The sequence below is a fragment of the Zootoca vivipara genome, chromosome 6 (assembly GCF_963506605.1).
Source record: "Zootoca vivipara chromosome 6, rZooViv1.1, whole genome shotgun sequence".
Classification (NCBI taxonomy): domain Eukaryota; kingdom Metazoa; phylum Chordata; class Lepidosauria; order Squamata; family Lacertidae; genus Zootoca; species Zootoca vivipara.
The window spans coordinates 95,016,544-95,159,889 of record NC_083281.1 but is presented as its reverse complement, the minus strand read 5'-3'; the positions used below and the strand labels follow the sequence as shown (position 1 = coordinate 95,159,889).

Genomic DNA, 143,346 nt, shown 5'->3' with positions numbered 1-143,346 from the left:
CCAAAGTGGGTGCCTGTGTTTTCCTGACGGTCCTGGGAGCTTCTTTTGTAAATCACTGGAGCAGAGCATCATTAGTGAGAAGTGCAGAGAAGTTGTACAAAGAGGAACTTGCCAAATTACTAATAAGCAAAAACCCTCATCCATCTTAATGAGACAGGGTTAAGAAAATAGCAACCTAAGCTGCACACAATGAGGGCCTTCCCAAGCTGTTCATTTATTGTGTTCAAAAGTAGTTCAGAGCTGAGATGATGTGCTTGTGGGATCTCCCAGTGGTGCCCTTGCAAGCCACAACACTCACACAATGTGCAGAATGTGCAGAGCATCACAGCTCAAATCTGGAGGTTCCGGGATAAATCATTTGGGAACTCTGTGCAAGTTTGTAGCAAATGCCACAAGTGGGATATAAGCATGATGCACAATGTATACTTTCTGTCAGGAGATGCATGACAAGAATGGCCTTTCTCAGGATAGACAACTATCCAGTGTTCAACGCTGTCAAGCAAATGCAGCAATAATCTCCTATCCAATTATTCGTAAGTTTTATTTGGACACTTACAGCTGATGGTTGCTGAGAGGTGTTTCCATATCCATAAACATGCCCAAACCAGTAGCCGTTAGGTATGGGGCGTTGGGGAATCATTTTGTTCACACTGTGATGCAAAACTACCTAATCCACACTTTCTGAAACTATATACACACAAAAACTTACACTTTTCCAACTTTTGTGATATAGTCAATTCAACTAAAGGTTCAGGGATCGTACCTAAAACAAAATCGCATACAGTCAAACCACATTGGGTTCAATGGCAGGTGGAACTGTCAAGGTCTTTTTTCCTGGACACCTGCCCCCTTTCTGCCCCGTTAAACTTTTTTTTTGCCTAAAACTGAATGCAGACAAGATAAATGCACATAAGTTGGGGGGTTCCCTGTATAGCAAAATTGAAAGTGGTTTGGACGTGCAATATGCAAGAAGGGCTGTGCCACCTCAGCAACTGACAGGACTAAACTCAAAGACTAAGCTGAGTAAGAATAAAAAGGCCCAACTTCCCATCCCATGTAAAGATATAAAAAAGGCAAGTGTAGTCAAAACAGATAATACAGTACAGTCTTGGGAGGATGATACAATAACAAATTGACTCCTCTATTCAGGACAAAGCCTGATCAAAATCTTTATATTGCCAATAAATAACAACAAAATTTGTGAAAGGCCAATAGTCAAAATGAATAAGATCACAAAGATCTTATTGTCTTTGTGTCATAACAAATATGGAATAATATGACCAGAGTTCATATCCTTGCTGAGCCATGAAACTCCCCAGGAGGCACTGAGTCATTTGCAGTCTCTCAGCCTAACCTAAACTGGGGAGAAAGAGAACCAAATGCCCCAGCTGGAGGAAAGATGCAATCTCAATGCAATAACTAAAAGAATAAATAAGAAGACAGAACAATGCGCAAATGGCCAATGAACATTTTCCACTGAGAAATTGGGATGGGGGTGTGAAGACCAAATTTCTCCAGGGGGTGCATGAATTCCTGAAGGGTTTCCTGCTGCTCCCCATTAGCAGTGGGTGAGGCGTAGCTGCTCCTTCTTCTCCTGCTGGGGCAGAGCTGCGCTGCTCACTTCCTAGCAGGAGGGAGAAGCAGAGGGGCCAGGCAGTGGGAAGTTGGGTGCGGGTGCACCAGCGGAGCCCATCTGGTGTTTCTGCCACACTTTGACACCACGCAACCTCTCCACCTTTCCCTCCTGTTAAGCAGCAGGGACACTGCTGCTGGGAAGGAGAAACTTGTGCCTGGCTCTGCTCCACTGGGCAAGAGGGGGGGAACCCGTTTCTGAGTGGCAGCTACTTTGTTGATAGCACAGCCCCATTTTGTACCCTCTGCAATGTCCTGGACTTTGTGTCATTCTGAGGCATTGGGATCAGGAGAATAGCAGCCACCTCCCAAAATGGTGGGTAATATTTGGAGAAAATTCTGCAAAGTGGCCCCCTTTTTCTTGGAGGGGTGAGAAAAAGAAACCTATCAAAGAAAAGTATTCTGATCAATTTCAGCTGTGGTCTACTTCAAGAACTGGATCCCCCCCCCAGCTCTTGCATTCCCCCCCCCTCATTTCCCTTCTGCCTTCCATGCAGACAGCTGAGGTGCAAACCCTTCTGGGAAATTCCAATGTTTGGGAAACCTCTACATGCTAGAAACTCCTATGCGTCACTAGGCATTGAAGATCATTATGAAAAGGAATCCCTTGTAATGCAGCTGTTTCATTGGAATAAATATTTATAATTACAAGGCATCTATTTGTCATAGGTTTCCATCTGCTTTAGGTGACAAGGAGAAGAATTCTCCAGTAACTTTTGATGACAATGACGATGTTAAAAGGCCCACTCCCTGGGAGTTGAAACCAGAATGAAGAAAACGCCAAGGGAGCTAACAGGGCATGCTTTCTATTTTGCAGAGGACAGTCCTCAACTTAAAGGACCATCTAGTAGTCCCCTGATGGTCTGACACCCTGACACGCAGAGCCATTTTCAGTGACACGCGGAAGGGGTGCCAAACAGCTGACGTCAGAGGCAGGCAGCAGCAGAAGCAGGGAGAGGCGCCTCTCCTAACCGCAGCTAGCAAGCCTGTCCCGTTTGCTTTGCTGCGAGCCGGGCGGTGAGCGAAGAAAGGGTTGACTTTCAAGGAAGGAAATCAACTGTCCCCTCCCCCACACAATAAAGCTCCTTGAAATTAACCCACTGCGCTCTCCCAAAGCAAGCAAACACTGACAGACGCCCAGGAGGCAAAGCAAACTCCGTGGAGTTTCTCTCTGGTTGAGAGCAACTCACAGTCCGCTTAAAAGCTGAGACCGCGGCTCACAGCTGTTATCTCGGAGTCGGGGCTGAAGCAGGGATCCCAGCAGCCCCCCCCCTCTCTCTCTCTCTCACACACACACACACACACACACAGAGAGAGAGAGAGAGAGAGAGAGAGAGAGAGAGAGAGAGAGAGGGAGCTGGGCAATCTTAGAGGGGTGTGTGTGTAATGATCACTACAATGGGCGGATGTCTCATTACCATCACAGCACTTTCCCTCCGCTTGCTTTTCTCTCTCTCTCTCTCTCTCTCTCTCTCTCTCTCCTTCCATCCGGCTGTCCTTCCTTCCTTCCTTCTCTCTCTCTCACACACACACCAACCCCTTCCTTCCTTCCTTCCTTCCTTCCTTCCTTCCTTCCTTCCTTCCTTCCTTCCTGTTTGAGCATTTTGTAGTGAATTGGAACGTTCTGTGCCACCGCCAAATGGCTTTTACCAGTTGGCACTGCCAGGAAGTTCTTCCTAAGGTTGTGTTGGAATCTCCTTGCCATTGGAACCCATTGCTTCAGATCCTGCCCTCTGGATCTGGCTGGACAGGGGTCTCATTGCCATGCCCATAAAAAATCATGGGCAAAAGCAGTTAAAAACAACTATTAAAAATTCTAAGTCAGTGATAAAAAGCACATGCCTGTATGCTACATATTAGCCCCCACCCCCACTCTTAATACATAGACCCCCCCTTCGTTACACACACTGAAATCCCCCCTTTACTCCTGTACTGAGTCTTTGGCTTTACAAAGCCCATTAAAATCCCATCTGAACCCCCCCCCCCCAAAAAAAGGTCGCTAATAGACAGGTTAGTTAAATAATTCTCACTCCCCCTCACTTATCTTAGTTCACAGCACCCCACACAAGTTAAATAATATCAAGACCAACAAAAGAAAATGACTGACAGATGAACAAAGAGGTCACTAAAGAGGTAAGTTAAATAATTAGTTTTCGGTTTATTAAATACAATTATATATTACAATTATACATTTTTGTTATTTAAACTATAAATATCGCAAAATTATGATTTTTTTCTCGAAGTGACACACCACCCGAGTTATGCTCGGTTTTTTGGCGAATTTTGACACACCAAGCTCAAAAGGTTGCCCATCACTGTGTAGTCCCATCCCATTTTATAGAGAAAGAATGCTAAGAGATGAGGGGAGGTGGCTCTTCAAGTAGGCCATCAACAGGGAGCACCTGGGCAGCCAGCTGAAGAGGCACACAGCTCACCTGCTTACAGTCTCTCCCATTGTGACAAGATGCACTATGTCTTTTACTTATTTATTTGTTATATTTGTTGGCTGTTTTCCTCACAAAGGGGACCCAAAGCAACATTACAACCATTTAAAACAAACACAACCAATCAAAGCCTAAAAGCATGTATATCCAGATAAAAGACAGGTCTTACAGATCCCGTTCTCTGAAAGAGGCCACAAATGCCCCAAACCCTTCAAATGAAAGGCCCAAAGACTGAACAAGTTAAATCCATAATGATACACTGGGCAAGGGATTTGGGGCATAATATTCAGCTTTCAGATTGGGAAAGGTTATGGAAAACAGACATGACATTCATGACATGTTGTATGTTGAAAGAAAACTATATGAAAATGATGTATTGGTGGTACCGTACTTGACTCCTAGTAAATTAGCAAAAATGTATAAAACAAGTACAAATACCTGCTGGAAACGTAAAGAAAAAGAAGGTACCTTTTACCATACATGGTGGTCATGCAAGGTACTAAAAGCTTTCTGGGAATTGATATATAATGAACTGAAAAAAATGTTTAAAATATCTTTTGTAAAACACACACAACAACAACAACAACCACCACCACCACCACCACCAGAAGTTTTTTTATTAGGAATTGTAGGTACCATCATCTCAAAGGAGCAGAAATTACTAGCTACTAACCCAGAGATGGAAATATGGAGTCAGAGGGAGGAGCCACAGCAACATGTGGCCGAGTACAGCTAGTGTGGAATGAAAGGAGGAACTTTGGGGGGGGGACCCTTGACTACCTTGGAATGTGGTAAGTACTGTGGTACCTCGCAAGACGAAATTAATTTGTTCCGCGAGTCGTGTCGTATTGCAAAAACGTCGTCTTGTGAGGCACCACTGTATTTCCACTGTATATCCACTAGGCGGCACTGTGGCTTTAGAAAAAAATCGTCTTGCGAAGCACGGCCATAGAAAAAATCGTCTTGTGAGTCACCATAAAAACCGCAAGACGCTTTCATCTTGCGAGTTTTTCGTTGCACGAGGCATTCATCTTGTGAGGTACAACAAAATCCTGCATCTTCCCCATGAGAATATCACTGATGTTATCTCCCCTTTGCCAAATTTGAAAGGCAATTTCTTTTCTCATTAATTAATAATAATAATAATAATGCTGGTCATTTTCAGCACAGCACTACTTTCAACTTATCCAACAGACACTCCCTGCGTGCCACTGCTTCCTCCAGGACTGCCTGGTTTAGACCAGCAAAGATCAGCTTGGAGTCTGGTACATCTCTATGCAGATGGAATGTGATGAATTAGCACGCCTGTCAAGACTGAAGGCTGCTGTGTGTCTGAAAACAGTAATCAGAGGGATGTCAGTCAGGGATCCCATCTCACGTGCCGTCAGCCAAGGATGCTCCTAGCATTCATTTGCTAGAGCGGCTCACATGTGGTGTTTTAAGGAATAGGACAGCCAGCCATTCTGTACTGGGTCTTGGTTATCAAACTTAGGTTGAAAAACGTTGCTTCTTGCTTTAAAGGCTTCCAGCATGCTGCCCATGAAATCATTCATGAAAGTCCTTTCCCAACCTGCTACATACTGAAGGTGAAGAGGTTGTGATGACTGAATGTGATGCATTTCCCCACTTTTGTCTGGAAACTTGGGGAGGTCGGGGTACCCCAGTACAAGCAGCTGCAGAGCGAAGGCCATTGATCTGCCTTAGTTGCTGCAGCCTGAGAGGGGGCAGCAAGATGCCAGAGGCCACCTAGAGATCTGAGCCTCCACCTGGCAAACCTGGAAACTACTTCTGCCTCCTCTCTGACTTATCAGAATTGCAACACCAGGATCACACCACGGGCGCAGACCCTGCTGTTCAAATGGCAGGTGTGTCTTCCTTCTGATGCATCAGAATTGCAGCTGGGGCTGGGAAACAGACTTTATCGGAAAACAACTTTGTGGGCCTGTTAGCAGGAGAAGTTGTGCCGAGTGTTTTCTGTGAGAGCTGAAACTCCGCCTGGGTGTGGGTGGGGAGGGAGGGGGCTCTTCTTCTCAATATTCTTTAGCTCTTAATCATGAGAATGGGAAAAGGAGTCCATGTCACACTCTGGGCTCCCGGACCCGGGTTCCATTCAGGTCTTTCAGAAAACAGGGTCAGACATGTCTTCTGACCTCTGACCTCTCGCTTCCCTCCTCACCATAATTATCTTATACTGCGCTCCCCCTGTCAGCTACAATGAAACAATTTGTCAGTTCAATTGTCTGTCAGTCAACAGTGAGCCCCTTCTCAACAGACCCAACACATGTTTTTTTGAGACTTTGTCATCAAGGCCTGTCTAGCCAGCACAGAAAATAGGACTTTTGTTAATTCTGGTTCTTAGAAAAGTAAATCTTTTCACTCCCCCCCCCCCGTTCCCCCCAGAGCCTCTCCCTCTCCCTCCCCCTCCCAGGCCTTCAATTGGGTGTTTCCACCAGAAGCTTGAATTGCTCCTGATCCTTAAACGATTGGTCAAAGGATTTGCATGAGGAAGCAGAAAATAATTATTCTTTTCTTTGGCTTGTTTTATTTTCTTTGCTTTCTTTTTCGTTTCTTTTTTTAAAAAATCTGTAATTGTGTGTTTAGAAATGAGATTACATTATGGAGCAGTGCAAAGGGTCTTGGAGGAATTACTTTGCATTTATTTAGCTCCTTAGAGTTAAGATCCCCTTAATCATTTAAAGCATTTCCTACGAGTCTCTCTGCTTTTACTCTCGACATTAATGACTAAACAAAGATTGGGCTGTGTTCCGCGAGAGTTTTTTGGCAGCTCTTTTGGGCATGGGAGAGTAGGGGAACCTGGGCTCTTAAATCCCCAGTGAATTTTTGGATTATGTTGGCAACATTTTGCTACCAAAAGGTCTTTGCCACTCAAATCAAATATTTTGGAAGATATAAATGTCACCTGTGCTGTTGGAATGGATCTGGGTGTCCTTTCAAGTATCTGGGCTTCAGTCTGGAGCAAACTGACCAAAACATTTTCACCATCTCTGCGGGGCTTTTGTTCATCTCACAGAGCCAGTTCCAAATCAGGTCTGCGACATCATGAGTCAGTCACAGATGGGGACCCAGAAAGAATCTACTACTAGGATGGCCGAGAAGGAAAAAGGACAGAATACCACTTGCCACCTCCAGCTAAAACCATTGCTAGGACAGAAATTCTATTCAGTTCATATTTACAGGCAAACTTACCCAATTCACTTCCCAAAACAATACAGGGAGAAAAACACAACCATCTTTCAAAATTTGCACACCTGCAGTCCTCCAACCAAAAAATGTGTACAAAATGCATATACTAAGGCAAAGTGTACATATAAATGCATATATTAGTGAAAATAACATACAAAATGCACGATATTAAGAGAAATTGCATGTCCATATTCTGCAAAGTTGTTTACAAAAGTGTGCGTATTAGGAGATTATTTTTAAAAAAGTATAAGAATTGCAGACTGATATGCAAATGTGGAAAACTTCAGAGCGTCAAAATGAAAAATAGAGAAAAAGCAAAGCAAAACTGACAGTTTTTCCCATTCCTATTACAAACTGTCTGGAACAATTGTTGTTGTTTAGTCGTTTAGTCGTGTCCGACTCTTCGTGACCCCATGGACCATAGCACGCCAGGCACTCCTGTCTTGCACTGCCTCCCGCAGTTTGGTCAAACTCATGTTTGTAGCTTCGAGAACACTGTCCAACCATCTCGTCCTCTGTTGTCCCCTTCTCCTAATGCCCTCAATCTTTCCCAACATCAGGGTCTTTTCCAAGGATTCTTCTCTTCTCATGAGGTGGCCAAAGTATTGGAGCCTCAGCTTCACGATCTGTCCTTCCAGGGAGCACTCAGGGCTGATTTCCTTCAGAATGGATAGGTTTGATCTTCTTGCAGTCCATGGGACTCTCAAGAGTCTCCTCCAGCACCATAATTCAAAAGCATCAATTCTTCGGCGATCAGCTTTCTTTATGGTCCAGCTCTCACTTCCATACATCACTACTGGGAAAACCATAGCATTAACTATACTGACCTTTGTCGGCAAGGTGATGTCTCTGCTTTTTAAGATGCTGTCTAGGTTTGTCATTGCTTTTCTCCCAAGAAGCAGGCGTCTTTTAATTTTGTGACTGCTGTCACCATCTGCAGTAATCAAGGAGCCCAAGAAAATAAAATCCCTCACTGCCTCCATTTCTTCCCCTTCTATTTGCCAGGAGGTGATGGGACCAGTGGCCATGATCTTGGTTTTTTTGATGTTGAGCTTCAGACCATATTTTGCGCTCTCCTCTTTCACCCTCCTTAAAAGGTTCTTTAATTCCTCCTCACTTTCTGCCATCAAGGTTGTGTCATCTGCATATCTGAGGTTGTTGATATTTCTTCCGGCAATCTTAATTCTGGCTTGGGATTCATCTAGTCCAGCCTTTCGCATGATGAATTATGCATAAAAGTTAAATAAGCAGGGAGACAATATACAATCTTGTCAGACTCCTTTCCCAATTTTGAACCAATCAGTTGTTCCATATCCAGTTCTAACTGTAGCTTCTTGTCCCACATGAAGTTCTAACTGTAGCTTCTTGTCCCACATCCTGTGACAGGAACATTTTGTACAAAGATTACCTTAATAAAGGACAAAAGTGGTAAGGACCTAACAGAAGCAGAAGACATCAAGAAGAGGTGGCAAGAATACACAGAGGAATTATACCAGAAAGATATGGAGGTCTCGTACACCCCAGGTAGTGTGGTTACTGACCTTGAGCCAGACATCTTGGAGAGTGAAGTCAAATGGGCCTTAGAAAGCACTGCTAATAACAAGGCCATTGGAAGTGATGATATTCCAGCTGACCTATTTAAAAAAATTTTTTTTTTAATTTATTTTTATTAAAGGTTTTCTCAGTTTACAAAGACATGGGCAGTGTCTCTCATAGCATTTTTACAGATCAGTTTCAATTGTTGAGACATTGGGGAGGAAAAGGGGGAGAGCGGTAGATAAGGGGAGGGGGTGGGGGTAGTGTGACAATGTTTCTAGTTTACTTAAAGTGTGTTGGGGGGTTGTCAGCATCGGTTGTGCAGGTTCTTTGTTGTGCATTTGTTTTCCTTTGATGGTGAGAGTTGTTGGGGTTGGCCTAGGATATAGTTTTCTTTTGTGGTTGGCTGTGGAGGTCTGTTTTATGTGAGTAGGGTGGGCGGGTCAGGTTAGCCATATTGATTTGTATGCTGTTGGTGGATTTCTGTCGTTGTCTTGTTGCGCTGTGTATGTGATAAAGGGGAACCATACTGGGGTGAAGCCGTCTTCTTCTATTTGACCCCGTGTCAATTTCAACTTATTGGTTAATTTTTCTAATAGGGCTGTTTCCCATACCGTCTGGTACCATTGGTCCATGTTTACTCCTGCCAGGTCTTTCCAGTGTCTGGTTATGGTGTTTCTGGTAGCTGAGAGTAAGTGGGTTATGAGTTCTTTGTGATGTAGGTGGGCATTATTGTCCTGGAAGATGTTTAGCAAGGCCAGTTCTGGGGTAAGTTCTAATGTTTGTTGGGTTATTTTACCTACTTCTCTTACGGTTGTTCTCCAGAATTGTTGGGCTTTGGGGCATTCCCACCACATGTGGAAATATGTGCCTGTTGATGTGCATCCTCTCCAGCATTTTGATGAGGTTCCTGGGCGTATTAGTGCTAGTTTTCGTGGTGTTAGGTACCACCTGTAGATGGTTTTCAGAGTGAGTTCTTTCCTTTTTGCTGATATGGATTTAAATGGGAGTTTAGACCACATTCTGGTCCATTGAGTGGGGTTGATTTCATAGCCTATATCTTCTTCCCATTGTTTTTTTATTGCGTCTGGGGAGTTTGTGGAATTTTGGAGCAGTATTTTATATATTGCAGATACCATCCCTTTGCCGTGACCCTTTGTCGTTAGAAGGAGGTTTTCAAAAGGTGTCAGGGGTCTTGTTGCTGCTAATTTTATTGCTGGCTTGTTTAAGAGGGCATGTAATTGGTGTTGTGCTAACCAGGGTATTTGGGTGTCTTCTAGTTTATCCTGTATTTCTCGTGTTGTCAGAGGTATGTTATTTTTATAGAAGTCTGTTAGGCGATATAGGCCTTTGGTTTGCCAAGTTTTAGTTTGGATGTTTTGTGCTGCCTGGTGGAATAATGGATGGTAGACCAGGGGGAGTAGTGGGGATGTGGTTGGGGTTAGTTTGTCCGTTTCTGTTTTCCATGCTTTGAACATGGTTTGTGTGTACCTATTAAGTGTTGTGGGGATCCTTCTTAGTTTGTTTGGGAGGAATGGGTATGCTGTGGTGCTGATATTCTCAATTGTGTCTCTCTCTAAGTGTATCCATTGTTTTGTCTCATCTTCCAGTATATACGGGATTATATGTCGTATTTGATTGGCCCTGTAATATGTTTCTATGTTAGGGATTCCCCATCCTCCTTGTGAGGTGGGGAGGTGCAGGTATTTGGTGCTTATTCTTGGTTTTTTATGTGAGAAGATGAAGGAGTGCAGTTTTCTCTGCCATCTGCGGAGTTGAATTGGGGGGATCCAGACTGGGAGGGTTTGGAATAAGTAGGTTAATTTTGGGAGAGTGATCATTTTGATCATTGCCATTTTATCTGAGAGGGTGAAATTCATGTTATCCCATCTCTTCAGGTCTTTGTTTATTTGTCGCCACAAGGGTTTATAGTTGTGTAGGTATAATTTGTTGAGATTTTTGGTTATTTGTACCCCTAGGTATCTGAACTTGGTGTGGCAGAGTTTTATTTTGGTGATATTAGTGAGTTCTTTCTGGGTGTGGGGAGGAGTGTTGAAGCACATGGCTTCTGATTTTGCAAAGTTTACTCGCAGGCCTGACACCGTTGCAAATGTGTTGAGTTCTCTGGTTAGGGAGATTGCTGTGTTTAAGGGGTCTGATGTTGTGACCATTAGGTCATCTGCAAAGAGCCCTATTTTATATGTTCTGCCTTTTATTTCCACTCCTTTGATGTCTGTGGCTGCACGGATTCGGATTGCTAGCGGTTCTAGGGCCAGTATAAATAGGAAGGGGGATAGTGGGCATCCTTGTTTTGTGCCCCTTTGGATTTTTATGCTATTGGAGTCTATGTTGTTGATTCTGCATTTTGCTGAGGCTTGGGAGTATATTTGTTTGAGGACTTGTAGAAAGTTTGGGCCAAATTTCATGCTAGTTAATACTGCTAACAGGTATTTCCATTCTAGGCAATCAAAGGCCTTGAGGATGTCTAGAGACATAATTGTCAGTGGGGTTTTGGTTGCCTTGCTGTGTTCGATTAGGTTCAGCAGTTTCCTGATGGGGTCTGTGATATTGCGACCAGGGACGAAGCCAGTCTGATCTGGGGCTACTAAATTGCATAAGAAGTTTTTTAAGCGGTTGGCCAGGATTGATGTGAATATCTTGTAGTCTTGGTTTATTAATGAGATTGGGCGATATGATTCGACTTTGAGATTGTCCTTCAGTGGTTTTGGGATGGAGACTATTTTGGAGTGGGTCCAGGTTTGGGGGATGGACCCCCCTTTCATGATGTCGTTAAATAAGCGAGTCATGTGTGGCATTAGGGGTTCTTTGAATTTCTTATAGAATTCTGCTGTGAAGCCGTCTGGGCCTGGGGCTTTGTGTGGTTTCAGGTTTTTTAGGACCATGTCTATTTCCTCTGGGGTGATGGGCCTGTCCATGTATTCCTGTTCTTCATCTGTTAAGGTAGGCATGGTCAGTCCTGCTATAAATTCTTTTATTCCCTTCTCAGGTGGGTTGTGGGATGTGTATAAACTAGAGTAAAATTCTGCAAATTCTGAAGTTATTTCTTTGGGGGAGAATGTTGTGTTGCCGTCTTTTTTGGTGATGCAGTGTATTCTTGTTTTGAGTGTTCTTTTCCTACATCTATTCGCTAATAGTCTGGAGTTCTGTTTAGAATATAGAATGTTGATCATTGTTTTATTAATTTCTAGGGAATCTATTTCTCTTCTCTTTTGTTCTATAAGTTTAAGAAGTTTTTTGGATCCTGTTTGTTTGTAGCGTGATGAGAGGGTTGTAATTTCTTGTTCCAGTTTACTAATCTTTGTGATGGTTTGTTTTTTAAGGAGTGTTTTCTCTTTTATTCAAGCTCCTCTGGTGACTGCTTTCATTGCGTCCCATAGGAGGGGGGTTGTTATGTTGTCTACATCATTTTCTTTGAAGTAATTTTGGAGGGGTTTTGTGAGACTTTCTCTAATTTGTTTGTTTGTGGTTAGGATGGGGTTAAAGGACCATGATGGGGTATTATGTGTTCTCTCTCCTATTCTAATAGTAACTTCTACTGGGGCATGATCTGTGATTTTAATGTTGCCTATGTTTGATGATTCTACCCAAGGGATTAGACTCTGTGTGAGCAGAATGCTGTCCAATCTGGACGTTGTGCCATGCCGTCCAGATTGGAATGTGTGGGTAGTGTCTCCCGGGTTTTGTTCACTCCAAATGTCGTAGAGACCCCTGTCTTTTAGCAGTTTTATTAACTTGTAAGAGTCCCTAGTTATTGGGGGTTTTCCACGAAGGAAAGTTGCCCATGGGGTTGTAGATTGGATGTTTTTTAGGGATATGCCTTTCATATTTAGGTTGAGGTCGCCTCCTAGGATTGCTTCCCCTTCCATGAAGGAGAGAAGTTTGTTCAGTGTCTTCTGGAAGAATTCTAGTTGTTTTGAATTTGGGGCATATATAGAGCCGATTGTCAGTTTAATTTTGCCATCTAGTGTTCCTTTGATGAAAATGAATCTGCCCTTTTTGTCCTTCAGGACTGTTGTGGCTTTGAAGTTTAGGTCTTTATTGAGTATTACAGCTACTCCGCGGGCCTTTCCTGAGCCTTGTGCCACCCATTGTTGACTGAAGCGGGGGTCGCTCAGAAGTTTGTTCCCTTTGGGGGGGTTGTGTACTTCTTGTAGGAAGGTGATGTGTGGTTTCATGGTGTTTATGTATGAGGTAATGCGTTTTCTTTTAATGGGGTTTCCCAACCCCCTCACATTTAGTGTAATCGCTTTTAAGCTAGCCATCACGTCTATCTGTTGTGTAAGGCAATTCCTTGCCAACCCGTCCAGGTTGTCCTGTGTCTCTCACTATGTGTTGTTTACTGAACCATTGGGGTTTCGCTGACCTAGGGTGTGGTGGGTAGGGGGCTAGTGGGGTTAGAGTTAGATTTGGGTTAGAGAGTAGGGAGTAAGTTGTATAGAGTTTCCTATGTGTAGTCTTATAGGTGTTCATTTGGGGTATTTTGGGCCGTCTGGCCCTTGGCCGGTTGGCCCTGGGTCTCAGCTGATGTGGAGGGCCGTGTTCAGAGACAGGCCTTCCCCCTTGTCGTTTACGATGGGGGGTGATCAGCGAGACAATGTAAAGCGTCCTTGCGACATGGATGTCGGGTTTAAGGTTTGGGAACAATGTTGCCAGTATTAATAGCAACATCATTTTTGTGTTGGGGTGTAGGTGTGAGTGTTGGTGCGCTCTCTGGTGCCACCATTGTGCTAATTAAGTAATATCTTTTAGCCTGATCGTAGGTTGGGGTGTGTGGGTTGCATTTGTTATTTTTCCTTAGAGTGGATTCGGGGGGGGGGGTGTTGAGGGTGTGTGTTGTGAGTTGTCGGATTAAGGGGGATGTGGGATGTGGTTGTTTGGACTGGTGTTGGAGTGGCGGTTTCTGTGGGGATGTGGGGCGGGGGGGGGATGTTGCTGGTGTTAGTTTTGTTCATAGCCTAGGGGGGAGAGGGGAGAGGGGAGGGGGGGGAGAGTCACCAGTCCTTCAGCTTGCGATGTTTTCCGGCTGCTTCATTTTGCTGTGGTTGTTGTTGCAGTAAGGTCGTTCCTCTGTGCTGTGTTGGTTTCGTCGGTCTTGGTCAGGCTTCTTGTGTCGTATGGTCGGCCGGATGGTTTCGTGTGTGATGGTGTTGTCTGGTTGTATTGGCGTGCTTTGTGTTTCTCTTGATTCTTTGCCTTTTTCTTCTTGTTGTTCTGGACTTTCGTCCAGCCATTTGCTGTTGTTTCGTTGTCTTGGTCTTGGCTGTCGCTTGGTGGGTCATCTTGAAGCCATTCCGGTGGGATGCTGAGTCCGAGGTCCTTCAGTAGTTGCTTGGCTTCCGTTTTGTTGGTGGCTGTGTATTGTTTTGCGTTTTTTGTTGCAATGAGGCGGAAGGGGAAGCCCCATCGGTAATTGATCCCTGTTTCTTGGAGATGTCGGGTGCATGGGCGTAAGATTTTCCTCCGGTTTAGGGTATCTTGGGACAGATCTTGTAAGGCCAGTATGTGGTTGTTTTTGTATTGAAGGTTGGTCGAATTTCTAAGGTAGTTCCAAATTTCTTCTTTCTTTTTGTAGCGTGCGAAGCACACGATGATGTCCCTTGGGGGGTCGTCGGATTTTGGCATGGGTCTCTGTGCCCTCTCCAGGTCATCTATCTCAATTTTCAGGTTTGGCACTGTGTCTTTTAGCCAGTTTACTATTAGGTTCGCTGGGCTTTTCTCTTCTGCTTTTCCCGGAAAGTTGCGAAAGCGGATGTTGCAGCGTCTATTCCGATCTTCAAGGTCCGCTTGTTTGATTTTCAGTTCTTCGTTTTCTGTTTCCAGTTCGTTCAGTTTCTTTTTTATATGTGTGTTTCCCTCCTGGTGTTGCTCTATTGTCCTTTTTTGTGTTTGGTTCTCATTCTCCAGAGCTACCAGTTTGGATGTTAGTTCATTGATTTGTGCCTGTAGGGGGGCCACTGTGTCCTCCAGTTGTTTTGTGAACTGTTTTGTTAATTCTTTCGTTATTCTCTCTATTAGTCTTGTTTCCATATCCCTCTGATCTTTTTTTGTCATCGGGTGGTCGTCTTCTTGGAGAGGCGTTGCGTTCTCAGCTCTGTTTGCCATTTTCCTGGCTGGTGTTATCGTGGTTTCCCTGGGGTTTTCGGTTTGCGGTCTGCTTGGTGACTTCTTGGAGTAGGGTTTGTTGTGATTGGGAGTCGTGGTGTTAGATTGTTGGATTGATCAGGCGTTGATTGGTGGCTATTCAGAGCGTTTGAATTAGGCGGTCATTTGTGTGTCACCTGGGTTGTGTTTTGCAGGCTTCTCTGGAGTTCTCGCGTTCTCCTCAGTGGTGCACCCTCGTGTGTTCAGGGGGGGGTGTTGGGGTCCAGTTGGGGGTGGAAGGTGGGGTTGTGGAGCCACAACAGGTAATTAAAGGGTTTGAGCTTGGCAGGGTTGTTTTCAGGTAGATTTAGGCAGAACTGTATAGTGTCAGAGGGTGGGAAAGAGGATGGGGAGGGGATTTAGGAGGAGGGGAAAAGAAGCGGGGAGAGGGGGAGGGATAGGAGATTGGAAAGTAAATGGGGGTTGGAGGGAAGTGGGGGAGTGGGGGGAAGGAAGGAGTGAAAGGACGGTAGAGAGAGGGGGAGAGAGGGAGGAAGGAAGGAAGGAAGGAAGGAAGGAAAGTAGTAGCAGTGATGGTATATTGTATTGGTGCTTTTAGGTTCGGTGGGGTAAGGGTTTGCTGGGAGATTGTTGGTGAAAGTGGGTGGGGGTATAGGTATGTAGTTGTTGGGGATCAGGGGGGAGGGAGCGGGGAACAGGCACACTTAGAGTGAGGTATAAAGTGGGGGCCGGGGCCGGGGTGGAGAGCAGTGTATTTGAAAGTGTGAGGGATGGGGGTATTAGCAATAAATCAAAGTTGGGATGACTGCAGTAGCAGAGGTCCCCTTCTAAACTGAGAGGTGTTGGGGTTAGGTATGGGGTGGATTTAAGAAATAAGATAAAATAAAGTGGTCAAACAGGCATGGGGGGAGCAGGAAGTGGGGTGGGTAGGGTGATGAGGGGGAGATGCGTAAAGGGAGATGCGTAAAAAGGGGGGATTGGGTATTAGTAACTAAGGGGGGTTCTGTATGTTGAGGGTGGGAGTGGGATGTTATAGGTGGTGTAAAGATGCTGGTGTGGGGGGGGAAGAGTAAGGTGGGTTTAAAAAGTAAAATGGAGATAAAAATATAAGTGATACACACGCACACACACACACACACACACACACACACACACACACACAAGACAGATCCAAAAAGGAGGTATAAAAGGCAAAATTATTTGGAGGAGGTGGCTGCAATGGCAGCGCCTCCCTTAAAAAGGGGTATATTCAAAAAAAAAGGAAAAAGAAGAGAAAAGGAAGGGGGGAAATGGGGGGAGGCCTTTTCTGTTTTTATTTTGTTTCCCAAATTAGAAGGACTGGAGAGTGCTGGGGGGGGGCTAATGATAACAATAGAGATTGAGAAATGAGGGTAATATAAAAATTGAAAAGATAAAAAAGATAGTTGGTAAGAATGGGAGAGGCAATACAAAACAAAAACAAGGACAAAGAATGAGCAGAGATCTCCTTAGGAGTCCTATCTCACGCTGCCTCTCTCTGGGTCTCGCCCGTTAAGAGCAGCAATTAATATATGTATATATGTGAAACAGCTACAACAACAAAAATAAGGTTAAAAAAAGGATTTTTTTTTTATTTAAAGAAAAAATAGGGGGGAAATAATAGTAATAATAGTAAAAAATTGGAAGAAAAATATTTAAAAAGAAAAAAAGAAAGAAAAGGGGAAAAATGAAAAAATGAAAAAATGAGGAGAAAAAAATTCAAGAAGTTGCAAAAGCGATGTCTTTTCCGACAGGCCTCATTGGTGGGGTGAGAGCTGGGCTTGGGCCTAGTTTTTGCCTCGTGTCTCCCCCACGGCCTTTGTCCTCCTACCTCGCCTCTTCTCCCTTGTTAGTGGCGGTGGTTCTTTGGCAGGGCTGCTAGTCCAGGTTGCGACGGTGTGAACGGCAGGACCGAGGCACCTCGCCTCAGCGGGTCCTTTCTCCTTCTTCTCCCTTCGTCCCGGTGGGGGAGAGGGCGGCTGCAGCCGCGGCCGCGGCGGTGCACGTGGGGACTCTCCTTCCCCTCCGGTATGTTCTTTCTCTCTCTCCTCCCTGTGTCCCGGGGGGGAGAGAGTGGCGGCGGTGGCGGCAGCGCGCTCAGGGGTTTTCCTTCTTCACCGGAGCGTCGGCGCTCCGGGATGTAGGCTTCAGCGCTCTTGGGGGCTCTCCTTTTCCGCCGGAGCGTCGGCGCTCCGCAGTGTAGCTTTCCCTAAGCCCCCGAGCCACGGAGCTTTGCTCCGCTAGCGGCCGGGTGCCCTTGGTGCCGATCCGGCGCGGTCGCTGGGGGGGGGCGTCGGCGGCCCTCCAGGCGGTCCACCGGGACCACTGGGTTCCTGTGCAGCAGCTGCTGCGGTCCTGGTGACCCTTCGCTGTCCGGGGGCTGCACCGGCGGCGCTGGCACGTTGGTCGTCCCTAGAAGCTCCGCGCCAGCGTGCCCGCAGCCATCTTGCCTCGCCGGAAGTCCACCTATTTAAAATTTTAAAAGATGATGTTGTTAAGGTGCTACACCCAATATGCGAGCAAGTTTGGAAAACTCAGCAATGGCCAGAGGATTGGAGAAGAGCAGTCTACATCCCAATCCCAAAGAAGGGCAGTGCCAAAGAATGCTCCAACTACCGCACAATTGCGCTCATTTCACACGCTAGCAAGGTTATGCTTAAAATTCTACAAGGCAGGCTTAAGCAGTATGTGGACCGAGAACTCCCAGAAGTGCAAGCTGGATTTTGAAAGGGCAGAGGAACCAGAGACCAAATAGCAAACATGCGCTGGATTATGGAGAAAGCTAGAGAGTTCCAGAAAAACATCTACTTCATTGACTATGCAAAAGCCTTTGACTGTGTCGACCACAGCAAACTATGGCAAGTTCTTAAAGAAATGGGAGTGCCTGATCACCTCATCTGTCTCCTGAGAAATCTTTATGTGCACCACCACCAGTTGCAACTGTTCCAGCTTCAGAATGTGTCTCAACTCTTGTTTCTGCTCACCTTCCATTTACTCAGGTTTCCGGGACAAGGCATCTGCCCTCTGGTTTAGATACCCCGGCATGTATTGTATGCGGAAATTGAAACGTGCAAAGAACTGTGCCCACCTGATTTGCCTCTGGTTCCGTTACCACACCGTTTGCTGGTATTCTAAGTTCTTGTGGTCCGTGAGCACCTCCACTTGGTGTTGCGCTCCCTCTAGGAAATGTCTCCATGTGGCCAAAGCTTCTTTTATAGCCAGCAGCTCGCTCTCTCAAATCATGTCATTCTGCTCCTAGGTGTTCAGCTTCCAGGAGTGGAATGCACACGGATGGCCTCAGGTCCCCGTTGTGATCCTCCTGAAGCAGCACTGCTCCTACTGCCCTTTCAGAAGCATCTGTCTCCACCACCACCGGCCGATGTGGATCTGCATGGTGCAAGTACTCCTCCGCTGTGAACATCTCCTTGAGTCTCTCAAACGTATGTTGAGCCTCCTCCGTCTAAATGAACGGCTTCTTGTCCCTCAAGTAGTCCATAAGGGGTGTTGTGAGCTGAGAGTAGTTGGGCACGAACTTCCGGTAATAGTTCGCAAAGCCTAAGAACCTCCGCAAGTCTTTCTTGCTCTTAGGCTTCTGCCAATCTAGCACCTCCTTCACTTTAGCCTGGTCCATGTACACCCCGTCAGGAGACATGTGGTATCCCAAAAACTCCACTTCTCTTACGTGGAACTGGCACTTCTCCAACTTTGTGTAGAGTCGGTGTGCCCTCAGCCATTGCAGCACTTCTGTCAGAGCCCTTTCTACACCAACTTCGGGTACCACCCACGCAATCATCCCTGCACCCCCGCGGCTTCTCTCGTGCCTTCCGCCAACGATTGGGTCTCCCACATCCAGGAGACACAAGCCGACCTGGTACAGCACCTAGAGAGAGCCAAAGCAGACTACAAGGCGCAAGCAGGTCGGAGACGCCAGCAAGGGCCTGCATTCCAGGTCGGGGACAAGGTCTGGCTGTCCTTGGAACACCACCTGGACTACAAGTACCAGGGACCTTTCACCATCCTACAGCAGGTCAACCCGGTTGCCTACAAGTTGGAGCTTCCCCCCTCTCTGAAAATCCACCCCGTGTTCCATGTATCCCTGCTGAAACCTTGCCACGCGGACCATTTTCCAGGCCGCATTACCCCACCGCCGCCACCGGTCCAGGTTGACGGCCATGAGGAGTTCCAGGTTGCCCAGCTCCTGGACTTGAGGTGGCTCCATGGGAAGCTCCAATACCTAATTGACTGGGTGGGCTACGGGCCGGAGGAGCAATCTTGGGAACCAGCCAACTTCGTGCCAAGGTTCGGGCCTTCCATTGGAGGTTCCCAGATAAGCCCGGGCCATGACCGGGGGGAACCCCGTTTCCCTATGGGGGGGAGTACTCTCAGGAGTTTGTGCAGGAGCCGGGCCCTGGGACCAGCAGGGCTTTGCAGGACTGGGATCCTCTTTGGCTTGTTCCGGAGAGGCAGGGCATGGCCGCACAGGTGAGGCCACTTGGTATTCACTGCACTTGGAGGCAAGAGCTGGCAGGGGATATAACGCCAGCATTTCCCCTCAGCTCTTTGCCACAGCAACGCACTCTCTGCCTCGCCGTGTGCCTCCTTACCTTTCGACTGCGACTTGTGCTCTGACCCCTGGACTGTGACTTTGTGCTTAGACCCTCTGACTGTGACTTTGTGCTTTGACCTTCACACTGTGACTTCTTCCCTTGTGCTTCTTGACCCTTGGACCTCTGCTCTTTGGATGTTTGTGCCTACCATCTTACCCCCGGTCGCTCCTTGCTGGGACTTCGCTAGTAAGCAGCCCGAACCTGACAGTTGGTCCTCTTAGATCTTAAGTTGTTTACTCTACTTGGGAATAGAAACACTTCACTCCACACTCAATCACTTTGAACACAGCTAGGCTTTTTTATCAGCCGGAGCTGACACCTCTTATCTAAGATCCACATCCTTTTCACATGGTTTTTTTTTCTCTGGGGGAATGGATTTGCTCTACAGGCCGTGTCAGCATCAACTGACAAATGCTATGGATGAAGCTGATAGAGACATAACAGCAGAGAAGGTCAGAAGGGCATGTACTGACTGACTGCTAACACAGCATGTTTAAAACATTTCACACAGCAAGGGAGTTGATGCTGCAGGGTCACAAAAGCAGGAGATAAATGATAGATAGATGATAGATAGATAGATAGATAGATAGATAGATAGATAGATAGATAATCTTTATTGTCATTGTCCCATACAGAACAAAGAAATTGAAAAAACTCTACATCAGACATTCAAAACCAACAATCCTGATTAGCTCCCCACAGACTCTGGTACCCCATAATTAAAAAACAATATACTCCCATAAGACTACCTTACACTGCATTTAAAACCAAAATTGCATTTGGATAGAAACTGTTTCTCAGGCAGCTAGTCCTAGTCTTCATAGCCTTGTACCTTCTTCCAGAAGGCAGAAGCTGAAAAAGATTGTTTCCGGGGTGCACACTATCCGGCACTATCTATGCAGCTTTCTTATGGCACCTGGAAGCATAGATTTGATCCAAGGTGGGAAGAGTGCATCCAATTATTCTCTCCACAGTCTTTACAATCCTGGACAGCATTGTTTTCTCCCTGGCCGTGCAGCTCCCTAACCATACACACAGACCATAAGTTAATACACTATTGGGGGGGGATTGAAAAGTGATTTGAATTGCTGGGGGAAATGAGTGTTGCGCTCAGGTCCTGCTTGTGGCTTGGAACATGAGTACATCAGAAGAGTCTTTCTGGTCCAGCCTCCTGTTCTCACAGCGGCCAACCAGATGCCTATGGGAAACCTGCAACTGGTATTCTGAAGCATTGCTGCCTCTGATCATGAAGGTAAAACACAGCCATGTGGCTAAGGAGCCATTGATAGCTCTCCCCTCCATGAAACTGCCCAATCCTTTTTTAAAGGCATCCAACTGGTGGCCATCCAATTCCATAGTTTAAGTGTACATGGCCTGAAGAAGTACTTTATTTTACCTGTCCTGACTCTTCCAACATTCAGCTTCATTGGATATTCATGAGTTCTATCTAGGAATAGGGGCGACAGGAATTTTATCTATCCCCTTCTCCATATGATGCATTGCTTTTTATACAGGCAACTCCCCATTTATGTGGGGGTGATGTTCTGAGGTACCACATGTTTAAGTGAAACTGCAAATATTGGGAACTCCATTGAAAAACCTGGCAAACACCCTCTAAACCTCTGGAAATGCAAAGGCTCGTGGGATTGGTAGGCACTATTTTTGTCCATTTTTGCCGTTTATGCACTCTTTTAGGACCGCTTTTGTCCCTTTTCGTGTGACCTCTGGGTTCACAGCAAGGCACGCATGCAGTCACACATGCCTTGAACATGCATAAATGGAGTGTTGTCTGTATTTCTATCATGTCAACTCTTGCTAGCCTTTGCTCTGCAGCGAATAGTCCTGAACTCTGCAACCTTTCCTCATAGTGGCATCCCTCCATCATCTCGATCATTTGGGTTGTCCTTTTCTGAATCTTTTCCAACACTGCAATATCCTTTTTGAGGTGTGGTGAGCAGAACCACTTCATGAGAAAACCAGAACTGAAGAAAGATGGAATTCTGTCTGCTCCGAGCAAAGGCCTATTTGAGAAACAGTCACTGGTTTCCAGGCCCCTCCCCCGCCCCCACCCATGCCCATATTCAAGAGGTTTTTGTATCTATAAGCTGTTATTGTATATTGTTTTAAATGTCTATTTCACTCTTGAGAAAGCAGTCTCAGTTCTGCTTCTTGAACTGGTCTTTGACCGTAATAATAAATTATTACTATTACTAGGTTAGAAAAGCAAGGCGACTCCAGCAGAATCCTGATAGCCCTTCTGGGGAGCATATGACGGGCTTCTTCAGTAGTTTCTCCTTGTGCTTTTATGTTTAGTGCATTCACTGGTGGTATAAACCAGGTCTTATTAGTATTTGAACTAAATCACTAATATACATATAAACAAAACAAATATCAAAGACAGTACTTACAATTTGTATGAAACCACTTATCTTGGCTTAGGCCACAATGCTCAGGTGTTTTTTTCAAAAGGTTCTCTCATTTACATATTCACTGGTAATACAAATAAAATTCTAATTATTGTTTAAACTAATACAGTAATACAATTTCTAAAATACATGTACACATAAAGAGATACTTACATTTCCTGTATTCAGAGTATTTTTGGTTTGAGCATGTATTGACTAAGCAAAAATCCTGTGTTTGGAGCACACTTATATACAAAAAGTTGGTTCACAGGTGATAATAATTAGAGATGACAATTAGGAGGGGGCAGAAGAATGTGAGTACTGATAACACTTACAGTATCTCTATGATTACTGTATGTTATACTGCTGGTGTGTTCGTTTAAATGAATACAGAAAGGTCAAGATCTGAGTTTAAACCGTCCGGTTGTAATGTCTTAAACATAAAAATCAATTTAGTTTCTTGTTGTCTCAATATTTTTGAGATGTCCTGCTCGTGGTATTTCTTGGGTGTGTACTGCCATAAGCCAAAAAACATTAAATCGGAGTCACTGTGTTTCATTTGTAAAAAATGAGGTGTAAGAGGGGCTTCCATCACTTTATTGCGGATGCGTGATCTGTGTTCCCCTATACGTACCGTTAGTGCCCGCGTGGTGCTGCCTACATACAGTTTGTTGCAAGGGCACCGTATGCAATAAACTACGTTCTTGGAGTTGCATGTGGTCATGGAGTTGATTTTAAAAGTGAACTGCATATGTTCACTTTTTATTTCTTTTACTTGTAAACTGTAGGGGCACATATTGCATGAGCCGCATCTATAGTGGCCTTTAGTGACAGTGGATGGTGATTCCAAACAATCAGCCTTGACCAATTGATTGCGCAAAGTTCCTTTCTTCCTCAACCCTAAAAGGGGGGGATCTTTACAGCCAGGTATGTCTTCCACAATATGCCAATGTTTGTATATAATGTTTCTAATGTGGCTGGCCAGGGGTGTGAAATCCATCCCCATGACCAGGCGGCTGGGTTTTCTGTTTTTGATGCTATCAGACCGTGTTTCAAGCAAATTTTTTCGGTTGCGACTGTCTACACGTCTATATGCGTCCTGTATGATACAATTAGGGTAACCCCGGTTAACGAGAGCTTTTTCTAGCTGATGAGCCGCATTTCTATAGTCTCTCTTGTCCGTAGCATTCCTTTTCAGTCTGATTAACTGTCCGTATGGTAAATTTCTTTTTAAATGAGAAGGGTGACTTGAAGAATAATGGAGTAGGGAGTAGCAATCCGTTAATTTCTTATACGGTTTGAATGCCAAGGTGTTTCTATTTGAAATGTAGACCACTACATCCAAAAATGGAATTTCTTTTTTATGATACTGACAAGTAAATTTTAGGTGGGAGTCCAATGTGTTCACCCATTCTTGGAATGCAATACATGTTGCTTCAGATTTAAAAATTATGAGCAAATCATCAATATATCTTTTAATCAGAATGATGTCATTTGTAAAGGGGTTAGATTCAGAAAAAAAATGTTTGTTTTCAAAGTCAATCATGTGAATGTTTGCTACCGATGGGGCCAATGCCGCGCCCATGGCAACCCCCTTGGTTTGGATGTAGAAGTCATTTTTGTACCTGAAGAAATTATTTTCAAAAACAATGTCCAGTAATTGGATTAAAAAATAATAAGGAGGGGTTTGTTCTTGTCTGGAACGTAGTAAATTTTCAATTGTCCCTCTTATGGTCTCTAGTGGAATATTAGTGTAGAGAGAACCTACATCGAGTGTTGCCAGGATCGCTCCTCTAGGCACGGGAAGGTCTTCCAGTTTAGCAATAAGATCTTTAGTGTCTCGGATATATGTGGTGGTGGCAGTGGAGTATTCAAATATAAATGAGTCTAGGTACTTGGATAAAGGTTCGGTGAGTGAACCAACAGCTGAAACAATAGGACGGCCAGGGGGTGGTGTGATATTTTTATGGATCTTGGGGAGAGTGTAAAAAATTGGGACCTGTGGATTTTTACAAAGTAGGAACTCGGCGGTTTGTATAGAAATATAATCTAGCGCTAGAGCCTCATTGACTGTGATACGAATGAGGTTAGAAACTTTCTGAGTGGGATCATAACTAAGAGGTAAATAATATCTTCTATCGGCCAATTGCCTGATTATTTCCCGTTCATAAGAGGCTGTGTCCATTAAGACAATAGCCCCTCCTTTGTCCGCAGGTTTAATTGTGATCGAACGGTCATTCGCCAAGTTATGAATTAGCTCTTGTTGTTCTCTAGTTATATTATGTCTAGTAGGGATATGACGTTTTTCCAATCTGTCTAAGTCTTTTATAATTTCATGATGAAAAGCTTCTATCCTAAAATCCTGATTATGGGGGATAAAGGTTGATTTGGTTTTAAAAGGAGTACTAGTGTCCAAGGTATCAGTATTGGACTGAAATAATAATTTTAGTTTCAGTTGACGGATCATTTTATACACATCAATGCGAGTGCTTAGGGCCGAATATTTTTGAGTGGGAGCGAAATTTAAGCCTAAACTGAGTACTCTCAACTCATCCGAGGAGAGTATCCAGCTTGACAGATTAACGACAGTTATCTGTTCTTCCCTCTGCCCCTGCGCCTGTGAGGGTCATACTGTGTATGTTGTCTGGGTCTTAATTGTCTAAACTCGGATGTTGATTCTGATGATCCTCTGCTGGAAATGCTACTGTTCTCATCTGGAATAGTAGTGTCGTTTTTTGTTTGTGGATATTTAGTTTTTCTGTCAAAAAACCTATTGTTTCTATTTTCATATTCAGACCAATTGTATACTCTATTGTTTGCATAATCATGGCAGGCTGAGGAAATAGATGGCAGCTCCTGTTTCAGCTGAAGCCTAAGAGAGCAGGTGTTGTAAGCAAAAAAAAAATGGCTTATCTTCTAAGTTAGGCCAATAAAACTCAGAGACAAGAGGAGTTAGGAGTCCATTTTGTTTATTGCAAAGCAATAGGCTACAGTTGAATCTTCCTGCTTGGCAGGGGGTTGGACTGGATGGCCCTTGTGGTCTCTTCCAACTCTATGATTCTATGATTCTATGATTCTTTTCGCAAACCTGCAACCCCACCCAACGTGGGGCAGAGGAATTTATAGCATTTCATGCAAAGGATTTCATTTTAACCAATCATATAAATCATTACATCATTTCATGTTTAATACGCATGCGCAATAAGCATTGCTAACTAAACGTTGATTCTAACCATGTTTGTTACATTGTAAGTTAGTGTGTGTGTTGGGAACCTGTGTTACGTGTACCATGTAACAACTTTTGTTCTAGCTTATGAATTGCATCTTTGTGATTGACGTATTAGCTGACCTTCTATCCCAATAGGGACGGCATCTTGCTGAATCATCAGTTTACCATAACTCTTTAAAGCATCAGGTTACCATAACTCTTCTAATATAAGCATATTCCAAGATTTATAAGGATTTACATTATCACCTTAATTGTGGCCCTTTGGGCCACTGCTACACAGGGATTGGCTTGCCCTCCCAACCTTGAGAGTTGAGGCAAGAGCCCAAAGGGAAGTTCATGAGACGGCTCATCCAGTGGCATAGCTAGCTGCTCAGGTGCTCGGTGTGGCGCGTGTGTCCTGCAGCCGGGGGCCGTGTGTGCTCTCCATGGGGGTGGGGCAGGCTGCGTGGGGCCTCTCCGCCACCTCCCCCTCCACTGTAGGGCGGCTGAGGGAAATGCGGTGGGCAGATGCAAGCCCCATGCTGCTGTTTCCCTCCCAGGAGAGAAGCATGGCTTGGGTAAGTGCCAGCCCCCGCGGTGTAGCACCCAATGCCAGCCGCGTTTTGTTACGTTTGATGACTGAACTAAAAAGTTTTGTGAGCCCATTTATTTATTTTTAACTTATATTTTTGCCATTTTGTCATCCCCTCCCCCAATGAGGACACCTGAGACGGCCCGCACCCCCCGCACCCCGCTTCCTTTGCCACTGGGCTTATCCATGTTCTTCAGAGCCAGCCCATTGGACTCCCTTCGCTCTCTGACCACAGCAGTTGCTCCTTCACACAAAGGCAACCTGGAGGTGAAATCAGATGGAGCAACCTCACCTGAAGGCAGTTGTTTAAGTGATTCATAAATTAAGGATGAGAATAATATTAATGCTTCCTAGCTCTAGTGCAGACTTGCCCAACCCGGTGCTTTCCAGGTGCTTTGGTCTGCAAATCTCAGCAGCCCCAGCCACCACAGCATGATTGGGGTCCCAGACTGGGAAATGCTGCTCCAGGAACTGAAGAATACTCCAGGCAGCCTGTTGACAGTGTTTCTCAACCTTTTTTGGGCCACGGCACACTTGTTCTATGAAAAAAATCACGAGGCACACCAACTCTGTGCCGCCCTATATTGACTAATTATGACTGTAAGAAACACTTGCCAATTGGCGGACTCCCGGTTTCCGCCGCGACCGGGACAGGCACGCTCCGCAGAGGCTCCGCGTAAGAGCGATTGTTGGTGAGATTGAGGGGCAACGCAGGGGCTGAGCGACCCCAGAAAAGCCTCAGGGGGTGACCCTGAGGGGAAAGTTCCAGCGGCGTCGGACGGGGACCTCGGTATTCTACGTCGCTTTGACGAAAGAGCGGAGGACTCCAGACGCAGGAACAAGAACATCTCCCAACAAGAAGTCCGGCAAGCTGAAACGGAGAGCAGCGGCAAAGCTTCTGACACGGAAAACCCCGAATCTTCCTTAATTGTTTGGCTAGCATGAGGAGGACTTAAACGAAAAGACTAGCCAAGCAAAGAACAAAGAGGACACAAACGGGGGAAAGAAGATGAAAAAATCGGAAATTGAACTTGCGGTAAGAGAACGCGCAGCACAGGAAAACCCAAGGTACGGGGAGAAAGAAAAGAGAACGCTTTGTGTTTTTTTTATCTGCTGTAACTAACTCCTCCACCCTCCCCCACCACCCCAACCCACGCTAAAGGGAAACTGTAGCGGACAATACTAACAGTAGCGGACAATATTAAGAGAGTCCCAGGACTGGGAGACAAAGTATCAAGCCTAGACCTAACTCTGGCGGAGGAGGGCAGAAAGCAAAAGGGGAGGTTTAAACAAAGACATTCAGATATATAAAAAGGACGAGAACAGCGACACCCAGTGACAATAGAAAAGAATACACACTCCAGATAAGAAAATAAAGTGGCGGGTCAGTGCTGCCTATTGGAAATCGCCCTTCTCGTCGCCGCACCTTCGCGGCACACCAGCCAACGTCTCGCGGCACGCTAGTGTGCCGCGGAACAGCGGTTGAGAAACGCTGGACTAAGCACCTCTTCTCTTTTCCTTGCAAAAGTTTACAAGGAGGTTAGATACCCTCCTTGTAAAGCCTACCCCTACCAAGCCTTTCTTCTAACTGGTTTGCAGGGATGTGCAATGTTCATTCATTTCTCCTTCAATCGTTTATCCACCCCATGCTCCACAGTGCCCTTCTGCCAAGTCATGGGAGCATCAAGCTCAGTCTTGTCTATACGTCCCACCAGCCCATCCTAATACTCACAAGGAGAGTTGTAAGCCAGCATCATCTTATTGGCCACAGGTAGAGTTGGTTGAATCTGTCAGTTTGGGTGTCTTTCAGTTTTTCACTTGAATGTGCTGGGATAGCTCAGTTGGTAGAGCATGAGGCTCTTAATCTCAGGATCATGGGTTTGAGTCCCATTGCAGTGGGGTTGGACTAGATGACCCTCATAGTCCCTTCCGGCTCCTACCATTCATTTTTTTTATAAATAATTTTTATTCAATTTTTCCAATCAACACACAAAACAAAACAGTAATTTTTATACAATTCCTCTTAAATTCACCCATCTCGTCTTGCTCTGCCGAGCTGTGACTTCCCTCCCTCCCTTCATGCGGTTTTCTTATTAACTCTTATCTTGCAGTTCCTTATTGTCCTTGTTTCAATCAATTCGTAGGATTTATTTCAATCCTGCAAGTGTTTTTAAACTTCTACAGTTTTTCTCCATATAGTCCACAAATTTACTCCAGTCTTTTCGGAACCTTGTCTCTCCTTGGTCTCGGATCTTGCAAGTCAGTCTAGCTAAGTCTGCATAATCTATAATTTTCATCTGCCACTCGTCGATCGTTGGTAATTCCTGTAGTTTCCATTTTTGGGTCAACAATGTAGTTTCCATTTTTGGGTCAACAATGTCCTAGCCGCGGTTGTCGCATACATAAACAGTACTTGATCTTCTTTCATAATTTCTCCTCCCATAATTCCTAACAGAAATGCCTCCGGTTTTGGGGGGAAAGTATATTTAAAAATCTTTTTCAATTTGTTATATATCCTCTCCCAAAATCTTTTGACTTTATCGCATGTCCACCACATATGATAAAATTCACCATCCTTCTCTTTACATTTCCAGCATGATTTACTACTCATTCTATACATTTTAGCCAATTTTACTGGTGTTAAATACCATCTATACATCATCTTCAAAACATTTTCTTTTTCTTTTTTTAGATATAAAAAACCTTTATTGATATACATGATTAAAAACAATAACAGATAACAAACATAACATTTGTGTGAATTAAACCTAATATCAGAAAAGTTAACAAAAAAATTAAGAATCAAAGAAAGAAAGAGAAAGAAAGAAAAAAAAGCAGAATCCAAAAGAGTAAAGAAAAAGAAAGAAAAAAGAAAAAGATAAGATACGGATGTTACCTAATATCCAATAAGGTAAGTCCCTGCTTCCACCGCTTCTTCGTACAGTTACATTCATAATGTATAGCCTGTCTTTTTATAAATATCATAATTAAGACAAATAATCAGTTTACAGGCCGTCTAGTTCCATTTCTCATATCCGACAGGATCATCCTAAGCACAACCGGATTTTTGTCCCCTTGCCGTATTTCCCCAAATACTCGTTTAAACATTCCCATTGTTTTCTAACTTTGTTTTTTGGTTTTTGGTGAATTATGTCCGTTAGTTTGGCCAACTCTAGATACTCAGGGCTGTACATGCTGTAAACCTCAAAGTTTGATTCCACAATTTCAACCACGCATCATATTCAATATTATGCCCAAAATCTTTTGCACATTTTATCATCACATCTTTTGTCAATTCATCTTTCGTATACCATTCCAACAACAAATCATACATTTTTGACAACAATTTAGTTCTGCCTTCCAACACTTCTATTTGAAATTTGGACCTTTTGTCCTCAAAACCTATTTTTTTATCATCTTTAAGTACATCATTTATTTGGTGATATTGTATCCATCCTGTCAACACATCTTTAATTTCTTCATAAGGTTTCAACCTTCAACCCTTCTCCGTTTTTATCAAAATTTCCTCGTAAGTGGCCCTCCTCCCTTCCATATTCCCTTTTTTGACCGTCAATACCTCTGCTGGCGAAATCCACCATGGAGTTTTGGTTTCTAACAGCATCTTATTTCTTTCCCACACTTCATAAAGAGATCTTCTTATCACGTGATTTGTAAATCCTTTATGGGCCCTTTTTTATCATACCACAAATATGCGTGCCATCCAAATCTGTTATTAAATCCTTCTAGGTCTAACAAATCAGTGTTTCTCAATGTTATCCATTCTTTTAACCAACACATACAGGACGCTTCATAGTATAACCTCAAGTCTGGCATGGAGAATCCACCTCTCTCTTTTTTATCCACCAAAATTTTATATTTTATTCTTGGTTTTTTCCCCTGCCAGACAAATCTCATCAAAAAATTTTGCCATTCTTTGAATTGTCCTGTTCCTTTTACAATAGGTATAGTTTGGAATAGGAATAACATCTTAGGTAGCACGTTCATCTTGATTGCTGCTATTCTTCCAAGGAATGACAACTTCATTCTAGCCTATCTTTCCAGATCTTTCTTTATCTCTTTCCATACTAATTCGTAGTTATCGCTATACAAATTTATATTTTTTGCTGTCATCCATATTCCCAGGTATTGTACTTTTTTTGCCACAACGATTCCATATTTTTGTTGTAATTCTTCCTTTTCTTCAGTCGTCATATTCATCACCATTATTTTTGTTTTCTGTCTATTCAGCTTAAATCCAGCAAGCTGGCCAAATCTCTCGACTTCTTCTATAGCATCTGCAACACTTTCACTGGGGTTTTCCAATGTCAAAACTAGATCATCCGCAAAGGCTTTCACTTTAAATTGTTTTGCACCAACTTTGATTCCTCTAATCGTTGAAACTTCTCTATTCAGTAGTACCTCCAGGACCATGATAAATAGTAATGGTGATAATGGGCATCCTTGTCTTGTTCCTTTTGTGATGTCGAAATATTCTGTTAATGTATTATTTATTATCAATTTTACTCTTTGCTCTGAATATATTGCTTCAATCCCTTTCAAAAAAGATCCCTCTACTCCCATCGATTCCAGGTTTTTCTTCATAAACTGCCAAGTTATATTGTCAAAAGCTTTTTCTGCGTCTACAAACATTAAAACCGCTGGTTTGTCAATCCTGGTTTCCAGATATTCTATTACATCTATTATGTGTCTAACGTTGTCTTTTAGCTGTCTGCCAGGAAGAAAGCCAGCTTGGTCTTTATGTATTATCTCGCTCAAAACCTCTTTTAATCTCTTAGACATTACATCTGCAAATAGTTTGTAGTCATTATTCAACAATGATATTGGCCTATAATTTCTCACTTCTAATCCATCCAAACCTGGCTTCGGGATCAATGTTATGTAGGCTTCCTTCCATGTATTTGGGATCTTTCCACCTGTAAGAATATTGTTCATCACTTCTACTAATATCTGTATCAATTGTCCATTTAACACTTTATAATATTTTGCTGAAAGTCCATCTGGTCCTGGGGCTTTGCCTTGTTTCATTCTTTTTATTGCTTGCTGTACTTCTTGTGTTGTTATCCTGTTATTAAGTTTTCTTTCCTCCTCTGGAGTTTGTTTCAATTTATGTTTCTCTAGGTAATCTTTAATTTTACCCTCATCTTCTTTCCTTTTGCTGTATAGATCTCTATAAAATTTTTGAAAAGCTTTCTTGATTTCCTTTGGATCCTCCGTCACTCCCTCTTCCATTTTAATTTTGGTAATTGTATTTTGATTTTGACGTTTCCGTAGTTGCCAAGCTAACAGTTGTCCTGCTTTGTTTGCTGATTCGAAGTTCTTTTGTCTCATTTGCTTTATTTTCCACTCTATCTCCTGATTGATCAACATAGAGAATTGTGTCTGTAGCATCTTTATGTTATTCTTAATTTGCCGGTCCTCTGGTTTCTCAATCAGGTTTTTTTCATTCTCCATAAGGTGTCTCAGAATTTCTTCTTTTTTCTTTTCTTTCTTTCGTTTCAGGAAACTGTTTTGCTGTATTAGAAAACCCCTCATCACTGCTTTACTAGCATCCCACACCATGTCCGGTATCTTTATGTAAATTCCAGTGAAAGTAGTCCTTCAGAACTTCTTTAGCTTTGTCTACAACTTCTTTGTCTTCAAATAAATCTTCATTCATTCTCCATCTGAAAGAGTTTTGGTCTTTTCCTCTCATTTCCATAAACACTTAATTATGATCTGATAATGTACGTGGTGTTATCTCTATCTTGGCTGTCCTGGGCACTAGTTCTTTAGAAATCCAGATATGATCAATTCTCCCCGAACTCTGATTTGGTTCTGAGAAAAAGGTAAATTGTTTAGTCATCGGGTGTTTCAGCCTCCAAATGTCCACTAGGCCCAGGTTTTCCACTAGATCGAAAAAGGACTTTGGTAATTTCCCTTCATTCTTCCTTCACTTCGTCCTGTCCAATTCTGGAATTGCCACTCCATTAAAGTCTCCCATTAAGATTATCTTTTGGTCCATAAACTCTGTCAATCTTTCCTCCAAATTTTTATAAAATTCTGCTTTATTCTCATTTGGTGCGTAAATTCCCACAACGATCAATTTTTTCTCCTTGCGACAATATTTGAACTGCAATCACTCTTACCTCCTCATCCTTCAAGATCAGTTTCGGGTCCAATTTGTCTTTTATATATAGAACCACACCTCTCTTTTTATTTCCAACCGAATTTATAAATTCTTTGCCCAACCTTTTATTTATAAGAACATGACTATGTTTTTTCGCCACGTGTGTTTCTTGTAAACAAATTATGTCCAAATTCTTTTTCTTCAGAATATGTTCAATTTTATTCCTTTTAGATTTATCATTTAATCCATTCACATTCCAAGAAAGCGTCTTGAGTGCCATTTTTAGTTCCTACTATCAAAAACTTGAATTAGTCTTGGTCGGGTTTTTTATTTGAATATTTATCTTCTTCTTCTTCTTCTTCACTTTCTGGATCTTTTCCTTCTTCTTCTTCCTCTCCTTCTTCCTCTTCAGATTTTTCTTCTTCTTCTTCTTCCCCAGCCTTTTTCTTCCTCCTCTCTCTTTGTGGTCTTAATTCTTCTTCCTCTTCAGCAGTCACCTCTGCCAGAACCGCCAGGCTTGGTTCCAAAACTCCCAGAAACTTCTCGTACTTTCTCAAAAATTTTCCAATATCATGCATACTTGTCAAAACAAATCTCTTCTCTTTATAATAAAACATAATTCCTTCTGGATATTCCCATCTATGTTGGATTCCATTTTTCTTCAGCAGTGCCACCATCGCTTTATAACTGTCACGTTTCTTCAAAAATCTTCCTGGGATTTCCTTAAACACAATTATTGGTCTTCCATTTATAATTAACTTGTTGGTGAAACTCAATCTCAAAATCTCATTTTTCATTTCCATTGAATTAAAAATCACCACACAATCTCCAGGCGCTTTTCTTGCTTCGGCTTTTGCTGATCTTACTTTGATTCTGAAGGCATTTACCATGGTTTGGCTCACTTCTTCATCTGTTTTCTCCATCCATTTCGCCAATTCCGCAATTATTTTGGATTTAATATCTTCATCGGATTCTTCGGGAATACCTCTTAATTTCAAATTCATCTGGTTTTGCTTCATCTTAATCAACACCAAATTATCAAGCATTTGTTCATGCGCCCGATCCAATTTTGTAACTTTATCTTTCATCTTCTCAGTTTCTTTTTTAACCTCCTTCACATCTTTCTGGGTCTTCTTAATTGTATCTTCCATTGTTTTGGATCTCACTGATAAATCCTTTATTTGAGTCGTGAGCTCCCCCACTGCGCCTTCAATTTTCTTGTCAATTTCTCCTAATCTCTTATCCATACGCTGTTCATTGTGTTTGAATTCTTCTTTAATTTTGTGCCATAAAACGTCCAAATCCTTGACTTCTTCCTGCTTTGATCCTCTTCTGTCTCCCGGTGTGCTTGCCACCTTCTTTCCCTCTTTGCCATCCTTTCCTGCCATTTTCTTAATACAATGTACGTGATTGTCAAATCAGTCCTATGGGCATAAAAATCCTAAAATTTTAAATTTGTATAATTAGTTTCAACAATTTAACATTGATTTTTTTACCCACAAGATTCTATTTTCAATATTCTAAAAAAATTCCAAACTTAACCAAAAGGGGGAGCCTCTGCTATTTAAATTCCCAATTACTTGCAATATCAGGTTGGCCCCCAGATGGCGAAATAATGTCCTGAAAAGCTATATTCCACCAATTTTTAACTTTACCACTGGGTGGCACTAGTCCTGATTTCTATTCCCTCCTTCAGTAATTTTCCACTCAGTCTTAACTAGAAACAGAAGGACAATTGTTTATATTCCCGTTTCCGTCTCTGGAAAGTTCTCTCTTCAGCCTCTAAATGGCTTAATCCACCGTATAACCTGAAACAAAGAAGCCAAGTCCCGAAACTCTTCAGCCACTTGTAGGCTTAATCCACGTAATGAGGTAATTTAGAGTCCGAACCCAAAATAAAACAAAAACTTCAGCCACTTGTTGGCTTAATCCAAATAAGGGAATTTGAAATCCACGACCCAGCTGCTCAAAATCAAAGTCAAAATCTTCAGCCACTTGCTGACTTAAATCCAAATGGACCCCTTCCAATCCCCAGTGTCACGGTCCGGTCGGCGGGCGTCAGGACCAGAGGCAAGATGGTGGTGTAGAAGCAGGAACAGGTGCAGGGCTGAGGGTCCAGCAGCAGGCAGTCGCAGGGTCAAGGAGCAAGGCAGAGACGAAGGACTGGGAGTCAAGGGGCAAGGTGAAGGTCCAAGGAACAAGAAGCACGGCGAAGGTTCAAGGAACAAGAAGCAAGGCGAAGGTTCAAGGAACAAGAAGCAAGGCGAAGGTACAAAGGTCGAGGATCAAGACGTCGGCAAGGCAAGGGTCCACGGAGCAAGAATCAAGACGTCGGCAAGGCAAGGGTCCACAGAGCAAGGATCAAGATGTCGGCAAGACAAGGGTCCACAGAGCAAGGAGCAAGACGTCGGCAAGGCAAGGGTCCACGGAGCAAGGATCAAGATGTCGGCAAGGCAAGGGTCCACGGAGCAAGGATCAATACGTCAGCAAGGCAAGGGTCCAAGGAGCAAGAGGCCAGAGGCAACCAGGCAGGGATGGCGTTGCTGTGGCTCAGGGAAATGCGGGGCTTTTATCCCTCCCAGCTCCTGCCACCAGGTGCAGTGAGATCTCAAGTGGCCTCACCTGGGTGACTACTCCTTGCCTCTCCAGCACAAGCTGATGTCTTCACCTGTGTGGCCACGCCTTGCTTCCCCAGCACCAGCTGAGGCAGGCCCCAGTCCTGCAAGGCACTACAGGCCCCAGAGCCTGACTCCTGCCCATACTCCTGACACCCAGAGTCAGTGAGAAAAGTTTTTGCAGCTAACAAGTTACGTTTTAAATGACTTCTCCTCTTCCCCCCACCCACCAGCGTTGCAGAAATATTGTAGCCGTTTTTCAGGCAGCTCAAACTTCTGGGCTTGAGCACAGATGTTAAAAGTTTCTAGTCCGGTTGCAATCTCCTCTCACCCAAAGTAGAGACAAAGTATCCTTATAAATACTATAGTTAATTCTTCACCCCTCTCAGTAAATTGCCTTGTTAAATTGTAACAAGGACTTCGGCAAGACTCACTCTGCAGGCAAACAGTTTCACTTTCCGTTGCTCAGCTCCTGTGATCTCCTTGCTGCGCCATTTTCTCTCCGCTGTTGGGACGGACTCCCTTTTTGCATCCCACAGCCAATCGAATTCGGTTCTTTTCAATCCAAATCGATTTTTAATCCTCTTATTAACCGAATTACTTTAATTTTTTGGAAACTCGCTGCTTTCCATCGGAAGCCAGAGACTGCGCTTAATGGGGCCAGTGGTCTATCCCCTTTCGCGCCCGCAGCTCGATCCCGTCCCCGGCTCTTAAATGAAAAAACCAGGGAGCAGGAGAGCACGCAGGGCACCGCTGGGTACCACGACCCTCAGGGTAGCCCCCCCTGAGGTTTTGGAGATCCGCGGAGCCTTTGCGTGACCTCCGTAAGCCCCGTTAAGCTCGGGATTTCCCGAGAGGCTATCCCGCGCTTCCTAAGATGTCCGCAGCTCGCCGGCAGTCTCCCCTACCATTCAATGTTTCTGTGATTTTTCCAATCTTCATTTCTCCACATTTCCACATCAGTTTGCAGGATTTTGGGGTAAAAGTCTACATACAAGTTCACATTTTCGTGTGAATTTCTCCTAATATAGAATTTTGTGTAAATAAAATTTCCACAATCTAATGCATTTTTCTATGTTATTTTTGTGGGATAACCAGCCTCATATAACCCACATGCTTTTGTCTAATTAATACATGAAGGGGTTAAGACCATAGAGCATAGGTGCCAGCTCTAGGGGGCCTGGGGTAGCAGGGCACCCACAACATGGGGCTCCAACGTGACTTCCAGTTTCTTCCAGAAGTCACATCAGAGCCCCAGTGCAACCTCCCAGACAATGTCTGAGGCCCTACAAAGCCTCAGAACACAACTTCCAGTAGAAACTGGAAGCTGCATTGAAGGTCTCGCAAGGCCTTGAAAGCGCTGCTGTGCCACCAATGTGACGTGACATCAGGATGTCACGTTATGTCACAGGTGCCATTGGGCACCTATAACCTGGGGCACAAGTCAGTGCTCCTGCCATAGAGTAAGCTGTCCTGCCAGGTTTAGCTCCCCTTGGGAAGAACTAGGTAATCAGGTCTATTATCCTCCTCCAGTCTACCAGAGAAGCTCAACCTGTGAAGAGATTTTGAACTTAGACCACATGGCTCCTGCAAGCCATTCTTGTGTTCCTATACTAATAATTTACAAATTTTAACCACTATAACTAAGCCAGGTTTTATTGCCTGTATAACTTTTCTGAACGTTGTGTGGAAAAGGACACGAATCTGACCATTGTAGAGTTAGTAAGTAAAGATTTTAAACTTAACTAAAGGCCTCCTCCCTTGGGCAGCCCGTAGTTGCTGCTGGAGAGGGGGCAAGGAGCACAGGCTGCTGCCACTGAGGTCCAGCCCTGCAGGACACGACACCCTGGCTCCGAGGGGCAGGCAGAGGGCAGGGACACCCTGGGATGGAAGAAAGGGGGGGCAGAGTGGAGAGCAAGCAGTCTTGATTCTATATCTATCTATCTATCTATATCTATCTATCATCTATCTATCTATCTATCTATCTATCTATCTATCTATCTATCTATCATCTGCTTTGTGCATCTGAGTCTAATATTGTCCCTTTCTAAAATGTATTTATTGGTGTGTGTTTTTCTTTTTGTGAATTTACCAAAGAATAAAATAAAATCAGGATTAAGGGGCTTTCTCAGGAGAGTGGAGGCCATGGGCGCTGGGTCCCATTGGTGTGGTGCTGGTGGCACTTGCCCTTCTTCTGACAGGAAATGCTCGTGGGGGGCACCAAAAATGGGGTGTTGAGGGGAGTGAGAGATGTCCCTGTTTTCATCTGAGGAATGTGGAGTGTGTGTGATCCAACAAGCAGCACACACCCTACACTTTCCTTTTGGGGAGCAAGGTGGGCCCAGCTATTTCTGCGTCAAGCTGTTGGAGCCCTAAGATGGGGCCAGGAGGTGGCTGATCCTTCCAGCGGATTGGGTATACGAGGTTGGTTTGCACGGCAACTGCTATCATCATGCCCATAGAGGTGGCAGTTAGAACCAGCACAACATCAGACTTACTCTCCTCTGGCAACCTAGAAAAGTCTATGTGTGTTGTTTCACCAGGCATTGCTCACTTACTCTGCAACCACAAGTCTAGAAGTTCATTCCTTTTAAAAAGCAGAAGCTGATGTCCCCTGCTTAAAAAGCAGAAGCATTCCAGTCACACATTCTGCAGAGCTTCTACAACAGCTCTGCCCAAAAGGCAGCATGTAGAAGCAAGCTCTGCATGCAATGAGAAAGAGAAATATCAAAGCAGGTTTTCCAACTTTTTCAAGAGAGGTAACGCTGCTAGTTCTTCAATGAAGCATTTCTCTTTCAATTCAGCCACTAGAGATTTTTCTTGTTGTCGGGCCCATTGAGATGACTCCGTAAGCAATTGCTTACAGCTGGAGAAAAGATCATATCCGTTTGTTTTTCCTGTGTTCATTAGCACATTCTGAAAGCTAACAGAGTTTTGGATTGAAATATTGGCACATTTGCATGCGAATTCAAGGGATTAATCTCAGAAGAAAGTCACAAGGCAATTTAACCACAAGGGCTTTAGAATTTACTGGAAAGGCCACAGCATTCTAAAACTCCCTAAAAACAGACTCCTGGCTATGGTTTTTAAATCCTAGTAAAATTGTAATTGGATCAAATTTTGTATTCAAAAGTACATTCCTGCAGAATGTTTTATATGCACATAAAACTTCAGAGAAAATGTTTAACATTATGATCTTAACCGTTTGCACATTGGAAAGAGCTAAAGGTTAGGAAAATGCAGCCCATCTGCTACCAAAGAATTAAAAATTTGATTATTGTGTATCTGTGTGTACATTTCCTTAGGGGTTAAGATACGTCCTCATTGTGGGACACAAAGTTGGGAATATTAGCCAAAAACAGGAATGACATTGCTACCAGAAATCAATCTGACAACAATCTGTGTTTACAGTTGGATCCTGTTCACACATTATGGTTCCGTTTGTGGTTATATGCCATGTGGGCTGTGTCAGAAGGCATGCAACAGCAGCACTGTGCACAGTATTTGTGCTGCATGTTACCCAAGTTAGACGGTTTCCCCCCACAGGAGCATAAGAAGACGGAGTCCTGCTGGGTCGGACTGATGATTGTTCTAGGCCAGCATTTGGTTGGAAGCTCTTGGGAGCAAGACTGTGCAAACCTGTTAATTTGGGGGGGGGGGGCTTATCCACACTTCTTGTTCCATTGCTTCCCCATGGGGAAAAACACTCTTTAGCACTCACTCAGAGCAAACAGCAATTTGGATTTTCCCTACATTGATGTTTCCTCTGGTTTAGCGCTAAAGAGCGGCTTTTCGCTGGGAAAGGAATGGGGCAAGGGGGAAATCACTCAGACCCATGCTGTCCAGGCATGGGACAAGCAGAAGTGTGGACATTTCTCTGTTTCTCCCTGTTTCTCCCTTTTCCTCTCTACAACTCAGTTCTCCACATTTCAGCATCAGTTAGTGGAGCAGGACAGGGCTGCCCTGGTTCCCTGGCTTCTCACTCCCAGGGTTGCTGCCAGTTACCAACAGAAGGAGCATCAAGGCATGGTGCATAGGCAGCGGCAGAGCCAATCTCTGCACCAGCCTCCCAACACTTCCTCCTCCATAACCAGGGACTAGCGGATCAGTCCCTCATTTGCCCTAAGGGAGCAGCCTCCCGTGTGCATCACAGGGGGCTGGCACTACCCCTCCAGCAGAAGCTGCAGACCAGTTCTGGCAGTGTGGCCCCCAAAGGCATGAGTACTTTGCCTGTGGCTTCTCCTCCTCTCTGCTTCCGCTGCTCTTGACTTCCTTTGGCTCTCCCCCCCCCCACCCCACCCCCCAATTGTTCAGGGCCTGTTTGCTCCTGAAGCCCCATGAGCTGTTTATTAACTTTCATTACCGAGTGCCAGAGGGCTAATTAGTTCATGCTGTTGCTACAGGAACTTGGGGGAAGGGAGGAAGGTGAACCTCTATTAGTCTCCAAGTCCGGCTGCACCAATAATCAGGTCTATGGGCTGGACCGATTTGCAAAGCAACCCCAAATTGCGTCATTGGCGCACAAGCAAGACGGTTAGAGATACATATTTATGGGAATGCAACCATGTGTATGAGATCTATTGTTATTTTTCTCAGGTTTCAGTGGTTTGCAAATATTTGCATACTTAATGCTATGCATTATAATTTTAGTATATCTGTTATTTTATAATACCTTTGAACTGGAAAAGTGGGGTCAAAATTATTTAAAAAACAAAAAACTTTATTTTTATTAATAAGTAAATAAAGAAAAAATGCTTTTGTTGCTTTTATTTATCTATTTAGAAAATGCATGAACTGCTGGATCAAAGAGTTCTCTAAGGGGTGTACACATTTTAAGATACTGGAGGAAGATGGCAGCATATTTACTTTGTTGTCTTTAGAACCACAACATGGAGCCATAGAAAAGAGAGAGGGGGAGAGGAAGAGTGAGTCAATGGGTGGGGCGGGGAGAGAAGGGGCCCCAAGAGAAGGTTTTCCCAGGGAGGGAGCTGGCCGGGAGCCCATGGAAACAGATAGGGGGAGAGCAGGAGGCCGCCTGGCACCCAGCCAGTTCTTGCAGGATGAGAGCTTGGATAAACAAAAGAGGCCAGTGGTGGGAACAAGTGGCCCTTTTCCGTGCAGGGAGGAGCTGATGGGGTGCTTCTCCCAGCAGTCAGCCACGCTGCATGACGGGTGTCACTAGGCCCCACAGCATGAACAGAAGCAGGAGGGCGTAACTTGAGCCTCCCTGCTTGCTTCCCCCCCACTCCCGCCAGGTGCTCCAGCTGCCTCCAGCAGCGCCATTCCTTGACCACAAGGCACCTCCTGGGTGGAATGGGACAAGGTGAAAGAAAGGGAGGAAGGAGCAGGGCAGCCTCCAATGGCTCCGCCCCAGCCTCCCCATCCACCAAGGGGACACAACACTTGCCCCGCCCTGGGTGCCGGCAACCCACAGGAATAAAATTATATTGTATGGCTATAGATACTTAAGTAGCTTCTTGGCGTGCCTGCAGGGGGCAGGCCATGCAATAACATGTAGGTGCTCTCCAAAGAAGTTAACTCACCCAGGAGCAATTTCCATCTTCAGCTACATGAGTTAGAGATCACATTTTTACTACCCCCATCTGGAATTTCAAAAGCCCATCTGGATTGAGTTCTCCTCTTGTTGTTACAGAACCATCTTTTATTTAATATTATTTTAAAACAGTTTATTACTTTTCTGTACAATTTCATAATCTGCTCCTGGGCAAGAATGAAAAATATCTGTGGGAGGGAGGAATTGGCACAATGGAAAGATGGAGGGCTCTCTGTGTGTGTGTGTGTGTGTGTGTGTGTGCGCGCGCGCGCGCAGAGCACATTCATGGCAGCATAAGAAATTCAATTCAATTTGAATTTAAAGGCAAGTCCACATAATTCACGCTTTCCAAACATTACACAAACCAAAACACAGTCATCCTTCTGAATTTGCAGTTCTCTGAATTTTGAGACACACCATGTCAAAGGCCTTGCTGAAAGCAAGATAGGCTATATCCACAGCATTCCCTTCATCTACCAGGCTTGTAATTCTGTCAAAAAATGAGATCAGATTAGTCTGACATGACTTATTTTTCAGAAAACCATGCTGACTTTTAGTGATCACAGCATTCCTTTCTAGGTGCTCACAGACCGTTTGCTTAATGATCTGCTCTAGAATCTTTCCTGGTATTGATGTCAGGCTTACTGGGCGGTAATTGTTTGGGTCCTCTCTTTCCGCCCTTTTGAATATAGGGACAACATTTGCCCTCCTCCAGTCTGCTGGGACTTCGCCTGTTCTCCAGGAATTCTCAAAGATTATTGCCAGTGGTTCTGAAATCACCTCTGCCAGTTCTTTTAATACTCTTGGATGTGGTTCATCTGGCCCTGGAGACTTGAATACATCTAAACTAGCCAAGTATTCTTGTACTACCTCCTTACTTGTTCTGGGCTGTGTTTCCCCTGCTGAATCATCTGCTCCATATTCTTCAGGTCGGGCATTATTTTCTTTTTTGGAGAAGACTGAGGCAAAGAAGGTATTGAGGAGTTCTGCCCTTTCTCTGTCCCCTGTTCGCATTTCACCGTCTTCTCCTCTAAGTGACCCCACTGTTTCCTTGTTCTTCCTTTTCCTATGGACATACCCATAAAAGCCCTTTTTGTTGCTTTTAACCTCTCTAGCAAGCCTGAGTTCATTCTGTGCTTTCGCTTTTCTGACTTTGTCTCTACAGGTGCTGGCTATTTGTTTGAATTCCTCTCTGGTGATTTCCCCCCTTTTCCATTTTTTGTACATATCCCTTTTAAATCTTAACTCAGTCAAAAGTTCTTTAGATAGCCACCCTGGCTTCTTTAGGCACCTTCCATGTTTCCGTCTCATTGGTATTGCCTGAAGTTGTGCTTTTAATATCTCCCTTTTACCAAACTCCCAACCATCATGAACTCCCTTCCCTTTTAGTATTTCTGTCCATGGGATTTCACCCAGCGTTTCTCTAAGTTTTCTGAAGTTGGCTTTCTTAAAGTCTAGGATTTGATTCTTAGTATGCTTGGTTGCTCCTTTCCGCTGTATAATAAACTCCAGGAGAGCATGATCCCTCCCACCTAATGATCCTGCCACTTCTACCCCACTAACCAGGTCATCACTATTGGTTAGGACCAGATCTAAAATGGCTGGTCCTCTTGTTGCTACTCCCACTCTCTGGACAATGAAATTGTCTGCAAGGCCGGTGAGGAATCTGTTCGACCTTATGCTCTTGGTTGAGTTTGACATCCAACAAATAACAGGATAGTTGAAATCCCCCATTACTACTATCTCACTTCCTTTTGAATGCTTGGCCATCAGTTCCAGGAAGGCATCATCTGTGTCCTCAGTTTGGCTTGGGGATCTATAGTAAACTCCCACAATGAGATCGCTGTTATTTTTCTCTCCTTTAATTTTGACCCAGATACTCTCAATTTGGCTTTGAAGTTTTAAATCCTGGATCTCTTCACAGGTATACATATCTCTGATATATAATGCCACTCCTCCTCCTTTCCTGTTTGGTCTATTTCTCAGGAATAGATTGTATCCCTCTATTACTACATTCCAATCATGAGACTCATCCCACCAGGTTTCAGTGATGCCTATTATGTCATATTTAGTTTGCTGTACCAAGCATAGCTGCCAAGTTTTCCCTTTTCTCGCGAGGAAGCCTATTCAGCATAAGAGAAAATCCCTTTAAAAAGGGATAACTTGGCAGCTATGGTACCAAGAGCTCAAGTTCATCTTGTTTATTTCCCATGCTCTGTGCATTAGTATACAGACATTGAAGACCATTTTCTCAGCCCTCCAGTCTTGGGTGGTTCCTTTAACAGAAGTAATGTATTTAGTGTTAACTCTGGAAGTGTAGACTCAATTCTGATCAAACTTTTTTTAAATAAACATTTTTATTAGTTTTTCCAATTTAAATATCTAATCCATTTTCCAATTATATAAATTATACAATTACCAATTTAACATTTTAACCAAATCTTCTCCCAAATTATAAAAATTTATCGACTCCCCATGCTCCAGACTCCAAAGGTCTAATCCTCTTATAATGCTGCATTTCTTTTCCCCAATGTGCAGATCTTATTCCATAATCTATTATCATTCTTTCTTTTTTTCCAAGTCACTGAGTTCTTTTCAGCAAGCAAATTTGATCAAACTGTATTTGATTCTGTGTGAATTTATATTATAGCTCCCTTTTGTAAATTTAGCACTGTCTCCTCGCACGCTGGAATCCTGCCAAGTCCGTTCGTAGATCCTCCGGTCTTCTTCACAGCTGGCAACCACAATCCTCAAACAATCCAATAAATCAGATGTTAAAGCCTCTGTGACACTTTTCCCAGGGCTATTCTCCGCAGCAGCCTTACCAGGGAAGGTATGCCAGGTCACAATCTTATACACAAATCTAATGTCTTATTTATTGCTCCCTCCCACTTTGGCTGCTATTACGGCCAGCTCTGTCTCTTAAAATGGCGGAAGCTGTTTTTTGTAACTACGCCATATCTCAGACGTTTCTTGACAGGTTTCCAACCGCTAAGGAGCTTGCTTCTCTCTGATGTCCATGAATTTAGAGAGACTTTGACAACATTCCAAACACATCCCCAATTACAAACTTTGATTATATTTTTTTCCAATTCACACAGTCTGACGTTCCAATTTCGCTTGCTTTGTAAATATTAAAAACTGCTCGTCTGGAGAGACGTGTTAAGTAAATAGTAAAGCAGAATTATAAATTTCAACCTCCCTCTTTCTGTTACCTTCTTAATCTGATGAAGACATTCCTCAGTGTCTTTTGTTTTCTCAGTGTCTGTAGTTTGCAGTATAAATCTCCTTCTTTTCTGGAGCATGTCCACGACTCATATCTAATTTCTCTCTTAAGTCATGAAGCCCAAATCGCTCGTAGAATCAGCGTCCAGGAGATCCAGGCTCCTATGGGAGCTATCCATCCAGTTGTCCCTGAGATGCTGTGTCATACTCCTTTCCCAATTTTGAACCAATCAGTTATTCCATGTCCAGTTCTAACTGTAGCTTCTTGTCCCACATAGAAATTTCTTAGGAGACAGATGGGATGATCAGGCACTCCCATTTCTTTAAGAACTTGCCACAGTTTGCTGTGGTTGACACAGTCAAATGCTTTTGCGTAGTCAATGAAGCAGAAGTAGATGTTTTTCTGGAACTCTCTAGCTTTCTCCATAATCCAGTGCATGTTTGGAATTTGGTCTCTGGTTTCTCTGCCTCTTCGAAATTCAGCTTGCACTTCTGGGAGTTCTCGGTCCACATACTGCTTAAGCCTGCCTTGTAGAATTTTAAGCATAACCTTGCTAGCGTGTGAAATGAGTGCAATTGTGCGGTAGTTAGAGCATTCTTTGGCACTGCCCTTCTTTGGAATTGGGATGTAGACTGATCTTCTCCAATCCTCTGGTCACTGCTGAGTTTTCCAAACTTGCTGTCAAACTACTGGGTGTAGTACCTTAACAGCATCATCTTTTCAAATTTTAAATAGTTCAGCTGGAATATCATCACTTCCACTGGCCTTGTTATTAGCAGTGCTTTCTAAGGCCCATTTGACTTCACTCTCCAGGATGTCTGGCTCAAGGTCAGCAACCACACTACCTGGGGTGTACGAGACCTCCATATCTTTCTGGTATAATTCCTCTGTGTATTCTTGCCACCTCTTCTTGATGTCTTCTGCTTCTGTTAGGTCCTTTCCACTTTTGTCCTTTATTATTGTAATCTTTGTACGATATGTTCCTATCATATCTCCAATTTTCTTGAACAGATCTCTGGTTTTTCCCATTCTGTTGTTTTCCTCTATTTCTTTGCATTGCTCGTTTAAGAAAGCACTCTTGTCTCTCCTTGCTATTTTTTGGAAATCTGCATTCAATTTCCTGTATCTTTCACTATCACCCTCACATTTTGCTTGCCTTCTCTCCCCCGCTATTTGTAAGGCCTCATTGGACAGCCACTTTGCTTTCTTGCATTTCCTTTTCCTTGGGATGGTTTTCGTTGCTGCCTTCTGTATAATGTTACGAGCCTCCATCCATAGTTCTTCAGGCACTCTGTCCACCAAATCTAAATCCTTAAACCTATTCCTCACTTCCACTGTGTATTCATAAAGGATTTGATTTAGATTGTGTCTTACTGGCCCAGTGGTTTTTCCTACTTTCTTCAGTTTCAGCTGGAATTTTGCTATAAGAAGCTGATGATATGAACCACAATCTGCTCCAGGTCTTGTTTTAGCTGACAGTATAGAGCTTCTCCATCTTTGGCTGCAGAGAATATAATCAATCTGGTGATGTCCATTTGTAGAGTTGTATCTTGTGTTGTTGGAAAAGAGTGTTTGTGATGACCAGCTTGTTCTCTTGACAGAACTCTATTAGCCTTTGCCCTGCTTGCCCGTTGTTCCTTTTATCTCTTGATTCCCTACTTTAGCATTCCAATCCCCTATAATGAGAAGAACATCCTTCTTTTGCATCATTTCTAGAAGGTGTTGGAAGTCTTAATAGATTTGGTCAATTTCACTTTCTTCAGCACCGGTAGCTGGTGCATAAACTTGGATTACTATGATGTTAAAAGGTCTGCCTTGGATTCGTATCGAGATCATTCTATCATTTTTGAGATTGCATCCCAGTACAGCTTTCACCACTCTTTTATTGACTATGAGGGCCACTCCATTACTTCTACGGGATTCTTGCCCACAGTAGAATATTAATTCTTGCCATCTCATTTTTGACCACATCCAATTTACCTACATCCATGGTTCTTACATTCCAGGTTCCTATGCAATATTTTTCTTTACAGCATTGGACTTTCCTTTCGCTTCCAGGCATATCTGCAACTGAGCGACCTTTCGGCTTTGGCCCAGCCGCTTCATCAGGTCTCAATCTACTTGTACTTGTCCTCCGCTCTTCCTCAGTAGCATGTTGGATGCCTTTTGACCTGAGGGGCTCATCTTCCAGAGTCATAACTTTTATATGCCTGTTTTCTTTGTCCATGGAGTTTTATTGGCAGGGATACTGGAGTGGCTTGCCAGTTCCTGCTCCAAGTCAAAACTCTCCACTATGACCTGTCCATCTTGGGTGGCCCTGCATGACATAGCTCATAGCTTCTCTGAGTTATTCAAGCCTCTTCGTCATGACAAGGCAGTGATCCATGAAGGACTTAATACTTATACCCAGAGCTTTTTTCTGGCAGTACTTACTGTAACTTCAATGTGAGTCCTGGCACCTTTCTTTCCTAGGACAAAAAAGCACTGCATGCAGCCAAGCTTGTGGACAGACCGTGACCTTAGAGAACCCTTCTAGAGGTGTGGTGGATACAGATCATGGTAGACAACAAAGATCTGGGTTCAGATGCCTGCTTTGCCATGAAGCTCCCTGGGTCAGGCTGCTCTTTGTCTAACCTGCCTTATATATAGGGTTGTGTGATGTTAATCATTTTCCTTCTATGTACCCTTGAAAAGGAAAAATTGAGTACAGATATGAATATTAATAGTAGTAACCAGTTAAAGTGGTATGTTTTATTTCTCTTATTTTCAGCATATTTAAACCAAGTCTGTAAAAACCAGAAGGCAATGGGGAAAGGAAGTTGCATTCAGTGTGCATGGGTGGGGGTAATCACATAAATAACCCAGGAACTTTAGGTATGCTTTAGAAGTACAGCTTCTAAAAGGATGTGGATTGCAAAGGAGAAAGTTGGGAACTCTGCCAAGATTCTTTTCAGATGGAACTTCACTTCAAGACTGACAGAGAAAGAGCACCACCTAGGGATGGTCTGAGGGTGGTGAAATCTGTTTTACAACACATTAAAGGGGGAAAGGAAATGTTTTTAACGTTCTGCATGGACTGCAATTCATTACATGAGAAGGTCATTGTAAAATCAGAGGGAAATAAAAACATTCCTTCTAACACAGCTTTTGCCAACTCAGGGTCCTCCAGATGTTTGGGAGGCTGCTGTGAGCCTGTTCTAACCAGTGCTCACACGACAGGAAGAGCAGGTGTGAGACGGCTGCAGCTGCTGCTTTCAGAGGACAGCTGGGCTGGGGCACAGATTGACTGGATGGGAAGAGAAGGAGAAGGAGAAGGAGAAGGAGAAGGAGAAGGAGAAGGAGAAGAAGAAGAAGAAGAAGAAGAAGAAGAAGAAGAAGAAGAAGAAGAAGAAGAAGAACAGCCCTGTTTACAAACTATTCTGTTTACGAACTCCGCAAAACCAGAAGTAGTGTCCCGGTTTGTGAACTTTACCTTGGTCTAAGAATGGAAGCCGAACGGTGGAAGGGCACCAGCGGCGGGAGGCAGCCCTGTTTAGGGAGGCTTTTAATGTTTAGTAGATTATTGTATTTTATTTTTCTGTTGGAAGCCACCCAGAGTGGCTGGGGAAACCCAGCCAAATGGGCGGGGTATAAATAATAATAATAATAATAACAATAATAATAATAATAATAATAATAATAATAATAATAATAATATTACTACTACTAGGGAAAGCGTGCCTCAGTTTAAGAACGGTTTTGGTTTAAGAACAGACTTCCAGAATGGATTAAGTTCGTAAACCGAGGTACCACTGTAATAAAAAAATAATTTATTATTTATCCCCCACGCAACTGGCTGGGTTTCCCCAGGGGGTCTGGAGCTTGTGGATTTCACAGAATCATGGAATGGACCCCAAGGGTCATCCAGTCCCAGCCCCTACGATGCAGGAATCCTTTGTCCAATGCAGAGCTCTAAGCCACAACCCTGCGATGAAGAGTCTTATGCTGCAGCAACTGAGGTCATTAAGGAAACCCTCAGTCCCCCACCCAAATGCAAGTATCACTTCTAAATGTCGCAATCTAAAGTTTCTCTGATTGAGAAAGGGCCCAAATGGGAAGACAGTCAACCCACAACTTGTGCTCTTTTTCCTTATGTGAGCGCAACCTTATGCAGGCAATGGAAAAATAAATAAAAAATTGGGAAAACAAGGGGGAAATCAAAATACGAGGTAGAAAAATATCAGAAGGAGCAGGGAGACTGGGCAACAGCAGCTGGCAATCCCATTGCCCATTGCACTTGCCCTGGGAGAGAGTTTGGGCTTTGCTAGAGAGTTGGAGTCAGAGTCGCATAGAGCCTAGCGAGAACACAGAGAGCAAGCAGAGGTGTTCCCAGGATTATCCGGGAGAACACTGTCCTTTGCATGTGCTTGAATTGCATGGTGCAGATGTGACCGACATGCATGCCCTTCTGAAAGGAATGCTCAATGGCGCATTATGGAGGCATGATAGAGCCTTCCTCTCTGGAAAGATTTGCTTCAGTGTATTTGCTTGGGAAACACTTGACAATTGCACATTTTGTTATGTTTGCTCCCAAAAAACCCTTTTAGCTGGACACTGAAGTCAGGGGTCTTCACTTACCAAGGGTTAGGCAGGGATGGAGAACATGTACACACACACACACACACACACACACACACACACAATGCCCAGCAGAGGCACATTCACGGCAGCAGGACCAGTTCCCCAACACTGGGCGCTGAGCCTGGGGGTATCACAGAGCCTGGCTACTTTGACATAGTGAATTGAGCAGAACAGAAGGCGAGAGGTGAGAGGCGATGACGACTGAGTTTGGGCTGTGCACAGGGCACTGCTGCAATCTGAAAGACCAAAGTCTGCTCTGCCACCAGATGTTGCTGGATTACAATTCCCATCATTCCTGATCACTGGTCATGCTGGCTGGGGATGGGGGGGAGCTGGGAGTCCAACTACTGAGCTCACCACCCTGGTTTAAGCTGTTTGGGGGCCATTTTGCTACAATATGAGAAAACATGCATACCCCCCAACCCCCATCCCCTCTCAAAGCAAAAGGCTTAACAGGAAGGACCTCATCCCAGGAGCCAAACTGTGTCCAAACACCTGCTCCATTTCTGTGCAGAAATAGTAATGTAGATTTCTCTCTGTGGTCAAATCTAATTGGAGAAAGCAGACGTCGGAATAGCAGGTATGATGCAGTTCAGCATCATCTGGAGGAGAGGACCCCACATCTACCCATGTGGAGCCTCCATAGTCAAAGGCAATATACCTCTGAATCCCCAATGCAGCTAACAGTGGGAAAAGATCATGCCTTTTGTGTAAGCTTCCAGAGGCATCTGGCTGGTGGTGGCTGCAAAGAGGCTGGTAGGCAAGATGGGTGTTGGTTGGCTCCAGGAAGGCCGGCTTCAACCTCCGACCCCAATTCCAGATGGGGGAAGTCTTCTGCACCGTGGTGGCTTCTGGCTTCAGAAGGGCTGTGACCACGTGCTTAAAGCACTTGTTTGTTTTCAAGCATGGGGAGGAACTTGAAGTTTTAAAACTTTAATTCCCCTCAGGTGGTTTTGCACCCGGCATGCAATAGACTTCATATTTTAGCCAACTGTTTGCCAGCTGGAATCTGCTTTTGGTTTTGCAATTTAAAAAAAACCTGTTTGCTTGCAGGGCTGTGAATGCATGGTTTGTGTGCACTCATTTTATCTCAAGACTGTGAGCAACTCGAGTTCAGCTGTGGTCAAGGCTGCTTCACTGACGCCAGACCTTGGCACAAAGCACCAGCTTTGGAAAAGGATCACATGGACAGACTATATCTATTATTTGGCGCTTCCACAAGGGTGCTCTTTTGGGGTATAATTCAGTCATGTACCTGCAAATTCAGGTTGCACCATTAAAGTTGGTTTGGAGCTCTCCAACAACAACCCCTTTGTCTTTTTGCAGTAAGGAAACTGACAGAGAAATGCATTGGAAAGTGTGGGGTAAAGATTGCTTGGTGCAATATCATATAACATTCCCCACAAAGAAATTGGAAGGAATTCTCACGGAATCTAACTTCCCCACAGACTTTGTGCACACAAATCAGGACGGACGACAACTATGGCTAAGTTTGCATGTACGGTAGTTCTCTTCACATGACTTTTCTGCAGAGAGCCAGGTTCCTGCAGCCAACATTACAGATGATGACGATGCATGTTTACTCAGAAGCAAGTCCAGCTGAGCGCAATGGGAGGATTAGGGCATTGTCCACACTTCTGCTTGTCCTGGGCCTAGAAAAAGGTGTGTTTTCTTGTATCGCCTGGTTGGACACACTCTCACTCCATTTGGACTGACTCTCCAGAAGCACGAAGTGACTGTCTCTGAAGGAGGAGGGAAAAGCTGAGCAGGCCTATAGTTCTATGGACGGGACTCAAACTGGCCGCTGAGGCCACTTCATGATGTCTTTTGATCACTGTGGAGGGGGCAGCTGTCCATTGAAAACAATGGAGAAACCCCTAAGCAAGAAAGTCCATCCGGACGCTGGTTGTTGTTGTTGTTCAGTCGTTTAGTCGTGTCCGACTCTTCGTGACCCCATGGACCAGAGCACGCCAGGCACTCCTGTCTTGCACTGCCTCCCGCAGTTTGGTCAAACTCATGTTCGTAGCTTTGAGAACACTGTCCAACCATCTCGTCCTCTGTCGTCCCCTTCTCCTAGTGCCCTCCATCTTTCCCAGCATCAGGGTCTTTTCCAGGGAGTCTTATCTTCTCATGAGATGGCCAAAGTATTGGATCCTCAGCTTCACGATCTGTCCTTCCAGTGAGCACTCAGGGCTGATTTCTTTAAGAATGGAGAGGTTTGATCTTCTTGCAGACCATGGGACTCTCAAGAGTCTCCTCCAGCACCATAATTCAAAAGCATCAATTCTTCGGCGATCAGCCTTCTTTATGGTCCAGCTCTCACTTCCATACATCACTACTGGGAAAACCATAGCTTTAACTATACAGACCTTGGTCGGCAAGGTGATGTCTCTGCTTTTTATGATGCTGTCTAGGTTTGTCATTGCTTTTCTCCCAAGAAGAAGGCTTTTTTTTTTTAATGTCGTGGCTGCTGTCACCATCTGCAGTGATCAAGGAGCCCAAGAAAGTAAAATCTCTCACCGCCTCCATTTCTTCCCCTTCCATTTGCCAGGAGGTGATGGGACCAGTGGCCATGATCTTAGTTTTTTTCATGTTGAGCTTCAGACCATATGTTGCGCTCTCCTCTTTCACCCTCAATAAAAGGTTCTTTAATTCCTCCTCACTTTCTGCCATCAAGGTTGTGTCATCAGCATATTTGACATTGTTGATATTTCTTCCGGCAATCTTAATTCCGGTTTGGGATTCATCCAGTCCAGCCTTTCACATGATGAATTATGCATATAAGTTAAATAAGCAGGGAGACAATATACAGCCTTGTCAGACTCCTTTCCCAATTTTGAACCAAACAGTTGTTCCATATCCAGTTCTAACTGTAGCTTCTTGTCCCACATAGAGATTTCTCAGGAGACAGATGAGGTGATCAGGCACTCCCATTTCTTTAAGAACTTGCCATAGTTTGCTGTGGTCGACACAGTCAAAGGCTTTTGCATAGTCAATGAAGCAGAAGTAGATGTTTTTCTGAAACTCTCTAGCTTTCTCCATAACCCAGCGCATGTTTGCTATTTGGTCTCTGGTTCCTCTGCCCTTTCGAAATCCAGCTTGCACTTCTGGGAGTTCTCAGTCCACATGCTGCCTAAGCCTGCCTTGTAGAATTTTAAGCATAACCTTGCTAGTGTGTGAAATAAGCGTAATTGTGCGGTACTTGGAGCATTCTTTGGCACTGCCCATCTTTGGGATTGAGATGTAGACTGATCTTCTCCAATCCTCTGGCCACTGCTAAGTTTTCCAAACTTGCTGGCAAACTACTGGGTGTAGTACCTTAACAGCATCATCTTTTCAAATTTTAAATAGTTCAGCTGGAATATCATCACTTCCACTGGCCTTGTTATTAGCAGTGCTTTCTAAGGCCCATTTGACTTCACTCTCCAAGATGTCTGGCTCAAGGTCAGCAACCACACTACCTGAGGTGTACGAGACCTCCAGATCTTTCTGGTATAATTCCTCTGTGTATTCTTGCCACCTCTTCTTGATGTCTTCTGCTTCTGTTCTGTACGGGGGTGGGCTTACAGGGAGCAGCCACCCCCATCAAATCCAGCTCCTCAAACGGCTTGAACAGCAGCAGAAGTACAGGAAAAAGGAAGCAGGAAGTGAGCGGAAGGGGCCAGGGCTCAGGCAGCATACAAGAGACCTTCCTGCAGCCTGGGATATCAGCAAGGAAGGAGGCGTCAGTAGAAAGTTCAATCGAGGAAACAGCAGAGGAGCGTCCTTTCAAATTCACCCCGGAACTGAGGCGATAAATGGCTTGCAAACGCAGGGGGAGGATATTTGGGGTCCCCAAGCTACTCTGTTGGGGGAGGAGCCGAAAAGCGCCATTGGGAGAATCTGATAGCAATGAGTAGACATGTTTTCCTGAAGCTCTTGCTTTGTAAATAGCTTGCATAATAAAAGCACTAAAGACAAGATGGTTTGGAGTGTCGTTGCTTGAGGGTAGCCAGCCACCTCCGTGACAGTTCCTTTCATATATCCAATTTTCTTGAACAGATCTCTGGTTTTTTCCCATTCTGTTGTTTTCCTCTATTTTTTGCACTTGTCATTTAAGAAGGCCCTCTTTTCTCTCCTTGCTATTTTTTGGAATTTTGCATTTAATTTCCTGTATCTTTCACTATCTCCATCGCATTTTGCTTGCCTTCTCTCCCCTGCTATTTGTAAGGCCTCGTTGGACAGCCACTTTGCTTTCTTGCATTTCCTTTTCCTTGGGATGGTTTTCGTTACTACCTCCTGTATAATGTTATGAGCCTCCATCCATAGTTCTTCAGGCACTCTGTCCACTGGACGTTGGTACAGGACTCTATATACAAAAACGTCTAGGCACAGGAATAGCTTTTTTCCTTGTGCCATCAAATTGTTGAATTTGTAGTTGTGGGCGGAAGGGAGGCCAGTTGGTGGTATGGGGTCTTTTCACTATGCTGTTGTATTGTGAGGGGGAAAGTGTTTGTATGAGGTATGTTTTTATTTACTTTGCAATGTAGTCGAAGCAAAATTCCAAGTATGGTTGATACTTGGCCAATAAATTATTGTATTCTATAAATTATTCTATTCTAAGATTTTAGTAGCAGCATATTCCACACACACTTCCAAACCCCGCTGCTTTCCCCCAGGAAAACCCATGGTTTAACGCTGAATTGAAACAAACAGCCGTCACTTTTTCTGTGAATTGTTGATTGTTGTGATTTAGCACTAAAGGGTGGGTTTTCTGGGGCAAAGTGGGGGGGAGCAAAGGCAAAACTGCTGGGCCCCCCACCTTGAAACCATGGGGCAAGCAGGAAATGGCTTGGAGCTGCGCTTTGTGGGCATGAGACAAGCAGAAGTGTGGACAAGGGTCTTGGCAGAGAAGTGGCTGAGACATCTCTTTCCAAGTCAAGTCTCATTTACTGCAAAACGTGCTGTTTGGGGGGAAACAATGTAAACATTGAAAGGTGCACAATTTGTTGCACTCTGGTTTTGGTCTTGGAGGGGGCGATCTTAATAGACTGGCCTTGGCCACGACCAGAAGGGCATTTTGTCTGAAGGAGTTTTGCCTGGAAGCCAGCAGGCTTGCATTAACAGTGGCCTATACTGCAGGGCTGTTCTAAGCCTGTCCCTCTCAGTCAGCCAGCAATTCAGCCCACAGTCCACCAGGGTGCAATATACAGGGATAATATATAGGGATAAGGCACAGGCATCCACAAACACACATTTAATATTAACAAATGAAAAAGAATAAGTTTTTCCATACAAAAATATGGCCCGGGTCTGGGGGGGGGGGGATCGATTTCCCAACATTCTTGCCCAATCCCAGCTTCACTAAAATCCTTGATGCCTTCCTTATTCCCATGAGTAGCTCTCCCTGGGGGTCAAAAAAATGAGGTGGCTAAAGGCACCAGAAAGCAGCTGGGGGGTGGAGTTTCCTCTCACCACCTTTAACAAACTACACTTCCCATAATGCTTTGGGAGAAGCCTTTACAGTGGTACCATAGAGCTGTACATGAATGTGGTCATACCAGCCTTCACCAATATCTGGTGCCTTCCAGATGGTAAAGGACCACAACCCCCATCAGCCAGTGGCAGCTGTAGCTCAACAACATCTGGAACATACCAGCACTCTTCTTCTTCTTCTTCGATCACGGGTAAGATTGTCTTCCAAACCAGGGTTTTAGCAGAGAGTCAGACACCTTGCAGCCCCAGACACCTGTTTCCTGAGCAAAGATAAGCATGGCGGCAGCTCCCTTTAAAAAGGTTGACAACTCTGGGGAAGCTGTCCTTAAAAAATCAACAACTTTGGAGCCCCCCCCCCCAAGCTCAACAACTCTGGGCTACGGGGGGGGGGGCACCGGGCAGATCTTTGCACCCCAGTGCTTAAGGCGGCCTTGGTAGTACAACAGCTTTGTAAACAAGCATTTTGCTTTCCCTGTGAATGTCCTGGTCCTCAAACACTCTGCCCTTCAATCGGAAGAAAGCTGCACTCGCTTAGGAGATAATGCTGGAATTGGGCATCAATGTCTGCCCTTGTGGAAAGGGAACTGCCCAGGTAGGAGAAGTGACCGGCATTTCCCAACTTTACACCACTGAGTTGGATTTGTGGTGCTGCAGAGGGATTGTTTTGTGCTTGTGCACTTCGGTTTTTTGGATATTGAGCGATAGGCCAAGCTTTTCGTAAGCTTCTGCAAATATATTTAGGGTGGTGTTATAAGAATTTAAGGTCTCAAATATATAAATTATATGTTCAAAAATTTACAAGGCAAACACATACAGGGACGGCCCTACGGCAAGGCTGGGTGGCGCAGGGCACCAGGCCACCAGGGGGGCACCGTGCTGCTGCGCCCACCAGACAGCCGTGCTGGGAAACAGGGCAAGGGGGGTGCCGGAGGGATCTTCGCACCACGGCGCCAGATATGCTTAAGATGGTCCTGCATCCCAATGATTTAACATGTGTTAAATAATTACCATTTCTAGAAGAACCATTAGCACTCGGCTTACTAGTTACTTGAAAAGGCAAATTCAATACTTCCTGCTATGTAATTTAGTATGTTCCTTTGACTTTGATCAGAATTGATTTTGACTCAACCGTGAGATACGGTTACAGTAGTACCTCGGTTTATGAACACAATTGGTTCCGGAAGTCTGTTCATAAACTGAAGCGTTCATAAACTGAAGCGAACTTTCCAATTGAAAGTAATGGAAAGTGAATTAATCCGTTCCAGGTGGGTCCGCAGAGTTCGTAAACCGAAAATTCGTAAACCGAGGTGTTCATAAACCGAGGTTCCACTGTATTGGAGCAGTTTGCTGTTACCTGACACTGTATCTCAAGGGAAATGTTTTAGAAGGGCAGGCACATTGTCATCAGTATAAATTATTAACAACTGCTGCTCTTATTATTAATCTTATTTGTCATTATTGAATTGTTAATTATTAATTTATTAGTCGTCATTACAGTATTGGCATAACAGGGTTTTTTTATTTTAGCAATTGCATCAGGAACATAGTTTCCCACCTTCGCTTATCTCCACACATGTAACATTCTTGTTTTATGCTGTCTTGTTACATTTTGCATTTGTTTCTCAAAGGAAAGCTCTGTTGCAGAGGAATCCTAACCACACCCCAGATTCGGAAGGGCGCCCAGTTGCATTCAATCAGATAAGTAGGTAAGTTAGAGGACCCAGCAGTAAGTCTACAGGGCTTACTTCCAAGTAGGCGTGCTTCGGCTTGCGCTGTCCGTCTCCTGCAGAAAAGGCAGCCCAGCTCACCTCTGCCTCCGCCAACGTGGCCGGCATGGGGCAGAGGGAGCCCCAAAACATCGGGGCTGCATCCCAGGTTGCTCCTCTCTTGGGTCACAAGAGGTCTTCCCACACAGGGGAAATCAAAGGAAGATGGAAGGTGTTGTAAATTTTAGGGTTACAGTATATATATATATAATAATTGTTCATAAACATGTACATGAATGTACAGGCACATGTCTGAAGCAGCACAGGAAGACAGGCCTGACTGACACCATTTTGACGCTCTCTGACCAGGCGTTCCTCTGCAAGGAAGAAGGGGGGTGGGGGGAACCTTCTCATTGTCTCAGGAATTAAAGTGATAATCCCTGGCATCCTGATACCTGAGTGCCAGACAAAAGGGTCACAGGTAGGTAGCCGTGTTGGTCTGAGTCGAAGCAAAATAAAAAAATTCCTTCAGTAGCACCTTAAAGACCAACTAAGTTTTTATTTTGGTATGAGCTTTCGTGTGCATGCACACTTCTTCAGATACACTTGAAACAGAAGAGTCAGACCCTTATATATATACAGAGGGTGGTGGGGGTGGGTGGGAATGGGTGATGGGCTGATGGGAGTGGTAAACCTGTAGATGGCTGTTAACGAATGCTGATGACTGCAATTGGTCCTGCGGGGGGAAAGCAAGGGCTGAGGCACTAAAGCTTGATCATGCATAATGAGATAAGAATCCTATGTCTTTGTTCATCCCAGGTGGCTCCATGGTTTTAAGCTTGGTAATGAGTTCCAATTCAGCAACTTCTCTTTCCAGTCTGTTTCTGAAATTTTTCTGTAATAAAACAGCTGCTTTGAGATCTTGTATAGAATGTCCTGGGAGACTGAAGTGTTCTACTGGTTTCTCTGTCTTGTGGGGGTGGGTGGGAATGGGTGATGGGCTGATGGGAGTGGTAAACCTGTAGATGGCTGTTAACGACTGCTGATGACTGCAATTGGTCCTGCGGGGAAAAAGCAAGGGCTGAGGCGCTAAAGAAAGCTTGATCATGCATAATGAGATAAGAATCCAATGTCTTTGTTCATCCCAGGTAGCTCCATGGTTTTAAGCTTTGTAATGAGTTCCAATTCAGGAACTTCTCTTTCCAGTCTGTTCCTGAAATTTTTCTGTAATAAAACAGCTGCTTTGAGATGTTGTATAGAATGTCCTGGGAGATTGAAGTGTTCTCCTACTGGTTTCTCTGTTGTTGTAAGTTTTCTGGTCACATCCGTTTGGATTCTGTGGCGGAAGCAGTCGATGTACAGATCTAGTGTGGTATCGCGTCCATCGGGAGGGGTCCACATGGAGTCCCTTTTTGTGTAACATCTTTTCGGTGGTAGTTGGTGGTCAATGTTCTGTTCATTAATGCGTTTGGAGGGTGATGGTTGTTCCCCAGTAAGTTGAGAGGTGTTGTGTTGTGGGGATGTTGTTTGTTCTACTTTGTCTTGTTCTTGTTTGTGATGAAAGTCAAAACAGCAAAAGACAAAAGTCTTTTCAAAGTCTTTTGAAAGTCAAAACAGCAAAAGACAAAAGGGTGTGATTAACTTGGCTGGGAAACAGGGAAATGTAAATATCTCTCTTTTTTGTTGATTAGGTTTTAGGGGCAGGGGGCAGGGTCCAGGATGCTCAGATTACTGCCACCAGACCTCCCCTTTCATGATGTACCTATGATGAATCTAGGAAGGGCGGTCTTGGGCTACACCCCTTCTGTGACGTATGGGTGATGCTTCTGGGGGGTGGGCTGAAACCAATTTCAAATTTCTATTTAAGGGCAGGACACCTTTCTTTGGGGTTCCTTCCTTGTTCTCCTGTTCTGAGGGGAAGGACCCTGTTGCAACAGCAAAAATAAAGGCTTTGCTTCTCAAAATTCTCTGGTTGGCCTCTGTTATATTCTCCGACCGATGGAGAACCCCATAAGGGCAGATTTTTGCTTATTACAAAGGTACCCCAGGGGTCATCCAGCCCAACCCCCTGCAACGCAGGAATATCCAGCTGAAGCATCCGAGTCCGGTGGCCCTCCAAGCTCTGCTCCAAAACCTCTAAGGAAGGAGGAGAGTCTGTCCAATATTATTTTGAATACACACAATTCATATATGCAATTTGACGGTTTAATATACAGTACAGTGGTACCTCGGTTTAAGTACACAATTGGTTCCGGAAGTCTGTACTTAATCTGAAGCGAACTTTCCTATTGAAAGTAATGGAACGTGGTTTAATCCGTTCTAGACGGGTCCGTGGAGTATTTAAACCGAAAGTACCCAAACCGAGGGATGACTGTATTTAATAATTAGACCAGCGCAATGCACAAGCAGATGTTCACAACATGCGGCTCGCGGCTGTTTCGGTTGCTAGAAGAAGAGCGAAGGGGAAGCAGCAGCCAGTCCATAGCTGCCAAGTTATCCCTTTTTTTAAAGGGATTTCCCCTTATGCTGAATAGGCTTCCTCGCGAGAAAAGGGAAAACTTGGCAGCTATGAGCCAGTCCCGTGCGATGGGACTTGCTCGCGAGTAGGCGCGCCTCCTCAAAGGGCTTCCCCGGGGCTTCCCAAAGCGAACCCGCAAGCGCCTCATCCCGCAAGCCGGACGGGCCCTTCTCACCTTTGCGTCTCTCTATGGCGCAGCACAGTCCGGCTGTTTCCGGCCCGTCTCCGTCTCCGTCATGACCGCCGCGGGGAGATGGCTTTACGGCAGCCGCAAGTGAGGGTGCTGCGCGCGCGACAGACGGTGTCCGTAGAGGCGGAGGCTGCGTCAGCCGTGGCGGAGGGGCTCCGGCTCTGCCCGTGAGAGAGGAAGGGGGAGGGGCTGGGCTGGATCGGGGGTTGTAGAATTGGCGGCGGAGGCCCCCAGGGGTCATCTAGCTCACCCCACCCCCGCGCGGCGAAGGAGCCCCCGGCGGGCGGCTGGTCGCCCCTCCCTCTTCCGCGCCCGCCCTGGAGAGACTCTGCCTCGGCCTGGAGGAAGGGTTCCTGCCTTGCGGGAGGCGGACGAGAGTCCCTCCCCGTCCCGTGGCTCCTTCCTTCCCTCAGCCCGAGGTGCGTCCTGCCTCCGCCGCCAAGCTCGCCTGGCCGAGGAAGGAGGCTCGGGGTGGGGGAGGGGGCGGGGGGGTGAAGGATCTGTTGCAGGTGGGACTCTTAAAGCCAAAAAGATAAACTAGGATGGCATTAGTTTTTAAAAAGGAAGGGGAAACAGTGCTACAAAAACAATATGGTGAACAAAAAACACACCTTCATGTCAGGTGTGTGTTGTTTTTTAAAGAAACACTCAGACATGATTTTTTAGAGAGGGGAAATCTCTTTTAACATCTGCAGCAAAGGATGTGTGATGGGTTGCCCTCCTGGTTAGCATGAAATGAGAGCAATGGGGTGTAACTTGTCGTTTTCAGAGGAAAGGGGTCTTGGAGAATTGGTGTAGGTCCCAGGGAGGCTTAAAGGTCTGTCCTTCTGTGTATTAGATTGCAAAACAGCAATCTGCATGAACATAATTACCACGACTGCTTGAAGTCACAATAACTTTAGCCTTGTTGCCACACAGATCAAGTGTCCATCCTTTTTTAAGCAAAGGGATTGGCACCTCCTGTATGTATGACAAGTACATGGGCCCATTGTTCTTAACAAGTCACCCTGTGTACGGAACCAGTGATGAATAAGAGGCAGATCCTGTGAAACAGTCGGTGAGCCTTCACTCCTGGGTGGCACTTTGGAATGGGAGACCAGCTGGAATTTGAACAGAGGCAAAGGTGAAGAGGGGTGAAGGGAAGGAATGACTGATCTGGCTGGAATTTGATGGCGGTTGAAAGGCTGTGGAAGGAAAGTGGGTGCCTGTCTTGATGAGGAGCCCCCTCACCAGCCCTGTGTATGTTCTCTTCATCCCACCTCTAGACTGGCCAGTTCAAGTTGCGAGATGAGGCCGCAGCAGCCGCCTGTTGCCAGCAAGGTGTTTCTCCAGCGGGACTACAGCAGTGGCACCAAATGCCAGTTCCAGACCAAGTTTCCTCCGGAATTGGAGAATCGAGTAAGGGCTCCATGCTTGCAGTCTGACACAAGTAGGGGAGAGTTGGGTTACACCCAAGTTAACATACCCAAAGTTGATAGAAAGGGTAACTTTTCCACAATAATGTTCATGATTCCAGTTTAAGTAATAATATAAAAATTGGAACATTCAAATTTATAAAATTAAAGGCGCACAGCAGCTAAAAGCAACCAATACAAACTTACGGTAGGTTTTGAAGTTTTGATGAAAATATACAAAGAAAGAGCAGCAACATTATAAGCTAGGAAAACTCATTTCCCCTTCCTTTGGGAGTCCTAAAAAGCATTCTTATTCTTGTTTGGAACACAGAGATATTTTTACACACCCATTAACTACACACTTCATTTTTTTTTAAACAAGTGCCTCAAATTGGACCCACCAATTCCCAGTCAGAGTCTAGGATATCAGCTGTGTATGGTCTTTGGAGGGATGGCAATCTGCCTTACTGTTTTTGTTTGCTTTCTAAAGTTCTGGCTGCCAAACAGGGACCAGATTTTAAATTAAGAGTGGGTGAAAGGGTCGGCGCTGCTGCCTGTGCCCAGATTTGGTCCTGCTGAATCCTTTTCTGCTCTTTTTGGAAGGATTCCAAGAGAGAGAGGGAGTCAGACAGGCAAAGTCCTATCTCAGGACCTTCTCCAGCTGGATTTTCCCCACCTGGCACAGGGTGATCTACCACCAGCTTTCCTGTGGAGAGGATCCTAGTCACTTTTTTCTTTTTCTTTTCAATTTTTTCTTTTAATTTTACTTGTAGTTTGGAACGATTGTATCATGAAAGGCAGGATATATATATAGTTGTAATCATAAGTAAATAAGTACTAGTGTGAAATCAACATTTCTTTTATTGATGCTATCCCTCAATGCACGTCAGCTACAGATGTGTGCAAAGTCCAAGTGATTGTGCGTGGCTGGGGGCATAAAGTCCTTATGTCCTTATCCTGGTAACAGTTTACATTGCTGTTACTGGGCAGGGAGAGTATTAAAAAGGCTGTGGCAATTCCTTTGCTCAAGAAATAAGTGTCAGTATATTTGCCTTTTATTTGCAATTACTGGAAACCAACCTTTCATGGGCTGTAAGCTTCTAGTTTCAAAATTAACTTGGGATATCTAGTGAAAGCCCAAGATCATGAGCGTCTTTGTGATTTCTCTATTGATTGTCACTTCCTTTGTATAAGTTTTGCTAAACTTGTAGATCTAGCTGCACCCTCAAGCCCAGGCAATTAAAAGCAGCTGAGTTGTTCTTGAGTAACGTTTTGTGTGTGGAACTTCTCTGGGTTACTTACGTCGTATCTTCTCATTGGATTCTGTTTGTATTCTTGGGTGTTGGTTCACATTCTGCATTTGGAGAGTTGCCTAAAAGCCTGCATGCTTGAGGTTAACTTACACAAAATAGTGAATGGGGATGAAACTTGAAGTTTCAGCAATGGAAAATAAAGAATACAACTCCCTGCTAGACTTGGTGGCAAGGGCACCAAAAACAGAATAGTCTCTGAAATGGACTCGCAGGCAAAGGGAGTCTGCAGTTGAGGAGAATCTCCCCCCCCCCCCCCGATCTCTCTGCCTGCCCTTCAGGCTGCTCTGTTTCTAGAAACTTGGCATTGAATGGGCATCCTGGTTAATGAGTGGGTTAAATCAGTCACTAAGCTGATAGCATTGTTAGGATTTTTGAATCATTTTTTGTTGTTAATGCAGGGAGAAAAGAACGCTTTAGACTTGGTGAGGTAGCATATCTTGACATTAGCTTTCTGTGGGTTATTGTCATAATAACAATGAAGGATTGTCTCCTGTCTCCTCGACACTGGATACCAGGAGTCCTCTTTCAGCATGCATACCAAAACTACTGAAATCACTTGGGTGAGATTAAATAGCCCCTCCTCTGTGGTTATGCTAGGACAGTTAAGACATATTCCTTTAACTATATATTTGTCCTGGACGTAAATTTATAGCAAAGTGATTGGGGGACAAAAGGATTCAGGTCGGAGCTGGTCTCTCTGCTGGTGATCTCAGAATAGCCCTAATCCCATGTCACTCACTGCCAGCAAGATTTGTAACGATGAGGGTGGCTGAACTACAGTATGTCAGTTTGTAGGTTGTTAAAGGAGTGAGTAGAATTATAAATGGGTGGAATTGTGTTTTTTCTGCAATGAATGGTAAAGTGTTTTTATTATTATTATTATTATTATTATTATTATTATTATTATTGAAAACAATCAAGGCTTGTGTGGTGAGTCCAGGGCAGCTATTTTATTTCAATCATAGGCTGAGTGATGTCTCTTTTTTATTGTCCTGTTGTGTGACTGATTAAGGGTTTTTACATAGCGATAAAGGATTGGATTTGTGTGCTGCACCCTAGAACTTGGCTGTGCAGGAACTGATTTGCTTTCCATAGAAGGGGTGCCTGAAAGTAGAAATGTTGGGAAACAGCCACTGAATACTGGGCTTGAAAGGATTAGAAATTGTCTTAAAGCTAAATACGTTATTTCTCCTTATTTGAAGCTAATGCTAAGAATATTTATAAGTTTCATGTGAGTTGGGTCAGACATGCAGTGGATATTGAGCATTCAGAACTTTGTGTGCTTAAGCTCCATAATGGAAAAGAGTGGCTTCTTTGTTTTATTCCAAGGAAGCTAGACACAGCTGTAAGGCATGTTTAACAGGTTGCTTTGTTTAGATCAGGCATAGGCAAACTCGGCCCTCCAGATTTTTTGGGACTACCCATCATCCCTGCCCACTGGTCCTGTTAGCTAGGGATGATGGGAGTTGTAGTCCCAAAACATCTGGAGGGCCAAGTTTGCCTATGCCTGGTTTAGATGATCACCCATTATGTGTTCCAAACTGAAGCAAGCAAGCAGGGGGAAATGAAAGCGTGAAGGCGCAACTCTGGAAGGACCCCCCCCCCCAATGGTCATCCCTGGCCCCCAGCACATTAATGTGGCTTTTTCTTCTCAGCACAGTGGGCATTGTAGCCTATTCCAACAGTATTGTCCTGATCTTGAAGAGTTGAGGGTGTGTTCATAGAGCAGTGACATGGCAAGGGCACCACCTTCAATGAGACTTGAACAGGGGCTCTGAACTTATTACACGTATACAGTCGTACCTCAGAAGTTGAATGGAATCCGTTCCGGAAATCCGTTCAACATCCAAAACGTTTGAAAACCAAAGTGCAGCTTCTGATTGGCTGCAGGAACTTCCTGCAGCCAATAGGAAGCCACGGAAGCCACTGTCAGATAGTTCACACACCAGAACAGTCATTTCCGGGTTTGCAGTGTTTGGGAGCCAGAATGTTTGGGAACTAAGCTGTTAAAAAACCAAGGTACGGCTGTATTGCCTTTCCTCCAGAAAGCTTACAACAGTGCTTTAACCTCACAAGAATCCAAGGAGTCATCTTAAACTGCAAGAGCATCTTGCCCAAGGCGACCCTAAGGCATTCATAGCTTAATCCAGGGGTCCCCAAACTAAGGCCCGGGGGCTGGATGCGGCCCAACCGCCTTCCTAATCCAGCCCGCAAACGGTCCGGGAATCAGCATGTTTTTACATGAGTAGAATGTGTCCTTTTATTTAAAATGCATCTCTGGGTTATTTGTGGGGCATAGGAATTCGTTCATTTAAAAAAAATAAATACAGTCCGGCCCCCCACAAGGTCTGAGAGACAGTGGACCGGCCCCCTGCTGAAAAAGTTTGCTGACCCCTGGTATGCACATTTCCTTGAAAGTTTGGCTGAGTTCAAATGGGGCTACTTACAAGTAAGCGTGTGACAGATTGCAGCCTGAGCCTTGGCTTCCTGCAACTAAACACCAAATGGTACCAGCTCAGAATTTAAACAAAAGGAAACAGTGACTTAGTCCAGTATTGATGCTGTCATTCTTAATGGTGGTGATAATAATGAAGCCATTGTCTTCCACAGTGAGATCACCGCCCTTACTGCCATTTGCATCCAGTCCTTCTTTAATTTTGTTTTGTTAGTTGGTTTGTACCCAAAATGGATTTGTAAGAAATTCCTTTTCCAAGCCATTTAGTGGACCTGTGCAGAGATTGTCTGAGGCCTGTGGTGGGAGTCTCTGGTCGGCTGGGAGACATGGGGTGTTCCTTCTTCACATGACAGTACTGTATAAGTCCGGCAGGCCCGCGGTGGGGGCCCCCGGCCAGCTTAGCCCTCTGATGGCCAGGGCAAGTATAGCTGGCTGCCGCCCCCCGCCCCCCGCATAGGCCTGCCAGTTTGTATACTGAATGCAAATACTTTTTAAAGAATGCTATTTGGGCCTGTATATAAGCTGATGTCTCCACTGGAAAACATTCACCTCTAGAAACAAAGGTTTACCTGTTACTCAGCTATCGCTGCACAGAAAAACCATATATGCATTGGAGTTTGTTACGTGAACCAGGTTGAATGCCTTCTGCTAAATGTGATGCCTTTTCAGGTCGACAGGCAGCAGTTTGAAGAAACAGTGCGAACTCTAAACAATCTTTATGCAGAAGCAGAGAAGCTTGGGAGCCAATCTTACCTTGAAGGGTGCCTGGCCTGCTTGACTGCCTACACTATATTCTTGTGCATGGAAACACATTATGAAAAGGTACATTGAGTTACTGTGATCTCTGGAAAGGGCAGGGTGCAACATGGGCAAGCTGGAGTTGGCAATGGCAGAAAGTAATTCCACAAAACAGGCATGTTAGTCTCTTGCAGCAATGAAGGCCCATGGCACCATTCTGTCCCCAGGAATACTTTGCTCTCTCTTTCTAGTAAAGGTTAAGGGTGCTTGCCTGCCTTTAACAAAGGAAAGCACTGGGAAACAGCAGCAATTCCCTCTGCCTGCCAGTTGGCTTTCAGGCCCCAGCTGAATTTTCAGGATAGTTTTCATAAATGGATGGATGCATTCCTCCCCCCCCCCCATCAAGGCTATCCAAATGTCTCTTGGGCAGACAGTTATGAATAAAAGGTGTTTTGCTCTCTGTCCTAAGCCAGCATGACATATTTATTTAGTTCTCCAGAGTCCATTTCCTCTCACCATGGTGCTTCTGTTTCTGAGTTTATGAAATCTGGATTTGGTGTCCTTGCTACGTGCTTTTTGAGGTTACTCAGAATGCATTTATAATATATTGGCTTTCAGTAAAGGACACTCAAGGTATTTAAATCCAACCACAGTAAATATCCAAGTTGACTTTTAAAGATTGCTGTGCTTGATTTAGAATAAAAGCACACTTTCCAAAGACCATAAAAGGTAAAGGGACCCCTGACCGTTAAGTCCAGTGGCGGATGACTGGGGTTGCGGCACTCATCTCGCTTTACTGGTTGAGGGACGTTTGTCTGCAGACAGCTTCCAGGTCATGAGGCCAGCATGACTTAAGCTGCTTCTGGCGAAGCAGAGCAGAACACGGAAACGCCGTTTACCTTCCTGCTGTAGCAGTACCTATTTATCTGCTTGCACTTGAACCGCCGACCTTCTAGACTTAGAATAAAAGCACACTTTCCAAAGACCATACTTGAGTTGAATGCTTTTTTTCTGTAAATGAATAATTTACTAATGCTTCAAAAGAGCAATAAATATTGTTGGCAGTCAGTTATTATCTGGATAACCTTGGCCTATGTTTCTTTAAATTTTCAGATTTTTCCACTGGTGTTGGCATTCAGGGTGCATTGAAGCTGTTCAGTTATTTAATAAAACTGCATAGTTGGATCAAGCTGTTTAACATCTTACAGATAAGTTAGGAGGCAAATTTGAAACGCAAAACAATATTTGGTGTTTCTATATGCCATCTTTAAGTTAGCTGGTATATAAAATATACCAGCTAACTAAACAGCAGAGCAAGACGTGGTTTTCTCTGCAGCTGGCTATTTATGCAGTACTCGCCCTGATCTTCAAAGCACTTCACGTTTGTTATCCTGATAATCTGCCCAACAATCTGTAGGATCAGCCATTACTGCTGGGACTGAGGCCAGGTTCTCAGTCCCAGCAACCATGCCAGCATCACCTTTGTTATCTTTTCTCTTTTTTTATATACGGTAATATTTTTATTAATTTTCACACACAAAAACTAAATCATTACATTAAAGGGGAAAAAAACATAAAATGAGACATTTAAAACAACTGTATACACAATCAATATTAAATCCACATTGTGGGATTACTTGAATCCCCCCAACTTCCCTCCACTCCCTCCCTTGGTTCCTTTGTATTATCTTCATTCATGCATGTAAAAAAAACCACTTTTATCTCTAATTACCTCCAATTTTAAACATTGTCTATACCATTACAAGTGTTTTTTTAAAATCCTGCTAATGTATTAACTTTTGATATTGCTTTTGTAAATATGCAATAAACATTTCCCATTCTTTTTTATATTTGTTGTCATCTTGACAACAACAAAGTTTCCTATCTTGACAACAACAAAGTATCCCAATTAATTTAGCCATTTCCACTTACTCCATTAACCTAGTTTGCCAATCTTCCTTGGTGGGGACTAATACTTCTTTTCAGTGTTGGGCTAGCAGTATCCAGGCAGCCATTGTTGCATACATGAACAAATTATTGTATTCTTTACGTAAATCCATTCCTATAATACCTAAGAAGAAAGTTTCAGGGGTTTTTTTAACAAAGGTTATTTTAAACATTTTTTTTCAATTCCGTATATATCATTTCCCAATTTTTAAAATAACCTTACATTGCCACCATATATGAAAAACATTCCTTCTACTTCTTTATATTTCCGACACTTACTTTCTCTTGTTTTATACATTTTTGCCAATTTAACCAGTGCTAAATACCACCTATAGATCATTTTCATGTAATTCTCTTTAAGTAAGGTACAGGCTGTGAATTTTATATCATTCTTCCATAGTCTTTCCCAATCTGTCATCTGAATATTATGTCCCATGTCTTTTGCCCAATTTATCATAACACACTTGACCTCTTCATCCTTAGTTTCCCGTTCCAACAACAAGTTACACATTTTTGATAATAATTTACCACTTTCTATTACTTCTCTCTGGAAATTTGAGATTTCATTGGTGAATCCTTTCTTTTTATCATTTTTGAATAGTTCATTTAACTGAAAATATTGTAACCAGTCTGTTACCTTTCCTCTTACTTCTTGAAATTCCTTCAATTTTAATTGGTTATCCATTTCCGTTAACAGCTCTCTATATGTGGCCCAATTGTTTCATATTTAATTTTTTCACAGATATTGCTTCCAGTGGGGAAGGCCACCATGTTGTTTTTTGTTCTAGCGAATCTTTATATTTTTCCCAATTGCATTTCTTATTACATGATTCTGGAAGCTTTTATGTACTTCTGATACCACAAGTACACATGTCATCCAAATTTATTATCATGTCCTTCTAAAACTAATAAATCCGTATTTTTTAATATTATCCAATCCTGGATCCAGCATATGCAAGAAGCTTCATAATATAATTTTAAATTTGGTAAGGGGAAGCCACCTCTTTCCTTAAGATCTGTTAATAATTTATATTTTATCCTTGGCTTCTTTCCTCACCAGATAAATATCCTTGAAATATCCTTCTGCCACTCTTTGAAGCAGCTCAAATTGCTTATCACTGGGATTGATTGAAACAGAAATAACATTTTTGGCAAAACCTTTATTTTAATTACCAATATCCTTCCTAATAATGCTAGATTCATTCTTCCCCAAATCTCTAAATTCCTTTTTATTTCTTTCCATTGTTGTTGTTGTGGTTTAGTCATTTAGTCGTGTCCGACTCTTCATGACCCCATGGACCATAGCACGCCAGGCACTCCTGTCTTCCACTGCCTCCCGCAGTTTGGTCAAACTCATGTTCGTAGCTTTGAGAACACTGTCCAACCATCTCGTCCTCTGTCGTCCCCTTCTCCTAGTGCCCTCCATCTTTCCCAGCATCAGGGTCTTTTCCAGGGAGTCTTCTCTTCTCATGAGATGGCCAAAGTATTGGATCCTCAGCTTCACGATCTGTCCTTCCAGTGAGCACTCAGGGCTGATTTCTTTAAGAATGGAGAGGTTTGATCCTCTTGCAGACCATGGGACTCTCAAGAGTCTCCTCCAGCACCATAATTCAAAAGCATCAATTCTTCGGCGATCAGCCTTCTTGATGGTCCAGCTCTCACTTCCATACATCACTACTGGGAAAACCATAGCTTTAACTATACGGACCTTTGTCGGCAAGGTGATGTCTCTGCTTTTTAAGATGCTGATTTCTTTCCATATTTTTTGTAATTATCTTTGAATATATTGTTATTCTTTACTGTTAACCATATACCCAAAATATTTCACTTTTTTATGTATATTTATTTCAGTCCTCTGTTGTATCTTTTTTATGTTCTGAGATTTTTTTTCCTAGGAGCTTGGTTTTGTTTTTATTCAATTTAAAGCCTGATACTTGTCCAAATTCTTCTATTTTTCCTATTACAGTCATACCTCGGGTTACAGCCACTTCAGGTTGCATCTTTTCGGGTTGCGCTCCGTGCCAAACCTGGAAGTACCATAACGGGTTACTTCTGGGTTTCGGCACACATGTGCAGAAGCACTAAATCACACTTTGCACATGTGCAGAAGCCCTGAATCGCGACGCACACGTGCACAGATGCGGGTTGCGAACACTGCGGGTTGCGAACGTGCCTCCAACATGGATCATGTTTGCAACCCGAGCATCCACTGTACTTTTTATGATGAATTTATAGGGTCTTCCACCGTGATCACCAGATCATCTGCAAGTGTATTCAATTTATATGCTTTATTTCCTAATGTTATTCCTCTAATGATTTCATCTGCTCTTATATTCCTCACCAGGACTTCTAATACTAAATTAAATGGTAGTGGTGGCAGGTGACATCCCTGTCTTATCCCTTTTGTTATTTTACATTCTTTTGTAATGATGTTATTAATTATTAACCTTGCTTGTTGCTCTGAGTAGATGTCTTCTATTTCTCTTTTGAACATCTCTCCAAAATTCATCTCTTCCAGGACCTTCAGCATGAAAGTCCATGAAACATTATCAAAGGCTTTTTCAGCATCAATAAACATCATAGCTGCCTGTTTTTCATTCCTTAACTCCAGATATTCAATGATGTCTATTACATTGCTTATATTATCCTTTATGTGTTACCCTGGAAAAAATCCTGTTTGATCTTGATGAATTATTTCTAACAAAGTGTTCATGAAAAATTAATTACTTTAAATGCACGAATTAATACCTCAGAGGTTTCAGATGCTATTAAACAAGCAAAAACGGGTAAATCACCAGGCCCAGATGGACTAACAGCAAAATATTATTAAAAATTACAAAGTTATTTAATTCAACCATTACAAAATGTAATGAATTAAATATTAATCACAGGGAAAATACCAAAGACATGGAAAGAGGCTTTTATTACAGTACTCTGATTCCAAAGCAAGAGACAGATACATTGGAGGTTAATAATTATAGACCAATTTCACTATTAAATAGTGATTATAAATGGCATGCAAATATATTAGCTAACCTTTGTTATCCTTCAACCTCACTCCTTCCAAGTTGCAAAATGGGAGAAAATACCATGACTCCTACAAGCGCTTGTAAAAGGACTTTACTACTTTAAACATGGTTTTGCAAACATAGTTTTGGGAAGCAGAATGGATGCAAATGTTACAGGAATGTTCCATCTGTTCTTTCCCCCAGGTTCTGAAGAAGATTGCCAAGTACATTCAGGAACAGAATGAGAAGATCTATGCCCCACAGGGCATCCTCCTGACGGACCCCATTGAGAGAGGGCTCAGAGTTGTATCTTTTTCTGTGGTTTCCTAGCCTTTTGTGCTCTGAGGCATCTGGTAGCTCTCCTATCTGTTTGTGCCTTTGTGGCCATTAAACAAACAAATCCTGCCGGAAGGAAATTAATATTTAACTCCAGCTTTTGAGTAAATCTTGTTTTAGCCTTTGTTGTGTAGCACAGCCCCTTAGCTATCTTCACAATTAGGACTTGAGAGGTGAGGATGTCCTGGGGGTGGGGAAAGAACTTTGGATGAAAGGGTGGGATATGAATGGAACAAATCCCTTTCTTAGGTGTGGAAATCCCTTCATACATAATGATTGCTACTTCCATTGAGTTTTAGCTTGATAGCACTTGGGGTGAAGCTGGCAAATAGACCCTTTCCATCAGTGCTGGTTAGGGAGACTGCTCCAAGCAGAAGAGAAGCATCTCTTGGTTCAGTTTCTGCAGAATTGTAGTTTGCTATGTGAGGCCTGTTATGTTGACAAACCAGGAAGTGATGGGCGTGTTCTTCACAGCTTGCCTGGAGTCTTCTTAACAGGTGTCAAAGAGTACTGGTTGGGGATCCTTGGAGGTAGGGAACAAGCTTCCTTCTGAGTGATGCTTATTAGCTATAGCAAAAAGAGCCTTCCAAGAAGTCTCCCCCCCCCCCATTTTGTAGATTTTGCTTCTGACAAGGGCACAGGCAACGCGGGCTCTCATTGGGAGGGCAGTAAAGTGCTTTGCAGCCACCTTTGCCTGTAAGGGGCAGCGTGTTGTCATCTCTCCTCCAGAATTCAAAGTGAGGGTGGGGAGGGGGGTTGGTTTATGCTAGTTCAATAATAGTATAGCATTTGGAAAGAAAGAATTTGGCTGAGTCAGACCCATTGGCCCATCTAGCATAGCATTGCCTGCACTGACTGGCAGCAGCTCTCCAGGCTTTAAGGCAGGGGACATTCCCATGGAGACATTTGAGGACTGAACCTGGTGTCTTCTGCATGCAAAGCACTGAGCTGTGGTCCTCCTCACCCCTTAAGTGGGGGGGGGGCAATATAAGATTCAATACTTCGCTATCTTGATGCTTTTACCCACATGCCTCTTCTGCAGTGTATTTTTTTTAACAGCCCTGCTGTGCAGATTGAAATTACCATTTATGAAGACAGAGGTGTGAATAGTGGGAGATAAATCCTGACGTCCAAGGTAAGTGTTAACTGTAGATGCTGCTTTGTGATCTGCTTCTCCATAAAAAAACCCACCAAAATAGTTTATTCCCCCTGCTCCCACCAAAGAAACTGGTTTCTGCCTTTAAAGTTCATGATTGCATTATGATTCTTTCACGTAGCCCTAAAAAGTGAAAATTTTAAAATAATGTTAAACCTCTGGAGAGCTGTTCTGTTCTAGCAGCAAATGAAGGAATATGTGAGGGACAGGGGATATCGCGAAGTCCCTCCCCTCCTGAGTTCCAGCCCATCCCCGAGCGCAGGGGAAAGCAGGCAGAGTTCCGTCTCAAGTGGGGGAGCAGGAAGTGGGGTCCGAGGCTCAGACAGGGTAGCGGAGCCAGCGTCCCAGGTGGGACAGGAAGGGGGAAGCAAGGGGGGCAGACCTGTCCCCCCAACTCCGGAATTACGCAGAAAACGTAGGGGGAAGAGGATGGGTCTCCCCAAGTTGTTATGTTGGAGAAAAACGCGCCAAACGCCATTCGGAGGTTCTGATTCAAGCGGATAAGTTGTGTCTCTGTAAATAGCACTGCCTTTAGCACTGTAAATACGCAGCACCAATAAAAAGATAAAATGCAGAGCTGTGTAGAGTCGTTACTCTGAAGTAGCCCACTCCGGCCACTGTGACAGAATAGAATAGAATAGAATAATTTATTGGCCAAGTATCAACCATACTTGGAATTTTGCTTCGACTACATTGCAAAGTAAATAAAAACATACCTCATACAAACACTTTCCCCCTCACAATACAACAGCACAACGGAAAAACCCCATACCACCAACTGACCTCCCTTTCGCCCACAACTACAGATTCAACAATTTGATGGCACAAGGAAAAAAGCAATTCCTGTGCCTAGACGTTTTTGTATATAGAGTCCTGTACTGACGTCCGGATGGGAGCAAATCAAACAGGTGATGACCAGGATGCGAAGGGTCTACAGCAATTCTCTCTGCTCTCTTCCTGATTCGAGCGGCATAAAGTGTCTCCATTGGAGGCAAACCAATCCCCCTTTCTGTAGTTCTTACTGCTTGTTGGAGCCTCTTCTTATCCAGCTTAGAGGCTGTGCCATTCCAGACAGTAATGGAATTAATGAGTAATTGAGTAATGGAATTGAGTGATGATCCTTCTGGAATTATAGAAAAATTAGATTTTTTTTTATTTAATCTGATTGAATATTATCTTCTACCTAAAAGGAGGAATCAAGATCGGGAGGATGAGGTGGAAAGAAAAGGATTTCTGTCAGCAGAACAGGGAGACTCACAAAACAGCAATTGCTGGTTTGGAGTAATACTGTTGGAGTCACCAAGAAGATAGAGTGCATGTTCAGGTTTTTCTTTGTATGCATGTTGCTTGTTTTCAGGATGCTGGTTCTTAGGTTCTGTCACCTGGTCATCAGTTTTGAATGGAGAGTGAGGAAACCAGAATGTAACCAAGCACTGAAGGACAAACAGAAATCCTCAACCGCTTGGGATGAGGAGGATTTCCTTTGGGACACTTTATCAGAAACTACTGGGGGATTGAGCTGCAGTGAGAGATTTTACCTTCTTGGGCTCCTTGATCACTGCAGATGGTGACAGCAGTCACGAAATTAAAAGACGCCTGCTTCTTGGGAGAAAAGCAATGACAAACCTAGACAGCATCTTAAAAAGCAGAGACATCACCTTGCCTACAAAGGTCCGTATAGTTAAAGCTATGGTTTTCCCAGTAGTGATGTATGGAAGTGAGAGCTGGACCATAAAGAAGGCTGATCGCCGAAGAATTGATGCTTTTGAATTGTGGTGCTGGAGGAGACTCTTGAGAGTCCCATGGACTGCAAGAAGATCAAACCTATCCATTCTTAAAGAAATCAGCCCTGAGTGCTCCCTGGAAGGACAGATCGTGAAGCTGAGGCTCCAATACTTTGGCCACCTCATGAGAAGAGAAGAATCCTTGGAAAAGACCCTGGTGTTGGGAAAGATGGAGGGCACTAGGAGAAGGGGACGTCAGAAGACAAGATGGTTGGACAGTGTTCTCGAAGCTACGAACATGAGTTTGACCAAACTGCGGGAGGCAGTGCAAGACAGGAGTGCCTGGCGTGTTCTGGTCCATGGGGTCACGAAGAGTCGGACACGACTAAACGACTAAACAACAACAACAATCAGAAACTACATATTGCCTTGCAGCTCAATCCCCCAGTCCGCCATGCTGGAGCAGAGGGGTCCTTGCACCTTGCCAGTTGTGGGGAAGTTTGAGCAAGGGGCACCCCAGGGGGCAACTCCCCCCCCCCCGCCCCCCAGTAAGGTGTCTGATGGGTGGACCCTCCCACCAACCCATGACTGCAAGGGGCCTGATTTGGGCCACAGCTGCACTGCTCCATGAAGCCCCTCTGTTTCTGCCCAGGGGTTAGGATTAGCAGCCGGAGTTTAAACAGCTCAGAAAGGGACTGATGATACGTCTGAGATTGGATAATACCTCCAAGAAATCAACCAATTTACGTGTTGTAGATGTGTCACACCCACCTGGTACAAAGAAAGATGTTAAGATATGTTTTAGCTGGCTTTAGGACCATTGTTGAATAGGTGATTTAGAATGCAAGGATCAATTTTTAGTTGATTGGTCACTGTCCTCTATCAGCTCCTACACTGATCAGAAAGAAGTTTCACTCATACTGGTAAGCAGGTGCAATTAAGAGTATTCTAGTTTTATCTATCTTACCTTAAGTTGCGCGTCCTCATTACTTGGGAGAGAAAAGTGGGATGAAAACCAGATTTGGGGGTTGAAATCTACCGTGTTGTATCGGCAGCAGCATTCTTGAAAGTGAAATTCTAGATCTTTTATCCTGTCACAAGAAGGAGTGTAGTGTTGATGGAAGTAATTACAGTAGCTGAAATTACAGTACAAGTGATTTTCCCTATGAATATAAAAAGTTTAACCAGAAGTCATTGTTCAAATGATTAACAAAATGTAGTCCTGCTTATTGCTGCTGCTGCTCTTGTTTTGAAAGCAATTTCTGTCCAGTCTGTTTTTGGCTTCCCTGGAGGAAAATGTTGGCCCCTGGCACCTTTTGGCTGCAGTATGACTGTTGCTGGTGAGCTTAAGAATATTGCAGCTAGTCCATTGGAAGGTCCTGCTAATCCCTGAACACTTGAGAGGAAGCTGCCATGTTAGGCTCTTGTTTTCTGTGGCTGTAATACACCCTCCCCCCTCCACATCTGTTTGGCACCATCCATTAGATATGGCTCATTTGACAGTTGCCAGTGCTTTCCAGAATAGTTGTAGGGATTTTGAGCAATTACATACACAAAGGACCTATGTTATTGGTGTTCAAGCCACTGTGAAATGTCTAAACCTAAGGCACATAGACTGATAGTACGTTTCTGAATAGCTTCATTAACTGCAAGTGTGTTTTATTTAGCATGATGATCTGAAGCTCTCCAGTAATGTTGGGGTAGAAAAGGAGCTTTGTAGATTATCTGGCTGCCAAAATTGTCCTTCGGTCCCCTTCCTCTTCCAGCCATCTGAGGTTGACTTCCTGTCCATGGCATTCATCCAGAATGGTCCACAGCTCTTGAGCATACACAGCAAGGATGCCTTGGGGATCCTCATGACATGGGCAATGAAAGGGGAGTTTGAGTACCTGATGTTCATCAGAATGACACAGAGCTGGTACTTTATTTATTTATTCTTTTATAAATAACCTCCAGTCAGTCAGAGTCTGCTGTCATCCAGGCCAGTCAGATGTGGGCCACATCTAATAAAACCTTAAATCAATTGCCCCTCTCTCTCTCCTCTGTCAGAACCACTGCTCCACAGGTTTGCAACACTGGTAACAGTACAAGGCTTCAAACCTTTAAAGTCACTGAAAATGTTTACCTTCAAAGCATGAACATATCTGAGAGGAAAGTGCATCAATGTTTTGTTTTAATTTGTTTAATTCAGCTCTCTTTCTTCCTAGGGTCCAGCTTTTGTTCCAGAAAGTTCCTCTACCTCCTCCGTCATAACATCATTCCTTACTTCTGCCGCCAACCCCATGGTGCCATCTACCACAAAGACTTCTCAAAATCCTACTCCTTCACAGCAAAATCCCATGGACAGGATAGCATCCGTTTTGTGTCCTATGGGTAAGCCAAAAGCAATGGCGTCTGCCTGGTAGCTTTAGTTTCCAAGGACCGGTTGAGCAGCCATACGAGTCAGCAGGCACGAGACCAGTCTGGAGTCGGCTGAAGGCAGAGAGGCTCCTTTTGCAAGTGCTCAGATTTCGTCAGCTGTTTGGGAAGAAAGCCGCAGTGTGGCCTAGGCACCGAATCTCCGAAAATGAGGCCCCTGTTTGTGAAGTGGCAGCACGGTGTTTCTCTGCTTGTCCAGAGGAGACTTGGAACAAATACCATCTTGAGTTGAAGCCTCCTGTGGTGGCAACAGAAACAATGCAAAAAGGCTTTCATTTTGAACACTTCACCAAGAGCTTTCGCTGTGTCTTTCAAGAGAGGAGAAGGGAAATGGTTTGTTTCATTCAATGTGCGGAAGTGCGGCAGCCCAAATGTATGCTGTGCCAGTCAGTGTAACCGCCCCCTGCTTTCTCCACCCCTTTTCAAGTGTTGAATATGTGAGCTAGGTAATAAATGGCTTTCTCAGTTTTGTTAGCAGTTAAAAAGTTTTAGGGCAAGCTGGTAACTTGACTAGAAATGATGTTATGATAGCGCTTTGTTTTAGATCTCTCTCACACAGTGTGTGCAACTCAGCAGCCTGTAGTACTTCCACTTGCATTTAACATTCCTCTAGCAATGCTTACAAAGTATATAGAAGATTTTAGTCTTCTGAGTTGATACCTTCTTATGGATCAAGTGTTTTTCTCCGTTGATCCAAGTGGGCCCTTGAGTAGAGGCTGGCAAGAGTTGCTCAGCTGCTTGACAGTTGCTGTCACCTCCCATGTCCAGGAATTCAAGACCACTTACGAAATGGATAGAATATTTCACTTCTTGAGCGATTCAAAAAGCAAGTAGTGAATCGGGGGCTTTAGGTGGATTATTCTTGAATACCTATTCTTTATCCTTGCCTCTAGAAGTCTGTTTAATATTTAAGTGTACAAAACACCTCTTTTTTTCTAATCTGTAACAGTTTTTTGCCTTTTGCACCCGTTACAATCAGTTTCAGAAATATTACTGGATTGGTAACTTTTTTTCTTAAATAAACCTTGTCATTTGCTAGCACTGATCTGAATTTGGGTTTTTTTTCTTCCACGAAAGTTAAACCAATGACATTTGGGGGGAATTGAAAATGCCCTCTGCTACTCAGCCTGCCCATGGCCTTATTTGTATGTATACATTAACTTGCATGTTACAGGTATATTTGTGGAGACACATTTTGAGGGGATCTTTAATGTGAATATTATTGCACACCAAGGAAATCATTGCACTGCACTTATATACCCTCAGTTATTTGGAGGAATTAACAAAAGACAAGAGTCCCAGTGTCAATTCAAGTGAAATATTTTTATTTACAGCCAGAATGGTGGGCAGTGAGTAAAACGCCTTTGCTTCTTGAAGCTCCAGGCTGCAGCATTAGACAGGATAGAAACATGGCTAATAATAATAATAATTTAATAATAATTTATTATTTATACCCCGCCCATTTGGCCGGGTTCCCCCAGCCACTCTGGGCGGCTTCCAACAAAACAGAAATTCTAAAATACAGAAATCCATTGTAAGAATTTTTTTTGTTGTTTAGTCGTTTAATCGTGTCTGACTCTTCGTGACCCCATGAACCAGAGCACGCCAGGCACTCCTGTCTTGCACTGCCTCCCGCAGTTTCGTCAAACTCATGTTTGTAGCTTCAAAAACACTGTCCAACCATCTCATCCTCTGTCGTCCCCTTCTCCTAGTGCCCTCATCAGGGTCTTTTCCAGGGAGTCTTCTCTTCTCATGAGGTGGCCAAAGTATTGGAGCCTCAGCTTCACGATCTGTCCTTCCAGTGAGCACTCAGGGCTGATTTCCTTCAGAATGGATAGGTTTGATCTTCTTGCAGTCCATGGGACTCTCAAGAGTTTCCTCCAGCACCATAATTCAAAAGCATCAATTCTTTGGCGATCAGCCTTCTTGATGGTGCAGCTCTCACTTCCATACATCACTACTGGGAAAACCATAGCTTGAACTATACCAGTGATGGTGAACCTATGACACTAGCATGCCTGGCACGCGCACCATTCATGCTGGGGGGGGGGTTTCCCCCATTTGTTCTCCCGCTCCCCCTCATGAAACAGAGCCACTTCCACCTGAGCAGGAGGTGGGGTTGCAGGCAGGCACAATCCCTTCACGTGCGTGCAGGATCTTTTCCCAGTCCTGCGCGATTGGGGGGAATCCCGGGCGCGTCATCCACCAGCCGCCCAATCCAATCGGCTGGGGTGTGTGGCCTGCCTGATTCAAGCAGGATTTCTCCCAGTTGCTCCGGTTTTTCACCCGAGGAAAAAGAAAGTAAAAAGGAAAGGGGAAAGGGGGGGGAGAGGAGAAAAGAAGGAACCCCTGACCACCCAAGCTGGTCCCCAGCTTACCATCACCGCCGCTGTCAGGAGAACGGAGGTAAGAGAGAGCCAGGGAGGCCGCAAAAAACTGCGTGGCCAAGAGAGGCAGCAAGACGGAGGACTCCCCATGGGAGAACACTGCCTGATATCATCCAAGGAGCTCTCTTTTTATTTATTTTATTTTATTTTTCTATTTTTATTTCTATTTTATTTTTATTTTTTCTATTTTTCTGCCGTTGCAACCACCTCTTGCTTATAATTTTGCTGTTTAAATCTCATTTTTGCTTTTGTCTCTTATCTCTTATTTTTTATACTTTTCATTTTCATTTTTTTTTCATTTTACCTCAAAAAAGGGAGAACAATTTTTTTGCATCCTTTTCTATTTTATCTTATTTTGGGGTTTTTTTGTTGTTGTTGCTACCTGTGCTACTATTATTATTGTTATTTTTATCCCTATTTTTACTCTTACTTTTTCAGTTTCAGTTTCCCCCCATATCAACACCTTTATATCATTATTATTACCCCCATCCCCACCTTTAATACATAGACTTTGTTAGCAACACCCAACCCTCCCTTTACTCATCTCTTCCAGAAAAAGAAAGTATTTAAAATACCTGTTTGGAGGGGGGGGGTGCTTCGCCTGCCTCCCCAGTAAAATAATATGCTAGTTCACAGCACCCCACACAAGTTAAATAATAGCAAGACCAGCAAAAGAAACTGACTGACAGATGAACAAGGAAGTCACTAAGCAGGTAAGTTAAATAATTAGTTTTTGGTTTATTAAATACAATTATATATTACAATTATACATTTTTGTTATTTAAACTATAAATATCACAGAATTGTGGTGTTTTTTCTCGAAGTGACACACCACCTGAGTTCTGCTCGGTTTTTTGGCGAATTTTGACACACCAAGCTCAAAAGGTTGCCCATCACTGAACCATATGTACGAACCTTTATAGGCAAGAAAATACCTAACCCCATATTGATTGGGGTTCCCTTTTTTACTATGGTAAAGAGGAGACCGGCTAGTACCTAGTACCTTCCAGGTGTTTTGGACAACAACTCACTCTGGATTGTACCTGTGATCCTGCATGTGTGTAGTTGGAATTTTTGACAGGAAACCATTATTGAACTGATCTCACAGCCTTGTCACACAAAAGTTTGCCCCTGTTTAGTTTTTTTTTCGTTTCAGTTAGCTATTTTAGATGGGGAAAGTTGTTTTGCTATCACTGCTTATACACAATGAGTTGGAATTGGTTGCCGCTTTCCTGCAAATCAGCCAGAGATCTCCCAGTAGATCCCAAGCTATTTTCTGTGCCCCCGAACTTGTACGGCATGAGGTGGGAGTTAAGAGGCGCTGCTGGGTGTTCTCTCCCCATCCTGCGCCTCGGGCAGCGGCTCTTCAACTTATTTCTCTGAGCCACACTTTGAGGATACAAATTTGTTCACCTTTTTGTTTTAATTGATAAGCAATACATAGGAAAACAAAGACACCACTCCCAGCTGTAATTTCTAACGCAGAAGCAACTACTTTATAATATGATCATGGGACACCTCTGCTACTTCCTTTCTTCCTGATCCCATGAAGCAAGCCATCCTCTGTACAGGATCTCCTCTTACGGGTGAATTAATTAATTAATAATATACTACACGGAAATGTGCACGCGTTTCTTCGCGCTCGCTTGCCACCCTCTCCTCTCCTGCTCCGGGGATCAGTGCGGCAGCAATGCAAGAGGCTAAGCTTCCCCGACAGGTCTCGGGTCCCCGCTCCCTCCCGGTAGGCGAGGCGGCGGCGGCGGCGGCGGCGGCGCCTTTAAGGGGCGGGGAATCCCCTCGTGCATATTCATAAGGGGCGGGGCGCTCTTGCTTTTCCCGCGCGGGGCCGGGTGCTTGAGGCGGGAGCGGCGCGATGGCGGACTCGGGCGGCGGCGAGGAGGTGCTGCTGACCCCGGCGGAGCTGCTCCGGAGCCTGCAGCAGGTGGGAGAGGCGCCGGACGCCTGGGTCCCCGGCCGGAGGGGCGGGGCGGTTCCTCGGAAGCGTCTCTGCGGCGGGGCTGCAGCTGGGCCCGGGCGCCGCAGAGGCCGGATGCGGGAGGCGCGTCGAGGGGGGGGGGCTCCTCGGCCCCCAGTCGGAGGGGCCTCTGCCAAAGCGAACCAGCCGGCAGCTCCGTCCGGAGCCGGAAGCGCCGGGAGACTCCCTCTCGTTCCCTTTGGCAGGGAGACAAGGCAGGCCGCGCGAGGCTCTCGGCTTCCCGGCGCAAGAGCGGGGGAGCAAGACGGGGGCCGGGGGCCCTGGCCCAGCAGCATAAGGAGAGATGGCCGGATCCGGCCCTGCAGCTGCCCAGCATCCTGCTCGCAGCGGCCAAGCAGGTGCCTCTTTGGGGAGACCGGCAGGCGGGACCCGAGCCCAAGAGACCTCTCCCATCCGGTGGCTTCCAGCAGGCAGCTCTATGTTCTCTTATCATTTCGCAAGATTTACCCGGGCAAGAACCCTTGAGTGCCTCTTTTCCAGCCCCTTCTGGGGTCAGGGTGGTGCCCAGTGGTGATGCGCCTGAAACGCTCATTGCTTGTATGCTACTAAATCAACAACCCACAAAGCTGTTTATTTAGATAAAACAATGTCCATGAGTATGTGCGTGCACTTATATAGTATGTGTTACTTGTTTGTTTGCTAAATTTCTATATCCAGACACCTCAGGGTGGTTCACAGCACAAAAACACAAGATAAAACCACAAAAGACATAAGGAGAAACAAGAACAAAAGCAGAGGAAACCAATGACACCCCCAGCCTCTCCCACAAATCCATTGAAAAGCATGACTTAAATTTGCATCTGTGTGCATATGTAAATTTGTGCAGCGGGACTGTGACTCAAGTCTTGTAAGGACCTTGAATTCAGAGTGTTATAAAGGAGGCTGGGAAATTTTGTACCACCACCGAGATGCCCATTGGCTGTTTTTGCTCTCCAGGCCTGGATGAATGAGATGTTTTCCCCTGAGCTTTTGGAGAGCAAGTCAGAAGTGGTGGACTGTGTGGTCGAGCAACTGGAGCACATGGTAATATGTGGGGCAGAAAGGAGGGACTGTATCTCTTTGGAAAAGCCATGCCCAGATGAACACTTAAGGCATGCGTGGCTAACCCTCTGAGGGCCAAGGGCCACATGGACCTGCAGGCAGGTAGCCAGCCTTCTGGGGGCCACATGTAAAATTGACTTTGGGCAATCTAAAAAACACCCCCATTACATTGTGGGGAAAGGCTGTAGCCCTAAGGTGCATGCAGAGTCTGGTCCCAGGTTCAGTCCTCAAAGGCATCACAGGTAGGACTGGAGATATTCCCTGTCCGAAACCCTGGGGAGCCATTGCCAGTCACTGGACACAAGACAGAGCACGGCAGTATGCACCAATGGTTTGAGTCAGTATAAGGCCAGTAAATTCCTTTGGCATCACAGAATCAGAGCAGGAGGCATGGGAATGGTCAGCAAAAAAACCCTTAAAGTGGACAGATATTGGGGGGCCACAATGACCTTTTGGTGGGGATAGGGTTCCTGTATAAAAAAAAAATTTAATTTATGCATAGAGAGAGGTGTATGTCTAATACTTGCATATGTTTTTCAAATGGGAAAGTTAGGTGGGTTTACAGGACCAGAAACATTTCTCATCATAGTGAGGAACGTAAGGAAGCAATCAGGGTTGTTGTAGTTTTTTATTTTAAAAAAGGGTAATTGCAGGCGGCAACAATTTTGCATACATCCAGCTGACACACAACTGCCAGCATGTGGGTCCTTTTGGACCCAGAAGAGAGCAGAACGGGGGCAGGGTGGGTGGCCAATTGCATGTTCTGCTGATGCACAGGGAGCCAGGAAAGGTGGCCGTTTGTATTACTTTTTTTAAAAAAAATGCAGGGGGTCAGCACAAAATTTCTATGGCCTCACAGTGGGAAGGCCCATAAGAGCTATTTTTAAAAAATCTTTTTGTAATTGACACATTTCAGGAGGTCTCATGGGGGCCGGTAAAAAAAACTTTAGAGGGTCTGTACGTAACCTTCAGGCTATGAGTTAGCTGCCCCTGCCTTAAGGGTGTATGTCTTGATTCTCTATCCCCATGTTAGAGAGTCTGTGTCTTACTTTGAAGGAGGCACACTGCATCACACTGGCGTGACCAAGGAATAGGAACAGCTGGAAGCTGGGCTCCCATTTCTCCCCCTGCATCCTTCCATGTGAGCGAAGGTTGCAGCTGTGCAGACAAAAGGGTTTGGCCAACTCTGCCTTCTTCCTCGGTGCAAAACTTCTGATTTTGTGTGACAGGAGGCAAATCTGAAACGGGCTGAGAAAGGTGATCTCAAGGTCAGCATTCACCGCATGGAGGTCGAGAGGATCCGTTACATCCTCAGCAGCTACCTGCGCTGTCGCCTCCGGAAGGTAAGGGCCAGCTATGTTTTGCTTAGAGGTGCTCCTTTCTGCTCTAAATAGGTGAGTTGCTGTGAGAGGTCACATGTCACACCAACTTTCTTTGTGTGTCTTTTTCTGCTACCTGTCGTACAACTTAGTAAGGTAGAGAATGATATCTCATCTTTTCAGCCAGAATTGGCAAATGCTTCCAGCCTCCCTTCTCTCTAGAGAGAGACAGAGTGTGCAGGGAGGCTAAAGGGGGGCCAAGGGCCGTGGAGGGCTAGCCTTGGTAACCTCTGTAATATGTTATGCATGGGATAGTCTTTGAAGAATGTTTGGAAACTTGCTGGTCCTCAGAAGAGGAATCATTTATGTGTACAGCAGTAGCAATCAAATGAGGGGCAGAGCTCATGGGGCAGAGAGCAGGCCTTGCATGCAAGAGGTCGTAGGTTCCTTTTCTATTATCGCCATGTCCAAGTCTGTTGCAGCATGTAGCCTTCTTAGCAGGCTTACGCCATTTATTTCCACTTGCAGATTGAGAAATACTTTCCCCATGTCCTGGAGAAGGAGAAGACTCGGGCAGAGGGGGAGTCAGCCCTCCTATCACCGGAAGAGTTTGCCTTTGCCAAAGAGTGAGTGGGCGGGCCATGGGGAGGCAGGAAAGTGAGAGCAATGGGTGGCTCCTGGCCCTCACTTCTGTGTTCTTAATTTCAGTTGTATTGTGCATCTTCCAGGTGGCCCAGACTAGCTGCCAAAAACACACAGACACAAAACTAGGATTGCCAACTGATCAGAAAGAAAGGCTGGCCTGCTCCTGTGTCTTTAACAACAGCATGCTCTATAGTGGCGGGGGCACATTCCCTCATGGATGCCCTTCCAGTGGTGGGCCTCACAGCTCATGTGAATACCATTGGCAGATTCCAACCGTGCAAAAGCCAAAGCTTTCTACACACCCCATACCCATGTCTCTCAGTCCAGGTACGCATTGCCACCGATCCAGCCAGCTAAAAGCATCTGAGGATGCCATGGTAGCTGGTAAGAGTTGGGACTAGGAAGGTGGAAGGTGGGGCCAGAGACAATGGTGGATGGGGCTAGCTAATTCTCACTTTGTCCCCTCCCTGCTGAGTTCTACACAGGCACAAGACCCCCCCCCTTTGCACCACACCTTTAAGCTGCTGCAATACCCCCAAGCCATAGGTTAAAGGAGCTGAGAATTATTTGGAGATCCCATCCCCACACAGAGTTTGGGAGGGGCAGAAGGAGGAGACCCCCTGCTTCTTGGGTGGTGCTCCTTGTTCTTGTGATGGCTGCATGCTTGTGCCGCTCTGACGCTTCTCCCTTTCCCAGGAAAAGCCAACGACTGTGACTTTCTTGCAGGTACATGGCAAACATTGAGGCTCATCTCAGAAATGTGGCCTTGAAGCACATGCCTCCCAACCTGCAGAAGATGGATCTCCTGAAGTCTGGTAAGCAAGGCCGGACTTGGCAGTGGGCCATCCAAATACTCCCCACCATGTGGCTTTGCAGAAGTTAAGAGGCAGGTCCTTGTTCCGAGGGGCTTACAGGGTTGGCAATGTAGAATCATAGAGTTGGAAGAGACCACAAGGGCCATCCAGTCTAATACCCTGCCAAGCAGGAAATACCATCAAAGCATTCTTGACATATGCCTGTCAAGCCTCTGCTTAAAGACCTCCAAAGAAGGAGACTCCACCACACTCCTTGGCAGCAAATTCCACTGTCGAACAGCTCTTACTGTCAGGAAGTTCTTCCTAATGTTTAGGTGGAATCTTCTTTCTTGTAGTTTGAATCCATTGCTCCGTGTCCGCTTCTCTGGAGCTCCCTAAGCCGTTCCTCATAAGGCATTGTTTCCAGGCCTTTGACCATTTTGGTTGCCCTCCTCTGGACACGTTCCAGTTTTTCAGTATCCTTCTTAAACTGTGTTGCCCAGAACTGGACACAGTACTCCAGGTGAGGTCTGACCAGAGCAGAATACAGTGGTACTATTACTTCCCTTGATGTAGATGCTATACTCCTCTTGATGCAGCCCAGAATTTCATTGGCTCTCCAGCTGGATTGTGATGCTCTCCAGCTGTTGTGGGGCTCCAGGTCCCACCATCACTGACCACTGCCAAGCTGGATTGGGCAGGTGGGGAGTTGGGGATCAGAGCAATGTCTGGAAGTTACCACATAGTCTCCATGCGGTCCTTAATGTACCTTTGCTTTTTCATACCATAAATATGCATGGCATCCAAATCTGTTATCATTTCCTAAATCTAAAATACCTTCATTTTTCAAAATTATCCATTCCCTGAGCCAACAGATGCAGGTTGCTTCATAATAATAATTTTAAATCTGGCTGCGTGAAGCCCCATCTTTCCTTAGTGTCTCTTAACAGTTTATATTTTTTCCTTGGTTTCTTCCCCTGCCATATAAATCTGGAAAGATCTTTTTGCCATTCCTTGAAGTGTCCTGTACCGCTGATCATGGGTATTGACTGAAATAGAAATATCATTCTTGGCAATACATTCATTTTTATCAGTGATATTCATCCCCAAAAAGAAAAATCCATCCTTCCCCAAATCTCTAGGTTTCTCTTTATTTCTTTCCAAATATTTACACAATTGTATTTTTTTTGTATTTATATTCTTCGCTGTACGGTATACCATACACCTAAATACTTAACTTTTTTAGCTATATTTAAATCCGTAGTTTGTTGTAAGTCCTTTTTATATTGTCCTGTCATGTTTGTCACCAAGAGCTTATTTTTATTTTTATTTAATTTGAAACCTGATACCTGATCAAATTCCTGGATCCTCTCCAAAACCTTTAGTATACTGCTCTTGGGATCTTCTACAGCAGCGTTTCTCAACCGCTGTTCCACGGCACACTAGTGTGCCACGAGACGCTAGCTCGTGTGCCGCGACGTGCCGCGACAAAAAGCGCGAATTGCATTGTCACGTGCCTGGCATCCGCCAATAGGCAGCGCTGACCCGCCGGAAAGGAAGCCAGCCGGGTCACGACGCAGGGCGAGCGCAGCTGTCAACAGCCACCACCACGGGAGGGTGGTTTTAGACAAACTTAAAGAAGCTGGCTGGATGAGCTCAACCTGAAACTTGCTGAGCAAAGGATTGTGCTGGCAGAGAAATCAGCGGCTTGTGAAGCCTTATTGCAGGAGATTGCAACCAACACAGCAATTGGCAAGTGTTTCTTACAGTCATAATTATATAGTCAACTAGTGTATTTCAGCCCGTTCAATAACGGGCGCTAGAACATCCCGGGGTTCGGAGAAGCGCTTGTGCAGCGCTTCTCCGAACCCTGGGACCTGTCCTTGCTGTCGGCGATGGGACCCTTGGTCTGACCTAGTGCAGCAGTTCTTGTGTTCCTAGGCAGCAATGATTTCTAGAAGAGTTTCACCAGAAGTGCGAGGGCAGCTGTGCCATTAAAGATCAAGGGACCATTGATAGCCCCACCAGGTTTGGGGGCTCTTGCATTAGCTCAGCATTACATTAGCAATTTATTTCAAATTATAAATTCATTATAGTGAGAGAAGAACAGAGTGTGGGACACATTTAGAGGAGGAGTGCTTTGCATAATTTGCCTCCTGTAATGTGCAACTTTATTTTTGGATGCCAAAACCCATGATTGCAACGTGGTGGATTTTTTTTTTAAAGCAAACTCTTTTATTTTCCAACTAGTGTATTGCAGCCCGTTTAATAACGGGCGCTAGAATATCCTGGAGTTCGGAGAGGCGCTTGTGCAGCGCTTCTCCGAACCCTGGGACCTGTCCTTGCTGTCGGCGGCAGGGGGACAGGAACGGAGGAGGAGAAAGCGCTGCGTTCTCCTCCTCCGTTCCTCTCCCGCAGCCGCCGACAGCAAGGAGACATCCCAGGGTTCGGAGAAGCGCTTGCGCAGCGCTTCTCCGAACCCTGGGACCTGTCCTTGCTGTTGGCGGCAGGGGGACAGGAACGGAGGAGGAGAAAGCACTGCGTTCTCCTCCTCCGTTCCTCTCCCCCAGCCGCCGACAGGAAGGACGCGCACACTCTCCCCCCCCCCTGCCTCCTCCAACCGCCGCTCCTCACGGCCAGGGAGGGTTGTGAGGAGGCCTTCACCGGCCTCCACCCTCGCTTCCCTGACGTGCCCTGCAGTGAGGCGGTGTCCGGCAGGAGCGGCGGTTGGAGGAGGCAGAGGGGGGGGAGAGTGCGCGCGCGCAGTCTCTGCTGTCCAATCCCTGTATCCCTGGGGCACATGCGCAGTGACCCAGGGACACACGGGACAGCTTGGACGCAGGGACATCTTGGACATTATTATATAGGATATGTACTGTATGAATACAAATTACAAAAAAGAAGAAATACAAAAACTTTCCAACCGAAATACAGTCAACTTATAAAATAAACGGGCGCTAGAACATTCGGCCTTTTTCGGTGGCAGCGGCGCGTGGGGGGCTTTTATTCCTTGTCTAATTGATTGTTCCTTCCCCCCTCCCTTTGATCCTTAATTTATCCCTAATTTTCTCCCCCCCCCCCGTTCCCAAACCCCAAGCCAAAGTCCCCCCCCCTTTTTACCTTTACAACCCGGGCTCGGCTGGGGGGTGCGGGGGGTATTTATTCCTTTACCCCCTCCGAAGCTTGTGTTTGGAGTGCGGATCCCGGCTGCTCCGGGGTGTACGCCCAGTTTTTCGGGGGGTGGGGGTGGCTCCTGCTACTTTTGTTGGCCTCCGCGGCTGTTTTTCAGTCACCTGCTGCATCCGGGAGGGAGCTTTGCCATCCGGGGGGCTTGCGCCCACCCCGGCGCTTTCTGAGGGTCCCACGGTTGGTTGGCGCTGAGCATTCGGTGGCCTCCCCACGCCTTTCCTGGCTGTTCCGGCCCAGCGGGGGTCTCCCGGTTGCTTGCGCTGTTTGGGCCTCAATTTCGGGCCTGTTAGTGAGGAGAAGCCGGGGCCTCGATTTTTTGGTCATCCCGGCTTCCTCCTCAGGCCCTTGGGCACGTTGAGAGAGGGCCTGCCCTACTTAGGGGCCTTGCTGCCTGCTCCTGCCTTCCACTGGTGGCCTGCTTTATCTTGCGCTGCTTGGGCCTCCATTTTGGGCCTGTTGGTGAGGAGAGGCCGGGGCCTCGGTTTTTGGAAATCCCGGCTTCCTCCTCAGGCCCTTGGGCACGTTGAGAGAGGGCCTGCCCTGCTTAGGGGCCTTGCTGCCTGCTCCTGCCTTCCACTGGTGGCCTGCTTTATCTTGCGCTGCTTGGGCCTCCATTTTGGGCCTGTTGGTGAGGAGAGGCCGGGGCCTCGGTTTTTGGTCATCCCGGCTTCCTCCTCAGGCCCTTGGGCACGTTGAGAGAGGGCCTGCCCTGCTTAGGGGCCTTGCTGCCTGCTCCTGCCTTCCACTGGTGGCCTGCTTTATCTTGCGCTGCTTGGGCCTCCATTTTGGGCCTGTTGGTGAGGAGAGGCCGGGGCCTCGGTTTTTGGTCATCCCGGCTTCCTCCTCAGGCCCTTGGGCACGTTGAGAGAGGGCCTGCCCTGCTTAGGGGCCTTGCTGCCTGCTCCTGCCTTCCACTGGTGGCCTGCTTTATCTTGCGCTGCTTGGGCCTCCATTTTGGGCCTGTTGGTGAGGAGAGGCCGGGGCCTCGGTTTTTGGTCATCCCGGCTTCCTCCTCAGGCCCTTGGGCACGTTGAGAGAGGGCCTGCCCTGCTTAGGGGCCTTGCTGCCTGCTCCTGCCTTCCACCTGGTGGCCTCTGTTTTAACTGCTTATTCAGCCAGTGCAGGGCAGAGGGGTGGGGGTGGGGTGGGGAGAGCGTGTGTGTGTGCGTGCGTGCAGTCTCTGCGTCCAATCCCTGTGTCCCTGGGGCACATGCTCAGTAGCGCAGAAAATGGGACACAGGGAATCTGGATGCAGAGACATAGGGACTTTATTATATAGGATATAGGGCGGCACAGAGTTAATTTTTTTAACTTTTTTAATGGTGGTGTGCCTCGTGATTTTTTTCATGGAACAAGTGTGCCTTGGCCCAAAAAAGGTTGAGAAACACTGTTCTACAGTATTCACAAGGTCATCTGCAAAAGCTTTTAATTTATATGCTTTTCTTCCTAACATTCTTCCTCTTATTGTCTCATCAGATCTTATGTTTCTCACCAGGGTTTCTAACACTAAAATAAACAATAATGGTGACAGGGGACACCCTTGCCTTGTCCCCTTTGTTATTTTGCATTTTTCAGTTATCACATTGTTCACAATCAGCATAGCCTGTTGATCTGAGTAAATTACTTTAATACCTCTACTGAATGCCTCCCCAAAGTTCATCATTTCTATTGTTTTCTTCATAAAAGTCCATGAAATATTATCAAAGGCCTTCTCTATAAACATTATTGCTGCTTGTTTTTCATTCCTGCCCTCCAGATATTCTATAATATCAATTATAATCCTTATGTTGTCCTTCCAGCCTGATCATGATGAATTAAATCCATTCATTCGGTTTGCAAGTATATTGGCAAATAATTTGTAATCATTATTTAATTGAGAAATCGGCCTGTAATTTTTGACTAAAAGCTTTGGAATCAAAGTAATATAGGCCTCTTTCCAAGACTTTGGTACTTTCCCAATATTTAAAATCTCATTCTTTACATCTGTAAGCAGTTGTACCAGAAAGTCTTGTAATTTTTTTATAATACTTTGCTGACAGTTCGTCTTGTCCTGGCATTTTACCTATTTTAGCTTATTTAACTGCATCTTGCACCTCCAGCACCATTATTGGCACATTTTTAAAATCATTTTTTCAATTGGAATTTTTGATAATTTATTTTGTCCTTAAATTTTCTTCAGTTTTCTCTTTATTTTCAGTACATGCTCTGTATCGATCTGTATAATTCCTTACAAACTGCAGTCTTATATCTTTCAGATTGTCTATTACTTTTCCCTCTATATTTAATTTGTATATTAAACTTGCGCCCTGGTTTTACCTTAACTGCCATGCCAGTAACTTACCTGGCTTGTTGGCATATTCAAAAAAATTCTGTTTCATCCTTTTTATTTTCCACTCTATCTCCTGATTTATTATCATTGAATATTGTAACGTCTTTAGTATGTTTTATTGATTCTTTCCCAGTTTTTTTAACCAACTTTCTTATTTTTAATCGATTCTTCCAATATTTCTGTCTTTGTCCTTCTCTAATCTTTTTCTGGTGGGCATTTTGTTGGATAAAATAGCCTCTCATTACAGCTTTATTGGCATCCCAGAACAATGTTATATCTGTTTCTTGATTTAAATTTAATTCAGAATAATCCCCCAGGGCTTTTTCTGCTTTTTGTAAAATATTTCGATTATCTAAAAGTCCTTCATTTAATCTCCATCGAAACAGGATATTTTTTTTCTCCTTTTAATTCAAGTATTATTGAACTATGGTCTGAAAGTGTTCTTGGTTGTATCTCTGTTTTTTTGGTTTGTATTGATAATGCTCTAGAGATCCATACAGAGTTGATTATTCTGCTAGACCAATACAGTTCTGAGAAAAATGTAAATTCTCTGTCCAGTGGGTGTTTAAATCTCCAAATATCAATCAAATTAAAGTTCTCCACTATTTTAAAGAAAGTTAAAATTCATTTTTAAAAATTGTTGGGCTTTACATTTTTAAACATCAAAATGTCACATTATATAACAATAATATCATTCCCCAGTTTCCCCCTCCCTCCATACGACTTCCCTCAACTTCCTCTTCTGGCTTATTTTAACATAATATCTTCTCCTGCTTATTCTACTCTTTTCTCAACTTTTTGGTATCTTTCTAATTATCAAATTATGAATCTTGTTGCTTTTGTATCTCTTCTTATTTTTCAGCTGTATCCTTGGGAGTTTCCTCCCCTTCTCCTGTCAAGGGCTCTGCTTCTCCTAGTTGTTTTTAAGACTTTCTCCAGAATTTCTCCACTTCCGATGTATCTCTGCACCTTTGTTTCTTAATTTATACTAAAAGATACTCCTTCCGGGAATTCCCATCTATTTGGGATGTGATTACTTTTCAAAGCATCTGTCAGGAATTCATAAGGCTTTTGGATATAAGGCTTTTTGGTTGTACTGTAAAGCAATTCATCAGGAATATTCCGTCATTCTGATATTCAGTTTCCCAGTCCCCACTTTGAATTGTACTTGTTAGTCATGCTCATTGAAGTCTCCAGAAAAGTAAATCTGGCTCACTTCCAGATAATGTGATGACAGTCTCACCTTGGAGGAGTGCTTTGCAGACACTTTTGATAGAGAAGCCTTTCCCTCTCTGTGTGTTTCCTTACAGTTCCCAAACCGAATCTGGATTCCTTCGTATTCCTGCGGGTGAAAGAGAGACAGGAGAATATCCTGGTGGAACCAGAGACTGATGAGCAGAGGTAGGAAAGAGACTCCCAAGAATGGCGCTTGCTGAGCTTATCAGTACCCCAAAAAGGAAAGGAAGAGCCCAAACACCAGCATCAAAAATATCTCCCGAGAGAAGTGCTTTCCAGGTGTTTAAGGCGACTACTCCAACCCACCCCAGCAGGACAGAATTAAAACCACAAACTCCTGTTAAAGCCGTTGTTCCCGAGGAACCTCCAACAAGGTGCATCACTTCTGAAAAAGAGAAGCTTTTCCTTAAGACCACTTGCGGCTGATATTAGGCATATCCTTTTGCCTTTTTGAAACCTCTAGCGGCTTACAGCAACAGGCAGGATTGTAGCGAGTTCCTGGGCTTTGCGCACTGGGGCTGAGCTAAACCACTAAAGGTGGTTGGCTGGCTCCCATCAGCTGCTGTCTTAAATGTTATTTTCTAAATGATGATCATAGAATCATAGAGTTGGAAGAGACCACAAGGGCCATCCAGTCCAACCCCCTGCCAAGCAGGAAACACCATCAAAGCATTCCTGACAGATGGCTGTCAAGCCTCCGCTTAAAGACCTCCAAAGAAGGAGACTCCACCACACTCCTTGGCAGCAAATTCCACTGTTGAACAGCTCTTACTGTCAGGAAGTTCTTCCTAATGTTTAGGTGGAAGCTTCTTTCTTGGAGCTTGAATCCATTGCTCCGTGTCTGCTTCTCTGGAGCAGCAGAAAACAACCTTTCACCCTCTTCTGTATAACATCCTTTTATATATTTGACCATGGCTATCATATCACCCATCTGTCAGGAATGCTTTGATGGTGCTTCCTGCATGGCAGGGGGTTGGACTGGATGGCCCTTGTGGTCTCTTCCAACTCTATGATTCTAAATATGTCACAGGCGTTAAGCCTGATTTGTGAGGCTTCCAGTCCTTCTGTTTGGAAAGGCTTGATTATTTTTGAGAGAGGATTGGGAACCTGTGGCTCTCTAGATGTTGGCCTACAGTTCCCACCTTGATCTAGCATCTAGATCAAGGGAAGTAATAGTACCACTGTATTCTGCTCTGGTCAGACCTCACCTGGAGTATTGTGTCCAGTTCTGGGCACCACAGTTCAAGAAGGATACTGATAAGCTGGAACGTGTCCAGAAGAGGGCAACCAAAATGGTCAAAGGCCTGGAAACGATGCCTTATGAGGAACGGCTTAGGGAGCTGGGTATGTTTAGCCTGGAGAAGAGAAGGTTAAGGGGTGATATGATAACCATGTTCAAATATATAAAAGGATGTCATATAAAGGAGGGAGAAAGGTTGTTTTCTGCTGCTCCAGAGAAGCGGACACGGAGCAACGGATTCAAACTACAAGAAAGAAAATTCCACCTAAACATTAGGAAGAACTTCCTGACAGTAAGAGCTGTTCGGCAGTGGAATTTGCTGCCAAGGAGTGTGGTGGAGTCTCCTTCTTTGGAGCTCTTTAAGCAGAGGCTTGACAGCCATCTGTCAGGAATGCTTTGATGGTGTTTCCTGCTTGGCAGGGGGTTGGACTGGATGGCCCTTGTGGTCTCTTCCAACTCTATGATTCTATGATTCTATGATTCTATGATTCCTGGCGAAGCTTACTGAATGGCAGTTGGAGTCCAACAATATACAGAGCAACATGGGTTCTCCACCCTGTTGTAAGTGTGTGTAAATATTTGCAGATCTTTGACATTTGAAAATATATTTTCACAGAGACCTCAGGGAGAGTGGAGATGGAAATTAGTGCCCTAGTTGAGTTTAATAAATTCCTAGTAACTAGCATGCAAATCAATCCAACACTCCTACTATGCTCAAAAGTACATGTCCATAGGATTGCAACCTTACTGCCAAGGCGGTTGCTGGCTACCCTCGAGCAACGACACTCCAAACCATCTTGTCTTTAATACTTTTATTGTGAAAGTTATTTACAATGCAAGAGCTTCCTCGAAAACATGTCTATTCAGTACTATCAGATTCTCCCAATGGCGCTTTTCGGCTCCTCCCCCAGCAGAGTAGTTTGGGGACCCCAAATCTCCTCCCCCTGCATTTGCGAGCCGTTGATTGCCTCAGTTCCGGGGTGAATTTGAAAGGACGCCCCTCTGCTGTTTCCCCACTGGAACTCTCTGCTGGCCCCACCTTCCTTTCTGATATCCCAGGCTGCAGGAAGGGCTCTTGTAAACTGTCTGAGCCCCACGGGGCCCGCTCCTCTCACTTCCTCCTTCCTGTCCCCTGTCCTTCCGCTGCTGTCTGAGCCATTAGAAGAGCTGGATTTGATGTTCCCTGTAAGCCCACCCCCTTACACTTACCTAACCTTATTATGGCCTGTCTCTTTCAGAGAATATGTGATTGATCTGGATGAAGACTCTCAGCATCTGATCAGATACCGAACCATTGCTCCCCTGGTGGCTTCTGGGGCAGTTCAGCTCATATAAGCAGCATGGAGATGCTTGGACATTCTTGCAAATGCTGAAGCAAAGATTTATCCCACATCAAAAGGACTGGCTGGTAACCTGGTAATTCACCTCCCTTTGCTTGCTGGCGTCTGGACAACTCTTGATGAAGCTAAAATAGCAACTTGAGATCATGTCAGGGGGAATGTCCCCAGAAGACAGGAAAAAAGGGCTGTTATCCCTGGAAAGAGGATTTTGGAGGTGGAGAAGCTTGACTTCTCAAGCAGTCTGGCTTCAGAAAGAGGCAAGGCTGCTGTTCTGTTGCATCTCCAGAAGATGGCAGTGTTTCACTGGACCTGTCCTGGGCATTGCTGTCCAGTTCTTGCAGAAGCTTCTCCTCAGCTGAGAGGACTGTGCCTGCCAAGTGTGTGTGGAAGGAAGGTGTGCCTCCTCCAACTGGGCCCAGCATCCCTTCCTTTTCAGCTTAACGTCTGCAGTAGCTCCCTGGGTGACATCAGAAAACACCAGCCGCTTCTTGCAGGGCCAGAAACAACTTTTGAGGCCATAGGCAGGAATTAAAGCAGAGCAGCTTGTTCCAGGAGGGTCCTTTGTTTCCACTTCTTTCAAGGGTGTTCTCCATCCATCCCTAGCTATGCATGAGTGCTGCCCTTACACTGGGTGTTGGGGCAGGGCCATAGGTCAGGGGCAGAGCAGTTGCCAGGCACACAAAGGTCCTGGAAGCAGATTCCTGGTGGGTGAGATGTCCGCAGGGGAGTTGTTCTGGCCCTCAGTTCAATGCACTGCCCTCTTTCTAAGCTGCTTGGTTCCACTCTGTGGAAGCCCCGGAGGGTCTGCTGCCAGTCCGCAGAGGCAATACTGAGCTAGATCAACTGTCTTTTGTGTTCTCATTTTGTATTTTTATGTTGTGAAGTGTCCGGTGATCTTTGGATAAGGGATGGTATATTGTTGTTGTTTGGTCGTTTAGTTGTGTCCGACTCTTCGTGACCCCATGGGCCATTGGCGCCAGGCACTCCTGTCTTCCACTGCCTCCCGCAGCTTGTTCATGTTGGTGACTTCAAGAACACTGTCCAACCATCTCGTCCTCTGTTGTCCCCTTCTCTTGTGCCCTCCATTTTTCCCAACCTCAGGGTCTTTTCCAGGGAGTCTTTTCTTCTCATGAGGTGGCCAAAGTATTGGAGCCTCAGCTGCACGATCTGTCCTTCCAAGGAAATCACCCCCTCAGGGCTGATTTCCTTCAGAATGGATAGGTTTGATCTTCTTGCAGTCCATGGGACTCTCAAGAGTCTCCTCCAGCACCATAATTCAAAAGCATCAATTCTTCGGCGATCAGCCATCTTTATGGTCCAGCTCTCACTTCCATGCATCACTACTGGGAAAACCATAGCTTTAACTATATGGACCTTTGTCGGCAAGGTGATGTCTCTGCTTTTTAAGATGCTGTCTAGGTTTGTCATTGCTTTTCTCCCAAGAAGCAGGCGTCTTTTAATTTCGTGAACATCTGCAGTGATCATGGAACTGAAGAAAGTACGGTAAAATCTCTCACTGCCTCTCACTGATTGGTTCAAAATTGGGAAAGGAGTACGACAAGGCTGTATATTGTCTCCCTGCTTATTTAACTTATATGCAGAATTCATCATGCGAAAGGCTGGACTGGATGAATCCCAAAATGGAATTAAGATTGCCGGAAGAAATATCAACAACCTCAGATATGCTGATGACACAACCTTGATGGCAGAAAGTGAGGGGGAATTAAAGAACCTTTTAATGAGGGTGAAAAAAGAGAGCGCAAAATATGGTCTGAAGCTCAACATCAAAAAGGGATGGTATATGTCAGGATTGTTGCAGCTACTCTTGAGTAAAGACGCTCCAATCAGCTCTGTCTTTAAGAGCTTTATTGTGCATACTATTTACAGTGCAGAGACATCAGAAAACATGGCTGCCTAGTCTGATTCAGAACCCGGCAATGGCGCTTGTCTGCTTTTGCACCAGCATAATAGTTTGGGGACCCCCAAACACCGCCCCCTTGCCCTATGTCTGGGTGCATGACCCAATGTGGGCTGCGTGCCTTCTCCCGTCCTTTGGCTGGAGCGTTGCAGAGGCTCTGACACCTTGCTGCGCTGTCCTTCCTCCTCCAGCCAGCTGGGTCAGTGCCGAGGCTCTGACACGTCTTGGAGCCCCCTCTCCACTCTGCTCCATTCCTCATTCCCTCCTCCTGACCCGCTGCTAGCGCTGTCACTGAGCGAAGTGCTGGTCAGGATGACTGGGGGAGGGCCCCTGTAGGGAGTCCCCCTGACATCCACCCCCCTCATGCCCCCCTCCCCTCCTGAGGCGCACTGTGCGAGAGGCGAGGGCGTGAAGCCCAGGGAATCCATTTCGTCTGAGCCTGTGGGAGTGAATACCTGTTCCCAGTCAGTGGTCTGATACTGCTCGTCTGAGAACTCCCTGGGCAAGTTCTCCCCCTCCACCTTCGTGAAGCCTGCTTCCCACCCCCAGAGGGACCCCTGCTGGTGCTCTTCTTCCAGCGCCTGTTCCCCTCCAGGTGGAAAACCTTCCCAGTCTGTCTCCCTCTCTGCACTCTGTGGAAAATCTTGAAACTCTTCCTTGCTGCTCATGGGTGCAAAGACCTCCCATACCCAGAAACGTGGTTGTTTGGGTCTATGCAGAAACAGGGCATGGAACTCCTCCACTAAGTAGTCCTCCTGCACACAATCTGTCGGTACCCAAGCGTTGTTGGAAGCTGAAGCCCCCTCCCATGCTACTAGGTACTCCAACCTGTCTTCCCCCCCCCCCAGCAAGAGTCCAGAATCTCCTTGGCTTCATTGACCCCATCCTCCCCAGTTCCGGCGGGGGGGGGGGGGGTTCCGTGCTTTCCCTGGACCTATGCCTTCCCTATATGGTGAGAGCAGGGATCTGTGAAACACGGGGTGGATCCTCATGGACTTGGGCAATTCCAGACAAAACGCCACTTGATTGACCTGCTGCAAGACCATGAAGGGTTCCAACCTTCTGGGATCCAGTTTCTTGCACCTCCCCACTGTGGGGAGCCCTTCGGAGGACAGCCAAACCCTATCCCCCTCCCTGATGACCTCTCCCGGTCTCCGATGACAATCCGCCCCCCTCTTGTAAGCCTCCTTGGCCCTTTCCGGGTTCTCCTTGAGTTGCTGGTGTACCGTCTCAATTTCCTCTGCCCAATCCTCTGCTGCTAGACCGTCCTCTGCTTCCACCCCTCCCCCTGGGAAGGCATGTTGGTCACACCCATAATTGGCTTTAAAGGGTATGAGGCCCGTGAAGACGTGCATTGCGTTGTCGTAAGCGAATTCTGTTAGGGGCAAACGATCCACCCAGTCTGTCTGCCTCTGGTTGAAATAGCCCCTTATGTACTGCTGGAGGATCGCGTTGGCCCTTTCCCCTTGGCCCATTGGTTTGGGGGTGTCTAGCGGTGAAGAGGCTCACTTCCACTTGTAAGAGGCTCATGAGCTTGCGCCAAAACCGGGACGTAAATTGCCTTCAGCAGTCTATTATCACCCTCGAGGGCAACCCATGCAGCCTAAAAATGTGGTCCCCGAACAGCTTCGCAGTCTCCTCGGCCGACACCACCCGTGTGCATGCTACAAAGTGGCACATTTTGGTCAGGAGATCTATGACCAGCACGGCAGTCTTGCCGCGAGATGGGGGCAGGTCTGTGATGTAATCTACGGACACCACCTCCCAGGGCCTACTGCAGGTGGGCAAGGGTTCTAACAGTCCTGCCGGCGGTGCCCTTTCCCCTTTTGCCCTTTGACAAGTGTCGCACCCCCTGACATACTCCCTCACGTCTTCAACGTGTTCTGGGCAAAAGCATCTTCCACAGTGAGTCTGGTGAGTTCCGCTTTCCCAACCACCGCCCGCCCCCCCAGTCCATACCGACTGGGGAAAAATGTTCCGGGGCACCGGTGGTTCTTCCCCCCTTTCTGGATAGGGCATCCGCCCTGACGTTCTGCTCCCCGGGGATGTAGTGGATGGAGAAGTTGAAATCAGAAGAACTCTGCCCATCTGATCTGTCGCTGATTGAGTACTCTGGCCATTCTCCAAAACTCAAGATTATTGTGGTCAGTACACACTTGAATAGGATGACGGGCTCCCACCAGGAAGTGTCACCAGTGCTTGAACGCCGCGTGAATCGCGAGCAGTTCCCTGTCAAAAACAGTGTAGTTCTGGTTCAGCTTACTGGAGAAGAAGGCGCATGGCTTCCAGTCCCTGTTGGCGTCCAGCTACTGCAGCACAGCGCCAATCTCTCGGTCCGACGCATCCATTTCCAGGCGCAGCGGTGCATCTTGGACCACATGAAACAGGTGTTGTTCCGACGTGAAATCCTCTTTCAGAAGTTCAAACGCGCGCTGCGCCTCTTGCGTCCACTAGAACCTCTTCTTGCCTCGTAGGCAATCCGTGATGGATGTAGTGACATGGGAGAAGTTCTTAATGAACTTCCGATAGAAATTTGCGAAGCCCAGGAGACGCTGGGCGTCTTTGCAGGTCCTGGGGCTTTGCCACTCCAGGATTGCTCTCACCTTCTCCTTGTCCATCGCCAGTCCCTTGTTGGAGAGCGTGTAGCCTAAGAACTCCACCTCTGGCGTGAAACAGGCACTTCTCCAGTTTCACGTACAGGTGATGCTCCTTCAGGCATTCCAAGACAGTTCTGACATCCTTCCCGTGCTGTTCCAGTGAGTCCGAATATATCAGGATCCAAGAAAATCACACAGTTCTTGAACAGCAGCAATCCCAGGACGTGGTGCATGAAGGCTTTGGAAGCAAGCAGGTCCCCCCTGCAAGCCGAATGGCATAACCAAATACTCAAAGGCCCCCAGCAATATGTGGAGCCAAATGTGAGGGACCGCTGCTGCCAGCCCAAGACGGGGTGGGGCAGACAGGGTGGTCACGTGAAAAGTCAGTGTCTCAGAGTGCCTCCCAATCGTCATTCTCATTGGGGGTGTCTGGTGTGTGATCTCCCCCCCCCCAGCAATTCTCTCCCGCTAATGGTTGAGACGCAGAGAGTCCAGGGGTAGAAGGTGGAGCTGATGCTGTGCTGCAAACTCCTGAGGAAAAAAATTGGCACTGGCCCCCGAATCTAAAAGGGCCTCAAATTCCAGGGGGTATCCATTTGGCAATTGCAGTGTCACTCCTGCCACAATGCCCGCTTTGGGTGGGGGCTTTGTATATCATTTAATTAATGATAATAATAATAATAATACTCACCTGATTGTAGGAACACAGGAAGGTGCCTTACTCAGTCCATCTACCGTGTTTCCCCTATTTTGAGACGTAGTCATAAAAGAAGCCGTAGCAGGAATTTTAAGGATTTGTGAAATATAAGTCATACCTCTGCGTCACATGGAGCAAGACCGCCGAGCGCCCCAGCCAGCTAGTGGTACCCAGCACGCTGGCCGCGGCAGGAGGATGAGGCAGCCTTCACGCACCGGATCGAGGAAGCAGCCTGCCCAGCTGCCTGCCCAGCAGCGCTGCACAGAAGCACTGCCTCCTCAATCCAGCACGGCACTGCTGGGCGCTCCTCGATCTGGCACTCTGCGCGGCGCTGATTGGCGCCGACCCGGCAGGCCGCCTCCTCAAACCAATGCTCCGTGCGGCACCGCTGAGCACTGACCCGGCAGGCAGCCTCCGGGATCCAGCAGCTGCGGTAAGGATGTACTGTACTTACAGTAATAAAAAAAATAAGACACCCCCCTGAAAATAAGCCATAGGCTTCTTGAGTAAAATATAAGACTGTGTCTTAAAATATGGGAAACATGGTACCTCAGTATTGACTGGCAACAGCTTTCTTGGGTTTCAGAAATTAAACTGGGGCAAAGTAGGTGCCACACTGCTCAGCTGTGGGTCCTTCCCACAAAGCATCTTCGGATGCCCTTGTTTCTGATGTTGCAGTGGGGTAGAGTGGGGACGTAGCAAGAAGTTTGAGCCAGCGGAAGCCTTTGGGCAATTTGCTTCATTGGTGGTCGGCATGGTTAGCGTGTGGCGAAGGAATGGCCTCTGCAAAGGGGGCAGTGCAGGGAATTCTGCGGAGTGCTTTCCCCTGGACTTTCTCGTGGGCATTGGGAATCCCTCTGACCCAGCATATGCTCGTCTAGGTGGACACTTGGGAGAGAGGGTGGAGCATGGCAAGCCGCTGTTTTTAGCAGCCTTGTCTCCTGTGTTCATGTCAGGGCTGCTTGCCTGGAGGATTAGCCAGTAGCACGAGGCTAATTCAAGGAAGTGGGGGCCTTGCTTTTCCAGTCCAAGGTCTGCTAGAGGCCAGCAAAGTGCCTTGAGCATAGCAATCGACCTTCCACAGTCAGGGCACTGGCTCATCTAGATCAGTATTGTTTACACTTTAAGGTATGAAAGCTGTGCTTTTTTGGAAATTTTCTCATGCCAGATCCCTCACTGATGGGCAAGGTACGCTTTGTCCTAATTTGATGCAATTTGGTTCAGCGGTTACGGAGAAAGGCTGTGACCTCTGCGCGTGCAATGCCTACATTTGTAGATATAGATATAGATATATTAATATATCTATATTTATATCTATAAAAAGGTTAACACACACTTGTTAACCTTTTTTCCTGATTATTTATTTTATTCTGGTTGTAAACTGCTTTGAGGATGTAAGTTTGTAATCAAGCAGTAGATATGTTGCTGTTGGCATCCTCCTGTCTCAAGAGACAATGGAGTGCACCTCTGAGGGTGAAGACCAAAGGAAAACATGGCAAGATATTTAGCACCAGCTTGGCTGTAGGAGTTGCTGTAAGGAGGCGTGCCGCCCAGGTGCCGCCCAATTTCCCCACCTGAGGGACTCTGCTCCCAAAGAGGCAGCAGAGCTTTTGGACCAGAGTTTCCCTTCTAGATTATTATTTCATTTCTATACCACTTTATATTTTTAAGAAAAATCTCAAAGTGGTTTACAGCATATTAAACATCAATAAAACAATGCATAATCAAATATTTCTGAAGAAAGTCAAATATAAAGTACACAGTCAAAGCAACACAATTAACAGGAAACGAATATACCATCTCAAAGATTTCAAAATAAAACATTACAAAGCAGGTCAACTAAATAATACATATTTAACACAAAGTTAACAAAAAACAAAATCTTAACCATTTCAAAAGAAAATATTGCTAAGTGAAGTCAAATATAAAATGCACATTTAAAACCGCATAATTAACAAGAGAATAAAATATTAAAAGCATGAGACTGCTATTTGGCAGGCACAAAGATTGGGCAGAAGAATCCAATAATTAGGATTTGTTGCCAGGCATAGCAATGTTCCTTTGGCCTCATGAGGAGCCTCTTCAGTGGGGCTGGTGAGCCTGGGCCCCACCCCCTAGGCCAGGGGGAAAGCGCCTTGCAGGGAGCAGCCTTAACGACTCAGCCAGGCAATGGGACACCTTCCCAAGTGGATGAGCTCCATCTGCCCTTCACTTCCCTCTGCAGCACTTGCAGAAACTGCCTTCTTGCCTGTTGGACCCACTCTTGGGTGGAATCTGCACATATAAAAACGTTATGGAAACACTTTTTAAAAAAGCATTTTAAAAAATACAGTACATTGAATTTTCCATACGACTCACTATCGCCATCTAGTGTCTCATTGTATATTGCACCTAAAACGTTTTGTTTGCAGTTGTATAGCGTGAGTCCTTGGTCTCATCTGCTCAATCCCATCAGATCCCCTCACCTGGTTTAGCCAGGCAGTCAAAGCCGTACCCAGGTGTGGCTGCTGTCCCCTTCTGACATAACAGCTTCTAGGAGCCACAGATGAGAGCTAAGTGCAGGGTGGGAACCAAAGGTGGGCAAACTACTGCATAAGTAGCAGGATGTGTCCCTCACCAGAAATACTACCCCTCTGCTAACACCCTGTAGATCCCAAGCAGTATATAAAATTTCCTAAACAAAGGTGCCCACCTCTTTTACAGGCTTTGCCAATGCAATGCTTCATACTGGGCAGGCCTGGGCCCTAAATGCAGCCCTCCAGGGGAGTCTGCCTGGCCCTCTGGACGGTCCCCAGGCCATGCCTCACTCTAGCCCTGCTCCACACCCTCAAAGGCCTTTGCCTAGCTGATAAGTGTCCTTAAACTGGGAGGACACCACTTTCCTGCCAGGATGGAGAAATGGGTATTGATGCCACGGACCTCATTTTTGCACAGCTGGTATGTCTGCTGCACCAAGGTAGGAGTTTACACATGTTGGCATGAGGCCGCAGAAGGTTGCCTATGGGCAAATAGACTCCCTGGCCTGATAAAGGTTCCCTAACCCTGTGATTGGCGTGCTCTGGTCCATGGGGTCACGAAGAGTCGGACACGACTAAACGACTAAACAACAACAACCCTGTGACACAGTTTCCGAATAAGGTTGCCACCTTTTTTGCATGCGAGGCAAAAGTTCAACACTTCCCAACCTGGGAAAGGGTGAAGGAAAGCTTTGCAGGTGAATTGCGGTTCAAGGACCCGCCCCCTGCAAGAAATAAAGACACAGTGACACATGGATTTGAGTTAATGGGTAAAATAAGGCCACAACTTTATTGGTTAGAACAAGTGAGAGGTATTGGCTTAGGCATTGGACTCATTAGCAAGCGTGACTCCTCCCCGCTCGGCGGGGGGGGGTCATATCAGGTTAACACCCCAAGGGAGGAGCCTGTTGATGCAAATACAACTGAAAGCTCCCCTGGTGTCACCGGGGGTCGTGCCATGGCCCTAGCCACCCGCAGGGCATCGGACAGGATCCACGACCGCCGGATCCCTTAAGGGGATACCCCTATAAGAGGAGGGTTGGATGATGGCCGCAACGAGTCCTCGAACACACCAGACAACTCCATATTCCAATTCCTACCGCCAAATACCGAAGAAGAAGTTGTGACGAATTGCTACGAGGTAGGCGAAAAAACCAAGAGGCCGGTGCCAATTAGCCAATTGGATAAAAAACTCCTACCAGGCCCCTTGGGCAACCAAAGGCGACCAACCGAAGTCCATAGCAAGGTCAAAGCGAACACCCTAAGGGAAGACCTAAAGGGAGGGTGGGTGGGAGATTCGATGAGGAGCAGCAGCAAAAGGGGAGACCTGGAGGCTGCCACGCTCTTTTTGAAGCAGGTAACCCCGCCCACAAGCTGGCCCTATTGGCCAGCCAGGGCCCTGAGCGCGGCAGCAGGTATAGGTGGAGCATGCTCCCCTGCTCGGTGTGGGTCCCGCCCGCAAAGTCCCCCCTCCCTGATCTTGAAAGATGGAAACCCCTCTGTGGCTCTTTGCAGCATTGCCTTAAAGTTCAGCCCCCTCCCCTTCCAGATCTAGCCCTTTTAGCAGCCCTGCCTCCATCTGACCCACAACGTCCTACACTTATCACAGCAAAGCAAACTGCTGGCCCCTCTAGTAAGCCATGGGCTGCCTCCTCCTACATATTTTCAGGTCATGCCCTGTTTTTGCACTGTCTCCCATTTTACAGCTAGGGGAAACTGGGGTGGAAAGGGAGCTGTTTGTTGTGTTTATCACATTTACAGGTATATCCCAGCTTTTTCTACAGGGTGGCATACCCTGTTCTCCTCTTTGTTTAATCCCCTCCGCAATCCAGTGAGGCAGGATAGACTGAGAGGCAGTGACTGGCCAGAGCCCCGTGACCTTTGGGGCCAAGAGCCCTGATCTCCCAACTGGCATCCCATGCAGATTCTGGCCCACGGACGATTTTGCCATAATAAACTTGCTTGTATTTGTGGCACTACTCCTACCGGTAGCTGTCCGTCTGTTTTTTCTGCTGCGAAACCATCGTTCACATGCCTGCCTCTTTGGAGACGTATTGGTGAGGGAGAACCATGGCCTTCCGGAGCAAAGCCTCTCCCTCCCCACCCCACGAATTATTTCTCCAGTGCCACATTTTGGAGCCTTAGCTGCAAGTTCTTCCCTGCTTATAGAAATGCGCTCTGCACGTGCTCTAGGGCAATAGCTTTCCCCCCAGGGGTGAGCTGTTGCATGTAAACCACGTTGTGGGTTGCCTGTTTGTTACCTGTCTGTCTGGGTTGCTTTGGGTTGCGCTGAGCAATGCTCACGAGCCTCTGCTCCTCCTCTTCCCCGCCCAGCCGGGGCGAAGACCTTGTTCCACGCGCACGTGGCAGAGTTGGGTCAGGTGGAGGGGCGTGGTCACACAGGCATCGGCTCCTCCTCCCTTTCCAGCGTCTACATTCATTTCTTCCTTCCTTCATTCCGGGAGCGCTTCAAGCCCACGACGCGGGACAGTGGCTGCAGGCGGCGCGATGAGCTGCGGAGAGTGAGTGTCGTGGGAACGGGACACACGTACAAAGGAAGGGGGAGAGGGGAGCGCAGCCTCTCCCCTTGAGGTCTGCTGGGCGCAGTCTGGAAGGAGGCTCTGCCCATAAATGGAGTCCCATGGAGGCAACTTTTCCCTTCCTAACGTTCCTAACATCCCCAGGGATGCGCTTTGAGATGGATACCTGCTTCGCTGTTCAGATCCTGGCAGCTCCCGTTAGGTCTGGGACAGAGCCCTGGAGTGGAGAGGGAAGCCTTGCTCGGAGACACCTCTGGGCTGACCCTGGGGTCCCGTCGGGGGAAACCAGGGGGGTGGGGTATAAATAAATAACAATCTGAAACATCTGGAGGGCACCAGGCTGGTGAAGGCTGGAACTGAGGCTGCTGAGCCAGATTGGCTACACTGATATTAATAGCACTTTGTGGTATAAATCGAATTAAATGAATAAATTAAGTAATCATCTCAGTATAAGGCAGCTTCCTTTGGGTCACAGGATTGTCTTTCTACTTCAGTGTAAATTGGGGGTTGAGCCCACAAGAGGGGAGAATGGGCAACACTCAAATGCTGGAGGCCTGTTGGAGGGACCTCCTCCAGGTTTTCTTGGTAAAGCCACCCTTAGGAAGAGCCCTGTTTTTGGAGGTGAAAATGTTGCAGGTCTGACCATACAGGTCGGGAGCTGAATTCAATAAAAAAGCATTTGCTCCTTATAAGAGTGAGGGAGGTGGTAGGATTGGTCATGGGGTCGCCAACTTCTCCATGGAACATTGCACCCTGTGTCTTATAAGACCACTTGCAGTGTAGATTTTAGCAGGGAGTCAAGCTTATCTCTGTGCTGCAAAGAGCCTCTTCTGAGTTCTGGGCATCAAGAAATTGCTAAAGGCACAAGAGAAGTAGCCCCTTGAAGTCAGATGGCACTGGGATTCCCTTATTTGGCTGCATGCACATCATAAAGTTAAAGCACCCACCCCAAATAATCCTGGGAACTGTATTTGTTGACGGTGCTGGGAATTATAGCTCTGTGGGAGGTAAGCTACAGTTATCAGGATTTGGGTGTGTGTGTGTGCTTTAAACAGATGTTGTATGTGCAGCCTTAGAGACTGACCATTGATTTTGTTCTGATCTTTAGCCATGGTGCAAGTTGGCTTAACTTTATCAGCTGCTGTCACACTGATGCCTTGGTGTGATCCCTGTTGGCAAAACCCAGGTTCAAATCCCTGCTCCCTGGTTGGCCTTGGGCTAGTGTCTATCTGCCTGCCTGTCTCTCGGCTTAACCTACCACATAGATAAAACAGTGTGAGGCAGCCATATCCACTGCCCTGATCTTCTGGGATGAAACATAGGAATATAGCCTATGTGTCTGAGTGGTCGAGTACCAGCTTGACCAATCCTTGACATCTCCACCTAAAAAATCTAACATGGGTAACTTCCTACTGAAAACCTGTAACTTTCCATACCACAAATATCCAGAAGGTTATTGTTGTTGTTTGTTGCCCTTCTTTTGTTCTGCTGTAGTACACGAGTGCCCTTCCAGACAGCAAGAATGCGATAGCACTGCGGAAGAATTGCAGAACAGATAATAAAGCTGAATGATGTGTGGACAGTCCAATATAAATCCACCATTGATGTGCTATTATTGCATGAGTGGCATCTTGTAGAAGAAGGCTGCAAATCAACAACAACAAATGTCTGGAAGGGGCCCTGAGTGGTTGCAAACTTGCCTTTCTGCTATTTTGGTACTTGTATATCTGTCAGAAGGCTTTTGTGTGCATGCACCAGCCTCCAATCAAAGGTATTGGGAGTGAAATGGATGCTCGCATTCTGTACTACATAATCTGTCTGGAGTTATTCCCCCCCCAAAAAAATATATATATGTATATTAATAATCTCTATGTTGAGCTAATCTCTGATCTCTGATCCTGGCTAGGTGCTTCTACGTGAGTCCCTAACTCCCTCTCTGGCTTCCAGCCTTTTCCAGGTGTTCAGCACGCATGCGATGGTGCCCCGAGCCACCTCCGTTGATCGCGCCATGAGGCTTTGCCTGAGCCACACCCCTCCCATTCGCAAGCTGCTGGATTCCTATGAGGAGCTGCGGGAGGGTCTTGGGCACCAGCCTTTGCGCCCTTGCCTGAACATCTGCCTGGAAGGGGAGAGGCAAGACACCGTCCATGGCAAGAAAAAGAAGAAGGTGGTCTTTGCCGACATGAAGGGCTTTTCACTCACGGCTGTCCACATCATCTCCAAGATTGAGGAGGACCTGTGTGATTTGCACCAAGCTCTGTCTCACCTGACCAACTTCCGGAACAAGCTACGTGGCTCCCGTCCTGAGACAAAAAAATACATGCTGGATTTTCCCCAACCTTCTGCTGATTATTTAGCCTTTCGCAACCACTTGCAAAGCAGCTGTGTGTCTCTGGAGAACTGTGTGATCCAGGAGAAGTCCCTTTCAGGGACCATCAAAGTCAGAAACATCAGCTTTGAGAAGAAAGTGTACATCCGCATCACCTTTGATTCATGGAGGAGCTTCCGTGACATCTGTTGCCAGTACATGCCCAACACATACGGCCTCACCGACACGGATGTCTTCTCCTTTGAGGTGACCCTACCAAAGTCAACAGCTCCTTGTGGGAATATTGAGTTCTGTGTTTCCTTCCACTGTGGCCAGAAAGTCTATTGGGACAACAACCACAGGAAGAATTACAGAATCCGGCCCATAATGGGTCCTTCCCCTCCCAGTGCACACTCCCGTCTGGCAAAGGGCACCTTCATGGCTGGCGAGCCCCTGGGCACCTCTCGCGCTGCCGCTCTGGTCCTCTCTCGCTTGCACACCTGGAGGCGCTCCAATGACCATGCCTACTGGTAGGGATGCTTTGGACTGAGCTCTTTCGGCTGAGCTCCAGATCATCACTCTGACCTATTGCTCTCCTGGTGGCTCTTGCAAAGACCACCTGTGGCCAATGCCACGTGCCGGGTCTATACTTTGGCAGTGTGCAATTTGATCTTCATTTGCAACCAAGCTATAAGCTCTTGAGGTTCATGGAAGAATTGGGGATGGCTGCACCAGAGAGACTTTGACGGCCAGAAGCTGTCCAAATTGGAGGTGCAGGACAAGGAGAAAGCAGGCTCTCCCAATTATTCCACTGCAGATCGGAACTGGACGGAACTCCCAGATCTGGGAGGAAGCTTGCCTGGTTTCATCAGCATGGATTAGAAAAACTGTCTAGAACTCCTCATAGCACCATATTGGTTCTTAGCCCTGCAGGCCATTCTTAGATCAGGAGTGGGGGAGCTTTTTCCTGCATGAGGGCCTAGTTCCCTTCCAGGGAACTTTCCAGGGGATACATGCCATTGGTGGCTGGGGCCAGAAGTGCAATTTCTACATGCCCTCATACAACCCCTTCTGTTGTCCATCCATTGTCATTGCTGCCCTGGGCTCCTTTGGGAGCAATTATTAATAATGTCAAGCAAGTTCAAGGACACATTCCAGCCAGGCAACAACCCTCAAAGAGGGCCAATAGTGGGTGGGGAGAGGGGTTCTGATCTGCAGAGAATCCTGAAGGTCAGAATGAGAGGCTGGGAAGGCCATATTCTGGCCCCGGTCCAAGGATTCTTTGCCCCTGACTTCTGTCTGCCTGTCTCTCTCTCTGACTCCCCATATTGCAATAAAGGTACTGACCTACCTTACAGGGTGGTTATAAGGATTATGCACGTGAAGAGTTTTGCACATCTAATATCTCCAACCCTACATGCACCTACCGGAGAGCAAGTCCCTTTGGCAGGACTGACATCAGGAGTAAGTGTGCATAGGATCTTGTGCTGCATAATGCTAATGTAAATGTCAAATTGTTATTAAATATTGTTCCTGTGTAGACCCTGAGTGATGCTGCCAGTCTGGCGACTGCAACCCATCCCCTTTTCCCTTGAAGTGAGCAACGGGTTAGGAGGTGCTTCTAAGCCATCCTGGGGAAATGTGCCTTGCTCTCCATGTGACCCTGACTGGATTTGAGCTCCAGCGGCGGGAAGTGCAGCTGAAAGCCCACAAACTGGGGGGTAACTGGGTGTGATGGTAGCAGGTCTCTGTGTTACAACCTGTGTCTTCTGGGAAAGGAGCAGTGGCAGAGAAAGGGGTGCTGAGCCCTTCCCCTGCTTGCTGCAAGCACTGGTGCCAGCAGTCAGTACCAAGTAGGGGCCCCATTGCCAATCTCAGATGCTTCTCCTCCTTACTTTTGATGCCTTGTTTACCTACCTTAACCCAGGGAGTGAGCAGCTATGGCAGAGGGGAGGACAAGGCATGGGAAACATCTGTGTGGCTTTTCCTTTCTCCTCCTCTCTGGGAGGTGAAGCTGACTGGATCCAGAGGGAAGGATCCCAGCGCAGTGATAATAACATCAACCCCAGGTTTAACCCCTGGCATACCCTGGTACAGCTGGGAACTGGCTCCTGCCTGCAACCCTGGGAAGCTGCTACCAGTCATTGTAGACCAGTGCTTCCCAAACGTGGGTCTCCAGCCTGTTTTTGGACTGCAACTCCCATCATCCCTAGCTAGCAGGGGATGATGGGAATTGTCCAAAAGCAGCTGGTGACCCAAGTTTGGGAAACACTGTATGTATACAATAACAAGCTAGATGGACCACTGAGTTATCTATGGTCCTCCTGCAAGGAAGCCCTCAGGCAAGGCAGAAGGCAAAAACCTCTGTACCTGCTATGATCCTGTCACCTGTGCTGAACTAATCTCCTTACCTTATGGTGCCACTATTATTTATGACCTCCCTAGCGGTGCAGCAATAAAGCTGATAGCTAAGCAAGGTCCAGTATGGTTTCACATTGGATTGGGATTCTGGCATTGCCAGGGTTTGGGCTAGATGACCCCTGGGGTCCTTTCCAACTCTACAATTCGATGTCTGTGAGGAAAGGCTACATTTGTGGCTGTTTAGTTGAGCAAGGGGTGACATGAGAGAGACAGAAACAGAGATTTAGATCTTTCATACTCCATTCTTCCAGTCCAAAAGTTCCCAGAGTGGCCCAAGGATTGTCATTTCATAGAATTGCAAAGAGTGGGTTTTCACAGGGAAAGCACAGAGGCAAAACAAACAAACAAACAAACAAACAAACAAAGCACTCTGAGAGGGAGCTTTAAAGCACAGACCTGTGCCTAGAGAAAGTCTGAATGAGCCATCTCTCTGTGATTTGGCGTTTATTCGTGGTGCTTAGAAAGAAGTTGCCCATCCCTCTCTCACTTTACTAGAACCTGGGATCATCCAGGCAGGCTCTGTGCTAAACGATTGTGTTCTGTGTAGATGACTGCATAAGGCAAGCTGGGGAAATGCCTGGCGAATGCTGGCAAAAGGAACTTTCCTAAATGATGGGGCTGTTTCAGACTCTCACTATTTTGTGGGTGGGTTTCTCTTGCACACCAAAAAGTTCAGGTTGTGCAACTGCAGTTGAGGTGGAGTTATTGCGCAGCCATGGATTTTTGTGGTAAGAAAAGTGTTGGGGACATGAACTGGAAGGTATAGATGTGACGTCTCCCCACAGAATGATTGCTCCCTAAACAACATGCATTGTGGAACAGATTTGTGGAAGCAAATCAGGATGAATGCAGGTTGTCTGGCAGTGACCAGTGTCTCTTTCCAGATTTTGTATGCCCTTCTTAGCTCTTTCATCTTAAGCTGGCCATTAATCTGGTTCAAGAAACCTGGATTTCCTGTGCCTGCGTCATGGAACTCAAATCCTATTCGTTCCTGTGTCCTCTGCTGCTGTCATTAGCAGGTGACATGATGGGGAAAGTGGCAAACCAGAACTGACATCTGCATTCCCCTAAGCCAAGAGAGGCCATTTAGAAGGAAAGCCTTTCTTGTAGAGGAGATTTTGTCTCTGCAGCTGTTCCTGGAAGCAAGCATGGTCCTCTCCAAAGCAGGTAGAGTTGGGACCACTGCAGTGGGCATTCACAAACAGCAGCCTCCATGCCAGAGATGCTGGTGAATCAGCTTGGGGGCTGGCCTTCTGCATGAAAAGCAGGTCCTGTACTATGGAGCTATACCCCTTCTTTAGAAGAACATACAGACATTTCATGCCTTGGAAGCAGGGGCTCTACAACAGGGGCACACAGGAAAGCCCAGTCTGCATATGCTGCAGAATGTTGGCAGACTAAGCAGAGTCAGTTCAATGTGTATCTTAAACTTTGCCTGTGTAAAGACAAAACAAATCAGTAAAGTAGTACATCAGAGAGAGAGCATAATATAAGCCACTTCTTGATGTGCTATTTTTCTACATGCAAGGAATTTTGTACCAGATGAATACTGTACATAGTACAATTTTGACTTGACAATAACCACAGAGTAAAAGGTCTGAAAGGCAGTTTTAACTGATTTAGGAGGAAAAAATGACACATTTTAATTCTGCACTGGCATCATTGAATGTATGCAATTTGTGCATTTTTTCTAAAAAAAATGTTTAGGGGTACTCTCAAGAAAACCACCATTTTATAGATCAAATCTGGAAAAATAAATCCAGTAAATGGACAAAAGTGGAAAGATTCACAAAATATTTGGGTGTATGCATACCCCTGCATCCCCCCCCAGAAAAAAAAGCACTGAGGCACATTATTACATATCTCAGGTAATGAGGTTTTTTTTCTTTTTAAAGACCACTACAGTATAGGCAGTATCTAAGTTCTATTCAGAGTAGACCCAGTAAGTTATTCATGTCTGTGGGATAAATGGATAAGTAAAGGCTTAGCAGAAGCAACTATGCCTCACCTTGCTGTTTGTTGCAACTGCTTGCATTGCAAAGAAATGACCGTGTCTTGCTGTAACTCTTTGCATTGCATAGACAGAACAAACTCATTGTAATACGTAATACATTAAGTATAGAAATCACTGAGGGTAGCCAAAAGGTATTAGACAGTCTGTGGGTGACTCAAAATCATGAGGAAAAACAAAGGAGAACAGTTAGAAAGGTACTGCGCATGCTTAAAAGGGTTATGGATATTAGTCAAACTGCCCCTGTGTATGTAACAGTGGGGGTACATATCAAGGAGAAAATATGTAATAGGCGGACCAGGAAGTCTGTAAACTGCAATTTCCTAACCAATAGGAGATTGTAGGAGAGAAATTGACAGGCTTTATGGTATAAAGTACTTGTGATGTCAATAGGATGGTGCCCTCCCTCTTTGCCGCATGAGCTGGGCAGCTGTCCATAAACAACTTGTGGCTTTGCCTGATCATGGCCCTCTCACAGAGCAATTGACTCCCTCTGAGGAAGATTCCTGCGACAAATTTGTCCAACAATGTCCATTAACTTCAATGGGTCTACTCTGAGTAGGACCAGCACTGGATACAATCCTGAATAAAAGCACATTTCCCTGCACACAGATGCCAATGTGCAGGGCTACCTTTCGGATTCTGTGACATCATGTCTCCCTCGACTTGTGACCTCATGTAGTTATTATTGCTGACAAGATGGTAGCTGAATTGAGGCTGCTGAAGAACAAGAGAGGAGTATTGGCATATTTGGGCCATCCAGCACTGTGAGTTAAACCACAGAGCCTAGGGCTTGCCGATCAGAAGATCGGCAGTTTGAATCCCTGTGACAGGGTGAGCTCCCGTTGCTCGGTCCCAGCTCCTGCCAACCTGTTCGAAAGCACGTCAAAGTGCAAGTAGATAAATAGGTACCGCTCCAAGTGGGAAGGTAAACGGCGTTTCCGTGCACTGCTCTGGTATGCCAGAAGTGGCTTTGTCATGCTGGCCACATGACCCAGAAGCTGTACGCCGGGCTCCCTCAGATGAGCGTGCAACCCCAGAGTCGGTCACAACTGGACCTAATGGTCATCGTGCTGGAAAATCCAGACACCTCCGACTAATTAAAGTGGATCACAACCCAGGGCAAGCCTTATGGAAATGAACAGGATCTGGCTCAAACTCGACCATGCTCTTGCACAGCTACCACTCATTTCAGTGGGACCTGCATGGGAGATGTTTGCCGTAGCTCAGATCTGCCCATCCTCTTCCACTCTAATGCCCTGAAAAGCATGCAAAAATTCTATACCAGAAACATTTTGCTCAGCTTGGCTCAAGGAAAGACACACACATACAACTGTGATTAACAAAGGTTTATTTTTTTGTGTGGAAAACGTTTCAGTTTTTTGGACTAAAACAACAGCAACTTGTATTGCTAATCAGAGTAACATATTGTTACAGATTTGTGTGGGTCAGTCTGGATGACACCTGTGGGGTCCTTCCAAACCTGAGATACTGTGTATGTAGATTCCATGAGAGGAAACCTGCCAAACCAGTCTCTTCCTTATGGTACTGGCCTGGGTTGCTATTTGGTCTAAACCACAGAGCCTAGGGCTTGCCAATCAGAAGGTCAGTGGTTCAAATCCCCACCGACAGGGTGAGCTCCTGTTGTTCAGTCCCCTGTTCCTGCCAACCTAGCCTTTTGAAAGCACATGTTTCCATGCACTTTTCTGGTTCGCCAAAAGTGGCTTAGTCATGCTGGCCACATGAACCGGAAGCTGTCTGCGGACAAATGCTGGCTCCCTCGGCCTATAGAGCGAGATGAGCACCGCAACCCCAGAGTTGTCTGCGACTGAACCTAATGGTGGTTTCTCCATGATGATGATTTGCTAAGCATGAGTTTAAGAGGTTGCCAGAGAGACCAATGGGCAGGCCTGTTCCTACCTCACCTAACATCTCACATCATCCAAGGATGGGAAACAATAAGCAATTATGTCCTTGATATGTCTAATCCAAATAATGTTATAAATAAAGAAAAGTCTAAACAGAATAGATTAATTAGGATTTTTAAGGAGAGTGGAGTGTCCCTTTGCCTCCACGCTCTTCCCTCATCCTGGACCTTCTGGTGGCAGGGGGAGGTACTGTGGAGGGAGGGGGAGGGGGATTCAATGATAAAAAGGACTGCTCCTCTCCTACTGCACTTGGGGATTCTCTGGTGGCAGGGGGGTCTCTGGGATTGTAGTGGGGGGAGGGGCAAGGATATAAAATGAAAGAATACAATGAAAAGGAATTAAAAATTATGATCAAGGAAATTGCCAAAGAGCATTAAAAATTGAAAATCAGAAAAGGGGGGAGGGGAAGTCCATAAGACAATGATCAGAAAAAATGACGATTAAAAGTTAGATTTGTTTTGTTTGTTTCTCGTTTTTTGTTAGTTATGTTAGTTGTTAGTTGTATGTTTTTTATGGTTACAGGTGTGATGGTCTGAGTCGAAGCAAAATAAAAACATTCCTTCAGTAGCACCTTAAAGACCAACTAAGTTTAGATTTTGGTATGAGCTTTCGTGTGCATGCACACTTCTTCAGATATGTTTATTCTGCTAAAATGGAAAATTGAATAAAAATTATTTACAAACAATAATAACAATAATAATAATAATAAATAAATAATAAAATAAAAATTCCTTCCAGTACCACATTAGAGACCAACTAAGTTTGTCATAGGTATGAGCTTTCGTGTGCATACACACTTCTTCAGATACAAGTAAAACACATTGTTTGTGGCTCAGTATGCATAGATAGATAGGGGGCCCAGGTGGCGCTGAGGGTTAAACCACTGAGCCTAGAGCTTGCAGATCAGAAGGTCGGCGGTTCGAATCCCTGTGATGGGGTGAGCTCCCGTTGCTTGGTCCCAGCTCCTGCCAACCTAGCAGTTCGAAAGCACGTCAAAATGCAAGTAGATAAATAGGTACTGCTACAGCGGGAAGGTAAATGGCGTTTCCGTGTGCTGCTCTGGTCCGCCAGAAGTGGCTTTGTCATGCTGGCCACATGACCTGGAAGCTATACGCTGGCTCCCTCGGCCAATAATGCGAGATGAGCGCACAACCCCAGAGTCGTTCACAACTGGACCTAATGGTCAGGGGCGCCTTTACCCTTTACCTTTATGCATAGATAGAAGACAAATGAGTGTTCTATGGGCTTATTTCACATGCTTGCTTTTTCCTTGAGCAAATATGCATGTTCACTCAAGAAACAAGCAACCATGGAAAATAAGCCCAAACAAAGTAAAACACATTGTTTATGGCTCAGTATGCATAGATAGAAGACAAATAAACATTCTATCGGTTTATTTCACATGGTTACACCCGCAAGCTCCATTATTACGCTTGGATGCAGGTCATCAGGCCCCAGAATCTGAATTCATTCAAAGTACGCTAGCTAGATATCCCCATTCTACCTCCTTTCCTTTCATAGGCTGCAACTCCTTTTTTGCATCATTTCTTTGTCACTAGGTTGGTCATTGCTTTACTTTCGTGTGAAGACAGAGAAAAGGTAGGTGTTGAGCAGTTCTGCCTTCTCTCTGTCACCCAAGAGCATTTCTCTGTCTTCTCCATGCAGATGACCTACAACTTGCTTGTTCTTCCTCTTCCTTCGAACATAGCTGAATAAACCTGTATTATTATTTTTAACCTCTCATGCAAGCCGGAGCTCATAATGCCCGCTTGACATTCAACATACATATTACTTTGTGATTTCTCTGTTCTTCCATTTCTTATACATTCCCTTCACTTTCAGTTCATCTGTAAGCTCCTTATGCAGCCACATGGGTTTCCTTAGATTCCTCCCACTTTTCTATCTTACTAGAATTGCCTGAATTTGGACCTTAAATTTTTCATCTTAAGGAAACTCCCATCAATCCTGGACCACCAATCAATTCTCTCTGATTATTTCTGACCCACTAGTTATTCCTATGTAAAATAAGCCAACATGAAGTGAAACACATTGTTGGTGTGTCAGAAGGCATAGATAGAAGACAAGCATTCTGGAGTTTTATTTCGCTTATTTGCTTACTCTTGAGTAGATATGCATGTGCACTCCAGAAATAAGCACCTTTGTCAAATGAGTCAAATTGAAGCAAAAGACATTGTTGGAGTGTCAGAATGCATAGATAGAAGACAAATAAGCGTTCTATGGGTTTATTTCGCTTATTTACTTACTCTTGAGTAGATGTGCATGTGCACTCCAGAAATAAGCACCTTTGTAAAATGAGCCAAATGGAAGCAAAACACATTGTTGGAGTGTCAGAATACATAGATAGAAGACAAATAAGCGTTCTATGGCTTTATTTCGCTTAGTTGCTTACTCTTGAGTAGATATGCATGTGCACTCCAGAAATAAGCACCTTTGTAAAATGAGCCAAATTGAAGCAAAAGACATTGTTGGAGTGTCAGAATGCATAGATAGAAGACAAATAAGCGTTCTATGGGTTTATTTCGCTTATTTACTTACTCTTGAGTAGATGTGCATGTGCACTCCAGAAATAAGCACCTTTGTAAAATGAGCCAAATGGAAGCAAAACACATTGTTGGAGTGTCAGAATACATAGATAGAAGACAAATAAGCGTTCTATGGGTTTATTTCGCTTATTTGTTTACTCTTGAGTAGATATGCATGTGCCCTCCAGAAATAAGCACCTTTGTAAAATAAGACAACTTGGAGTGAAACACATTCTTAGTCAGAATGCTTAGATATAAGACAAATAAGCGTTCTGGCATTTTATTTTGCTTATTTGCTTACTCTTGAGTAGACATGCATGTGCACTCCAGGAATAAGCACCAAATTGAAGCAAAACACATTGTTGGAGTGTCAGAATGCATAGACAGAAGGCAAAAAAACGTTCTATAGGTTTATTTCGCTTAGTTGCTTACTCTTGAGTAGAACTGCATGTTCACCCCAGAAATAAGCATTTTTGTAAAATAGCCAAATTGAAGCAGAACACATTGTTGGAGTGTCAGCATGCATAGATAGAAAGCAAAAAAGCGTTCTATGGCTTTATTTCGCTTAGTTACTTACTCTTGAGTAGAACTGCATGTTCACTCCAGGAATAAGCACCTTTGTAAAATGAGCCAAATTGAAGCAGAACACATTGTTGGAGTGTCAGCATGCATAGATAGAAAGCAAAAAAGCGTTCTATGGCTTTATTTCGCTTAGTTGCTTACTTTTGAGTAGAACTGCATGTTCACTCCAGAAATAAGCATCTTTGTAAAATGAGCCAAATTGAAGCAGAATACATTGTTGGAGTGTCAGAATGCATAGACAGAAGGCAAAAAAGCGTTCTATAGGTTTATTTCGCTTAGTTGCTTACTCTTGAGTAGAACTGCATGTTCACCCCAGAAATAAGCATTTTTGTAAAATAGCCAAATTGAAGCAGAACACATTGTTGGAGTGTCAGCATGCATAGATAGAAAGCAAAAAAGCGTTCTATGGCTTTATTTCGCTTAGTTGCTTACTCTTTAGTAGAACTGCATGTTCACTCCAGAAATAAGCATCTTTGTAAAATGAGCCAAATTGAAGCAGAACAAATTGTTGGAGTGTCAGAAAGCATAGACAGAAAGCAAAAAAGCGTTCTATGGCTTTATTTCGCTTAGTTGCTTACTCTTGAGTAGAACTGCATGTTCACTCCAGAAATAGGCATCTTTTTAAAATGAGCCAAATTGAAGCAGAATACATTGTTGGAGTGTCAGAATGCATAGACAGAATGCAAAAAAGCGTTCTATAGGTTTATTTTGCTTAGTTGCTTACTCTTGAGTAGAACTGCATGTTCACTCCAGGAATAAGCACCTTTGTAAAATGAGCCAAATTGAAGCAGAACAAATTGTTGGAGTGTCAGGATGCATAGATAGAAAGCAAAAAAGCGTTCTACGGCTTTATTTCGCTTAGTTGCTTACTCTTGAGTAGAACTGCATGTTCACTCAAGAAATAAGCATCTTTGTAAAATGAGCCAAATTGAAGCAGAAAAAATTGTTGGAGTGTCAGAATGCATAGATAGAAAGCAAAAAAGCGTTCTATGGCTTTATTTCGCTTAGTTGCTTACTCTTGAGTAGAACTGCATGTTCACTCCAGAAATACGCATCTTTGTAAAATGAGCCAAATTGAAGCAGAACAAATTGTTGGAGTGTCAGAATGCATAGATAGAAAGCAAAAAAGCGTTCAATGGCTTTATTTCGCTTAGTTGCTTACTCTTGAGTAGAACTGCATGTTCACTCCAGAAATAAGAATCTTTGTAAAATGAGCCAAATTGAAGCAGAACAAATTGTTGCAGTGTCAGAAAGCATAGACAGAAAGCAAAAAACCGTTCTATGGCTTTATTTCGCTTAGTTGCTTACTCTTGAGTGGAACTGTATGTTCACTCCAGAAATAAGAATCTTTGTAAAATGAGCCAAATTGAAGCAGAACAAATTGTTGGAGTGTCAGAAAGCATAGACAGAAAGCAAAAAAGCGTTCTATGGCTTTATTTCGCTTAGTTGCTTACTCTTGAGTAGAACTGCATGTTCACTCCAGAAATAAGCATCTTTTTAAAATGAGCCAAATTGAAGCAGAATACATTGTTGGAGTGTCAGAATGCATAGACAGAATGCAAAAAAGCGTTCTATAGGTTTATTTCGCTTAGTTGCTTACTCTTGAGTAGAACTGCATGTTCACCCCAGAAATAAGCATCTTTGTAAAATGAGCCAAATTGAAGCAGAACAAATTGTTGGAGTTTCAGAATGCATAGATGGAAGGCAAATTAGCGTTCTATGGCTTTATTTCGCTTAGTAGCTTACTCTTGAGTAGAACTGCATGTTCACTCCAGAAATAAGCATCTTTATAAAATGAGCCAAATTGAAGCAGAACAATTTGTTGGAGTGTCAGAATGCATAGATAGAAAGGAAAAAAAGCGTTCTATGGCTTTATTTCGCTTAGTTGCTTACTCTTGAGTAGAACTGCATGTTCACGCCAGAAATAAGCATCTTTGTAAAATGAGCCAAATTGAAGCAGAACAAATTGTTGGAGTGTCAGAATGCATAGATAGAAAGCAAAAAAGCGTTCCATGGCTTTATTTCGCTTAGTTGCTTACTCTTGAGTAGAACTGCATGTTCACTCCAGAAATAGGCATCTTTTTAAAATGAGCCAAATTGAAGCAGAAAACATTGTTGGAGTGTCAGAATGCGTAGATAGAAGGCAAATAAGCGTTCCATGGCTTTATTTCGCTTAGTTGCTTACTCTTGAGTAGAACTGCATGTTCACTCCAGAAATAAGCATCTTTGTAAAATGAGTCAAATTGAAGCAGAACACATTGTTGGAGTGTCAGAATGCATAGATAGAAGGCAAATAAGCGTTCCATGGCTTTATTTCGCTTAGTTGCTTACTCTTGAGTAGAACTGCATGTTCACGCCAGAAATAAGCATCTTTGTAAAATGAGCCAAAATGAAGCAGAAAACATTGTTGGAGTGTCAGAATGCATAGATAGAAGGCAAATAAGCGTTCCATGGCTTTATTTCGCTTAGTTGCTTACTCTTGAGTAGAACTGCATATTCACTCAAGAAATGAGCACATTTGTGAAATGACCCAAATTGAAGCAGAAAACATTGGTGGAGTGTCAGAATGCATAGATAGAAGGCAAATAAGCGTTCCATGACTTTATTTCGCTTAGTTGCTTACTCTTGAGTAGAACTGCATGTTCACTCCAGAAATAAGCATCTTTGTAAAATGAGTCAAATTGAAGCAGAACACATTGGTGGAGTGTCAGAATGCATAGATAGAAGGCAAATAAGGGTTCCATGGCTTTATTTCGCTTAGTTGCTTACTCTTGAGTAGAACTGCATATTCACTCCAGGAATAAGCATCTTTGTAAAATGAGTCAAATTGAAGCAGAACACATTGGTGGAGTGTCAGAATGCATAGATAGAAGGCAAATAAGCGTTCCATGGCTTTATTTCGCTTAGTTGCTTACTCTTGAGTAGAACTGCATATTCACTCCAGGAATAAGCACCTTTGTAAAATGAGTCAAAGTGAAGCGGAACACATTGTTGGAGTTTCAGAATGCATAGATAGAAGGCAAATAAGCATTCTATGGCTTTATTTCGCTTAGTTGCTTACTCTTGAGTAGAACTGCATGTTCACTCAAGAAATGAGCACCTTTGTGAAATGACCCAAATTGAAGCAGAAAACATTGTTGGAGTGTCAGAATGCATAGATAGAAGGCAAATAAGCGTTCCATGGATTTATTTCGCTTAGTTGCTTACTCTTGAGTAGAACTGCATGTTCACTCCAGAAATGAGCATCTTTGTAAAATGAGCCAAATTGAAGCAGAAAACATTGTTGGAGTATCAGAATGCATAGATAGAAGGCAGATAAGCGTGCCATGGCTTTATTTCGCTTAGTTGCTTACTCTTGAGTAGAACTGCATATTCACTCAAGAAATGAGCACCTTTGTGAAATGACCCAAATTGAAGCAGAAAACATTGTTGGAGTGTCAGAATGCATAGATAGAAGGCAAATAAGCGTTCCATGGCTTTATTTCGCTTAGTTGCTTACTCTTGAGTAGAACTGCATATTCACTCCAGGAATAAGCACCTTTGTAAAATGAGTCAAAGTGAAGCAGAACACATTGTTGGAGTGTCAGAATGCATAGATAGAAGGCAAATAAGCGTTCCATGGCTTTATTTCGCTTAGTTGCTTACTCTTGAGTAGAACTGCATGTTCACGCCAGAAATAAGCATCTTTGTAAAATGAGCCAAAGTGAAGCAGAAAACATTGTTGGAATGTCAGAATGTATAGAGAGAAGGCAAATAAGCGTTCCATGGCTTTATTTCGCTTAGTTGCTTACTCTTGAGTAGAACTGCATGTTCACGCCAGAAATAAGCATCTTTGTAAAATGAGTCAAATTGAAGCAGAACACATTGGTGGAGTGTCAGAATGCATAGATAGAAGGCAAATAAGGGTTCCATGGCTTTATTTCGCTTAGTTGCTTACTCTTGAGTAGAACTGCATATTCACTCCAGGAATAAGCACCTTTGTAAAATGAGTCAAAGTGAAGCAGAACACATTGTTGGAGTGTCAGAATGCATAGATAGAAGGCAAATAAGCGTTCTATGGCTTTATTTCGCTTAGTTGCTTACTCTTGAGTAGAACTGCAAGTTCACGCCAGAAATAAGCATCTTTGTAAAATGAGCCAAATTGAAGCAGAAAACATTGTTGGAGTGTCAGAATGCATAGATAGAAGGCAAATAAGCGTTCCATGGCTTTATTTCGCTTAGTTGCTTACTCTTGAGTAGAACTGCATATTCACGCCAGGAATAAGCATCTTTGTAAAATGAGTCAAATTGAAGCAGAACACATTGGCGGAGTGTCAGAATGCATAGATAGAAGGCAAATAAGCGTTCTATGGCTTTATTTCGCTTAGTTGCTTACTCTTGAGTAGAACTGCATGTTCACTCCAGAAATAAGCATCTTTGTAAAATGAGTCAAATTGAAGCAGAACACATTGGTGGAGTGTCAGAATGCATAGATAGAAGGCAAATAAGCGTTCCATGGCTTTATTTCGCTTAGTTGCTTACTCTTGAGTAGAACTGCATATTCACTCAAGAAATGAGCACATTTGTGAAATGACCCAAATTGAAGCAGAAAACATTGGTGGAGTGTCAGAATGCATAGATAGAAGGCAAATAAGCGTTCCATGACTTTATTTCGCTTAGTTGCTTACTCTTGAGTAGAACTGCATGTTCACTCCAGAAATAAGCATCTTTGTAAAATGAGTCAAATTGAAGCAGAACACATTGGTGGAGTGTCAGAATGCATAGATAGAAGGCAAATAAGGGTTCCATGGCTTTATTTCGCTTAGTTGCTTACTCTTGAGTAGAACTGCATATTCACTCCAGGAATAAGCATCTTTGTAAAATGAGTCAAATTGAAGCAGAACACATTGGTGGAGTGTCAGAATGCATAGATAGAAGGCAAATAAGCGTTCCATGGCTTTATTTCGCTTAGTTGCTTACTCTTGAGTAGAACTGCATATTCACTCCAGGAATAAGCACCTTTGTAAAATGAGTCAAAGTGAAGCGGAACACATTGTTGGAGTTTCAGAATGCATAGATAGAAGGCAAATAAGCATGCCATGGCTTTATTTCGCTTAGTTGCTTACTCTTGAGTAGAACTGCATGTTCACTCAAGAAATGAGCACCTTTGTGAAATGACCCAAATTGAAGCAGAAAACATTGTTGGAGTGTCAGAATGCATAGATAGAAGGCAAATAAGCGTTCCATGGATTTATTTCGCTTAGTTGCTTACTCTTGAGTAGAACTGCATGTTCACTCCAGAAATGAGCATCTTTGTAAAATGAGCCAAATTGAAGCAGAAAACATTGTTGGAGTATCAGAATGCATAGATAGAAGGCAGATAAGCGTGCCATGGCTTTATTTCGCTTAGTTGCTTACTCTTGAGTAGAACTGCATATTCACTCAAGAAATGAGCACCTTTGTGAAATGACCCAAATTGAAGCAGAAAACATTGTTGGAGTGTCAGAATGCATAGATAGAAGGCAAATAAGCGTTCCATGGCTTTATTTCGCTTAGTTGCTTACTCTTGAGTAGAACTGCATATTCACTCCAGGAATAAGCACCTTTGTAAAATGAGTCAAAGTGAAGCAGAACACATTGTTGGAGTGTCAGAATGCATAGATAGAAGGCAAATAAGCGTTCCATGGCTTTATTTCGCTTAGTTGCTTACTCTTGAGTAGAACTGCATGTTCACGCCAGAAATAAGCATCTTTGTAAAATGAGCCAAAGTGAAGCAGAAAACATTGTTGGAATGTCAGAATGTATAGAGAGAAGGCAAATAAGCGTTCCATGGCTTTATTTCGCTTAGTTGCTTACTCTTGAGTAGAACTGCATGTTCACGCCAGAAATAAGCATCTTTGTAAAATGAGTCAAATTGAAGCAGAACACATTGGTGGAGTGTCAGAATGCATAGATAGAAGGCAAATAAGGGTTCCATGGCTTTATTTCGCTTAGTTGCTTACTCTTGAGTAGAACTGCATATTCACTCCAGGAATAAGCACCTTTGTAAAATGAGTCAAAGTGAAGCAGAACACATTGTTGGAGTGTCAGAATGCATAGATAGAAGGCAAATAAGCGTTCTATGGCTTTATTTCGCTTAGTTGCTTACTCTTGAGTAGAACTGCAAGTTCACGCCAGAAATAAGCATCTTTGTAAAATGAGCCAAATTGAAGCAGAAAACATTGTTGGAGTGTCAGAATGCATAGATAGAAGGCAAATAAGCGTTCCATGGCTTTATTTCGCTTAGTTGCTTACTCTTGAGTAGAACTGCATATTCACGCCAGGAATAAGCATCTTTGTAAAATGAGTCAAATTGAAGCAGAACACATTGGCGGAGTGTCAGAATGCATAGATAGAAGGCAAATAAGCGTTCTATGGCTTTATTTCGCTTAGTTGCTTACTCTTGAGTAGAACTGCATGTTCACTCCAGAAATAAGCATCTTTGTAAAATGAGTCAAATTGAAGCAGAACACATTGGTGGAGTGTCAGAATGCATAGATAGAAGGCAAATAAGCGTTCCATGGCTTTATTTCGCTTAGTTGCTTACTCTTGAGTAGAACTGCATATTCACTCAAGAAATGAGCACATTTGTGAAATGACCCAAATTGAAGCAGAAAACATTGGTGGAGTGTCAGAATGCATAGATAGAAGGCAAATAAGCGTTCCATGACTTTATTTCGCTTAGTTGCTTACTCTTGAGTAGAACTGCATGTTCACTCCAGAAATAAGCATCTTTGTAAAATGAGTCAAATTGAAGCAGAACACATTGGTGGAGTGTCAGAATGCATAGATAGAAGGCAAATAAGGGTTCCATGGCTTTATTTCGCTTAGTTGCTTACTCTTGAGTAGAACTGCATATTCACTCCAGGAATAAGCATCTTTGTAAAATGAGTCAAATTGAAGCAGAACACATTGGTGGAGTGTCAGAATGCATAGATAGAAGGCAAATAAGCGTTCCATGGCTTTATTTCGCTTAGTTGCTTACTCTTGAGTAGAACTGCATATTCACTCCAGGAATAAGCACCTTTGTAAAATGAGTCAAAGTGAAGCGGAACACATTGTTGGAGTTTCAGAATGCATAGATAGAAGGCAAATAAGCATGCCATGGCTTTATTTCGCTTAGTTGCTTACTCTTGAGTAGAACTGCATGTTCACTCAAGAAATGAGCACCTTTGTGAAATGACCCAAATTGAAGCAGAAAACATTGTTGGAGTGTCAGAATGCATAGATAGAAGGCAAATAAGCGTTCCATGGATTTATTTCGCTTAGTTGCTTACTCTTGAGTAGAACTGCATGTTCACTCCAGAAATGAGCATCTTTGTAAAATGAGCCAAATTGAAGCAGAAAACATTGTTGGAGTATCAGAATGCATAGATAGAAGGCAGATAAGCGTGCCATGGCTTTATTTCGCTTAGTTGCTTACTCTTGAGTAGAACTGCATATTCACTCAAGAAATGAGCACCTTTGTGAAATGACCCAAATTGAAGCAGAAAACATTGTTGGAGTGTCAGAATGCATAGATAGAAGGCAAATAAGCGTTCCATGGCTTTATTTCGCTTAGTTGCTTACTCTTGAGTAGAACTGCATATTCACTCCAGGAATAAGCACCTTTGTAAAATGAGTCAAAGTGAAGCAGAACACATTGTTGGAGTGTCAGAATGCATAGATAGAAGGCAAATAAGCGTTCCATGGCTTTATTTCGCTTAGTTGCTTACTCTTGAGTAGAACTGCATGTTCACGCCAGAAATAAGCATCTTTGTAAAATGAGCCAAAGTGAAGCAGAAAACATTGTTGGAGTGTCAGAATGTATAGAGAGAAGGCAAATAAGCGTTCCATGGCTTTATTTCGCTTAGTTGCTTACTCTTGAGTAGAACTGCATGTTCACTCCAGAAATAAGCATCTTTGTAAAATGAGTCAAATTGAAGCAGAACACATTGGCGGAGTGTCAGAATGCATAGATAGAAGGCAAATAAGGGTTCCATGGCTTTATTTCGCTTAGTTGCTTACTCTTGAGTAGAACTGCATATTCACTCCAGGAATAAGCACCTTTGTAAAATGAGTCAAAGTGAAGCAGAACACATTGTTGGAGTGTCAGAATGCATAGATAGAAGGCAAATAAGCGTTCTATGGCTTTATTTCGCTTAGTTGCTTACTCTTGAGTAGAACTGCAAGTTCACGCCAGAAATAAGCATCTTTGTAAAATGAGCCAAATTGAAGCAGAACACATTGTTGGAGTGTCAGAATGCATAGATAGAAGGCAAATAAGCGTTCCATGGCTTTATTTCGCTTAGTTGCTTACTCTTGAGTAGAACTGCATATTCACGCCAGGAATAAGCATCTTTGTAAAATGAGTCAAATTGAAGCAGAACACATTGGCGGAGTGTCAGAATGCATAGATAGAAGGCAAATAAGCGTTCTATGGCTTTATTTCGCTTAGTTGCTTACTCTTGAGTAGAACTGCATGTTCACTCCAGAAATAAGCATCTTTGTAAAATGAGTCAAATTGAAGCAGAACACATTGGTGGAGTGTCAGAATGCATAGATAGAAGGCAAATAAGCGTTCCATGGCTTTATTTCACTTAGTTGCTTACTCTTGAGTAGAACTGCATATTCACTCCAGGAATAAGCATCTTTGTAAAATGAGTCAAATTGAAGCAGAACACATTGGCGGAGTGTCAGAATGCATAGATAGAAGGCAAATAAGCGTTCTATGGCTTTATTTCGCTTAGTTGCTTACCCTTGAGTAGAACTGCATGTTCACGCCAGAAATAAGCACCTTTGTAAAATGAGTCAAAGTGAAGCAGAACACATTGTTGGAGTGTCAGAATGCATAGATAGAAGGCAAATAAGCGTTCCATGGCTTTATTTCGCTTAGTTGCTTACTCTTGAGTAGAACTGCATGTTCACTCCAGAAATAAGCATCTTTGTAAAATGAGTCAAATTGAAGCAGAACACATTGGCGGAGTGTCAGAATGCATAGATAGAAGGCAAATAAGCGTTCTATGGCTTCATTTCGCTTAGTTGCTTACTCTTGAGTAGAACTGCATATTCACTCCAGGAATAAGCACCTTTGTAAAATGAGTCAAAGTGAAGCAGAACACATTGTTGGAGTGTCAGAATGCATAGATAGAAGGCAAATAAGCGTTCCATGGCTTTATTTCGCTTAGTTGCTTACTCTTGAGTAGAACTGCATATTCACTCCAGGAATAAGCACCTTTGTAAAATGAGTCAAAGTGAAGCAGAACACATTGTTGGAGTGTCAGAATGCATAGATAGAAGGCAAATAAGCGTTCCATGGCTTTATTTCGCTTAGTTGCTTACTCTTGAGTAGAACTGCATGTTCACGCCAGAAATAAGCATCTTTGTAAAATGAGCCAAAGTGAAGCAGAAAACATTGTTGGAGTGTCAGAATGTATAGAGAGAAGGCAAATAAGCGTTCCATGGCTTTATTTCGCTTAGTTGCTTACTCTTGAGTAGAACTGCATGTTCATGCCAGAAATAAGCATCTTTGTAAAATGAGTCAAATTGAAGCAGAACACATTGGCGGAGTGTCAGAATGCATAGATAGAAGGCAAATAAGCGTTCTATGGCTTTATTTCGCTTAGTTGCTTACTCTTGAGTAGAACTGCATGTTCACGCCAGAAATAAGCACCTTTGTAAAATGAGTCAAAGTGAAGCAGAACACATTGGTGGAGTGTCAGAATGCATAGATAGAAGGCAAATAAGCGTTCTATGGCTTCATTTCGCTTAGTTGCTTACTCTTGAGTAGAACTGCATGTTCACTCCAGAAATAAGCATCTTTGTAAAATGAGTCAAATTGAAGCAGAACACATTGGCGGAGTGTCAGAATGCATAGATAGAAGGCAAATAAGCGTTCTATGGCTTTATTTCGCTTAGTTGCTTACTCTTGAATAGAACTGCATGTTCACACCAGAAATAAGCATCTTTGTAAAATGAGTCAAATTGAAGCAGAACACATTGGTGGAGTTTCAGAATGCATAGATAGAAGGCAAATAAGCGTTCCATGGCTTTATTTCGCTTAGTTGCTTACTCTTGAGTAGAACTGCATATTCACTCCAGGAATAAGCACCTTTGTAAAATGAGTCAAAGTGAAGCAGAACACATTGGTGGAGTGTCAGAATGCATAGATAGAAGGCAAATAAGCGTTCTATGGCTTCATTTCGCTTAGTTGCTTACTCTTGAGTAGAACTGCATATTCACTCCAGGAATAAGCACCTTTGTAAAATGAGTCAAAGTGAAGCAGAACACATTGTTGGAGTGTCAGAATGCATAGATAGAAGGCAAATAAGCGTTCCATGGCTTTATTTCGCTTAGTTGCTTACTCTTGAGTAGAACTGCATATTCACTCCAGGAATAAGCACGTTTGTAAAATGAGTCAAAGTGAAGCAGAACACATTGGCGGAGTGTCAGAATGCATAGATAGAAGGCAAATAAGCGTTCTATGGCTTTATTTCGCTTAGTTGCTTACTCTTGAGTAGAACTGCATGTTCACGCCAGAAATAAGCATCTTTGTAAAATGAGTCAAATTGAAGCAGAACACATTGGCGGAGTGTCAGAATGCATAGATAGAAGGCAAATAAGCGTTCTATGGCTTTATTTCGCTTAGTTGCTTACTCTTGAGTAGAACTGCATGTTCACGCCAGAAATAAGCACCTTTGTAAAATGAGTCAAAGTGAAGCAGAACACATTGGTGGAGTGTCAGAATGCATAGATAGAAGGCAAATAAGCGTTCTATGGCTTCATTTCGCTTAGTTGCTTACTCTTGAGTAGAACTGCATATTCACTCCAGGAATAAGCACCTTTGTAAAATGAGTCAAAGTGAAGCAGAACACATTGTTGGAATGTCAGAATGCATAGATAGAAGGCAAATAAGCGTTCCATGGCTTTATTTCGCTTAGTTGCTTACTCTTGAGTAGAACTGCATATTCACTCCAGGAATAAGCACCTTTGTAAAATGAGTCAAAGTGAAGCAGAACACATTGCTGGAGTGTCAGAATGCATAGATAGAAGGCAAATAAGCGTTCCATGGCTTTATTTCGCTTAGTTGCTTACTCTTGAGTAGAACTGCATGTTCACGCCAGAAATAAGCATCTTTGTAAAATGAGCCAAAGTGAAGCAGAACACATTGTTGGAGTGTCAGAATGCATAGATAGAAGGCAAATAAGGGTTCCATGGCTTTTTTTCGCTTAGTTGCTTACTCTTGAGTAGAACTGCATATTCACTCCAGGAATAAGCACCTTTGTAAAATGAGTCAAAGTGAAGCAGAACACATTGGTGGAGTGTCAGAATGCATAGATAGAAGGCAAATAAGCGTTCTATGGCTTCATTTCGCTTAGTTGCTTACTCTTGAGTAGAACTGCATATTCACTCCAGGAATAAGCACCTTTGTAAAATGAGTCAAAGTGAAGCAGAACACATTGGCGGAGTGTCAGAATGCATAGATAGAAGGCAAATAAGCGTTCTATGGCTTTATTTCGCTTAGTTGCTTACTCTTGAGTAGAACTGCATGTTCACTCCCGAAATAAGCATCTTTGTAAAATGAGTCAAATTGAAGCAGAACACATTGGTGGAGTGTCAGAATGCATAGATAGAAGGCAAATAAGCGTTCTATGGCTTTATTTCGCTTAGTTGCTTACTCTTGAGTAGAACTGCAAGTTCACGCCAGAAATAAGCATCTTTGTAAAATGAGCCAAATTGAAGCAGAAAACATTGTTGGACTGTCAGAATGCATAGATAGAAGGCAAATAAGCGTTCCATGGCTTTATTTCGCTTAGTTGCTTACTCTTGAGTAGAACTGCATATTCACTCCAGGAATAAGCATCTTTGTAAAATGAGTCAAATTGAAGCAGAACACATTGGCGGAGTGTCAGAATGCATAGATAGAAGGCAAATAAGCGTTCTATGGCTTTATTTCGCTTAGTTGCTTACTCTTGAGTAGAACTGCATGTTCACTCCCGAAATAAGCATCTTTGTAAAATGAGTCAAATTGAAGCAGAACACATTGGTGGAGTGTCAGAATGCATAGATAGAAGGCAAATAAGCGTTCCATGGCTTTATTTCGCTTAGTTGCTTACTCTTGAGTAGAACTGCATATTCACTCCAGGAATAAGCATCTTTGTAAAATGAGTCAAATTGAAGCAGAACACATTGGCGGAGTGTCAGAATGCATAGATAGAAGGCAAATAAGCGTTCTATGGCTTTATTTCGCTTAGTTGCTTACCCTTGAGTAGAACTGCATGTTCACGCCAGAAATAAGCACCTTTGTAAAATGAGTCAAAGTGAAGCAGAACACATTGTTGGAGTGTCAGAATGCATAGATAGAAGGCAAATAAGCGTTCCATGGCTTTATTTCACTTAGTTGCTTACTCTTGAGTAGAACTGCATGTTCACTCCAGAAATAAGCATCTTTGTAAAATGAGTCAAATTGAAGCAGAACACATTGGCGGAGTGTCAGAATGCATAGATAGAAGGCAAATAAGCGTTCTATGGCTTTATTTCGCTTAGTTGCTTACTCTTGAGTAGAACTGCATGTTCACGCCAGAAATAAGCATCTTTGTAAAATGAGTCAAATTGAAGCAGAACACATTGGTGGAGTGTCAGAATGCATAGATAGAAGGCAAATAAGCGTTCCATGGCTTTATTTCGCTTAGTTGCTTACTCTTGAGTAGAACTGCATATTCACTCCAGGAATAAGCACCTTTGTAAAATGAGTCAAAGTGAAGCAGAACACATTGGTGGAGTGTCAGAATGCATAGATAGAAGGCAAATAAGCGTTCCATGGCTTTATTTCGCTTAGTTGCTTACTCTTGAGTAGAACTGCATATTCACTCCAGGAATAAGCACCTTTGTAAAATGAGTCAAAGTGAAGCAGAACACATTAGTGGAGTGTCAGAATGCATAGATAGAAGGCAAATAAGCGTTCTATGGCTTCATTTCGCTTAGTTGCTTACTCTTGAGTAGAACTGCATATTCACTCCAGGAATAAGCACCTTTGTAAAATGAGTCAAAGTGAAGCAGAACACATTGTTGGAGTGTCAGAATGCATAGATAGAAGGCAAATAAGCGTTCCATGGCTTTATTTCGCTTAGTTGCTTACTCTTGAGTAGAACTGCATATTCACTCCAGGAATAAGCACCTTTGTAAAATGAGTCAAAGTGAAGCAGAACACATTGCTGGAGTGTCAGAATGCATAGAGAGAAGGCAAATAAGCGTTCCATGGCTTTATTTCGCTTAGTTGCTTACTCTTGAGTAGAACTGCATGTTCACTCCAAAAATAAGCATCTTTGTAAAATGAGTCAAATTGAAGCAGAACACATTGGCGGAGTGTCAGAATGCATAGATAGAAGGCAAATAAGCGTTCTATGGCTTTATTTCGCTTTGTTGCTTACTCTTGAGAAGAACTGCATGTTCACGCCAGAAATAAGCATCTTTGTAAAATGAGCCAAATTGAAGCAGAAAACATTGTTGGAGTGTCAGAATGCATAGATAGAAGGCAAATAAGCGTTCCATGGCTTTATTTCGCTTAGTTGCTTACTCTTGAGTAGAACTGCATGTTCACTCCAGAAATAAGCATCTTTGTAAAATGAGTCAAATTGAAGCAGAACACATTGGTGGAGTGTCAGAATGCATAGATAGAAGGCAAATAAGCGTTCTATGGCTTTATTTCGCTTAGTTGCTTACTCTTGAGTAGAACTGCATGTTCACGCCAGAAATAAGCATCTTTGTAAAATGAGTCAAATTGAAGCAGAACACATTGGTGGAGTGTCAGAATGCATAGATAGAAGGCAAATAAGCGTTCTATGGCTTTATTTCGCTTAGTTGCTTACTCTTGAGTAGAACTGCAAGTTCACGCCAGAAATAAGCATCTTTGTAAAATGAGCCAAATTGAAGCAGAAAACATTGTTGGACTGTCAGAATGCATAGATAGAAGGCAAATAAGCGTTCCATGGCTTTATTTCGCTTAGTTGCTTACTCTTGAGTAGAACTGCATATTCACTCCAGGAATAAGCATCTTTGTAAAATGAGTCAAATTGAAGCAGAACACATTGGCGGAGTGTCAGAATGCATAGATAGAAGGCAAATAAGCGTTCTATGGCTTTATTTCGCTTAGTTGCTTACTCTTGAGTAGAACTGCATGTTCACTCCCGAAATAAGCATCTTTGTAAAATGAGTCAAATTGAAGCAGAACACATTGGTGGAGTGTCAGAATGCATAGATAGAAGGCAAATAAGCGTTCCATGGCTTTATTTCGCTTAGTTGCTTACTCTTGAGTAGAACTGCATATTCACTCCAGGAATAAGCATCTTTGTAAAATGAGTCAAATTGAAGCAGAACACATTGGCGGAGTGTCAGAATGCATAGATAGAAGGCAAATAAGCGTTCTATGGCTTTATTTCGCTTAGTTGCTTACCCTTGAGTAGAACTGCATGTTCACGCCAGAAATAAGCACCTTTGTAAAATGAGTCAAAGTGAAGCAGAACACATTGTTGGAGTGTCAGAATGCATAGATAGAAGGCAAATAAGCGTTCCATGGCTTTATTTCACTTAGTTGCTTACTCTTGAGTAGAACTGCATGTTCACTCCAGAAATAAGCATCTTTGTAAAATGAGTCAAATTGAAGCAGAACACATTGGCGGAGTGTCAGAATGCATAGATAGAAGGCAAATAAGCGTTCTATGGCTTTATTTCGCTTAGTTGCTTACTCTTGAGTAGAACTGCATGTTCACGCCAGAAATAAGCATCTTTGTAAAATGAGTCAAATTGAAGCAGAACACATTGGTGGAGTGTCAGAATGCATAGATAGAAGGCAAATAAGCGTTCCATGGCTTTATTTCGCTTAGTTGCTTACTCTTGAGTAGAACTGCATATTCACTCCAGGAATAAGCACCTTTGTAAAATGAGTCAAAGTGAAGCAGAACACATTGGTGGAGTGTCAGAATGCATAGATAGAAGGCAAATAAGCGTTCCATGGCTTTATTTCGCTTAGTTGCTTACTCTTGAGTAGAACTGCATATTCACTCCAGGAATAAGCACCTTTGAAAATGAGTCAAAGTGAAGCAGAACACATTAGTGGAGTGTCAGAATGCATAGATAGAAGGCAAATAAGCGTTCTATGGCTTCATTTCGCTTAGTTGCTTACTCTTGAGTAGAACTGCATATTCACTCCAGGAATAAGCACCTTTGTAAAATGAGTCAAAGTGAAGCAGAACACATTGTTGGAGTGTCAGAATGCATAGATAGAAGGCAAATAAGCGTTCCATGGCTTTATTTCGCTTAGTTGCTTACTCTTGAGTAGAACTGCATATTCACTCCAGGAATAAGCACCTTTGTAAAATGAGTCAAAGTGAAGCAGAACACATTGCTGGAGTGTCAGAATGCATAGAGAGAAGGCAAATAAGCGTTCCATGGCTTTATTTCGCTTAGTTGCTTACTCTTGAGTAGAACTGCATGTTCACTCCAAAAATAAGCATCTTTGTAAAATGAGTCAAATTGAAGCAGAACACATTGGCGGAGTGTCAGAATGCATAGATAGAAGGCAAATAAGCGTTCTATGGCTTTATTTCGCTTTGTTGCTTACTCTTGAGAAGAACTGCATGTTCACGCCAGAAATAAGCATCTTTGTAAAATGAGCCAAATTGAAGCAGAAAACATTGTTGGAGTGTCAGAATGCATAGATAGAAGGCAAATAAGCGTTCCATGGCTTTATTTCGCTTAGTTGCTTACTCTTGAGTAGAACTGCATGTTCACTCCAGAAATAAGCATCTTTGTAAAATGAGTCAAATTGAAGCAGAACACATTGGTGGAGTGTCAGAATGCATAGATAGAAGGCAAATAAGCGTTCTATGGCTTTATTTCGCTTAGTTGCTTACTCTTGAGTAGAACTGCATGTTCACGCCAGAAATAAGCATCTTTGTAAAATGAGTCAAATTGAAGCAGAACACATTGGCGGAGTGTCAGAATGCATAGATAGAAGGCAAATAAGCGTTCTATGGCTTTATTTCGCTTAGTTGCTTACTCTTGAGTAGAACTGCATGTTCACGCCAGAAATAAGCACCTTTGTAAAATGAGTCAAAGTGAAGCAGAACACATTGGTGGAGTGTCAGAATGCATAGATAGAAGGCAAATAAGCGTTCTATGGCTTCATTTCGCTTAGTTGCTTACTCTTGAGTAGAACTGCATATTCACTCCAGGAATAAGCACCTTTGTAAAATGAGTCAAAGTGAAGCAGAACACATTGTTGGAATGTCAGAATGCATAGATAGGAGGCAAATAAGCGTTCCATGGCTTTATTTCGCTTAGTTGCTTACTCTTGAGTAGAACTGCATATTCACTCCAGGAATAAGCACCTTTGTAAAATGAGTCAAAGTGAAGCAGAACACATTGCTGGAGTGTCAGAATGCATAGATAGAAGGCAAATAAGCGTTCCATGGCTTTATTTCGCTTAGTTGCTTACTCTTGAGTAGAACTGCATGTTCACGCCAGAAATAAGCATCTTTGTAAAATGAGCCAAAGTGAAGCAGAACACATTGTTGGAGTGTCAGAATGCATAGATAGAAGGCAAATAAGGGTTCCATGGCTTTATTTCGCTTAGTTGCTTACTCTTGAGTAGAACTGCATATTCACTCCAGGAATAAGCACCTTTGTAAAATGAGTCAAAGTGAAGCAGAACACATTGGTGGAGTGTCAGAATGCATAGATAGAAGGCAAATAAGCGTTCTATGGCTTCATTTCGCTTAGTTGCTTACTCTTGAGTAGAACTGCATATTCACTCCAGGAATAAGCACCTTTGTAAAATGAGTCAAAGTGAAGCAGAACACATTGTTGGAGTGTCAGAATGCATAGATAGAAGGCAAATAAGCGTTCTATGGCTTTATTTCGCTTAGTTGCTTACTCTTGAGTAGAACTGCAAGTTCACGCCAGAAATAAGCATCTTTGTAAAATGAGCCAAATTGAAGCAGAACACATTGTTGGAGTGTCAGAATGCATAGATAGAAGGCAAATAAGCGTTCCATGGCTTTATTTCGCTTACTTGCTTACTCTTGAGTAGAACTGCATATTCACTCCAGGAATAAGCATCTTTGTAAAATGAGTCAAATTGAAGCAGAACACATTGGCGGAGTGTCAGAATGCATAGATAGAAGGCAAATAAGCGTTCTATGGCTTTATTTCGCTTAGTTGCTTACTCTTGAGTAGAACTGCATGTTCACTCCCGAAATAAGCATCTTTGTAAAATGAGTCAAATTGAAGCAGAACACATTGGTGGAGTGTCAGAATGCATAGATAGAAGGCAAATAAGCGTTCCATGGCTTTATTTCGCTTAGTTGCTTACTCTTGAGTAGAACTGCATATTCACTCCAGGAATAAGCATCTTTGTAAAATGAGTCAAATTGAAGCAGAACACATTGGCGGAGTGTCAGAATGCATAGATAGAAGGCAAATAAGCGTTCTATGGCTTTATTTCGCTTAGTTGCTTACCCTTGAGTAGAACTGCATGTTCACGCCAGAAATAAGCACCTTTGTAAAATGAGTCAAAGTGAAGCAGAACACATTGTTGGAGTGTCAGAATGCATAGATAGAAGGCAAATAAGCGTTCCATGGCTTTATTTCACTTAGTTGCTTACTCTTGAGTAGAACTGCATGTTCACTCCAGAAATAAGCATCTTTGTAAAATGAGTCAAATTGAAGCAGAACACATTGGCGGAGTGTCAGAATGCATAGATAGAAGGCAAATAAGCGTTCTATGGCTTTATTTCGCTTAGTTGCTTACTCTTGAGTAGAACTGCATGTTCACGCCAGAAATAAGCATCTTTGTAAAATGAGTCAAATTGAAGCAGAACACATTGGTGGAGTGTCAGAATGCATAGAGAGAAGGCAAATAAGCGTTCCATGGCTTTATTTCGCTTAGTTGCTTACTCTTGAGTAGAACTGCATATTCACTCCAGGAATAAGCACCTTTGTAAAATGAGTCAAAGTGAAGCAGAACACATTGGTGGAGTGTCAGAATGCATAGATAGAAGGCAAATAAGCGTTCCATGGCTTTATTTCGCTTAGTTGCTTACTCTTGAGTAGAACTGCATATTCACTCCAGGAATAAGCACCTTTGTAAAATGAGTCAAAGTGAAGCAGAACACATTAGTGGAGTGTCAGAATGCATAGATAGAAGGCAAATAAGCGTTCTATGGCTTCATTTCGCTTAGTTGCTTACTCTTGAGTAGAACTGCATATTCACTCCAGGAATAAGCACCTTTGTAAAATGAGTCAAAGTGAAGCAGAACACATTGTTGGAGTGTCAGAATGCATAGATAGAAGGCAAATAAGCGTTCCATGGCTTTATTTCGCTTAGTTGCTTACTCTTGAGTAGAACTGCATATTCACTCCAGGAATAAGCACCTTTGTAAAATGAGTCAAAGTGAAGCAGAACACATTGCTGGAGTGTCAGAATGCATAGAGAGAAGGCAAATAAGCGTTCCATGGCTTTATTTCGCTTAGTTGCTTACTCTTGAGTAGAACTGCATGTTCACTCCAAAAATAAGCATCTTTGTAAAATGAGTCAAATTGAAGCAGAACACATTGGCGGAGTGTCAGAATGCATAGATAGAAGGCAAATAAGCGTTCTATGGCTTTATTTCGCTTTGTTGCTTACTCTTGAGTAGAACTGCATGTTCACGCCAGAAATAAGCATCTTTGTAAAATGAGCCAAATTGAAGCAGAAAACATTGTTGGAGTGTCAGAATGCATAGATAGAAGGCAAATAAGCGTTCCATGGCTTTATTTCGCTTAGTTGCTTACTCTTGAGTAGAACTGCATGTTCACTCCAGAAATAAGCATCTTTGTAAAATGAGTCAAATTGAAGCAGAACACATTGGTGGAGTGTCAGAATGCATAGATAGAAGGCAAATAAGCGTTCTATGGCTTTATTTCGCTTAGTTGCTTACTCTTGAGTAGAACTGCATGTTCACGCCAGAAATAAGCATCTTTGTAAAATGAGTCAAATTGAAGCAGAACACATTGGCGGAGTGTCAGAATGCATAGATAGAAGGCAAATAAGCGTTCTATGGCTTTATTTCGCTTAGTTGCTTACTCTTGAGTAGAACTGCATGTTCACGCCAGAAATAAGCACCTTTGTAAAATGAGTCAAAGTGAAGCAGAACACATTGGTGGAGTGTCAGAATGCATAGATAGAAGGCAAATAAGCGTTCTATGGCTTCATTTCGCTTAGTTGCTTACTCTTGAGTAGAACTGCATATTCACTCCAGGAATAAGCACCTTTGTAAAATGAGTCAAAGTGAAGCAGAACACATTGTTGGAATGTCAGAATGCATAGATAGAAGGCAAATAAGCGTTCCATGGCTTTATTTCGCTTAGTTGCTTACTCTTGAGTAGAACTGCATATTCACTCCAGGAATAAGCACCTTTGTAAAATGAGTCAAAGTGAAGCAGAACACATTGCTGGAGTGTCAGAATGCATAGATAGAAGGCAAATAAGCGTTCCATGGCTTTATTTCGCTTAGTTGCTTACTCTTGAGTAGAACTGCATGTTCACGCCAGAAATAAGCATCTTTGTAAAATGAGCCAAAGTGAAGCAGAACACATTGTTGGAGTGTCAGAATGCATAGATAGAAGGCAAATAAGGGTTCCATGGCTTTATTTCGCTTAGTTGCTTACTCTTGAGTAGAACTGCATATTCACTCCAGGAATAAGCACCTTTGTAAAATGAGTCAAAGTGAAGCAGAACACATTGGTGGAGTGTCAGAATGCATAGATAGAAGGCAAATAAGCGTTCTATGGCTTCATTTCGCTTAGTTGCTTACTCTTGAGTAGAACTGCATATTCACTCCAGGAATAAGCACCTTTGTAAAATGAGTCAAAGTGAAGCAGAACACATTGTTGGAGTGTCAGAATGCATAGATAGAAGGCAAATAAGCGTTCTATGGCTTTATTTCGCTTAGTTGCTTACTCTTGAGTAGAACTGCAAGTTCACGCCAGAAATAAGCATCTTTGTAAAATGAGCCAAATTGAAGCAGAAAACATTGTTGGACTGTCAGAATGCATAGATAGAAGGCAAATAAGCGTTCCATGGCTTTATTTCGCTTAGTTGCTTACTCTTGAGTAGAACTGCATATTCACTCCAGGAATAAGCATCTTTGTAAAATGAGTCAAATTGAAGCAGAACACATTGGCGGAGTGTCAGAATGCATAGATAGAAGGCAAATAAGCGTTCTATGGCTTTATTTCGCTTAGTTGCTTACTCTTGAGTAGAACTGCATGTTCACTCCCGAAATAAGCATCTTTGTAAAATGAGTCAAATTGAAGCAGAACACATTGGTGGAGTGTCAGAATGCATAGATAGAAGGCAAATAAGCGTTCCATGGCTTTATTTCGCTTAGTTGCTTACTCTTGAGTAGAACTGCATATTCACTCCAGGAATAAGCATCTTTGTAAAATGAGTCAAATTGAAGCAGAACACATTGGCGGAGTGTCAGAATGCATAGATAGAAGGCAAATAAGCGTTCTATGGCTTTATTTCGCTTAGTTGCTTACCCTTGAGTAGAACTGCATGTTCACGCCAGAAATAAGCACCTTTGTAAAATGAGTCAAAGTGAAGCAGAACACATTGTTGGAGTGTCAGAATGCATAGATAGAAGGCAAATAAGCGTTCCATGGCTTTATTTCACTTAGTTGCTTACTCTTGAGTAGAACTGCATGTTCACTCCAGAAATAAGCATCTTTGTAAAATGAGTCAAATTGAAGCAGAACACATTGGCGGAGTGTCAGAATGCATAGATAGAAGGCAAATAAGCGTTCTATGGCTTTATTTCGCTTAGTTGCTTACTCTTGAGTAGAACTGCATGTTCACGCCAGAAATAAGCATCTTTGTAAAATGAGTCAAATTGAAGCAGAACACATTGGTGGAGTGTCAGAATGCATAGATAGAAGGCAAATAAGCGTTCCATGGCTTTATTTCGCTTAGTTGCTTACTCTTGAGTAGAACTGCATATTCACTCCAGGAATAAGCACCTTTGTAAAATGAGTCAAAGTGAAGCAGAACACATTGGTGGAGTGTCAGAATGCATAGATAGAAGGCAAATAAGCGTTCCATGGCTTTATTTCGCTTAGTTGCTTACTCTTGAGTAGAACTGCATATTCACTCCAGGAATAAGCACCTTTGTAAAATGAGTCAAAGTGAAGCAGAACACATTAGTGGAGTGTCAGAATGCATAGATAGAAGGCAAATAAGCGTTCTATGGCTTCATTTCGCTTAGTTGCTTACTCTTGAGTAGAACTGCATATTCACTCCAGGAATAAGCACCTTTGTAAAATGAGTCAAAGTGAAGCAGAACACATTGTTGGAGTGTCAGAATGCATAGATAGAAGGCAAATAAGCGTTCCATGGCTTTATTTCGCTTAGTTGCTTACTCTTGAGTAGAACTGCATATTCACTCCAGGAATAAGCACCTTTGTAAAATGAGTCAAAGTGAAGCAGAACACATTGCTGGAGTGTCAGAATGCATAGAGAGAAGGCAAATAAGCGTTCCATGGCTTTATTTCGCTTAGTTGCTTACTCTTGAGTAGAACTGCATGTTCACTCCAAAAATAAGCATCTTTGTAAAATGAGTCAAATTGAAGCAGAACACATTGGCGGAGTGTCAGAATGCATAGATAGAAGGCAAATAAGCGTTCTATGGCTTTATTTCGCTTTGTTGCTTACTCTTGAGTAGAACTGCATGTTCACGCCAGAAATAAGCATCTTTGTAAAATGAGCCAAATTGAAGCAGAAAACATTGTTGGAGTGTCAGAATGCATAGATAGAAGGCAAATAAGCGTTCCATGGCTTTATTTCGCTTAGTTGCTTACTCTTGAGTAGAACTGCATGTTCACTCCAGAAATAAGCATCTTTGTAAAATGAGTCAAATTGAAGCAGAACACATTGGTGGAGTGTCAGAATGCATAGATAGAAGGCAAATAAGCGTTCCATGGCTTTATTTCGCTTAGTTGCTTACTCTTGAGTAGAACTGCATATTCACTCCAGGAATAAGCATCTTTGTAAAATGAGTCAAATTGAAGCAGAACACATTGGCGGAGTGTCAGAATGCATAGATAGAAGGCAAATAAGCGTTCTATGGCTTTATTTCGCTTAGTTGCTTACTCTTGAGTAGAACTGCATTTTCACGGCAGAAATAAGCAACTTTGTAAATGAGTCAAATTGAAGCAGAAAACATTGTTGGAGTGTCAGAATGCATAGATAGAAGGCAAATAAGCGTTCCATGGCTTTATTTCGCTTAGTTGCTTACTCTTGAGTAGAACTGCATATTCACTCAAGAAATGAGCACCTTTGTGAAATGACCCAAATTGAAGCAGAAAACATTGTTGGAGTGTCAGAGTGCATAGATAGAAGGCAAATAAGCGTTCCATGGCTTTATTTCGCTTAGTTGCTTACTCTTGAGTAGAACTGCATGTTCACGCCAGAAATAAGCATCTTTGTAAAATGAGTCAAATTGAAGCAGAACACATTGGTGGAGTGTCAGAATGCATAGATAGAAGGCAAATAAGCGTTCCATGGCTTTATTTCGCTTAGTTGCTTACTCTTGAGTAGAACTGCATGTTCACTCAAGAAATGAGCAGCTTTGTAAAATGAGTCAAATTGAAGCAGAACACATTGGTGGAGTGTCAGAATGCATAGATAGAAGGCAAATAAGCGTTCCATGGCTTTATTTCGCTTAGTTGCTTACTCTTGAGTAGAACTGCATATTCACTCCAGGAATAAGCACCTTTGTAAAATGAGTCAAAGTGAAGCGGAACACATTGTTGGAGTGTCAGAATGCATAGATAGAAGGCAAATAAGCGTTCTATGGCTTTATTTCGCTAAGTTGCTTACTCTTGAGTAGAACTGCATGTTCACGACAGAAATAAGCATCTTTGTAAAATGAGCCAAAATGAAGCAGAACACATTGGTGGAGTGTCAGAATGCATAGATAGAAGGTAAATAAGCGTTCCATGGCTTTATTTCGCTTAGTTGCTTACTCTTGAGTAGAACTGCATATTCACTCCAGGAATAAGCATCTTTGTAAAATGAGTCAAATTGAAGCAGAACACATTGGCGGAGTGTCAGAATGCATAGATAGAAGGCAAATAAGCGTTCTATGGCTTTATTTCGCTTAGTTGCTTACTCTTGAGTAGAACTGCATGTTCACTCCCGAAATAAGCATCTTTGTAAAATGAGTCAAATTGAAGCAGAACACATTGGTGGAGTGTCAGAATGCATAGATAGAAGGCAAATAAGCGTTCCATGGCTTTATTTCGCTTAGTTGCTTACTCTTGAGTAGAACTGCATATTCACTCCAGGAATAAGCATCTTTGTAAAATGAGTCAAATTGAAGCAGAACACATTGGCGGAGTGTCAGAATGCATAGATAGAAGGCAAATAAGCGTTCTATGGCTTTATTTCGCTTAGTTGCTTACCCTTGAGTAGAACTGCATGTTCACGCCAGGAATAAGCACCTTTGTAAAATGAGTCAAAGTGAAGCAGAACACATTGTTGGAGTGTCAGAATGCATAGATAGAAGGCAAATAAGCGTTCCATGGCTTTATTTCACTTAGTTGCTTACTCTTGAGTAGAACTGCATGTTCAGTCCAGAAATAAGCATCTTTGTAAAATGAGTCAAATTGAAGCAGAACACATTGGCGGAGTGTCAGAATGCATAGATAGAAGGCAAATAAGCGTTCTATGGCTTTATTTCGCTTAGTTGCTTACTCTTGAGTAGAACTGCATGTTCACGCCAGAAATAAGCATCTTTGTAAAATGAGTCAAATTGAAGCAGAACACATTGGTGGAGTGTCAGAATGCATAGATAGAAGGCAAATAAGCGTTCCATGGCTTTATTTCGCTTAGTTGCTTACTCTTGAGTAGAACTGCATATTCACTCCAGGAATAAGCACCTTTGTAAAATGAGTCAAAGTGAAGCAGAACACATTGGTGGAGTGTCAGAATGCATAGATAGAAGGCAAATAAGCGTTCCATGGCTTCATTTCGCTTAGTTGCTTACTCTTGAGTAGAACTGCATGTTCACTCCAGGAATAAGCACCTTTGTAAAATGAGTCAAAGTGAAGCAGAACACATTGTTGGAGTGTCAGAATGCATAGATAGAAGGCAAATAAGCGTTCCATGGCTTTATTTCGCTTAGTTGCTTACTCTTGAGTAGAACTGCATATTCACTCCAGGAATAAGCACCTTTGTAAAATGAGTCAAAGTGAAGCAGAACACATTGCTGGAGTGTCAGAATGCATAGAGAGAAGGCAAATAAGCGTTCCATGGCTTTATTTCGCTTAGTTGCTTACTCTTGAGTAGAACTGCATGTTCACTCCAAAAATAAGCATCTTTGTAAAATGAGTCAAATTGAAGCAGAACACATTGGCGGAGTGTCAGAATGCATAGATAGAAGGCAAATAAGCGTTCTATGGCTTTATTTCGCTTTGTTGCTTACTCTTGAGTAGAACTGCATGTTCACGCCAGAAATAAGCATCTTTGTAAAATGAGCCAAATTGAAGCAGAAAACATTGTTGGAGTGTCAGAATGCATAGATAGAAGGCAAATAAGCGTTCCATGGCTTTATTTCGCTTAGTTGCTTACTCTTGAGTAGAACTGCATGTTCACTCCAGAAATAAGCATCTTTGTAAAATGAGTCAAATTGAAGCAGAACACATTGGTGGAGTGTCAGAATGCATAGATAGAAGGCAAATAAGCGTTCCATGGCTTTATTTCGCTTAGTTGCTTACTCTTGAGTAGAACTGCATATTCACGGCAGAAATAAGCAACTTTGTAAATGAGTCAAATTGAAGCAGAAAACATTGTTGGAGTGTCAGAATGCATAGATAGAAGGCAAATAAGCGTTCCATGGCTTTATTTCGCTTAGTTGCTTACTCTTGAGTAGAACTGCATATTCACTCAAGAAATGAGCACCTTTGTGAAATGACCCAAATTGAAGCAGAAAACATTGTTGGAGTGTCAGAGTGCATAGATAGAAGGCAAATAAGCGTTCCATGGCTTTATTTCGCTTAGTTGCTTACTCTTGAGTAGAACTGCATGTTCACGCCAGAAATAAGCATCTTTGTAAAATGAGTCAAATTGAAGCAGAACACATTGGTGGAGTGTCAGAATGCATAGATAGAAGGCAAATAAGCGTTCCATGGCTTTATTTCGCTTAGTTGCTTACTCTTGAGTAGAACTGCATGTTCACTCAAGAAATGAGCAGCTTTGTAAAATGAGTCAAATTGAAGCAGAACACATTGGTGGAGTGTCAGAATGCATAGATAGAAGGCAAATAAGCGTTCCATGGCTTTATTTCGCTTAGTTGCTTACTCTTGAGTAGAACTGCATATTCACTCCAGGAATAAGCACCTTTGTAAAATGAGTCAAAGTGAAGCGGAACACATTGTTGGAGTGTCAGAATGCATAGATAGAAGGCAAATAAGCGTTCTATGGCTTTATTTCGCTAAGTTGCTTACTCTTGAGTAGAACTGCATGTTCACGACAGAAATAAGCATCTTTGTAAAATGAGCCAAAATGAAGCAGAACACATTGGTGGAGTGTCAGAATGCATAGATAGAAGGCAAATAAGCGTTCCATGGCTTTATTTCGCTTAGTTGCTTACTCTTGAGTAGAACTGCATATTCACTCCAGGAATAAGCATCTTTGTAAAATGAGTCAAATTGAAGCAGAACATATTGGCGGAGTGTCAGAATGCATAGATAGAAGGCAAATAAGCGTTCTATGGCTTTATTTCGCTTAGTTGCTTACTCTTGAGTAGAACTGCATGTTCACGCCAGAAATAAGCATCTTTGTAAAATGAGCCAAATTGAAGCAGAAAACATTGTTGGAGTGTCAGAATGCATAGATTGAAGGCACATAAGCGTTCCATGGCTTTATTTCGCTTAGTTGCTTACTATTGAGTAGAACTGCATATTCACTCCATCAATAAGCATCTTTGTAAAATGAGTCAAATTGAAGCAGAACACATTGGCGGAGTGTCAGAATGCATAGATAGAAGGCAAATAAGCGTTCTATGGCTTCATTTCGCTTAGTTGCTTACTCTTGAGTAGAACTGCATATTCACTCCAGGAATAAGCACCTTTGTAAAATGAGTCAAAGTGAAGCAGAACACATTGTTGGAGTGTCAGAATGCATAGATAGAAGGCAAATAAGCGTTCTATGGCTTTATTTCGCTTAGTTGCTTACTCTTGAGTAGAACTGCATGTTCACGCCAGAAATAAGCATCTTTGTAAAATGAGCCAAAATGAAGCAGAAAACATTGTTGGAGTGTCAGAATGCATAGATAGAAGGCAAATAAGCGTTCCATGGCTTTATTTCGCTTAGTTGCTTACTCTTGAGTAGAACTGCATGTTCACGCCAGAAATAAGCATCTTTGTAAAATGAGCCAAAGTGAAGCAGAAAACATTGTTGGAGTGTCAGAATGCATAGATAGAAGGCAAATAAGCGTTCCATGGCTTTATTTCGCTTAGTTGCTTACTCTTGAGTAGAACTGCATGTTCACTCAAGAAATGAGCACCTTTGTAAAATGAGTCAAATTGAAGCAGAACACATTGGTGGAGTGTCAGAATGCATAGATAGAAGGCAAATAAGCGTTCCATGGCTTTATTTCGCTTAGTTGCTTACTCTTGAGTAGAACTGCATGTTCACTCAAGAAATGAGCACCTTTGTAAAATGAGTCAAATTGAAGCAGAACACATTGGTGGAGTGTCAGAATGCATAGATAGAAGGCAAATAAGCGTTCCATGGCTTTATTTCGCTTAGTTGCTTACTCTTGAGTAGAACTGCATATTCACTCCAGGAATAAGCACCTTTGTAAAATGAGTCAAAGTGAAGCGGAACACATTGTTGGAGTGTCAGAATGCATAGATAGAAGGCAAATAAGCGTTCTATGGCTTTATTTCGCTTAGTTGCTTACTCTTGAGTAGAACTGCATGTTCACGCCAGAAATAAGCATCTTTGTAAAATGAGCCAAAATGAAGCAGAAAACATTGTTGGAGTGTCAGAATGCATAGATTGAAGGCACATAAGCGTTCCATGGCTTTATTTCGCTTAGTTGCTTACTCTTGAGTAGAACTGCATATTCACTCCATCAATAAGCATCTTTGTAAAATGAGTCAAATTGAAGCAGAACACATTGGCGGAGTGTCAGAATGCATAGATAGAAGGCAAATAAGCGTTCTATGGCTTTATTTCGCTTAGTTGCTTACTCTTGAGTAGAACTGCATGTTCACGCCAGAAATAAGCATCTTTGTAAAATGAGCCAAATTGAAGCAGAAAACATTGTTGGAGTGTCAGAGTGCATAGATAGAAGGCAAATAAGCGTTCCATGGCTTTATTTTGCTTAGTTGCTTACTCTTGAGTAGAACTGCATATTCACTCAAGAAATGAGCACCTTTGTAAAATGAATCAAAGTGAAGCAGAACACATTGGTGGAGTGTCAGAATGCATAGATAGAAGGCAAATAAGCGTTCTATGGCTTCATTTCGCTTAGTTGCTTACTCTTGAGTAGAACTGCATATTCACTCCAGGAATAAGCACCTTTGTAAAATGAGTCAAAGTGAAGCAGAACACATTGTTGGAGTGTCAGAATGCATAGATAGAAGGCAAATAAGCGTTCTATGGCTTCATTTCGCTTAGTTGCTTACTCTTGAGTAGAACTGCATATTCACTCCAGGAATAAGCACCTTTGTAAAATGAGTCAAAGTGAAGCAGAACACATTGTTGGAGTGTCAGAATGCATAGATAGAAGGCAAATAAGCGTTCCATGGCTTTATTTCGCTTAGTTGCTTACTCTTGAGTAGAACTGCATATTCACTCCAGGAATAAGCATCTTTGTAAAATGAGTCAAATTGAAGCAGAACACATTGGCGGAGTGTCAGAATGCATAGATAGAAGGCAAATAAGCGTTCCATGGCTTTATTTCGCTTAGTTGCTTACTCTTGAGTAGAACTGCATATTCACTCAAGAAATGAGCACCTTTGTGAAATGACCCAAATTGAAGCAGAAAACATTGTTGGAGTGTCAGAATGCATAGATAGAAGGAAAATAAGCGTTCCATGGCTTTATTTCGCTTACTTGCTTACTCTTGAGTAGAACTGCATGTTCACTCCAGAAATAAGCATCTTTGTAAAATGAGTCAAATTGAAGCAGAACACATTGGTGGAGTGTCAGAATGCATAGATAGAAGGCAAATAAGCGTTCCATGGCTTTATTTCGCTTAGTTGCTTACTCTTGAGTAGAACTGCATATTCACTCCAGGAATAAGCACCTTTGTAAAATGAGTCAAAGTGAAGCAGAAAACATTGTTGGAGTGTCAGAATGCATAGATAGAAGGCAAATAAGCGTTCCATGGCTTTATTTCGCTTAGTTGCTTACTCTTGAGTAGAACTGCATGTTCACGCCAGAAATAAGCATCTTTGTAAAATGAGCCAAAGTGAAGCAGAAAACATTGTTGGCGTGTCAGAATGCATAGATAGAAGGCAAATAAGCGTTCCATGGCTTTATTTCGCTTAGTTGCTTACTCTTGAGTAGAACTGCATGTTCACTCAAGAAATGAGCACCTTTGTGAAATGACCCAAATTCAAGCAGAAAACATTGTTGGAGTGTCAGAATGCATAGATTGAAGGCAAATAAGCGTTCCATGGCTTTATTTCACTTAGTTGCTTACTCTTGAGTAGAACTTCATGTTCACGCCAGAAATAAGCATCTTTGTAAAATGAGTCAAATTGAAGCAGAAAACATTGGTGGAGTGTCAGAATGCATAGATAGAAGGCAAATAAGCGTTCTATGGCTTTATTTCGCTTAGTTGCTTACTCTTGAGTAGAACTGCATATTCACTCCAGGAATAAGCACCTTTGTAAAATGAGTCAAAGTGAAGCAGAACACATTGTTGGAGTGTCAGAATGCATAGATAGAAGGCAAATAAGCGTTCTATGGCTTTATTTCGCTTAGTTGCTTACTCTTGAGTAGAACTGCATGTTCACGCCAGAAATAAGCATCTTTGTAAAATGAGCCAAAATGAAGCAGAAAACATTGTTGGAGTGTCAGAATGCATAGATAGAAGGCAAATAAGCGTTCCATGGCTTTATTTCGCTTAGTTGCTTACTCTTGAGTAGAACTGCATGTTCACGCCAGAAATAAGCATCTTTGTAAAATGAGCCAAAGTGAAGCAGAAAACATTGTTGGAGTGTCAGAATGCATAGATAGAAGGCAAATAAGCGTTCCATGGCTTTATTTCGCTTAGTTGCTTACTCTTGAGTAGAACTGCATGTTCACTCAAGAAATGAGCACCTTTGTAAAATGAGTCAAATTGAAGCAGAACACATTGGTGGAGTGTCAGAATGCATAGATAGAAGGCAAATAAGCGTTCCATGGCTTTATTTCGCTTAGTTGC

General features: G+C 43.9%; 3 protein-coding genes across 10 annotated transcripts; all 3 read left to right on the top strand.

Annotated features, from left to right (window-relative positions):
* The first annotated feature begins 55,068 nt into the window (after nucleotides 1-55,068).
* Nucleotides 55,069-75,330, top strand: GOLGA7 (golgin A7). Of its 7 annotated transcripts, none has more exons than XM_035103249.2 (7): nucleotides 57,904-57,967; nucleotides 58,719-58,923; nucleotides 59,066-59,198; nucleotides 63,632-63,784; nucleotides 68,860-68,961; nucleotides 70,064-70,126; nucleotides 74,079-75,330. In XM_035103249.2, exons 2-6 carry the CDS (start codon nucleotides 58,889-58,891, stop codon nucleotides 70,109-70,111), a joined length of 471 nt encoding a protein of 156 aa, XP_034959140.1. In that variant the 5' UTR covers nucleotides 57,904-57,967; nucleotides 58,719-58,888; the 3' UTR covers nucleotides 70,112-70,126; nucleotides 74,079-75,330. The 7 variants fall into 7 exon arrangements, with proteins under 7 accessions (XP_060132404.1, XP_060132403.1, XP_034959139.1 ...); XM_035103251.2 differs by lacking the exon at nucleotides 57,904-57,967 and adding an exon at nucleotides 57,979-58,219; XM_060276421.1 differs by lacking the exons at nucleotides 57,904-57,967; nucleotides 58,719-58,923 and adding an exon at nucleotides 55,069-55,092.
* A 3,181-nt stretch (nucleotides 75,331-78,511) lies between these two features.
* Nucleotides 78,512-92,726, top strand: GINS4 (GINS complex subunit 4). 2 transcript variants are annotated; one of them, XM_060276417.1, is made up of 7 exons: nucleotides 78,512-78,618; nucleotides 79,609-79,695; nucleotides 80,943-81,056; nucleotides 81,561-81,658; nucleotides 82,404-82,492; nucleotides 89,300-89,390; nucleotides 91,704-92,726. In XM_060276417.1, the coding sequence occupies exons 1-7, from the start codon at nucleotides 78,550-78,552 to the stop codon at nucleotides 91,798-91,800; spliced, it is 645 nt and encodes a 214-aa protein (XP_060132400.1). In that variant the 5' UTR covers nucleotides 78,512-78,549; the 3' UTR covers nucleotides 91,801-92,726. The 2 variants fall into 2 exon arrangements, with proteins under 2 accessions (XP_060132400.1, XP_060132401.1); XM_060276418.1 differs by lacking the exon at nucleotides 79,609-79,695.
* Nucleotides 92,727-104,048: 11,322 nt separating this feature from the next.
* On the top strand, nucleotides 104,049-105,911 carry LOC118079224 (protein phosphatase 1 regulatory subunit 3C-like). The gene has a single exon (XM_035103253.2). It carries the CDS (start codon nucleotides 104,049-104,051, stop codon nucleotides 104,913-104,915), a length of 867 nt encoding a protein of 288 aa, XP_034959144.2. The 3' UTR covers nucleotides 104,916-105,911.
* Nucleotides 105,912-143,346: the final 37,435 nt, after the last annotated feature.

Excerpts from the sequence above, each read along its gene's own strand:
- GOLGA7 (XM_035103248.2), top strand. The coding sequence starts at position 57,864 with ATGGCTTTACGGCAGCCGCAAGTGAGGGTGCTGCGCGCGCGACAGACG. Across the intron at positions 59,199-63,631 it reads CTCCGGAATTGGAGAATCGA|GTCGACAGGCAGCAGTTTGA; the intron begins GTAAGGGCTCCA and ends ATGCCTTTTCAG. Across the intron at positions 63,785-68,859 it reads TGGAAACACATTATGAAAAG|GTTCTGAAGAAGATTGCCAA; the intron begins GTACATTGAGTT and ends TCTTTCCCCCAG.
- GINS4 (XM_060276417.1), top strand. The coding sequence starts at position 78,550 with ATGGCGGACTCGGGCGGCGGCGAGGAGGTGCTGCTGACCCCGGCGGAG. Across the intron at positions 81,057-81,560 it reads TGCGCTGTCGCCTCCGGAAG|ATTGAGAAATACTTTCCCCA; the intron begins GTAAGGGCCAGC and ends TTCCACTTGCAG. Across the intron at positions 81,659-82,403 it reads GAGTTTGCCTTTGCCAAAGA|GTACATGGCAAACATTGAGG; the intron begins GTGAGTGGGCGG and ends ACTTTCTTGCAG.
- LOC118079224 (XM_035103253.2), top strand. The coding sequence starts at position 104,049 with ATGGTGCCCCGAGCCACCTCCGTTGATCGCGCCATGAGGCTTTGCCTG.